At 39.5% G+C, this 137,899-nt stretch overlaps 3 protein-coding genes across 3 annotated transcripts; all 3 read right to left on the bottom strand.

Moving 5' to 3' along the window:
- Positions 1–9,894: 9,894 nt before the first annotated feature.
- vsig10l2 (V-set and immunoglobulin domain containing 10 like 2) lies at positions 9,895–31,369 on the bottom strand. The gene is made up of 9 exons (XM_018095673.2): positions 31,125–31,369; positions 28,102–28,407; positions 25,938–26,213; positions 24,477–24,752; positions 16,278–16,538; positions 15,073–15,324; positions 13,412–13,702; positions 12,045–12,362; positions 9,895–10,049 (listed from the first exon to the last, which is right to left on the bottom strand). The coding sequence occupies exons 1-9, from the start codon at positions 31,201–31,203 to the stop codon at positions 9,895–9,897; spliced, it is 2,214 nt and encodes a 737-aa protein (XP_017951162.2). The 5' UTR covers positions 31,204–31,369.
- A 40,278-nt stretch (positions 31,370–71,647) lies between these two features.
- Positions 71,648–121,293, bottom strand: ddx25 (DEAD-box helicase 25). Its single transcript, NM_001016345.2, is given in 12 exon segments — positions 71,648–72,560; positions 73,175–73,363; positions 73,751–73,913; positions 75,740–75,977; positions 83,559–83,736; positions 85,232–85,346; positions 85,429–85,531; positions 88,279–88,371; positions 94,336–94,471; positions 104,501–104,533; positions 107,263–107,296; positions 121,169–121,293. Coding segments are annotated over 12 exon segments (1,440 nt in total). The 5' UTR covers positions 121,265–121,293; the 3' UTR covers positions 71,648–72,498.
- Positions 121,294–121,535: 242 nt separating this feature from the next.
- On the bottom strand, positions 121,536–137,534 carry LOC101734971 (pulmonary surfactant-associated protein C-like). Its single transcript, XM_031906503.1, has 6 exons — positions 137,493–137,534; positions 137,202–137,339; positions 136,223–136,360; positions 132,871–132,984; positions 131,001–131,123; positions 121,536–121,691 (listed from the first exon to the last, which is right to left on the bottom strand). The coding sequence occupies exons 1-6, from the start codon at positions 137,532–137,534 to the stop codon at positions 121,536–121,538; spliced, it is 711 nt and encodes a 236-aa protein (XP_031762363.1).
- Positions 137,535–137,899: the final 365 nt, after the last annotated feature.

The raw sequence follows: 137,899 nt of genomic DNA, 5'->3' as shown, positions 1-137,899 counted from the left end.
GAATGTACAATTTTATTGGAGGGGAGGGTGGGACCGTACCATTTTTTTGGATGGAGTGTCAGACTGTACCATTTTGTTGGAGGGAAGGTTGGACCGAAACATTTTTTTATATACTAAAAACCACTGTGCAAAATTTGGGGACCCTGTTTTTAATAGTGTCTGAATGGCATCCAACAATCATCATATTTTCATTCAGGCTGACCCCATGACTATGTGATTCAAGTTTGGGGAGTGTAGCCTCAAAGTTGTAAGATTGGCAGCAGTTTCAATTTCCCCACTGAAAGTCAATGAGTGACATCTGATTGGCTGTTGTTGGCCCCTCCCGCTTTAGGGTCATCCAACAAATGTTGCTGTTTCATTCGGGGTGACCCCATTATTATGTTATTCAATTTTGGGGGTGCAGCTTCAAAGCTGTAAGTGTGGCAGCAGTTTGAAAATCTTCCCTGTCAAAGTCAATGGGAAAATTGGGGTGTTCGGAGCGACACCACAAAAAGACAGGGGGCGGGATCGCTTAGAAAAGCACAAGCAACCTGCTCTGCTATAGGGTGAAGAAGTGTGGAGAGTTGGGGTGTTGTTCCCCTAAAACTGTAGGAGGAGTAGCGTTTAGAAAATAGGGGGCGCTAAGACAACGAATAAGAACAGAAAAAGGGAAGTTTGAGAACAAACTTCATGTTGGGTTGAAAAACTTGAAGTCACTGAATGAAATCTGATCTGTTGTTGGCTCTGCCCACTTTTTCTAACCTTGGACCCACAGTTATATAGTAAAAACCACTGTGCAAAGTTTGGGAACCCTTGTTTTAATAGTGTCTGAATGGCAGCAATTTAAATTTCCCCACTGAAAGTCAACGAGTGACATCTGATTGGTGGTTGGTTGCTCCGCCCACTTTTTCTAACCTGGAACTGCAGTTACCCAGTGACTAACTCTGCAAAGTTTAGAGACCCTAGGAGTAATAGTTAAAGAACGGCAGCAGTTTAAATTTAAACCAATAAAAGTCAATAGGTAAATTGTGATTGGTGGTTGGTGAGTGTGCCCACTCTTTCTAACCTTGAGTCGAAGTCACCCAGTGACAAACAGCGGGAACCCTGGCATGAATAGTGTGAGAAAGGCAGCATTTTAAATTTAACAAAAAAAAATTCAATAGGTGAAGTTTTGGCTGTTGGTGACTCCACCCACTTTTTTAAAACCTAAAAATCTAGTCCCCTAGTTGCCCTGGTATTAATACCATGAGAATGGCAGCAGGTTGAATTTCCCCATTGAAAATCAATAGTTAAAATATGATTGGCTGTTGGTGGCTCCACCCACTTTTTCTAACTCTGAACCACAGTTACCTGATGACTAGCTCTGCAAAGTTTGGGGACCTTAGTATTAATATTTAAAGAATGGCAGCAGTTTAAATGTAAACAAATGAAGTCTATAGGTAAAATCTAATTGGCTGTTGTTGGCCCCACCCACTTTTCTAAACTTGGAAACTTGTGCAAAGTTTGGGGACCCTGACATTAAACATGTGAGAATGGCAGCAGTTAAAATTTCCCCACTAAAAACAATTAAAGAAATGTGATTGGCTTTTGGCAGTCCCGCCCACATTTTCTAACCTTGACTACGAAGTCACCCAGTGACTGACTGTGCAAGGTTTGGGAACCCTGGAATCAAGAATCAAACCAATAAAATTCAATAGGTGAAATCTGATTGGCTGTTGGTGGCTCCAACCACTTTTTCAAAACTAAACCTGCAGTCCCCTAGTGACCAACTATGAAAAGTTTGGGGACCCTGGGGTTAATACTGTGACAATGGCAGCAGGTTGAATTTCCCTATTAAAAGTCAATAGGTAAAATCTGATTGGCTGTTTGCGGCTACGCCCACTTAAAAAAAACCAACTTGAATACATAATCACCCAGTGACTGACTGTGCATAGTTTGGGAACTCCGGCATAAAACCAATAAAAGTCAATAGGTACAATCTGATTGGCTGTTGGTGGCTCTGCCCACTTTTTCTAGCCTTGAATCACAGTTACCTGGTGCCTAACCCTGCAAAGTTTTGGGACCCCGGTGTTATTACTGTGAGAATGGCAGCAGGTTGGATTTCCTCCAAGTCAAAAGGTAAAATCTGATTGGCTGTTCACAGCTCTGCCCACTTTTGGGCATCCAACAATCATCATATTTTCATTCAGGCTGACTCCATGACTGTGTGATTCAAGTTTGGGGAGAGTAGCCTCAAAGCTGTAAGATTGGCAGCAGTTTCAATTTCCCCATAAAAGTCAATAAGTGAAATCTGATTGGCTGTTGGTGGCTCCACCCACTTTCAAAACTAAAACGGCAGTCCCCTAGTGACCAACTGTGAAAAGTTTGGGGAACCTGGTGTTAATACTGTGAGACTGACAGCAGGTTGAATTTCCCCGTTGAAAGTCAATAGGTAAAATCTGATTGGCTGTGGGTGGCTCCACCCACTTTTTCTAACCTTAAACCGCAGTTACCTGGTGTTATTACTGTGAGAATGGCAGCAGGTTGGATTACCCCCAAGTCAATAGGTAAAATCTGATTGGCTGTTCACAGCTCCGCCCACTTTTGGGCATCCAATAATCATCATATTTTCATTCAGGCTGACCCCATGACTATGTGATTCAAGTTTGGGGAGCGTAACCTCAAAGCTGTAAGATTGGCAGCAGTTTCAATTTCCCCATTAAAGTCAATGATTAAAATTTGATTGGCTGTTGTTGGCCCCTCCCACTTTGGGGTCATCCAACAAATGTTGCTGCTTCATTTGGGGTGACCCCATGATTATGTTATTCAAGTTTGGGGGCTGTAGCTTCAAAGCTGTAAGAGTGGCAGCAGTTTGAAAATCTTCCCTGTCAAAGTCAATGTGAAAATTGGGGGGTTCGGAGCGGCGCCACAAAAAGACGGGGGGCGCAATCGCTTAGAAAAGCACAAGCAACCTGCTCCGCTATAGGGTGAAGATGTGTGGGGAGTTTGGGTATTGTACCCCTAAAACTGTAGGAGGAGTAGCGTTTAGAAAATGGGGGCGCTAAGAAGAAGAAGAAGCGGAAGAATAAGCCAAAGTCGAAGAACAGTAGGTTGGGTTTTTTAACCCAACATAATTACAATGCATAATATACATACCACCAGTTGGACAAAATGCAGAATCCCCTCGACAAAGGACTGTGTTCCGAAACGTTGGGGTTTTCTCAATCCACAAGTGTCTGCTTTTTTTGTATATTGCATTTTGTCCAACTGGCGGTATGTATATTATGCATTGTAAGTGTATTTACTGTTCTGTGATTTTTTTCCATATAAAGAGCATTATATGTTAAACATACCATTTGCTGCCTTTTTGTGGTTAGTAGGTGTGCATTGAGTAATTGATCGATTTGTATTAATATTCTGTTTGCCCCTATGTGGACTTGGGGAACAGATTCTCATTTGCACCCTTTTTCTTCTTTTTGCTGTCTTTGTTTTAAAGCTAGCTTTTTTTTTTTGCTTTAGCCATTGTGGTGTGCCCTCCAAAACTATTTGTTTGATAACACAGCAACACCCAGCACATAATTACAAACCTTAGGGACCATCTAATGACTATTTCCAACTGCTAACACACTCCCAGAACAAATCCCTGCTAGGTTCACCTCCCACAGGCAGCATAGTGAAGGCAGAGTATGGCACACACAGGCAGCATAGGACAGGCAGAGTATGGCACACACAGGCAGTATAGTGAAGGCAGAGTATGGCACACACAGGCAGCATAGGGCAGGCAGAGTATGGCACACACAGGCAGTACTCTGTCTGTCCTATGCTGCCTGTGTGTGCTATACTCTACCTGCCCTATGCTGCCTGTGTGTGCCATACTCTGTCTGCCCTTAACTGTCTATGTGTGCCATGCTCAGGCAGCATAGGGCAGGTAGTACATTGTGACACAAGTGCTGTGACACAATGCTGGCACTGCCCCTACAACAGGGGGACAATGTGGGTGCTTACAATCTGAGCCTGAGGTGTGAACACTGCAGGGGGTGAAGAATGCAGAAAGGAAAAGGTGTGAACAGTACAGGGGCAGTGTCAGACTGCCAAGGGCCCACCAGAAAATTTTAGACCTTAGGCCCACCCTCCCCTTCTCTGTTCACTCACTTTCTTAAGTCTCTTAATTACTACTTTTTATATACTCTTATCTATCCTTTCCTCTATTTCTTCTGTTTCTTCTCATATAGAATTAAGTAATGGCCATGGTATAGGCATACAAGGCAAATGGTTGGGTGAGCAAGAGTGCCCACTGACACCTGGGCCCGCCGGGAGTTTTCCTGGTATCCTGGTGGGCCAGTCCGACACTGTACAGGGGAGTACATGTTTAAACAATACAGGGGAATTACAGCATGAATCTGCGGTGTGAACCATGTGTGTGGGGGGGGGGGCAGTTAATCTGAGTATTGATACCATTTAAAGTTTACACAAAGGTAAGTCATCAAAGCAGCCAGACAGGTGGGGGGCCACACAGAGGGGGGTTGGACACCAGTTGGACAGCACTGCCCTAAGGGATCTGAGGGGATTGGTGGCTGTTAATCCCAAAACTACCCAAGATTATCACTATTTTTTAGTAGAATTAAGGTATGGAGATCCAAATTATGGTAAGACCCCTTATCTGGAAACCCCCATGTCCCAAGCATTCTGGATTACAGGTCCCATACACGTAGTATTAAATACTGCTTTAAAGGGCCTTTGTGTATGAAACAAAGCATTGGAAGTAAAGGGACAACTTCTGAGCCACTAGTCATTTATGTAATAGAACCAATACACCTCAGGGTTTGCACAGTGAGCTCTGTACACAAAGCATATCATTCATAGTCATTAAGGTTCTTGTTCTTGCAATCCTTTCTGGCCTATGTATCTTGATCTTTTGTTACCCTTTCATATAATCAGTATAATTTGAAAATTTGATCTATTTGAAAATGCAGCAAATGTAATGCATTTCAGATATAATTCTTGATCACCCTTTATATTTTATTTTATATATATTTTTTTCTGAAAGACAAATCTAAATAGGGCATGTTGCATCTTTACAATGAGTGTGCATATATCTAGTTTAGTTTCTGTCCCCTCTAATGCAAAAATAAGAATCTATGAACTGTTGCCCAAGCAGCTGCCTCAGCAAGGGCACTGCCACACTCCTTCTCTAAACGACAAAGACTTCATTCATCTACAAACATGAACTTGCTCAGTGTCTTTGGTTCTCACTTCTGCATAATAAAAATACTTGAAGCTTACTTGGCATGTTCCTTTCTTTGTGTTTTGCTCTTTTATAGATTTGGAACCCACTGAGATCTGAATGTCTGCATACAGGATTAGCCACATGCCATACACGAAGAAAGCTTACATTAGCATATTGTGTCATCTTGACAACACTGTAGTGTTAATTGGCATCATGTATAGGCACAGTTAATTGGTATATGCAGCACACTGTTTGATCCAGCCCTCACAAGAGATGTGATATAAAACATAATAAAAGAGATACCGTATACTGGAATTACAAAAGTGCCAGCGGAGAAGAATTGCTTAGCTTTGTATTATAGTAATAGCAACAACTATTGTATAATCAAATAAGCAATATACTATATATATATATATATATATATATATATATAAATTATAACCAAATGTCCAACTTTGTCCTCCACTAAAAAGAAAGTAAATATTTATTACCACAATATGGCTATTAAAAGCATAGTATTATGCATTAAAGAAAAAAAAGTAACCTATAACAATCAATAATCTGAAAAAGGTGGCTGCTGCAGGGTTCCCACAATAACCAAAGCATACGTATGCCTAAAGAAGTCATTTTGACCCACAGCACCTTAAATGATGCAGTCCACAAGTGCAATTTTGTCCGATTTGTGTCAGTGTGAACTTTATGGCATTAGGAGCATCTCCCCTTTGTGGTCACAATTACAGTGGAATTAAGGGAAAATAAACACTGCATTCTTGTAAAAACATGGTGTATTGCATATAAAATGCACTGACACTGCACTTGGGGTCATAAATGACCCTAATATACTTTATATCCATGTGTATTATACCCAGAGATTGCACTGAATCATAAAAGTTTAGGTACTTTAACACATAAAATTAAAGTGATACTGACACGTCAGTATTAGTAATGTGATTTGTAAAATGTTTGGGGTCAAAAGTACCCCAAAGCATTCTCCAGCCCAACGATACTTACCAAGTCCAACACTCTGACACGGCTAAAGGCTTTTCCATAGTTGCTTCAGTCAAGCTGGGCTGGGGGCGGCGCAATCCTTCCATAGGTTGGAGTACTGTTTCCATTTGTAATTAGCCTATGGAAGGATCATTCTGCCCCCAGCCCAACGTAACTGAAACAACTATGGAAGAGCCTTTAGCCATGTTGGATCGCTGGGCAGGGGGCAGCATTCACAACTGATTACTAATACTGACACTGACACGTTACTATAGATTCCATAGGAACATGTCATCATCACTTTAAGTTTATCTGTTAAAACACCTAAACTTTTATGGATCACTTTTATGGATTCAGTGCAATCTCTGGGTATAAAAGACATGCATATATCTATCTATATGTCTGATCCTCATGACAATATAACACTCAACTATTTCTGTATTACTACAGTTACCTGAGAACCTACAGGTAGCTTAACCAGGAGTCCTGCGCTCGCCTGGATCAGGGGTATCAGGGGTGCCAGGGGACCCAGCAAACACCTTTTTTATCTTTTAACTATTAACTTTTTTTCGCAGTTAATATTGGGGGTTATACATAGTTTCGGAGGGACAGGGGCAATAGAAAAGGAGGAGGAGTGTGTCTGTTCGTTAAGCAGGAATTAAAAGCAAATATTAAGGAGGAAGTGATGGGGGTAACAGAGGGAGCTGAATCCTTATGGGTTGAGCTTCTCACAGATAGTAAAGAATCTACCAAATTAATGGTAGGGGTATGCTATAAACCCCCTAATGTAAGTGAGGAGGAGGAGGCTCAGCTCCTGTTGCAAATAGAAAAGGCTGCTAGTTTGGGGCAAGTAATAATAATGGGGGATTTTTATTATCCTGATATTGTCTGGAGCCATAGTACTGCCAGGGCAGTAAATGGGAACAAGTTTATAAATTTGCTGCATGACAACTTTATGTCACAGGTTGATGAGGAGCCAACCAGGAACCATGCTATACTAGATCTAGTGATCTCTAATGACCCAAAACGTATAGCAAATGTGCAAGTGGTTGAACCCCTGGGTAATAGTGACCATAATGTTATTTTATTTGATCAACAAAGACACTGGATTTTAGAAAAGCAAATTTTAGCTTCTTAAGGGCAGTGCTTCAGAGCATAGATTGGGGCATTAGGTTTTCTGATAAAAACAAACAGCAGAAATGGTTGTCATTTAAAATGATATTAAATCATTACTGTTCTCAATTTATTCCATTAATAAGAAAAAGTAGAAGTGTTAAGAATCACCCTATGTGGCTTAACTCTGAGGTAAAGAAGTTAATAGGGAAAAAAGGAAAGCTTTTAAGAAATATAAGTCAGAGGGGACAGTAGCTGCGTTTAATGAATATAAACACTATAACAAGTGTTGTAAAACAGCAATTCGGAAGGCAAAGATAGAAAATGAGGAGTGCATTGCGGCAGAGGCCAAGACTAACCCCAAAAAGTATATTAATAGTAAAAAGATGCAGGTTGAGGGTGTGGCCCCATTGAGTTATAGTAACAATATGGTTACAGTAGATACAGAAAAGGCAGATGTGCTGAACCATTTCTTTTCTTCTGTGTATACAGTTAAGGAGCCAGTGGGCCAAGTCACAAGATAAATTAAACACATGGATAGAAAATTGGCTACAGGATCGGGTACAGAGGGTGGCAGGGTCGGACTGGGCCGCTGGGACACCCGGTGGGCCCCGGTCCTAGTGGGCCCCAGCGGCCCAGTCCGACCTTTGCCGGCGCTCCCCCTACTGACAGTTCCTCCCCGACGCATTCAATTTATACGCGCTCGGGGAGGATGTCAGGCGGGGGCCCTGCGGGGGGGTTAGGGGACGCGGCTGGGGCACCTGCAGGGCCCCTGGGGCGGCAGACCCGGTGGGCCCTGCACCCCCCAGTCCGACCCTGGAGGGTGGTTGTTAATGGTACATTCTCTACTTGGAGTAAGGTTCACAGTGGGGTCCCTCAGGGTTCTGTACTGGGTCCACTTTTGTTTAACTTGTTCATAAATTACTTGGGGGACGGTATTATAAGCAATGTATCAGTGTTTGCAGATGACACAAAACTCTTTAGACCAGTCAATTCTATCCAGGATGTGTGTTATAAGGCAAAAGTTACAGGTCTCAAGCAAGGGGATCCAGTAATAGTGTAAACAAAGTAGCAAGTCTGACTCCTTGTCAGCAGGATAGCTGCTAGGCTGATTTGGAAACAATTGTAACAACACACACAGCTCCTGGGTGCAGCTGCTGGCTTACAAGCAGAGTAACAACTCTGTAACTCGTTCGCAGCACAAAAGCTGCTGGGCAAACGTTTTTAAACTATTGTGACTACTCACAGCTCAGCTCCCAGGTAATGCTGAAAGTTTGCAAAGGTACTACCGTAGCTGTGTGAGAGATTTGATTGAACTGGCAAAGGGGAGTGCACGCAGGGGGTTTAAGAAACCTATGCCTGACGCTGCGTGGCCAGTGCATGTTAACTCATTCCTCACCAACCAGCCAACAACTCACCCTGCAATCCTAACAATGTGGCATCCTTGCAGCAGGATCTTGACCAAATGGCAATCTGGGCAGCTAAGTGGCAGATGAGATTTAATGTGGATAAATGTAAGGTCATGCACCTGGGATGTAAAAATATGCAAGCCACTTATGCCCTTAATGGGACTGCACTAGGCAAATCCATAATGGCGAAGGACCTTGGAGTCCTTGTAGATAATAAACTTGGCTGTAGCAAGCAATGCCAGGCAGCAGCTGCAAGGACAAACAAGGTTTTGAGCTGTATTAAAAGGGGTATAAATTCACGGGAGAAGGGTGTTATTCTTCCCCTTTACAGAGTGCTGGTAAGGCCCCATCTAGAATATGCTGTTTAGTTTTGGTCTCCAGGGCTTAAACGGGACATTACTGAATTAGAGAGGGTCCAGAGAAGAGCAACTAAGCTGGTAAAGGGTATGGAAAGTCTCAGTTATGAAGAAAGACTGGCCAAGTTGGGTCTGTTTACACTGGAGAAGAGGTGCTTAAGAGGTGACATGATAACTATGTATAAATATATAAGGGGATCATATAATAACCTCTCTAATGCTTTATTTACTAGTAGGTCCTTCCAACGGACACGAGGGAACCCACTCCGTTTAGAAGAAGGGAGGTTCCATTTAAATATTTGGAAAGGATTTTTTTACAGTGAGAGCTGTGAAGTTTTGGAATTCCCTCCCTGAATCAGTTGTGCTGGCTGATACATTATATAGCTTTAAAAAAGGGTTGGATGGCTTCTTAGCAAGTGAGGGAATACAGGGTTATGGGAGATAGTTCTTAGTACAAGTTGATCCAAGGACTGGTCCGATTGCCATCTTGGAGTCAGGAGAGGCTTCAGATGGGGTTTTTTGCCTTCCTCTGGATCAACTAGAAGTTAGGCAGGTTTTATATAGGCATTATGGTTGAACGTGATGGACGTATGTCTTTTTTCAACCTAACTTACTATGTTACCATGTTCATGTTAGCAGGGTGCTCACAGTAGTCTTCTCTTGACTCAACATTTCCGTGCCTGATGACCCACCACTTGGCACAATTTAAGCTTTTAACTCCTCAAAATCCTTGCAAAGTTTCTTTGCAATTGCTTAGCTTTAGCAGATGACTTCTTTGCATGTCCTGGGATAGAACGCCTTCTCATGCTTAAATAGCCTCTATTTTGATGAACAGGGTCAATATTCAAAGTCCCTTGTTGAATGGCAAATTCTTAAAGAATCCATTCCAGCATATTGCATAACACCATGGCTCACTAGCAACCTTAGACCTCTTCTCCCCAGGAACCAACATCATGTCAAGAAATTCTGTTAGCTCAGAAATAGCATCTGGGTGACCACCTAGATAAGATTTACAGTAGGTCTGTGAAGACTCTCTAGTATCATCCTTCTCATACTTGCTTTGGGGGCAGTTCAGTCTCACAGACACAAGAGTAGCTTCCCTCTAGGGGTACATGCATGAATCCTCCTGAAAATTTCTGTTCCAAGCCAGATGAATCAGTTGGTCAGCCAGCTGACCCAATGTTCGGGGCTACCAGGCTGGCCTCCAACTCCCCTGGGAGAGCACGCTTTCACAGGACAGACATCCCTTGACTTCTCTCTGTGCAGCTGGTGAATCAAACAATTTATTTTTCAGCGTCACACTCCAGTGCCTTTAAATCATACTGGGTAGCAAGAATATTGCCATGAATAAGTAACTCCACTGCATCATCAGATGTATTAGGCAGCACAATCTTCTATGGCCCTCTACCTTCAGCATCAATATCAGGGGGAAACTTTTCACAGTCTCTCTCTAGGGCTCTCTATAACAATATACAACAAGACCCCAAAAGAATTTTCACATGATACAGCAGTAAAAACATCTAATATTTAGTAAATTAATTTTTATTTTACTCTGGGAACCACTGGCCTCACAGCAGCAGCCTTTCTGGAGTTGAATCCCAGTGCAGTACGACAGTGGGCAACACTTATGGATTCTCAAATGTAGACATACTTTTATCCAGTGGCAAGGCCCTGAGCACACACAACAGCCCCGACCTAGTCCTCCTTCTACCCATTTGTGCTGAGGTAGGTAAGAGAACAGCAGGGGAGGAAGGTTTCTAATGACTAGTTATACCACTGGTTTCATGAAACATCTCTAGCTTCTCAATTAACATCTCAGCAGTGCCTCCAAAATGTAATCCTTTCTTGGCACACACCCTTAGGAATAGGATCCCACTCCCTTAGACCTTTTACCTGCTGGCAGTTTGGCAAACAACAGAAATTTGGGAGAGACTGGAAAACTGGGACTATACAGCAAAGTGCCTCCACCTAATAGGTACTGAAGAATATGCAACAGGGGTCACACCAGGAAATAAAATAGAAATATAGATTTGCAGCAATAATGAACTTTATACTGCATGATACAAATGCAAATCAGTGACCTAACAGTAGAGGAAGCAGACTGCTTCCTTTATTGTTGCATGGCTCCCTTCCTTCCACCTACTCTCTGCTGTGCCCTGCTCTGCTTGCATATAAATCCTTGCTCACTGCCCACTCTTAGGCAGAAGATCAGGAAGGGAACTATACGCAGCAGGCCAGGGGACGAGAGAGAGCGAGTGGAGGGAAGGGAACCAGTGGCCAGTAGGGTTTGCTACTCTGCGCTGGGCCTCTCCAAAGATTTTTTGCAGGGGGGCCTCGCCCAGAGTATTTACTCTGCTCATGCAAACAGCATCTACTGCAATCAAACACTTCTTTAATGTGTACATATCTGACTTACTAGCAGAAATACTGACTGTGGAAAGAAAAAACTCTTCTTCTAATTCAGTTCAAGTTTGTTCTTATAGGCTTATAGGAGATAAACTTTTCTCATCAAATCAAATCTGACCCTAAATATGCCCTATATCCTTGCGACAGAACACTGTTAAAAAAAGGCAAAGATTAATTCTTCAGCTTTTTCAGTAAGATTCTGTGGGGGGGGGGGTGGTATACAATGCAGAGTGATGAGAATTATGTTACATCCAAAACAAAGGTAGTCACATTTGCACCAATGCTTGTTTTCTCTCAAGCCCCTCAACCATTCCACAATTTGTGTATGTAAAGTGACTTGGTTGCCTGCAGCTAATTGCAGCAACATGTTTGCACGTAGCAGTTACCACAAACCATGGTGCTCCACAGGCGTACAATCTTTCAAGCTAAAAGATTGGCAATGTGGAATTTGGTCCAATATAGCCATCAAATTAGGAGCCTAACTGGACAATGTCAAGCAGTTGTAGAGTTGAATTAGTTGATCACCATTATTGTGGACTCCTTAAGGGTAATCCATGATTCAGGAATGTTTTTGTTACCAATATTTACCTGGTGTTTTCACCTCAGAAGGAAACCCTGTAGTCTTATGGTTTAATGCCAATATCCTGAAGGCATAGACATTAGCTGGGTCTAATCCTGCTAGTTTGTGCCCACGAACATCAGGTTCTATATCTTTAGCCACAGTGTCCCAGGATGCAGTCTGCGCTAACCTCTTTGGGCCAGGGAATGATCGAATGCTGGTCTGCCTCTGAACCATGAAGCTTGTTAGGTCACCAATTCCTTTGGTCATCCATTCCAAGTCCACTTCTGTCCTCTGTCGGCTGTATAGTATTCTGTTGATTGTCACATTTGGTGGAGCAGGATATTCTGTCAATAAAATAGCAAATTAAAGTTATGTCATTTATTAACAGGTTTTTTTTTTTGGTTATAGCGTAGTTCTTTTACACGTCCCAAATGCATTTGAACACAATGTCCAATGTCTAAATGGGTTTGTGCATTATTTTACTGCTTTTACAGTCAATCCAAAATGTAAATAGTGTAAATAGCTTTTTTTGAAAAAAAGCTGTGCTTTGGCCTGAAACGTTGCAGTTTGTCATAAATCAAAAGCCATTTTCCTTAATAAAGGGTTTTTATTTGTATATCATGGATGGTGTGGTTTCATCTACTACATCTACTGCCTCTTCATAGGTCCCTGGTAAGGCCTCACCTTGAATATGCGGTGCAGTTTTGGGCTCCAGTCCCTAAGAAGGGTATTAATGAGCTGGAGAGAGTGCAGAGACTGCAACTAAACTGAAGGGATGGAAGATTTAAGCTATGAGGTTAGACTGTCGAGGTTGGGGTTGTTTTCTCTGGAAAAGAGGCGCTTGCGAGGGGACATGATTACTCTGTACAAGTACATTAGAGGGGATTATAGGCAGATAAGGGGTGGTCTCTTTTCCCATAAAAACAATCAGCGCACCAGAGGTCACCCCTTTAGATTAGAGGAACGGAGCTTCCATTTGAAGCAGCGTAGGTGGTTTTTCATGGTGAGGGCAGTGAGGTTGGATTTTTGGAGGTTTTTTTGGGGATATTTGAACTCTAAGGATAAGCAACATTCGTACTTTTGGGAATCTCATGCTAAAGCTTTCAGCTTTGTAAGATTTTGACCCTGGGACTTTCTTGGGAGAACTGATCCCATTAACCCATTGTGTCCCTTTTCCCTTTTTTTTTCTCTGAAGAAATTATGGCAGCAGAGGTTGAACCCATATGCCACAACTTGTGTTTCCACAGTAATAGCAGTTCTCTGTGTTCTACATCTCCCACCATTCTGAAGCAGGTAACTCCCTGCAATTAATGTAACCTGGCATTGAAGAATAATTTTAGAGCCACACATTCCCCAACCCCAGAAAATAATATTGCTTATTAGTTCCACTTACGTTTTACTTGAAGTGTTACGACCATCGAGGAGTTTCCAACTGCATTAAAAGCTGAACAGCGATACTGCCCACTGTCTACTTTATAAACTGTTTCATGGATGGTTAAATTGTACCACCCATTATCCTTTAGCATGCCATACTTCTGTAAATCAGATGTTATTTCTATGTTCTTGTTATTGTACCAAATAACTTCTGATGTTAGGTTAGATGGTTTTATACAGCACGTTAGGTGAATGTCATTTCCCTCCAGCACAGATGTATTGTTCTCAGAAGTATTCAGCACTGGAGCCTCTGTATAAATCAGATCAGCATATTTTAAAAATATAGACATTTTCCCAGAAAATACAAGTATGTTGAAAATTTGCGAAATTTGCGAAAGCTGTGAAATTTGCAATTTTGGGTGAAGTTTCAGTACCAGATTGGCCATATTGACTGAGATTGCAATTGCTTCTAAAAATGTTCAGTTGCACAGTCAGTCCCAGTTGCTGCAGGAGGGTGGTAATATTGTTTGCTGTCTACCAATGAGTTGGGAACTGCCTGCTATTCTGTTTTCTCAGGTAGCTGTTTTTATAACCTCTGTGTTCATTTTTAGTATTAGCAACTGGAAACTTCCTTTCAGAATTGATTGATCTTGGAATATGACTTCCTGTTAATGGCCATATTGCTAGTGACAGCTTTCTCTCTATATATATATATATATATTGGGGAAGTGGGAAGCAGTTGTGTGTATAGACAACTGGAAGTGTGAAAAGGCCAAGTAACAGCAATTTTTTCAAGATTCCTTATTAGAGAATGACTCATATATATTTTCTGATGATAATTATGTGAAAATTGCTTGTACTTTTTCCATTGGATTCACAGAGGAAAGAATCCATAGTCAATGGAAGCTATATTGGGTGCTTTAAAGGTACTGGGCTGTCAATAAAATTAGGGATCAGTTTTATTGAATACAAACATTTTATTCTGCATGTCTAGTAATACTGCCATGGAATGCTAGTTATAAGAACATGTCAGTATGACTTTAATTGTGCTGTACAAATCAGTAAGTTGGTCTCTACACGAATAGTAATTGTATTTATGCTATGTTTAAAAAGATTTCTACTTGGCAAATACCTACCAATATTGGAATGTCTGGAACTATTGAAAAATAAGCCATTTAAATGATACTCACACTGAAAAAAATACTCTTCAAAATATTAATGTACATTAAAAGTTACCTATAGGTGATGTTGATCAGCTTTTGCTGATAGGGCCAGTGCCAGATTTCTGTTTGGGGCACCCAAAGGCCACTCCATGTGAATACAATAGTGATGCTCTAAAATGGGCACAAAATTGGGCACACACTGATCCCTTTCATAAAAATTACTTGTACCCCATACTTGCTCCTTGCAAGTACTTACGGGAACGCCAATGCGTCTGCTCAGATGAATAGTGTACAGTTTGACACCAGGGAACAATGGAATTAATCCATTAGTAATCCCAGCATTCCCATAGGATTATGATTATTAACATTAAAGGATGTTGCATCATTTACCAATGACCTTTATGCTTGCTGTTGTATAGTTGATAGAACCCCAAGCAAGTTCACAGAACAAAAGGCACCTCCAATTACTGCTATCCCTTTCCTATAATGTTTATAGCTAAATGTTGCAATTTCTTACCAAGCCTGATATTGCATTCCTTTGTTTCCCTGCTCATTGGGTGCCAAGCTCTACAGGTAAATAATTTTCCATTATATGATGTATTGGATTTGAAAACATATATGTTGGAGGATTCCTTGGAGTCTCCAATTTGTTTATTGTTCCAATCGAGCATGATGAGGGGGAGACCTCCCAGCCATTCGCATGTCAGCATGATAAACTCATTTAGTTTTGTTGATACTGCTGAGCAACTTGGGCCTCCGTCAGGTATAGCTAATGTATGGAAACACAAACAACAATTAGCACTTTAAAGAATTATAGCAGTTTTAAATATGTTTCCATATATCATCTATGTGATTACAAATACATACAAAGGTCAAATTCAGTGGTAGTGGTAGTTCACCTTTAATATGTCATAGAATGGCAAATTCTAAACTTTTCAATTGGTCTTCATTATTTTTATCTTTTATAGTTTTTTAATTATTTGCCTTCTTCTGTCTCTTTTCAGCTTTCAAATGGGTATCACTGACCACAGCAGCCAAAAGACAATTTTATTGTTATTGTTACTTTTTATTACTTATATTTCTGTTCAGCCCTTCTACTCTCTTTAACTACTCCCTACTAAGGTAAATTGGGCCATAGCAACCAGATAACTGCTGAAATTCCAAACTGGAGAGATAAATGTAAAATAATTAAAAAACTACCAGTAATAAAAATGAAGACCAATTGCAAATTGTCTCAGAAAAGTATTCTTTACATCATACTTAAAGTTAACTCAAACTTGAATCGATTTTAATATGGATTATATTTATACTTAGTAGAGCAGAGACGTGCGTCTTTATCACGCAGTTCTTGGTGTGTAGGGAACCGTGCGTCTTTACATCATACTTAAAGTTAACTTAAAGGTGAACAACCCCTTTAAAGGAATATTATAATCAAAATTATTGCCTAAAAGGGGAATATGATTTACTGAATGGAATTACTATAGAAAATGTAATTGTGCAAAATTATAGATACACTGTTTGCTAAAACATTTACTGGTACATACTGTATCTATATGTCTATATCATTTTAGCTCACTCTCACCAAATATGTCCACAGTCTGAAATTGTCAAATTGATTTTAATATGGATTAAATTTATACTTAGTAGAGCAGAGACCAACTGGACAAGGAGTATATTGCAATTGGTTATTAGCTACAAGAAAGGAGGAAAAAAGGTACCTACACACAGTTGTACTGCAAAGTGTATCTTTTTTGAGGGCTGGATGAGTGATCTTGCATGTGTAGATGCTCCCATTTATAATGTCTTCTCCTTTAATTATTTTGGTTGCATTTGAGTATGACACAATGACTTTATCATCTTCAGTTGTTTTTAGCCACTGAAGTGCCATGAGAGGAAGTCCACCAGTCCATGAACACCAGAGAGCCACCTCTTTGTAGTTGTTATGTGATTTTGCAGTACATGAAGGAGATCCTTCAGGTAAATCTGTGCACAAGAGATAGAGAACTTCCACAAACGATTTAACAAGCAAGCGTAACATCATTTCCCTTTTATGGTTAATACATTAGTATGAACTGTAGATTTTTTCAATCATGATTTTACATACATGGATTGCTATCTATCTATCTATCTATCTATCTATCTATCTATCTATCTATCTATCTATCTATCATCTATCTATCATCTATCTATCATCTATCCATCTATCTATCTATCTATCTATCTATCTATCTATCATCTATCTATCTATCTATCTATCTATCTATCTATCTATCTATCTATCATCTATCTATCATCTATCCATCTATCTATCTATCTATCTATCTATCTATCTATCTATCTATCATCTATCTATCTATCTATCTATCTATCTATCTATCTATCTATCATCTATCTATCTATCTATCTATCATCTATCTATCTATCATCTATATCTTATCAGAAAAGTACATTTTAAGCTAATAATTCTAATTGCTTTCATTATTATATATTTCTCTGTAATAATACAAGTAATGAAGATCCTTATGAAGCTGAATAACATACTTTCTTTTTTCATTGCTTCATCATTTTATTGAGTATATGTACTATATATATTTTTTTTAAAAAGGTTTATTTTACTTTTATTTACAACAATAAAGTAAAAAGCAAAACAAAATAAAATAAGAGCAGGTTACATGAATTCTTGGTACGGGTCAATATCCTCCCAGCCCCCTACTTGACTGCTTTTTTTGCATAAAATGTGAGGCATCTGAATCTTGCCCTGGCTGCGTTGGTGGGGAGTAGGTTCTCCACCGTGCCTTTGGGTCACTCTGGGTAATGCTAGCCCTGTTGATATAGTATCCATCACTGCTGTCCAGAACTGCGCGATGGGGGCACAGCTCCAGATTAAGCAGAGAAAGTCAGCTTGGGGGGATTTGCACCTTGGACAGCAATCGTTTTGTGCTTTGCCAAACCTGTAGAGCTTGTGGGGTGTGATATATAATTGATGCAAAACCTTATACTGGATCAGCCTTTCTCCTAAGGAGATAAGGAAACCATAGCAGCTTTCTGTGGCTTTCTCCCACTGTTCCAGCGGTAGGCTAGGAATTGGTGTAGTCCACAAGTTACGGGCACGATCAAAGGGTTTGGCATTGGTTTCCAGGAGGTGTTCATAGATCCTGGATAAAAGCTTTTTTGATAAGGGTTGGTGGAGTGTTGCCTCTAGGTTCAAGGAGACCAGGGTTGGGGTAAGGGTTTGAAACTGGACCTGAAAAGCATGTCTGAGCTGTAAATATCTGAATAGGTGCAAGTGCATTTGAGGTTCTTTATCACGCAGCTATTGGTGTGTATGGAACTGTGCGCCTTGAACCAGGTCCCCTAGTTTCTTGAACCCCAGCCTGGGCCAGACTACAAAGTCGGGGAGGTTCTTGAGGGCATTTCCCCATAGGTGCATATGGGGGGATAGATGGGGGAGTGGGCGGTCTGTGAGTTTAAGTGCCACTGCCCAGGCTTTGTGGGGGGGTCTTGAGAGTGTCAGTTAGAGCGCCCCTTGATGTGTCTATAGGGGAAGTTGCACAAGCCTTCCATAGAGTTAATAAGAGAGGCATGTGGGCAGTATTAAGGTTGTATGGGTCAGGGCAAAATTGCCAGTGTAAATATGATATTTGGGAGGCCAGGTAATAGAGGAAAAAGTGTGGGAGGGCTAATCCTCCTTGTTGTAGTGGTGCTGTTAACCGTTGCCATGAGATACGTGGTGTTTTGTATGTCCATATGTATGGTATAACCAGTGTGTTGAGCTGCAGAAAAATGAGCGTGGGAAAGGGTATGGTGTAGCATGGAATATGTACAAAAACTTGGGGAGAAAGATAATTTTCAGTAGGTAGATATGCCCCCAGAGTGTGAGTGGTAGTTTTACCCAGGTTTTCAGCGTCTGGGCCAGTTGGTCTACCAGTGGGTCAAGGTTAAGCGTGATGAATTGTACGGGATCTGAGTGGACCTGGATGCCCAGGTATTTAAAGGATTGGACCCACTGTAGTTTCATGCCAGGTGGGAGTGGGACTGTTGGTCCCCCCCATACCAGTATACAGTTGTAGTTATACGAATTAGTTTAAGTCAAGTACATGGTGCTTTGGCCCCGCAAAGAACCATGAACCAAAGAACAAAGGAATAAACAACTAGAAATATATCAAGGGCCCAAGCATCCCTGCAAAAAAAACTTCTCCCCCCAAAAATCACAATGTCACCCACCATTGTATCAACATGGCCAGCAGTATAACATAACTAAAAGTTACAAAGCCCCTCCTCAAACTTATTTTAAGGCCTCCATTGTCAAACCTTAAAATATGATCTATTTTGCACACATACTAACATAGTATCATATAGTCCACTAAGTCTGTTGCCCACCAACCAGTCATTGGGTGTGCTGTTTCTTTTGTATTCATGAAAGAACATTTACTGCATAAAACATGACAGAGCTCATATAGAAATGTGGAACATGCTTTACGATGCACATGGCTTTTGCCTACTTTGCACTGAACCCTCCTTATTTGTACCCAGTGCAAAACTTACCTTTGCTGCACTCTAAAGAAGCTAATTTGAAGTGCCAGTGAGTGCAAGGAGCACACAGAGCCCTATACTTAACTGCCTTAGAGCTTCCTTGCATGTACAGCACTCATTCATATTTACATTTATATTTACTACATTCATATTTAGTAGGTATACCTAATCACTCCTGACCATGCAAAACTCAATTGTTGAAACTGTGTAAACAAATTAATCCAATTAAGTAAATTGCACATTGAACTAGATAAACATTGTGTGTGTGTTTAGCTTGAATCAAAACTAGTTAATAGCTGAAAAAATTGACCCACATAAACCAGTTAGTCCCATAAAGCATTAAGTCATATCACAAGAAGAATAGTGGCTTTACAAATCAAGGAAGGTAATTTCACATTAGCATCTTTCACATTATCCAATGCATTCACAATACATACATTCTCTGTTTTACTTGGTGCACACTATCCCATTTTATATCATAAAGCAGAGTCTAAAATGGGCATATAAGCTCTTTATCTATGGTTTATTTCTAAATTGACATTCCTATTGAAGCAATTTTAAGTAAAAATAAATATTGTTGCCACCTTTCCCATAAAAAATGACTTTTTCTATGTCTCTACCTTTTTTTTATTAATAACATTGGCATCAAAAATGATTTTTACTGGACAGGCTGGTAACATAACAGTCTGTTGACAAGCTAGATGTCAAGGAAAAAAGCCTGACCTTGGCAAGAATTTCAACTACTTTTCCCTTCAGCTGTGATTAGAAAATAATTCTGCCCCAGTACTCTCTTTTCCTGGGTGGGTATGATGTTACTCCCAAAAGTGGAAAATCCCCATCCCAGCACTTCTTCCTGCCATCCTGTTACCTTCCCTTGCATCCAGCTTCCTAAGCCAGTAAAGGCTCCCTCATCTATGCTTTCTACTATAGGTACAAAGTTTTCCTTCCCCATGCTGTTTATGTTCTTGTAAAAAAAAAAAAAAAAGTGTTTACAAAGGTATTTAACAATTATATGGTAGGCACAATTGCTCTAAATCATATATTCTTCCATGATAACTCTAGTGAATCCAGGTGCAAGTAATAGCCAAACACAATCCATACTTAATATGTAGTGCTTAGTAAAATAAACAGCTACTAGCTTTCCAAAGATGCAAATAGATCATTTTAAAATATAACCCTATACATTGGGGGCAGTTATGTTAAACAAAAGGGTATGCTAACTCAAAACTAACATATTAGCTTCAGTTTCCAACCAGAACATTGGAAAGAAATGAGGAGTCAAAGTTAACAAGGTGTATCTAGTAGTAATAAGTCAAAAGCAGCTGAAATTACTGTGGAACCTGGATGAGTGCGAAACGTTTGCAAGATTCCTGAGAAAGTCCACTTTCTTTACACTTGTCACTACTATATACTGAATATCATAACCTGAATTAAGGGAAACTTTCATAGATAACAGCAAATAACAAATAAAACTATTTAATGCAACATGTCAGAAACCAGTTTAACATGATAATAGCATTAGCTCTGCCTACCTCACCAGTGTCCATCTTGTTAGCATGTGAGCACAGATCAATTGTAATCAATATAGATACAATTCTAAGCAATTTTCCAATATACATTAATGTTCAAAGGTTTTAAAGTTATTTGTACAGGCAAATGGAATTGGAATTGAAAAAAAGTACTTGTTTGTCCCTTTCTTTACTGCTCACGCTTAAAACAATGGAGCAGATGCTAGCTCACCTCCAGCCAGTTCTGTAATTCCCACAATGCCTTGCATGCTGTAAATAGTAATACCATTTACAAACAACTCTAAGAAAATTAAATAAGGTATATTGGAAAACCATTTAGAATAACATTTTCTTTTATTCTGCCAAAATTAAATTGGGTGGAGCTCCAGTTAAATGTGGTTTCTGAACTGAATTGCAAAATAAATGAATCTAACATAGATTATTAAACACAGACACATCTTCTTTCAAGTATTAATGGAAATCATGTTATACCATCAAATTCAGTAATTGCCTACCTGAAAATAATAAAAATGTTTAAATTTTGGGTATGTCTACAGTATAAAAGAGATTATATATGCTAGTTTTGTACAGCAATAACAGTCACGCGCAAGTCTACCATTAGTCCTAGAAGTGACAGCTACAAAGTTTCCAGGAAGACTAAATGCAAATGTAGAGGTGTTCAGTAACTTATGGCCCAGCGGATGCCAGTTTACAACTAGCATTTTTTTAGTTTTCCGTAACTTGAAGACTGTAAAGTAAGATGGAGTTTTATAATTCATCCTACACCAATGCAGTCCTATAGAATGCACCATATCCACTTCAGTTTAAAATCATTTAACATATTTTGCATAAGCCAAAAAGAAATAAGAATCCAAACCTGGGGGAATATAATATGATTATGTGATTTATTTATAAAGCAACAAATTAATTCCACAGCACAACTTCATAGCAAATACAGAGACATTCAAAGGTCATTAATCACGTGAGTCACAACACATAAAGTAATTGGATAGAGGTCCAATCGGCACCTTTTATTAAAAAATAATTTCTAAAAAGATACTGTAAATTATAATAAGAATCTCTGGGAAACAAAAGTTTATTGTGGCTCAGAAGTGTACTGATATTCATTGCAGTATGGCACAGAAAGCTCTCCCCACAAGCCATAGAACAATTTTTTTAGTAAAATTTTGAGAAAAAATTGCAAGGTTAGTTTCTTGGGGAGAGTATTATCTCTGGCATCCTACAGTGGATTTTGGGGTCACACAATGTCTTTGACTCCCTACATGTTCTTCACACTGTCTTTTTCCAAAAGATGTATTTTTTTAAGATATGCAGACAATTTCCCAGTGAAACCACCCCTCACCTCTTATACAGTAATGATCATGTTACAAGAATAAATAAATAATGGAAAGAAAAAATAAAGATATTATGATTGTAATGAATATTTAAATATTTGTAGTAGAATTGCATAGTTTTCTATTGTATGCCATCTGCAGTGTATACAGGTTTCTAATGCAATTAGCAGCCTGAGGCCATTTTGCCTCCACTACCACCAACATATAAGAGCTACTGTACTAAAAATAAAATTTGCTTCTGCCTTATTGTTACAATCATTTTTTGTTGCAGCAGCCCTGTCTTGTTTTATAGCTGTAAGTCTACATTAAGCAGCAGTATCAAAGTGTGAATCTCACCAAATTCACAATCTCACAAGACAATAGCACTTATCAATTACATGAAAGGCTCATTTACAGCACTGCAGGATGGAAAGGACAGATTTAGTTAAGAGTTGAAAATAAGATAAGCAAAACCCCACTAAACTTTAACATTTTCAAAAGTATGAACCCTGGTCTGTGGAAAAAAAAACTAGTCAATGGTAATAAGCAAAGCTGCAAAAGAACTTTTTAAATAATAGATGAAATTCTCAACATACTGGGAGCTGAACAAAAAACCTTGGTTTGAGAATTCTCTCTAGAAATCTATATCTCATGATTGCATGGTGTCTTAGGGCTCTGGCACACGGGGAGATTAGTCACCAAATCTCCTTTGTCACGGGGCGACTAACCACCCGAACTACCATCCCACCGGCGAAAATGTAAGTCGCCGGTGGTATGGCACACGCTGCGCCCGCGACAAATCTCCCTGTTCGCGCAGCGTGTGCCATCCCACCGACGACTTACATTTTCGCCGGTGGGATGGCAATCCGGGGAGATTAGTCGCCCACGAACAGGGAGATTTGTTGCGGGCGACTAATCTCCCCGTGTGCCAGAGCCCTTAATAATATAAAGCCACTGACTTTAGACTGACCTGCTTTCCCCTGACCTCCAACATGCTTAGTCTACATGTGCATAAATCCATACATTTTGGATTACTGAAATGATTTCCTTTTGAAAAAGGTTAAAAAAAAAATCGGATGATAGTGGTTTACTTGACACCACTCAAACACGATACATTAAACATTTTTGATGTTGGAATGTTTTAGAAATTAATGGAAGAATGAGGCTGCAATGAGATTGATGGATGATAGTAAATAATGGGGGCTGATATAGTTGGTCAGTTTGGAAAGGGAGAGGATGAGGCTCCTGTACAGACCTGAAACATAGGTGGGGAAGGAAGGCACCAAGAGTGTGATACAAGACATTTAAATTTGATTTCTGCCTTAATTATATATTTTCAACAGGTTTATCTTCAATTGTTGATTTTTTATTCTTTTTGTTCTATTTTGTTTTATGCTAATCTTGAAAACTGAATTCAAATACAGTTGAAATAAAGCTACATGCTGGGTTTCAGATGTAATAAAGACCAGTTGTTGAAGCTACAGTCTCTTCACAAAAGCAGAATCCAGTTCTCTGTACAGGTATGGTATTCCTTATCTGGAAACCTGTTATCCAGAAATCTACAAATTACAGGAAGGCTATTTCCCTAGTCCCCCTTTTAATCTAATTATTGTTTTTTAAAAATGATTTCCTTTTTCTCTGTTATAGTAACACAGAACCTTGTACTTGATCCCAACTAAGATATACGGTATCCTTATGGGAAGTAAAAAAAACCCTTACTAGGTTTATTTAATGTTTAAATAATTTTTTTGTAGAGTTAAGGTTGGAGATCCAAATTACAGATCCCTTATCTGGAAAACCCCAGGTCCAGAGGATTCTGGATAACAGGTCCCATACCTGTACCTATAATTACAGGAAGGAAAATGTGCGGAGACAAAAGGGGTGTGGTGAATGTGCTCATGCCATGCAAGCTATTTGCATTATTTTTGTCTAAATCCTTCCATTGGACAAAGGAAAAATAAAGCACAACGGCGGGGAGGGCTTGGAGCAGTGGAGGGGAGGCTGTGCCTGAATGCCAGTTATAGTAAGGTCTGAGGATAATGATTATTTGCTCTTCTAGATACATCTGAAAGCCTAACTGCCCTAGATATTTTTGGAACTGTTACTAAATGACTGAAACAACAATTTCCCAATATCTGTAACCTACTTATAAGTTTCAGTCCTATAGTACTCATTTTTATAATGCTATTTAAAATTCTTTCTGGTTGGTCTAACAGTTTTCCTACCAGTGATATAGCAGTTAAATGATTCCCCTATTCTTCTCCTCAACAGGCCCACTACTGGCACTTCCATTGGTCTTTGATGACAAAATGGGGGTGTATAAAACCTCAGATTGCAAAATCTGGATACAATTCATGTACACAATGAGATTCAGTTACAAAATACAGAGTTTACAGATGCTGTAGCCAGTATATGTAAAGTACAACAAAACATGAAATAAGAGCAGAGCATTTTTTAGCTATGTGGGTTATTTTCATAGGTACTTATACCTGGTAGAGAGAAAAATAAACACTAAAGAGTTCAGAAAAAGCATGTGACTCACTTACAGTACACGGTGAGGCTGACAGTAAGTGCAGTGTGTGTCTCCAGGTGATAGTTCTTTGCCAGGCAGGTGTACATGCCAGTCTGACTCCGGGAGATCCTTCGAATGATATACATCTGGCCATCGTGGACCTGAGTGTTGTTATAAAGCCAGACATATTGGCAGGGAGGATTGGAAGAGGCTGTGCAATTCAATGTGACCTCTTCCTGCTCATTGGCTGCAAATCCATTTTCACTTATGGCATACGGCTGGATACTGATGATTGGTTCATCTGGGCCATCTGAAAGAAAAATAAATCATTACTGTATTTGCAGTTATGTGTTTCAATCTATTTTTCTATTCGGCTTTCTGTTTTATTAAGCAAATACTGCTATTGTATTCTATAAAAATACTGCTGACCCCATGGCTACACAGCAGCATATTTATATAAACTATAGAAGCCATTCTGAAGTAAACACACAACTTTTACCAGTGCAAGGCAACACTTCTGTATGAGGGTAAAGCCTTTGCAAACCTTTATTCCCTGGCAATGATGTAGCCAGCTAGGCTGGGTCCTGATAAACTGGGATTGGAAGTAGACCCCTTAGCGAGAAAGGTGTTAGGTTTCTCCAAGGTGATAAAAGGAGAAACCCACATGTTCTGCCTCTTTTGGTTTCTCACTTGCTGGAGGAGGTGAGATGTGCTCCAAAATGCCTGGGCAGAGGTAGGCCGAGTATAGGGAGAAATTATTGCCAGGATAGATTCTGTAATTGTTCACTCTAGGAGTGAAACACATTTTCAGGAGAAGTTAGTGAGCAGCCAGATGCTCCAATGAGCAGACTAGAGAAGGTTAGTACCACCCGGTGTCAATGCTGCCCTTATAGGGACCCAAGTGGCTCCGGAAAAGGTACATTCCTGGAGTAATTCACCTTTATGGGCTTTATGCGGAATATGTTGGCGCTTTATAAATAAATGTTAATAATAATAACCACTGGCACCTGAGGTTATTTGAGAGATTGAGTGTGGTGTGCAGGATTAGTGTAGTTAACCCTTCCTCCACTATTAGTGAGGGCCCAACTGAGAGGAAAGAGTCCAGCGTAACACGTGCCTCCAGGAATTGCTGGAAGTTAGGCCTCCTTGTCCAGGCATGGAGCACAACTGTAAAGAGTAGTAGTTACACACACTGGCATGCATAACAATGAAAAAATATTTTCACTTTTTATTTGAACCAAATATCAAACTCTTTATAATAAACTGGACAATAAATTACATCTTCCATATACAGTAACTGTAGGCCTTATCCTGGCTTACACAAAGTTTCTGCCTTGCTAAGAATTTAATTCCCATGAATGTTTCATTGTCAACTTTTGGTAAACAAATTGCTTAGCAAAACAGGTTTCCACTTTCAAATAAATGAGTTGGGCAAAATATTTGTAGTGAGGAGCGATGACAAACCTAGAATAATTAGAAAATCTATGTTACTTACAGATAACGTTCAGGTAATGTCTGCCGCTAACCTCTTCATTCACTGCATTTTTGACAGTGCAGGTGTACCAGCCTGTGTGGGATCTGTTAACTGCTGTCAGGACAACTACACGTCCTGAACCCTCCGAAACCGGAAATGTTCCCTCCTGGATGACGGTTCTCTGCCAGATATATTCTATTGGACCTGTACCATTTTTAACATCACAGCTTAGCATAACTGGAGATCCTTCACGGGGTGATGATACATTAATTTGTAAGATAGGGGTCAAAACAGGCACTGAAAGACAATAACAATGTTTTGAGATAATGGCTCCTTGTGGGCTCTGCACATATAACCTCAATGTAGTGGAAATGGTTTTCTTTCTGTGTTAATAAACATTCATTCTTGTGCTCTATAGCTAACACACCCAACACAGTGTAAAGACCCTGCTGCAAATGTCTATACAATCATGTGATGAATCTATGCATTTAAATATTTAAACAAAGCACAAACAACTTCTTCAAACTCTTTAACTTTAGCTGTTATCTATCTGTCAGCTATGTAACTGCCATAGCACAAAAGAAAAATCTACTTAGGATGAACGTCCATCCAGTAGGCAAAGCCTTGAGGACAAAAAGTGGTACCCATCAGTGTTGGTAGTATTGACAAATAAGAGGGGTGCCACATGTGTCTGGACATGCGTTTCCCATTCCATTCTTAAACATCATTCTTAATGTGTAAGGAAGGAGTGTATAGAGACACAAGACACTCACGAAGATCTGTAAGCCATAGGGCAGGAGTTAAACTACAGTGATTCTTAGGGGCTGATTTACTAAGACACGAATTCGAATCCGAATTGGAAAAATTCCGATTGGAAAACGAACATTTTGCGACTTTTTGGTATTTTTTGCGTTTTTTTCGGCGCCTTTACAACTTTTCGGAAATTATCGCGACTTTTTCATTACCAATACGATTTGCGCGAAAAAACGCGAGTTTTTCGTAGCCATTACGACTTGCGCGAAAAAACGCGAGTTTTTCGTAGCCATTCCGAAAGTTGCGCAAAATCTGGCGATTTTTTTCGTAGCGTTAAGACTTGCGCGAAAAGTCGCACCTTTTTCGTAGCGTTAAAACTTAAAAGGCACGACGTTTCGCGCAAGTTTTAACTCTACGAAAAAATTGCGACTTTTCGCGCAAGTTTTAACGCTACGAAAAAATCACCAGATTTTGTGCAACTTTCGGAATGGCTACGAAAAACTCGAGTTTTTTCGCGCAAATCGTATTGGTAACGAAAAAGTCGCGATAATTTCCGAAAAAAACGCAAAATACCGATCATTACGAAAAAAAACGCAATCGGACACATTCGGCCCATTCGTGGGTTAGTAAATGTGCCCCTTGGTAGTGTGTTCTGCCCCTTGCACAGCATCTCTGCACTAGCACCAAAATCAAGCATTCAGCAAACTAAGTAGTGATGTGTGTGCAAGCCTTGCACCTTCCCTAGCAAATCAACCCTTTTGTTCCTTTGCTTTTCTTTCATGTTATTCTTTCCTAAATGGCATTTCTTAACTTTCCTTCTACCACATTTAATCATATATGCTGAGTAGTAGTAGGGATTGTGCTGAACTGTGCATGCTAAATTTGCGGGCATTCTTAACTGTTCATGGTAGATTGCTAGGGGCATTCATGTATGTATAAACTTGTATATCTGGTATGCATCTTACCTAGGGGCAGATTTATCAAAATGTGAGTTTAGAGCAAAAACTCACCCACGTTCTATTCATTCCTATGAGATTTTTAGAAGTGTATTTATCGATGGGTGAAAGTTAGAACTCACTATTTGATAAATACGCTTCTAAAAATCCCATAGGAATGAATAGAACGTAGGTGAGTTTTTATGTATTAAGCTCTAAACTCACATTTTGATAAATCTGCCCCCTAGTGTGCTAAACAATTCAGAACATAACTTACAAAACCCAGTGCTTCTGTATTGTTACTAATCCTGGTACTATGTTTTTGTAAACTTTTTAAGGAGTGACCCTCTCTGGTGCTATACAAATGAAATCAAACAAATGTATATATACAAGCCTTAATATTTATTTTGCAGACTTCTTTTTTTATAGAAAATATAGTCGTTAATCTGCCCATTTGCTAACAAATGACACAAGAATAGCACATTAGTTATTATTACCTAAAACTGTGAGGTCGATGTATGTTGTAATATAACCTGTATGTATAATGCCTTGGCACATGAATCGTCCTTCGGCTGCCATCTGCAGATTGTCTATAACCAAGTCACTTCCCTTCAGACGGACATCTCCCAGTAGGACAGCATTACTGTGAACTCCGTTATAATTAGTGGCAATTGGTATAGGTTTGTCTGTTCCATACTTTATGAAATTCCAGAAGAAAATGGAGGGGGAATCAGCTTCATTACACTTGAGTTCCACAGATCGCACAACCACTCCATTTGCTGTCACTTCTTTTGCTAGCTGACCTGGAATAAAGTGGCAGAGGTGAAAAAATATTAATAAGCCCAACTGGCAGTGGCATTCATACACAAGGTAACAATATCTTTCAGTTTAGTGCTCCTTCATAAAAACCAATATCAAATAGCATCCACAATTACTCCTAAATCTCATAACTCTTTAATTACTGGGGTTCAGTGCTGCCTATCTGTGTTTTTTACAGTCAAATGAATAGAACTCATGAATACAGTTTGTATTGCTGACAATTCCAATAAGCAGAACTGAGTTCTTATCAGTACACACATATGGATAAGAATACAATACAATACAATTTCTGTTACAGGTATCAGTTCATTCAGGAACTGAGCTGTTTCACTATTAAGGAATGAATAGTGCCAACTGCTGCACCTCAGCCTCGGACTTGGACCATCTGAGGGCACTGTCTAACATGATATTCCTTTCATTTCATATTTTTTAACCTTACACAAATATATATGTTTATATAAGCAGTAGATAATTTATGTAAAAATAGGGCAATAATCATTAATAACAGAACAATTTAAACAATTTAATATTGTACTATTGATCTGTTAGACCAAGACTATGCTCTGTTCTTCTGACTTTCCATTCCATAACAATCTATTTAAATATAAGGGAACTCGGATATTTTTACATAAGATATCCTGTTTATATATACATTTAGTGCTACTGCATTCCCGGCACCAGATATATTCCCTTTAAGGATTGGCCTTTATGAATTATAGTGGGGTTAATATAAAAAGTAAAAAACCTGCAATCGCCTCAATTTTTATTATGACACAGGCTGCTGAATTCTAAAACAATTGTGCAAGTGGCCTTTAAGTTTTATTTTATGTGGTTCTTATTATGTACATTCTTGTTCCATAATTCTTAGGCTTGGTGCCCCAACTGCTATCTGGTTGCTTGGGTTTACTTAGCCTAGCAACCAGAGAGCAATTTGAAAGTCAGATTGGGTAATGATGAAGAAAGGGCCTGAAACTTAATATAAGCAATAAAACACAAAAGATTAAATATTAAACTGAACTCTCACAGGGCATACCTGTATGAACGTCCATAAGTTCAGTGAGCAGAATGCAATTTCAAATGCAATCGCCATGTTTTTTTCCTACAATACAGCTTTTTTTCACGGATTTCTGCCATCATTGCTGTTGCAAAGGGGTGATACTTTTGATTTCTACCACAATTGCATCTAATTTACCAATATTAATTCAACTGTGCTTGTGCTTCATTGCCAATTGGACGCAATATGTGAAAGTCTGTCTGGAGTCATTTCCAGTGTTCAGTGTGTGAAGAATGTCTGCACCCAATTCTTTAAGTTCAAGTGTGTTACACCTACTGAGCTGGGCACAAAGAGAAACCTGGAGCTACTACCTGGTCAGGAGGTGGCAGGTAGCTCAAGGGTTCCCCTCCATTAACAGATGCGGCAACGCACAATTTGAGTGAAACTATACAAAACTGCAAGGAGCGCATTTGACGCAAGTACACTTAATAAAAGTGTTTCTGTATGCAATATGTACAAAGGAGTTGTATGGTGCCCTGCAGCACTGCAGCTCAACTAGTAAAGAAAAATTGTTTTTTAGTGTCAAAAAGCACCTATTTCTTCACCAGTTTGGAACGCTGCAGCAAATTTTCCTTTAATGAAAGTAATTTTACGTGCAACTGACTGCAGGGAAATTGAAGGGCTGCGACTGCAATTTGCTGACAAAAATTAGTCCTTATGTGTTTTTGGTTTGCCAGGGTCAGTGACTCCAGCAACCAGAGATGTTTTGTTTTCTTTTTAAATGCAGCCTGTAAATTGGCTAATAAATATAAACCTTATCAACTGAAACTAAAAGTTGCAGTATAACATACTAAGACCTTGAACTTTCCATGAGATGATGGATGCTTCTTTTTAGACACTGAAATGAATCTTTCCTTAAGGGGATGTAAAGGCAATGGTGATTGCAGAGGAATGATGAGAAACCATTATGCTTTTTTATAGACTTAAATGCACTTCAAGCATTTCATTATTTGATGTTTATTGCCCTTTATATTCATATATATTGTTTTTGCATTACAGTTAAGGTTAGGGTGTCTAGGCTGTTTTCCCTACAGCTATACAGAAGAAATCTACTGTATGTAATGCACCATTTATTTTAAATACACGTTAAAAATGAATATGGCATTTAACATGGTACATGTTTTCCCAGTGTTATTGCCTGTAAGCTTCTGAAATTCCCTTTAAACTGTCAAGGCAGTAGAATATTATTACACACTATTATTACACAAATATAAAATGTAATACCTAATGGAATTGGAGGAAACAGGACCAAAAATAAGTGAAATATTCAAAGATGCGCATATAAAATGTTCAAAATAAGAACTCCCTTCTAAATACTGTCTGGAGGATGTACAAATATTTTATATTCACACTTTTAAAGAAGAACGCATATAAAATCTATTGCTGTTTAAAGACTTCAGCTTTTCTAATGCTTATAAACACAATTTTTCATAGGTCACCCTTATAAAACCTAGCCTAGCAACTTTTTGTTTACTACCAATCATTATTTACTGTAGATAGGTTAAAGAAAGCTTAAGCCCAAGAACTATTAATGTGTAATGTGGAGGGTACATAACATAGGCACAGAGATGCAGATGGAATATATGCTATGCCCATCTAACTGATACACACTCCTTAAAGTCTACAGATTTCCCACATGTTGCTTACCATATGAAACTGTTGGGAGAAAATAAAGAAGTGCCAGAAATGTTCTAAAATGATAGCTCCTTATTAATCCATGATCCATTTCTCCATGTCGCAGGAAGATGGAGCCTCCAGAGTTACCAGACTTGAGTACTTTCCTGTTTGTCTGCTTAATTATCTAGGTTCCCTGCCAGATTCCCCCATGGTCTGTGCAATCAGTACTGATGGAATGTAAGACAGCACTGCTCAATGCTTCAGTATTCTATCCACATAAGTGCATCTCATTTGGCTCTCGCATTACAGAACCAGGACCATTCCTGAGAGTAAATTATTCACTCTTCTACTTTAATCTTTCTTCCTGTTACACATTGTTGTCTCATCTTAATCTATAATGCAGGAGCCAGGGCTGTAGAAAAACAATATCCAGCCATGTGTCCACCCATTTAACTTGAAACCACCATTACTCACATGATGTAGTTTATGTATCAATAATGGAAACTCCAACTGCATAAAGTGGTGTGTTTGTTTAGTACTCTATTTTTCTATAAGCATTTATGTTCATGGATGTAAATCAGCTATAAAACTTTCTTCTGATAATAACATTAGCGAACAGATATTTACTGTACATATTATGCAAATTTTGTTTTTAAAAAAATCCTATCATGTACTGTGCAATAGATATGGTAATAGGAATTTTAGTTAAATATATTATAAAAATTTGAAAAAATCCATTTGGGTATACGACCCATACCAACACCAAACCAACCCAATTCAACCTCCAGAGGATAATCAGATTCAAATGTTCAAACTCTGTCCATACTGACATCCTCCCCACTCCTCCCCACTCCCCACTTTGATATTCCAAATCAAGTCCAAAAGTCTGCTTGAAATTTCCTCACAACACACTCCCTCCACCCTTACCCCGACCCCCACCCAAAAGAAAGGATCCTCAAATACAAAGCAAAACAGGTTGCCAATTTCTTTCAAGGTGTGCATAGTAAATACTGTATAAACACCGAAGATATCAAAGCTTCTCCAAACACAAAGCAAAAAGAAAGAAAAACTAAGAATTTTAGAATATGAAACCCCTCCATAAGACTATAAAATTATTTGTAATATTCTTGCTCATATTTGAATTGCCAGCACTGATCTGTTACAATGAAAAGCCTGGCCAAGTGGTGACCTGGTACTACCTAGGCCCACAGCCCAGTGATCTGACCAATCACCTTGGATACTGCAATTTGATCTTTAATGTGTGTGAACTAATTAGACAAAAGTTTGATCTTTCTGCCCATGGCACAGTTGGTTGGATATCGCAAACGTCAACCATGCTTTAAAAATTAATTTTGCCGTTACATCACCATTTAACAGTGTATAATGTTTGCTACTTCATTTTTATAAAGGCTTTATTAAAACTGAGAGCAAAACAGGTACACAGTATAGGATTATATGTTTGTTTGTTGTTTAATGGTCATTATTTAGAAATGCATTAAATGTCAGAAAACAATACTATGCCTCATTAGTTGAGACAGTATAACTTCTGAGATGATTTTTATAGCACACTAGAGCTTAGTTTACACACATGCTAGAAAGAACTAAGAGGTGCACAAATGCACCCTTTAGTGCTCATTTACACAGCACTTGTGCATAGGGCACTGCTGTTCTCTGCATCTTTAGTCGGATCTGCAGGGCTACGCTGTAAGGTAGAGGGTAGCCCTGCCATAGGAGAGCATAATCATTCAGTGAGCAAGGGGACACCTTTATGTTGTTCCCTGCCCACTCCATCTTTATTTATTTATATTTAGCTTTTCATTTTTCATTATTTTTTCATTTATTTTTCATATCTCTTTATAGGAAAAATACAGACAGTGTGATGCACTGCACTTGATAGAAACTGTCAGTTAATAAGACTAGTAAATAAGCTAATAATAAAAGGAGTACCCAGGGTACATCTAGGACTACTTTACAAATGAATAAAATTTATGGGTCACCTGCACTTTGCCTGCAAACACGTTTTACAGATCAGTATTACAGTGTTCCTAGGAAAAACCTGGATTTCGGTCTCCTGCTATATAGTACTAATACATCAATCTGTAAAACTATGCTACATCGAGGTCTCTCATTGCCTACACTGCCTATAGGTGTTCTAAATTGTTTATATACAGGCACCGAGGGCATGTGTCTATGGCAGCAACTTTTGGGGGGCCACCCTTTGGGTGCCTATACACTTTTATATTTTTTATATTTAGAAAAAAAAATGTCCCCTCAGCCAGTGCTAGAGAATTCCTGTATAAATATGATAATGAAGGTGAGGTGTGCCTAGGGTGGCACTGGGCCTAAATACAGCAGTGGCAAAGGGTGCAATAATGTGTAAAGGTGGCCATATATATGGGCTGATAAAAGATGCCAACTTGGTTCTTCCAGATATCTAGTGGTCCTTGATCTAAGAGTGTTGGATCAGCCCCATATCGACTACTTCAAGGTGAGCATATCTGTCAGTCGTTCTTTTGACGACTGACAGGATCTTATAATGTATGGCCACCTTAAGTGATCTGAAAATCCATGTTTACTTATCCTTAAGGGTAATGGCAGATGGTATGTTGCACAAAAAATGCAGAAGGAGGCAGTTTTGGGTACAGTTACAGGTTTTACTGGCAGAGATTTACATTGACTTCAATACAAAGTTTTTGTCGCCTGTGTTGGAGGAGATTTAGACAGGCAACAAAACATATAACAGCTCATTTACGTCTGCAAGTCCAGTGAGCAAAGTTTAATTTCAAGCTTAATTGCCATGTTTTTCACCCACAATGCAGAATTCCAGTTTTATTGCAGGTTCAAAAGGGTGTTGAATTTGACAAAAAATTGCCAAAATTAACACAAATCCAGATTTCAAACTGAGCTGAATATTGACAAAGGCAACTGGAGGGACTGCCATCTCCTGCCCAGACAGTAGCTCCAGGGTTTCCCTGCATCAACAGGCACAGCAGTGTCTGATTTGGAATGGAATGCAGAACAGACTGAGTGCCGCTGAGTGCAATTTGACACAAATACCTTGATGAAAATGGTTTTACATGCATCTTACTTTGGATAAAAGTTACCTACTGCACTTGTGGTCATAAATGAGCCCTATAGTGTGTCATTAGCCTTTCTCAAGAGCTTGACTGAAACAAACTTGGAACTTGACAAAAAGCTAATGGTACACCTATTAAAGAATACTTATTCTACAAGCTGAATGACATCTGGAAGAAGCAACATTTATGAAATACTTTATATTTGTTAACTTGTGGGACCTTTTTCCACAACCGTGTGTAATTTTGGCCTGAGTGGTTTCTTACAAGTGCCCACCTTTTTGGAATTTTCATGCTGCCCCTATGTAGCTGAGAAAGTGAGATTTGGCCTCTGGGTTTCTACCTTCCTGTAGGTATATTGACTTTGTTTTTTACATTTTTCTGTGCTTTCCTTTTTTCTGCTATAAACTTGTTTACACAGAATTATAGTTTGCATCTAAAAAAAAACACATCTTTCTCAATTTTTATTATATAACCAATGCTCTTTTAGTAAAGAAAAAAAAGAGACATGGTTGTTTCTGAGGCCGAAACTATATACCAGATCAAGTCATGCTGGCAGCAGTATTTTAGATGCTTCTAAAAAAAAGTATCTTTCTCATGAATCCCATCCACTGGAAATACATATGTTTGCAATTTGCAAAGGCTGGACTATCGCCACCAAGTATCTACAATTTTCCTGTGTTTGCTTATTCTGAAATTATAGAATTAATTATTGAAATAATGTTTGGGGCATTAGGCTTACGTTGTTTTTCCATTTGATGTTGGAAATGGCCATTCATTTTTATAGAGGGAAAAAAGCTGTGAATAGTGTAAATTAACTTTAAAGATCTGAGATTCCTTTGCCCTCTTGTTTTCTTTGCCCTCGTGTTCCCCCCAGGTTTTAATAAAATCATAGAATAAGATATGATAACTAGATAATTTAAAGGATAAATAAAGGCAAGGTTCTGCATGAAGGACAACATGTAAGAAGTATTTAAAACTCACTGAGGGTCATTTATCAACACTGGGCAAATTTGCCCATGGGCAGTAACCTATGGCAACCAATGATATTGTTTGCATTCATTGTTCTACATGCAGCTGGCTGAAAAAAGGCAATCGCTGATTGCTTGCTATGGGTTACTGCCCATGGGCAAATTTGCCCAGTGTTAATAAATGAGCCCCATTTTAGCCAACTCTACAATCTTTGCTACTCAATCTCTTTTTTACCTTCTTCACCTTGGCTGATGTCAGTGCATGTCCCCTTCTTGCAGAACCCTTAACTATTTTTGGAACTGTAACACAAGTCTGGTGTTATTTTTGCTTCTGATGAAGTGGCGGGAGCCACGAAACGCGTTAAGCGTAGGTCCTTGAAATGTACATGCGCTTTTAAAATGTGAGTAAATAAAAGACTGTTTTTATTTTTTCACGTGGTGCTCCGCTTGTTTGGATTTTTTTCTAAAGTTGGGGCCATTGGGAGTTGGTCTGCGTGTAGCACACGTATTTTTAGCGGTAAGTGCTCCCGTGTTTGTATACTGTTCTTGTTATTTTTGCTTTAACAGCTACTAGCATCTTAGAAAGAATAACCAAATATTGAAATATCAACCTACCATCCTTTATTTGAGCATGTCAGTTATGAAATAACAGAATGCACAAATGTCTAAATTTTAAAATTTTACTTGTTATCAACTCTAAAATAGATCCATATGGACACAAGTCTCCACTCAATTAAAGTCTCATCTAAACTTTTTAACTTTCATGCTGTGGGATAGCTTGTGTTTAAAAGTTATGTAAATAGCATTAACTGATACATAAGTCAAAAGCAAATGGTTTAAACTTGACTATCTCAGATGTTTTAGCTTTACAGCTCTTTAAATATGTGGTAAGCATGTTCTTAGAAATTGGATTAGAAAAATTGTTTAAAAGATGCATTAATTTGAAGAATATACAGTTCAGACAAGAGAGGAAGTTTGCAAAGTAAAGTAAATATTTCCTTTATATCACACTGTACAATTATTTCCATGTAGTAGGACAGCTGGTTGCTATACTGCATGTTCATGAGCTGGACTATATCAAAAGGATGATATCAAATACAGTAGCTCTGGAGCTAGAAGACAAGGGTTTGTTAATGGAGGGGTACATCTAGCCCATTGGCCTACAGCCTGACAGCCCTGCACTAGATGCAGGTCACTAATACATAGTACCAAAGATAGCAATCAATAGGATGTAACCTCCAAAAGCATGCATGTGAGCTATTCAATGATCAGACATGCTAAGTCATGCTAATTTAATCAATTCATATGTATTTTTATACTAAACAACTAAAATAGACAACACCATCAAGTGAAATTAGATATTAGCATTAATGTCCATCACCTGCCACCTCCCAGTTTAACCTCATATCTGCTCAAACTGGGATTTCTGATTTTCCTAAATACAGTATTACATATCACCCATATCTCAAGTTCTACTTTGGTTTATTGGTTATCAGGCTGAAATGAACAGCTGCCTGCACTAGCATGGACTCTGCACAAAACTACTGAGTGCCAGCCTGAGATTACTTCATCTTTTCTGTGAGTGTTGCTGCTGATCTATACAAGTAGGAAGCTAGGGGTTCCACCTGTAGAACAATTACCCATATAGAGAACCTAATAGTCAGAGCGCAGGGAGTTAGTTAACTTCCCATTCAGTCATACAGTGAAGGGGACTAGTTCAGAAGGCCTGAGCTACTGCTAGGGTAGTGATCCCTGTAGGATAGCTAGGACTTCAGTCCTGTAGTGAGTTGCCAGCATGTACAGTGGATCTGGATTAGGATTTACAGTACCATCAGCCTCCGTGACACCTGCAGTGAATCTCCATCAGGATTCCAAAAGCCTTTCTGTACCCCAGCATCTCAAGCTCAGTGTGGATTAAAGGTGCAACACTGCTTCTCTGCCTCTGCTCTGCCTCACAGGATCTATTCCCCTGTCACTGGGAGTTGGTGAGACCTTGCTTTGCCCCGGGGTGCTACAAATCTGGTATTACAACACATAACTCTGCTCACACTACCTTCATACAAGTAGTTACCCTGCGCAGACATAAGGTGCACTCTCAACTTTATTAAAGTAACAGTGCCCATTTTTATGTAAAGGGGGATCCACCATTATAGTGTCAAATATTCTATGAGTTATTTCACTGTTCTCATTTCATTGCATCTTTATTATCTTGCTGATATATTACAATTTGTTTCATAACTACATGTTGTGTGGTTTATTGTTCACTACATCATGCTATTGCAGTTCCCAGGGAGTTGTTACCCCCTAGTACATGGCTTAGCCCTGAATGGGGGCACATAAGTTATCCAAACTCTGCAATCTCCCACTTAGCAGAGGCTTGGGATTTTTCCTGTTTGTGCCCCAGTGTGGCCCTGGAAATTAGTGCCAAGAAAAGGTTACGAACAGAAAATACTTTTTTTTACTAAGGTATAAAACAACCAAAAATAGACAGTCTTTAAAAAGATGACCTGAATTGTTCAATTTACTAATCTATTTATGTACTTTATTAATCCCATTTGGGATTTGCTTGTTTCTCAATGATTGTTGTATTTGTCTACTCTAATAAATAATACAAAATTAAAAAAAAAAAAAAAAAATTAAAAAAAATGACCTTCAATCAATCAATGTAAGCATTTCAAATCTTCTTACGAGTAAATGTATTCCCAGAGGACTGAAAGTAAAACTACATAATAATGGCAGTGTGGTTATCTTGCTCATAAGAACAGAATAATAAAGCTCTCATGAAAACTTGAGCAACTAGACATTTTATTAAAATTTGAAGATAAAAACATACAAAAAACATACTAGATCAAGAAGAGGACTGTCTAAAATAGAAAGGGGACAATGAAACTCAAAGACATATCACTGGCAGAGAAATCCAAAAAGTCTGGCATGCACAATAGATATGTTAACTGATCAGTAATGCAGCATGTGTTTCGTATGAGTGATACTATAAACCAAGCACTTATCAGGACTTCAGTGCAGATTAGTCATTATTTAGATCTCCATACCTTAAATTGATTAAAATACATTAAAAAAAATAAAAATACAGCCAACCAATGTGGATTCATGCAGCTTAGTTAGGGCTTTTGTATAGGACCACTATACTTGTACCACAACCCTGCATAAAATACTTCCAATTACTTATAATGTTGGGAGAAGTTAAATTTAGGGAGCCGTATATAGGAAACAAATGCATTCTTCATTATTCATTATAATTTATTCTATTGCAAATTAAAGCATGTGAAATGCTTCATTTCTTAGACTGTACAAAGTCATTACACATATAAAATACATTCATTTCATTTAGTCCTCAATCATTTAAGAATTCTTAGCTTTAAAAAAAAAACCAAGAACATATTTTGAGCTGGCTCTGTGAAAATGCTTATTGCTAATGGCTTGAAATAATCCAAGCTGGGTTGGAAATAAGAGAAAGGGAAGATGAGACGTTTCGTTGGTTCATTTATTAATGACTGTCACGCACAATAGTTTTACCTTTCATCTGCACTGCACAAAAATGGAAATTCATCCTCTGCAAAATCACTTCTAAACAAAAGAGGCAAATTAGGAAAATGAAACATTAGAATCTTAACTGAAGCCTGAAATATTCTGCCTTTCTGAGTTTTTAAGAAGCTTGGGAGCAATAATTAAGCAAAAAACTATTTCTTAATTCTTTCTCTATGTCTCATGCTCAGATGCTAAAAGCTGAAGCACAACCAAGTAGCCTGCCTGTAGCACTACAGACATCAATTCAAATACAATTTCTGTTTTCTCTGTTCTGGAATAACTATGCTGTTTATAATATAGAATGCAAAGATTAGGATTATTTTGAGTTGTTAAAGAAAAAACAGGGAGTTGGTGAGGCCACCACACCAGCCCCTACAAACCAAGCATGTATACTGAACCAAATAATTATGAAGATCCAGTTCTGGGTTTCTATTAGCATAGAGCTCTCACTTTCTGTGATAATATATAACAATGTAATTATGGCCATGTATTTGTTTTACAAATAATAAAACTATCTGGCAGTGGAATGGCACAGTTGAGTTTAATTTGACAAGGAAAGGACCACCTGTACAGGTATACTAACTTAATTAGTAAAGCTAGATGCCTATTTAATGCATGGGTCATGTTAATGACAGAGAACATTGCACCCTCAGCAGCTGTTCTTTATACATTTTACAGTACAAGCTCAAAGTAACCCTTTACTTTCATTTTCTACACACCCTTTCACTCTTCATTGAGTGAATATTTTTCTGTTGTTTGGTGCTAGAGGTTCAGCGTAAAGGAAAAAGAAGGTTCTTTCCAAGAATACATGCCAAACGATCTGCACTCTAGGCCTAATACTCTAATGCCTAGTCTTATGTACTGCTAACATTGAACAATATTCTTAGATTTCTAGAGGAATGTTTTTCTGCTCACTGCAACAATATATTTAGCAGTAGGCATATGATATTCCCTGCAGTTACCTGGCTATGGTTTCCTTCCTTTTGCAGAGAAAGAGCTTTTGTATTTAATATTACTGCTGCCTAGAAATGACAAAGAAATTTAAAAAACAATTTTCCCCAAATATATTGATAGAAAGATTTTAACCTTCTCTCAAGTTTCTCAAGGCATCCCCTACAAGATTTTTATGATTGTCAACCCTTTCTTCCAACAAAAATGGACCCACTGTGAGGAGCTCAGGAACCTTTTAGTAAAAAGTTTGCAGAAAATAAAGAATTAGATTATCATACACTACTTGAAGTATGTACCACAATTAAATGACTAGCATACCTGGCCACTTAAATAAATGGGCAAAAGAGGACATTTCCCAGGACTTTTCAGGACAGAGTCCTTTGGACATTTTTTTCTCTCTTAAGATGACGTGTACCAAATCAGCAAATATACAGTATACTACTGAAATTATTTATATTTATCATTGGTTACACACTGCTTAACAGTCCAAATATATGACACCCTAAGAAAACAGTAGGGCATTAATTCTACTAACAGGAGGCGGAGTTTCTTTGTACTTTTCCTTTCAGAGGGCTATACTGTCATTTTTCTTTAATCAGAAAAATCTCCAATTATTCAGTTTAGGTAATTTTTACTACCATTATATTATCATAAGCATATTCAGGTGTATTATTATTTTGTATGTTTTTTTCATAGCAGCCTATCCAAAGTGTGATTTAGCCTCACCCTCTAGAGAAAGTTTTTGCTTTACATTTCTTTTTACAGATCTTCAGGAGGGGGTTGTGTAGTTGGACTGGCATCCATATACTGGCAAACATCAGTATACTGGCCCCAAAACCACTTTGTAAGCTATTAGCCATGTACACTAGGTTGCAGGAATGTCCAGTCAATCTAAGATATTAAAGTCCAGGTCCTATCACTGGTGCATGAGACAGAGTAAAGGGGAGAGCAACATACACTATAGAATATAGGGATCTGAGCCCATTTAATTGACCACATAAAGTGACTTAGGGGGTTATTTTTAAATGAATAATAAAGCAGGTCGAATTTACTGGTCACCTGTTTAAAAGCAAACATCTTATTGGTTGCTATGGGTTACTGCTCCTGGGCAAACTTAGTGCCTTTTATTACATACAGGGGAAATAATTTTTCTGGGGACCCAGAGTTACAACACCATCTGTTGTTCCAAGTAAAGAACCCTGATTTATTGGCATGAAGTCCATATACACAGCAATGTATGGTGTTATAATCATGGGTCCCCAGCAAAATCAGTGAAACCTTCCCATTATATATATATATATATAGACCTATAGTTTGTTGGGCTGCTATTTGCCCTGCATACAGACAGTGTTAGAATATAGTGATGAGCAAATTGTTTCACCAGGCATGGGTTTACAGCGAAATTCCGCATTTCGGCATCAGCAAATTTTTGTTGCGAAAAAACGTTCCATGTTTCGCCATGGAAAATTTGCAGTCGTGTCAAAAATTTTGCGTGCATCAGAAAATGTTGCGGTCGCATAAAAAAATTGTGCAGCTCACATTTAGCAATTTTTCTCATTGCAGTACCAGGGAACACTAAGAACATTGCCAAAAGGCTGGAGTTGTATTTATGTTAAAGGAGAACTAAAGTTTAACTAAAGAAATAGGCTAGAAATGTTGTACATTATGTTTAGGGCTTCTGTACCAGCCTAAGGGACCACAGCCCTTTAGCAGGAAAGATCTGTGCCCCAAAGATGCCCCCAGTAACTCCCCAGCTTCTTTTCTGCTGAGTCACTGCACATGCTCTGTGCTGCTGTCAGTAGCTGAGCTTAGTAACTGACGCACAATATGCTGTATATATAGAATATAAATGTAACAGTATAAGGCTGATTAGTAATTCATTCAGATTCACATTACATGACAGCTCTGAAACCAGTGAAATCAGTATCATAATGTAATAATTAGACCTGTAGCATCAGTTATATGACAGGCCAGCCTCATTTTCTGCTTGATAATTTGCAACGACCCCTAAGCTTAGCTTCTCAACAGCTGCTCAGAGCCCACTAAGCATGTGCACTGTCCCAGACAGTTCTAACAGAATCCAAGATGGGGGAGCTTTTGTGACAACTGTAAAGACCAATAACATTACTACTATAGAGAAGCTGAGACTTTTGGATAGTGCAGTCAGTTTACTATATAAAATATGGCATTTTTAGCCATATTCATTTTTAGGGTTTAAGGATATTTGAGTAAAGGTAAAATTTCACATTGAGCTGATCATTTTTAAAGCCAGCACAAACCTAACGCAATTATAATAATGTATTTTATGCCAACAAATATTTCTTCTTGCATGCCATGCATATTATGATATATGTTTAAAACCAATGACCAAAACCAATGAGTTTTAAAACCAATGAAGCACAGATACATGGCACTACTGATATGTGCCTTGTGCATGGTAGCATCATGGAAAGTGTTGTATACCCTCTTCCTCTACATCATGTGTATCATTTAACCATTGGTGTGCTGATGGAACAAACATTTCAAATGGATTTGAATTTATGGATTTGAATTTATCTTTTGCTGAAGTGCTCTAAAATGGATTTGTATCAATGATTTGAAGTGGGTTTTTTATGGTTAATTAAATGAAGGCCCCAGGTGCTTACAAGTTTACAAGTATTCCTCTTGTGCAGTGGGCATTCACTTAACTTATAAATAGTTATATCAAAGATAAAATATAGGAATTATGAAAACACTATAAGAATTGTGCAAACATACAGTAAACATATTAGTGTCACCTTGGGTTTTATGATCCGTATACATGTTTTTATGTGGCCATGAAACAATGTAAATTATATATGCTTTTATTCTATTATAGGGGTTTATAGTGCTTTATATATTACAGTTATGGGATTTTTTATTCAGATACCTGTTAGCTGGAAACCTGTTATCCAGAGTACATATCTCTGTGCTTTACCGGCCATTTATTTTCAAAAACTAAGTAAGCTTTATCAGAAAGGTCTATGTAAATACAGCCATAAATAATAAATACAGCACTCACAGAAACGCTGCACTGACTTCTCTGTCAAAAGATTTCATGTGTCTGTTTTCCTCTGTTAGAGACACGCAGCTCTCCCCCCCCCCCCCCCCACAAGAATGCTAAGAACTCCCTCCCCCCCTTAGGAATGTGGATCTAAACCATTCAGCAGGAAGCTTCCTCATAGTCTTACAAACTGAGCATGTACACGGGTCTTGCTCTTGGTGCAGGAGTGAGGCATTATGGGAACTTTCTCAGCGTTTTTTCTGCCTGTTTGGCTTCTGATCATCTGAACAGGTGAAATATGGGGAGACTTAAGGGCACTATTGAGAGAACTGAAGGTATGCCTGCAGCTTGAGATTAACTCTTTACTAGCCTTTCCTTCTCCTTTAAAGCTGAGATGCCTGCATCATGTAATTTAAAATGTCTAGTAAAAACATTCTAATAGTTCTTTGTAAACTTTTGCTCAACTTAACAAAATGGTACAAAACCTAAAAGAATTCAGTTCAGCCAGTTGCTGTCATATAATATTCTCGGTTATGTTAAAAATGTAAATGGTTAATTAAATTAAATATGTTAAATTAGAATATGAAAACAATTCTATACATATAAGTTAGCTATACTAATACATGTTGCCCTATAGTCAAGTTAGTAAAGGGGAATAATTAAAAGCAGAAAAGCATAAAGACTGTGTGTGGGCTCTGAAACGGCATCTCAGTCCCTAGGACAGACTCAGATAATGAAAAGCAGTTGACAGGTCTGATTCCAATAAATAAACTGACATCATTCCCTTTGGGGTCTGTAACTGTGCAGAATGAGCACTCGATAAGGATATTTTAGAATGTGATAATATCAGTGGAGCGGGAAGACTTGTGAAGGTACAGAGAAACCAAATAAATAGATAATGATATAAGAAGTTTTAGTAGCCTAATGTGAATGATGTGTTGACTGGTAGTGCACTAGGGCTATGGCACACCAAGTGCACAATTACTGCTAATTTTTTCCAGGTATAGTAGTGCAGATAAAAGGTCAGAAATAGCTTTACACTTATCACCTAAAAAAAGCAAACCGATTTATTTTAGAGAATAATCATGTCATGGGCTATTGCCATATATTATATTCAAAGGGAATGAAATCTTCAGAATTTAGAGCCAATTATTTTTCCTTGGAAAGTATCTAGAAAAGTCACAGCAATAAAGCACTCCATCTGCCATAACAAACAGTGGAAAACTATTCTCATACCCAAAATAAGTAGAGAATATTGTCATAAAATCAGAACTCTCACTCATATACTCTTAATTGTACTCAGTACTCATTTTAGGGGAATAATATTAAAGAACCCATTCAAGGTAAACAGTGATCATGTCTGTCTGGTTCTTGGCAATTAAGTCACTTAGCTGGTGTGGAGAGGATCAGCGCTTGCCCACTAGACACTAGGGATTTGCCATGGAATCCCAGAGGTTATGTTAGCATGCCAGTGGCTGTCTCTGGCAGTTTCCTTTTCTGATTACTTCTGATTACTTTCCTGATTACTCATACCATAGGAACATTGTATCAGACCTCCTCCAGCCAAGACTCCAGATCCCACAATGCCTTGCAAGGTCTTGAAGAAGGAGAATGACAGTAAGTTTCAAGGTGTTGTGGGAACAAGATTCTTGGAGGAGAGCTGTTCTCTTTGACATTGTTCCTGTAATCTGGCAGACTGAGAAGACAATAGCAAAGGACAGATAAGCTGCTTCCGTTTGCAATTACAGGTATAGGATCCCTTATCCGGAAACCTGTTATCCAGAAGGTTCCAAATTATGGAAAGGTTATCTCCCATAGACTCCATTATAAGCAATTAATTCTAATTTTTAAAAAAGATTCCCTTAGATGATAGTAATAAATAGATGAGGAGTCTTAGGAATGGACACTTATGCTGGACATAGGGATTCACACAGTGTTGAACTGGCCCACCAGGATACCAAGAAACCTCCCGGTGAGCCCTCTTGTTCTAACTATTCAGCCTATTTCATTTCAGTCTATGGTTATTCACTATCTCTGTATGGAAATAAAGACACTTGATAGATGGAAGAATAGAGTATAGCAGTGATCCCCAACTGGTGGCTCCTGAGCACCATGTTGCTTGCCAACCGTTGTTGCTCACAGTGGCCTCAAAGCCGATGCTTATTTTTGAATTTCTGGTTAGGAAGCAAGCTTTGATTCCATAAAAACCAAGTATAATGCCAAACAGAGCCTTCTGTAGGCTTCCAGCCAACATAGGGGCCATCAAATAGCCAATTATTGCTCTTATTAGTACCTCCAGAAATTGTTTTCATGCTTGTGTTGCTCTCCAAAACTTTTTCTATATGAATGTGGCTCACGGTATAAAAGGTTGGGGATCCCTGAAGTATAGCATGTAGAGAAAAGAGACTAGGATAATCAAGAGTTTGAGGGAAGAGAGTAGGAATTAAAGTTTTGAGATTGGGCCCATGGTTTAAGGTTTTATAGTAGTTCTCTGCCATCTAAGTCCAACACTGGATTCACCTGTTGATCTTTTGCCAGATTTGACCTAAATTGGTGTCATGTTTATATTTAATTACTAAATTTACTTTTAAAAGGATACTGAAACTATTTTGAAACTTCTGCTATGCCAACCCCAGGTCCTTATATTCTAGGTATAGTGCTCCCTTTTTGAAACCCACTCCTTTTTTACAAGCAGATGTCCCCTTTGGAATGCATCAACCTAACATCCTAAAGTGCTCATTAATCAGATGGTTTAGGATTTAGACTACTGTATTAATGCCATCTCCAGGATATAGTGTCAGCATCCCTATAAAGGGGCTTGTCTAAAACTGGTGCACATTTTTATACAAGTTAGTAAATCATGTACAATTGCACCTATGACAAAATGGGTCTAGCATAGGCCATAAACACCTCTCTTAACATCTCTTAACTGCACAAGATTTACACACATTTTAACTATGGCCCGACTGCAAAGAGAACCCTGTATTTTTCACCTAATAGCCTCTATATACTGCGACTTGTGTCTAGAGCAGGGATCCCCTATAGCGATGAATGAATCTGTCTCGTTTTGCAATTTCACCAAACTTTGGAATAATTCACACACTCTATTCACAAACACAAGCACAAAATAATGTACAATAGGTCAAACTCTAGCTGCAAAGGTTCTGGCATCTAATAAATGCTACTTTCAACTTCCATCTAGCATTGGCCTGTTCAGATTGCTTTGATGAATTGCATATAAAGTGTAAAGTGCAGCACGCAGAGACATAAGGGAGCCCTGTATTTAACACCTCCCAGGGCTCCCTTTGTGTGTTTACCTACACATGTAAGTGATTTGCACTTGCTACTTGCTATTATGGTGCAATTAGGGAGGAATATATTGCATTGTGGGTAAAAATGCCTTAGTAAATCAACTGTTTTAAGTTTTGCAAAAGTAAACTACCTATTTGAACTTTTTATTTTTTGTGTGTGGGACTTTACCTTTACTGTGCGTATTTGTTGATAAATTGTTTCCATACGTTTGACTCAACTTTTGACAATTTGTACATTGCAGTTGATTTCTGTGGCTTGATGCCATGTTGTGATGTCATTACTGTACAACAAAGTTTCTTTTGAGGGCTCTTGCAGCTGTTATTTCTCAGAACTTTTCCCTATAAATATAATTTTATAAGAGTACTGCCTAGTGTTCTTCGTAGCTAGAGCAGCCAAGCATGTAGAATAAATGTTTGTTTGTTTTTTTTTTATTTCTTTCACTTTGAATTTATAGTTATCCGTGTATATGCAATCTTTACTGTTCAACACAAATCATGGTAGCTGGCCAGAGAAAATCCAGTTCGGTAAGCTAATAGTGAGTTCACAATTGCTGGCAATTATATTAATATTTTAACATTTCCCCACGTTCTATAATGCTCAAATTAGCTCTTATTTTTTAAAATGTATTAATGTATTACTAGAGCTGTAACTCTTCTATGTCTATATGAATTTATGAGCCCCCTCGAACCATTTCAGTCATGAGAACAGGCTAGAAATTTATCTCACATACCACTCCTATAGTGCTGGCAAGTTTTTAAACTATCTCTTAGTGAAAATGTGAGAGGTTCCCTTAGTGGGCCTAAGAGTGTCTGTTTTTCTTGTCTGGTTCCAGTGCATAGTAATTATAATAGACTGAATCTATGAGGCATATTTATAAAAGTGTATAAAGAAATGTAATTGAAATACAACAGGCATTGGCACATTAACACCATGGCACACAAAGTTGTAGACAAGTGTCTTAAAGGAGAAGGAAAGTAATTTTGGCATTTTACTGCCAATAGATTCACCACATTAGTGTCACCTAGAACACTGTATTTATTCTACAGAAAGCTTTATCATACCTGAGTAAACAGCTCCTGAAACTTTCTCTGTTTGTTCAAGATTGCTGCTGCCATTTTAGCTTGGGTTCATAGCTTCCTGTTGTAGATCTAGCTACTGTAGCTCAGATCACACATTCCTAAGGGTGGGGGGAGTGAGTTTTATGAATTCTTATGGGAGGGGGAGCAGGGAGAGAGGAGAGAACTGTACAGACTCTGGCACCAAGAATGAAGGATTTTTCTGAGAGAGGACGTCAGATACACTAGTAACATGTTTGCAAAAAAGGAGACAAGAAATCCTTTGTTTCTTTTGATAGAGATCAGTCAGCTTGTCTGTTAGTGCTTATGGCTGTATTTACATAGACCTTTCTGATAAAGATTTCTTAGTTTTTACCTTTCCTTCTCCTTTAAACAAAATGCTTCATTAAATTGGTGTGTCCCCTTTGCCTGATTTTCTCCACTGAATTCAATGGTTACCCCAGGTATAGAGTGGTGCAACATAATGGCATAATTTCAAGCATTAGGGCCATGGTATATAGTGGGAAAAAAGGACTTTGCCACATGTCTGAACTACAGTTTGGCAGGTGGGCTGCAAAATGCTCACAGTTGCTCCTCCATACATTTCCATTGTAATCACTCTTATCCTGCTGGAGCCATCGTAGGTCTGGCGATTGAATACATGCAATAATCATCTTACCCATTTATGCATTGGCATTTGGTCTGGAATTAAAAAATACACATCTTCCAGAAAACACCAATTTTCCTTTCCTTCTCTTATCCACCTCCCCAGCTCTCACTGCCTCTTCTCTTTCTTTTACCCACAATACAACATTTGCTATTTTTAGCAACTTTTTTTGTATAATCTTTATTTATGATACGTTCACACTTTTTCATTTTTATAAAGCGTAATAGAAGAATTGAAAAAAAGAAAACACATATGACATTTTACATCTATTCAAGCTAACGGTTGTTCCTTTTGGGGGACCTTTTGTGTTATTGGTGGTTCGAGTGGTGTCCAAATGTCCCTGTTAGATGATGTCTCCTCCTCTTTAGCTATGAGATATAGTTCAGTAGACTGCGTTGGGATACAGGTCTCGTCATATAGACCCTGCTTATGGAGTTTTCCTGACTGTCACACTACAATCCTATATCAGCCACCAATTGTATTCTATTATGTCATTGTGTTAGCATCAAGAAGCTAGATCAATAAACCATATTTATGGATGTAAAAAAGAAAGGGTAAAAAGAGTTATACATAGAAGGTCGCACAGCCATTCTTATTTTACTGGTCTGATCTGTATATCTTATCTTAACTATTGCTTGTATATTTCGCCCCTTCTTCACAGTGTTGCCTTTGCCTCATTGACATTCTAAAAACATAACCCACACTGCCCACGTTTGTACAAATAAATCATGTTTCCCTTGAGCACTTGTCAGGAGCTCCTCCATGCGCATGATGCATCCCATTTCTACCACCCATTCATTCATATTAGGAGGAACAGTCGTTTTCCAGTGTCTAGGGATGACTGTTCTGGCTGCCCCAAGGCAAAAACCTGCTAGTGATCTCTTTTATTTTGGGGCAGATCCAGGTAGCATTGATAATCTTCGGATCAAGTGGGAGATTTATTCCTGTGAGTGAGGTAATAGTCCTAAATATTTCTTTCCAGAAGGGGCTAAGGAGTCTACATGACCACCAAATGTGTAGGGGTGAGCCCACTTTTGAATCACATCTCCAGCACACATTCGGGACATTCAGGTAGATTTTATGGAAAATTTCAGGGCATCTATACCACCTGGAAATTATTTTATAGTTCGTCTCCTGGGCTTTGCACGCTGTGGAAAATTTGTGTGTCAAATAGAAACAGGTTTGCCACTGTTCCTCAGAATATTTAGTTTGGAGGGATTCCTCTCATTTATATGCATACTTAGGTGGGGTAATTTTCCCTTTAGGGTCTGATAGTTTGTACAATCAGATGTCTACTGGGTGTTGTTTGTATACATAGTTTCTCAAATATTGTGGGTGGGGTCTCAAGTATTGATTTGTTATTAGGTTCCGAGATCCAGTGCTTTAATTGTACATATTTTAGTTGATTCAAAAATTAGTCTGGGTCTTCAGGGCATACCAGTGATAAGGGTAGGAATGTTTTCTTTTTTTTATTACCTCCATACAGGTGAAGTTCTCATAATATCGTTTCCCTATAAAGGTCCCTTTTGTCATGCCTGGGATGAAGTTTGGGTTAACAATGATAGGGGTGAGGGGACCAATACAGGAAATCAAAAATGCTGCATTTTTGAGATAGCGATCGGCTTGGTATAGAGTTTCTCTACAGACTTTTGGTAGGTTTTGTCCTTCTGGTCTTAAAGACGGATGTAACCACAAGAGTGCTTGTATGGTTCTATCTAGTAGAGTTTGCTCTAACTCTATCCATTTCTTGTCATTTTTATATAGGAACCATTCTGTAATCCGGCCCAATGTAACTCGTAAGTATCTATCAAGGCATGGGAGACCTAGGCCTCCCTCCAGTTTATGTCTTGATACAATGTTTTTACTTATCCTGGGGCTAGACCCAGCCCATATAAAGGAGGTCGTAGCTTTCCTTCTTTCGCTAAAGAAATGTTTTGGTGGTTCTACAGGCAGAGTTTTAGCAACTTTTTAATTGCCCTTTTATTTATTTAAGTTCTGTATTTATTTTATGTTTTATAGTTCACAAAACATAAGGGTACATGTTATTATGGCAGTCGCTTTGTGGTCTCATAGTCAATTACATCTATGTAGTTCATTGTTTCTGTGAGGCTAATCCAATAAAACCATTTATGTTGTATATTTTCTTATTTTTGCATGTGTTTCAAAATGAATTGGACAAAGTCCTCTTACAATCCTGGATTGATCACTACCACCCTGGCCTTGGTGTTTTTTGTAGCTGAATTCCCTGACACTAGCCAATACCAATATAAGTGTAGGTAATTATAGCTTGGGTACAAGTCTAAAACATTATGAAAACCACTTGTATTATCACATACTGGTACCCCACTGAGATGTGAGCATGGCATTGGCTTGGCAGTGCACACAGAGTGAAATTTGGCGCAGAAATGCAAAAGTATACATATTTGCACCAAAATCTGCTGCGTGTATGTTATGACAAGCTAAGGCCAGGCTTGTCAGAGCACACAAACATAGAGTAGAAGTCAGCAGATTGGATTTTAATCTGCCTGTGTTTCTCTGCATCATCATTTATCAAGGTGAATGTAACACTTCAGCATCTAAAAGCTTGCAAGCAGTCCTAGGCAAAGTTCAAGCCATTTTTTCAATTTGAGATTTTCAAGTTTTTATTTTTGAGCTTGCAATTTTAGAAATTCGAGGTATTCAAGTTTTTTTTTACACAATTTTATTTGTTCAAGATTTTCATTATTTTTTTGATTCTATAATAAATAAGCAAACATTCAAGTTTTTTGAACTTGTGTTTATTCAATGTAGAAAAAAACAATACATTTCACAAACTTAACAATCGACATGTGCTACATAACAGATATGCTAAAGCATACTGGCTCTTACCAGTCTTTCAATAAAACCTTGTAAATGTGTTAAAGTGTTTGTGAAATTGTGGTAATTTTGTGGTCATCGTGTCTATGCCCAAACATGTTGTAAGTAAGAGAACTTGCTAATTTTAGATTTTGCTTTGATAATGTTGGATGCAAGCTTCAAGAGCATGGTGTGAAATATGAGCTTCATGGACTTGAGGGCTAGGAGCAAAAAAAAAAAAAAAAAAAGCAACTTTGTTTTGCTCTAATCCCTATGATATAAAAGACACCTACAGCCATGTCACTTATGCTGCATCCACACCATTGTTAAGAGGTTGAGGCATGGGCATCCAAACTCAGGGCACTGGCTTGCAAAACCTCAATTTTTATACAATTTAGTTGGTACAAATAAACATGAAGGTGCAACACACAAACGGAATCCTGGACTTTAAGCAAAGTTAATTGCAGCTGTAAAGCACAGTGGGAGTAATTTATAGTTTGCATATTTTTTTTGAATATGGGTGTTTTGCGTATGTTTTCCCCCAAACGGTTACATTTTGTATTGCAGTGCCGTCTTTCCTCTTTTTGAAAATCGCTGTGAGATGTACATTTTGCATAAAAATTCGGAAATTACTTAAAAAAGAAGTTAAGGTTTGTGTAAGCATGGCCACTGTGTGTTTGTTGTGCACAAATATAGCACCAGTATAGGACAATTGCACTGCAAATGAAAAATTATGTTTGCACATTAAATGCACCAATTTTGTCCAGCTTTATGAATATTAACACGGGCAGGACAAATATGTTCACTGTGCGAATAATTCTGTGCTGCGCAAACTTTATAAATGAGCCCCAGGGTTTGCTTCACCTTTTGCTATGCAGTGTGCCTTGCATGTACTGGGCATGTACTGGGCACAACAATAGCATTAAAGATAGAGAGAATGTAAGCTCTGCAAGCCTATGATTTATAATTTCCATAGCAAAAAAATATTGTATTAAATATCATTTATTTATTAGCTATTTACCACATACCTCCCAACCGTCCCGTTTTTTGCAGACAGTCCCGATTTTGACAGCTCAGCTTGCAGTCCCGGATTCTTTCTGAAAAGTCCCTCATTTCCCTTTGATCTCCTGCACTGAATGCTAAACAGGTCTCTTGGGGCTATTTCACCTTTTTTAGCAAAACACATAAAACAAGACCCGAAAACCCCCAGAGATGTGTTCAAACTCTTATTAACCTGACAAATTTTGGAAAATGAGAGGGGTGTGGTCACATAAATGGACGTGGTCAAACATTTTTTGCTGCTCTACGCGAGCCATTTCTTTTTGTCCCTCTTTGCATTTTTCAAATGTTGGGAGGTATGATTTAGCAGTAAGTCCTGAATACACATATTTTACTGTGGCTCTGCAGAATGTGCTCAGTGTGATTCATAAAAGACACTTAAAAGTAAAAAAAAACAAGGAAATGGCAAATTTAATCAGTGTAATCTTTATCCTGTAAATATCGCTATAGCCACCCTGTTCCTCTTAATATAATTTCATAGTTTCATAGGGGCATTCATAGTTCAAGCATCTCCAGGAACAGTAATGCATAATTAGCAATAGAAAAACTGATATTTCTATGTAGAGACAATAGGGGGGAGATTTACTAATCACTTTTTCGTACTTTGTGACAAAACTTGTGCGACAAAATCGTATTGTTGCGCCGAGTACAAAAGTTTCGGATTCATTCAAGCTTCGGTATCGTAACTTTCCTTGGGCCAGGTTGGAGCTGCAGAGTGCTATTGAGTCCTATGGGAGGCTTCCAAAGTCATGCACAGAAGAATCAAAATCGGAAAAGGTTTTCCTGCATTTTACGATTGTTCGGTACGAAAATTTCATGACTTGGATCACCAATACGATATTATCGTGACAAATACGATTTTTTCGTAAGCATATTCATGATATTTGCGATATTAAGAAATTATCGTATCCAATCCGAATTTATCCCATTCGGGATTCAAACTCGTGTTTTCATGAATGTGCCCCTAGGTAGGAAATTAATTAATCATGGATATGATTTAGAGAAGGGAGAAAGCACAGAAAGGGCCAGAAGCCTACTTGTATAACAGAAGAAGACACAGGTGAATTATGAAAAGTATGTTGCATGGAATGGAGCAGTGAGTTTGATATTTAGATGTGACACTGTAGGCAGAGGTGTATAGTGATTAACTGAAAGGTATGGCATGGAGACCATGCCAAATTTAGTGTGACGTTAAAGAACTTGACCACTCAAGGCAAAACATTTTTCAGATGATAGTATGGTGCATCCCTATTTGCAGTGTATATCGGAAGAGATTTCTAAAGTCAGAAAACTAGTAAAAGCTTTTTGAAGTCACGGGAGGTAGCCATTCAATTACGAGTACGTAGGCAGCAGTATAAACAGCTAGGCCAAGGCCAGAATTAGAGAGAACCATTCAAATGCCAGAAAGGTACAGCGTAATTTTTGGTAGCACTCACAAAGTAAAATGGGAATAGTGTAAAAAGACAGGGGCTTGATGCAAATATCCTGCACTTCACATAATAACTGGGCATCTAAGACTCATTGGTCATCTGAGACTCACTAAGTCAGCTCTGGAAAACCTACAAGAATACTGAGATTTTACCCTTGTGTCTACACCTTAAAACGTCCCTGTATCACATGCCTTCAGTTCCTAACAACAAACAATAAGTCCTTAAGCGCTATATCTGCTAAAGGCTGTAAATTCAGATAGGTGAACCATGATCCTGATATGTGATGAATAGTTATCTGATTTAGATTAATCAATAATCTCAGGCAAATTATTCACCTTTTTATTGTAGAGCATTTGACTATTAATAAATATGTCTGAAACTGATTTGCTATGGCAGTGCCTTACTCCAATTTTCCCCTCTAGGGTTGCCACATGGCCGGTAAAACACCTGCCAAGGCCAGGACCGGTATTACAAATTTACCAGAAATGTAGCTGTCTGTAAATCTGGCCTGCCCGCTTAACCCTCAATCTGCCGAGAACCTGCCACGTACTCTTCCTCTTCCTGATCCTCCTTGCAATGTCCGTGATGTCATATCCCCGCCCTTTTGTCACCACCCCGCCCCTCCTACATCACAGCCTGCCCCTTTTGTTTATGCACCCCCTGCTGGCCAGTAAATTCATATTAAAAAGGTGGAAACCCTAGTCCCCTCCCCTGCTGACGTCCCTATCATGGCTTCCCATTAAATAAAAATTCTGGCCAGTGGTTGCTGGACTTTTTCAGTTCAAGCACCCCTTGAAGGTCCAACCTTTGGTTAAGCTGCCCCTTATCTCATAGCATTCTTACAGATTTAGGAAATTATCAGTGTATGAATCATTTATAGGTCCAAAAACATCTAGGACTTAGGTATATTTTCACCACATATCTCATGTTTTTTGACCTTTAAATTGTGCTTCCAGCTGTACCTAAAAGAGTTCTCCCCAAATTTTCTCTTACTTGCCCTTAATGCTTAGGCCCTTAATACTGCTTAAAGCCACCTAGGGGGTTAACAACACAATTTGGAAACCACTGCCTTAGACTGTCGCATGTAAGGAAACTCCTGGGTGCTAAGTGGAAAAGAGGTAAGAGATCAAGGTAAAGGGCTAAAGGCAAATGAGTATAAAAGAGCAAGACAGAATGCAGCAAAAAGGGAGTGCACAAAGTGCTAAAAAAGGGTAGGAAAAATTGAAGATATGAAACAACTGAATAAATGTAAAGAAAAAATACAAAATAAGATTTTAAAAACAGCTATAGAAAAGGGTTGAAAAGGCAGGAGATCAGGAATGGTATGGAATGTAAAAATGAAAGAGAAAGCCAATTTTGCTACAAAGGATGGAAAAGAAATGGAAAGTAATTGAATGAAATGTGCTAATGCCTAAGGAACAATATAGGTTAGGCAAACTTCTGTAGAATAATGTTGTTTATTTGCGATACATAGCAGAAATGCTGCAGAGTTATACTTAGTTAGGCCCTAATTTTCTATACTTCACTGTGAAACCTTGAACATGCATGCCTATGGGAGAGATCCTATTACCCAGCAAAGTACAGACCACACACACTGAAAATACAGAGAAAACACAGGCTAAATCGGCAGCCATGCTCTAGTTACACACCCAGATTGCGGTTAACTTTTCTCTTTTTTCCTATATGAGTATGCTCTTGTAGCTCTCAGTATTTGTTAACCTCTCCTTTTCTGGAGTTTAATTTAAATAGCAAAATATTATGACTTTAAAAAGCAGCAAAAGGATATACTCCTTCATGAACAATTTAAAGAAATCTTAGATTATTTAAATTGTATTCTGAAAACAACACAATATTTCACCTAAAGAATAAGCAGAATGTCTATAAGCTGATCACTTTTGGGTCCTCCTTACCCCTTGGAACCAGTTGTACGAACAGCATGACAACTTGTCTTTAACTTTAGAATAATAAATATATAATAATAAATAATTCTAAAATCTTAGAAGCCTGACATGAGGGGAAAACATGGTTCTGAATTATTATACAATACAAATGCTTATTTATACTAAGCCATATGTTTCAAACTGGCGGCCCGCGGGCCAAATCTGGCCCAGCATGTAATTGTATCCGGCCCGCGGGGTTGGCGCACGCATTCGCCGTCGCCGTCACAGACAGAGAGAGCTGGCGAGAGAAGCCGGCGCGGTGCGGAGTTCTGGCGCTTGCTTGATATTTTGACTGACACAGGTACATGGGGGAAATATAGTGGCTGCTGGCACAGGTACATGGAGGAAATATGGTGGCTGCTGGCACAGGTACATGGGGGAAATATGGTGGCTGCTGGCACAGGTACATGGGGGAAATATGGTGGCTGCTGGCACAGGTACATGGGGGCAATATGATGGCTGCTGGCACAGGTACATGGGGGCAATATGATGGCTGCTGGCACAGGTACATGGGGGCAATATGATGGCTGCTGGCACAGGTACATGGGGGCAATATGATGGCTGCTGGCACAGGTACATGGGGGCAATATGATGGCTGCTGGCACAGGTACATGTTCGGCCCAAGACCTAAAGTGTGTTTTGAATCATGGCCCCCTGTGCAATTGAGTTTGACACCCCTGTACTAAGCCAAATGGCAATTTTGTAAACCAAAGGGGTGTTACTGTAAAAACAGACTCAAATTACATATCATATCCTTAAAGGCATAACATCATCTGAAGATTCTTTTTTTAAATATTTTTACACAACTCTGTTTAGTGCTGCACATTTTTGTTACTAAAGGTATTGAGTATCCATAACAGCCCATGTTTTAAGACAAATGTATTGGGACAATTAATTCTAATAGCAATGTTCAAGGGCCAGATTATGTTTATAATTATGATACTAAAAAGGATTATGTCATGGATTTAAATATACGCAGCCCTCAAGCAGCCTAGGGGACACATCCATCCCATGGGCCTGCAGCTGGACAGCCCTCTTTTAGGACCTTTGGGGAACTGTTTCCTTTGCTTAGATTGGCTTTCTTATATCTAACTTAAAACAGTGTACTGCAGGTAGAGTAAAAAAAAATGCATATGTTTTATTATAGGTTACTGTATTAAATGTTCCTATTGTTAATAAATGAGCCCAAGGGGAGGGAAACTTTATAAAAGGCACAAAGAATGGATCATATGGGCCTATTGAAACCCATAGGACAAAATTTTAAACCAGACTGGTTGATATCTGGCTCACAAAGATATCATTTAGACAGGCCCTATACATGGAACAATAAGCTGCCAACTCGGTCTGGAGGGCCCAGGTTGGCAGCTATTATCAGCCCATGTGTAGCTGCTTTAAGTCTCCTTAAATTATTGCAAGACTTTAGGGTTGCTTTCTTTTCATAAAAGACTTTCCTGGTGTCCTAAGTGCCTGAGATTGACATGAGACAAACTGATTCAATGTGGATTGTGTGCGATCAGTCGCAAGCCATCCAGAAGTGCCGCAACATCCTTTATTCTATACATTCTGTTACCCCTGGCAACGGTCCTAGTTGCTTGAAAATAGGATAAGCTAAGGTGGTTATTGCTCTCTTGACTATTAAAAGACAGCCGCTGAAATTCCTATCCTGAAAACTGCAGAATAAAAAGTATATAAATATTTTAAAAACCACAAAAAATAAAGAATAAAAAATTATTTGAAATTATCTTAGAATAATAATGCCTATACTAAAAAGTTACCTTGAAGCTTAACTCCCTTTTACATAGCTAACTCATCCTTAAAAACAAGTATATGTGTACATGAATGTATAAATATATATATATTTCCAGCAAACAACAGATTTTCTTTAGCTGCATTATTGTTAACTACTAAAGGCAATGGAGAGCAAAAACTGTAGTTGCTAATTAGAGAACCAGTATGTTTGGACTGGCAGGTAAAGAACCATTTGTTCCAGAGTAAGTACATAGCCAGATATTTAGTTCTGTTATAGAAATAGCTGGCCCGCCAACAAAGTTCACAACAATAGCCAATGTTTTTAGAAAACATGGGATGGAATTATGGGATAGGGGAACTACACCCTTTTCTCTAGTAGCATTTATTTTACTAGTGGTAGAGTGGTAGCTAAGTTTAGAATTAACATTTTATATGCTGCACACAGTAGAATGAAAAGAATCACAATAAATATTTTTGTCTTTTTTAAAATTATTTACACGTTTTTCTGCAGGTTTTTAGCTTGTAATTTGTAGTAAAGCAAATAGGCTTATTTACTTTATTACACTATCAGATACCAGTAGTTTGTGACATCATGAGCTACACTCTAGCTCTAATCCTGAGCTTATACTGTATCTAGAATCCTGGTTGTAAAGCAAGACTGGGTTAATGTTTCTTCCAAATATGAAATAGAAACTTTCATTCATAATATCACTAACTTTGTGAAGTTTTGAGATTCGCAACAAAATTCTGCAAATTTTTTTGGAAACCTGTGGCAAAAATTTGCTTCAACTAAAAATTCAGAGAAAAACATCCATTGACTTGGTTTTGGTGTTATTTAGAATGAGAAAAAAAGTAGCATGCACATAAAAAAAATTGCATGCTATAAACAAACCATGTAGTAGCCACAACAAACACATTTCGTGCATATTTTGCCCCTTTTGCTCATCACTACCTCTGAGGCAAATTGAAGAGGCTTCAGGTGTTTTTTTTGTTTGCCTTCCTCTGGATAAAATAGCAGTAAGGCAGGTTTTATATGGACATCAAAGGTTGACCTCAACCCACAAAAAGATTAGCTGGTGACATTGCAGAAGGACTTGTTCTTCCTTAACTTACTTGTCAGCTAGCCTTATATTTGACAGGTGGAAAATGGCAACAGGATCTTTCACATCCACATGAACTTGTGGTGGCATCTCTGAACCCTAAAAGAAGTGCGGCTCTTTCTAACCATCTCCATAGGCCAGTGAGGAATGGAACATGGCTATAAATGTAATGGATTATTCAGAGGTGGCTGTCACAATTTCTGGGGGGGAGCAAAACAAAATTTTATTCTTTCACTCTCTCTCTTTAACCTCCACCGTAAAGGACAAGGAAAGGCAAAGTCACTTGGGGGTGCCAAAATGTTAGGCACTCCCAAGTGACTTTAATCGCTTACCTATTACCCCGGGCTGGTGCCCCTGTTAGGAGAAAACAGCACCAGCCTGGGGTACCTGTAGCGAGCGATTCCTCCTTCCTGCTTCGTGCTGCTGATTGTCCGGGACAGGCGCATGTGCAGTAGAGTGAAAAGCCGACTTCTCTGTTAAAGTTCCACTATTCACTCTACTGCGCATGCGCGCAGCGACCCAGGAAGGAGGAAGCAATCGCTGCTACCCCGAGCTGGTGCTGTTATTTCTGAACAGGGGCACCAGCCCGGGGTAAAAGTTAGGCTATTGAAGTCACTTGGGAGTGCCTAACATTTAAAGGAGAAGGAAAGTTACAATCACTGGAGGTGATTGGATTCACTTAATTGATACCCTGGGCCATTGCTTCTGTTCGCAAAAACTGCACCAGCCTGGGGTTCTTCCAGCAAGCACCACGGAGCAATCCTTTTTCTGCTTCTTCTGTCTTCAGAGAGGTGTGCATGCTGAACTTTAACACTTTAACTCCACATGCACATGCACCAGGGGATTGCAAAGAAGGATTGCAGGAAGAAGAGGATTGCTTTACTATCAAAAACACTGGCCTATCAGGTAAGTGAATACAGTCATAGAGGGTGCCACCCAGCGATTGTAACTTTCCTTCTCCTTTAAGGTTGATTAAAGAGAGAGACAGAACAAAAGAGAAAGAATAAAATCTTGTTGCCCTGGAAATACTGCGTCTTTTTAGTGCTTAATCTCGCTTGCAATTGGTTTGCTTTTCTCCTTTTTACTTATAAAGTCTGAAGGAAAAGGAATGGCACAAGTCCTGGCATATTTCCTAGGGATCCTAGATCCAAGTTTGCTCTAAAGCTCCTTTGCAGGAGGGTCTGCTTTTCCTCCCCTGATATGATGTCATGGATCAAACAGGCTGTGGCCTAGGAGGTCCAGTATACACTCTAGTTTTTAGGAGAAAACGTAGTCATTACTAGACCTGACAAATGTCCTGATCACATGATGAATAGATGGCTGCCATGAATTTTGGTCTAATTATCATGACGTTATAAATGTCTGATCTAGTCAGCTGTGCCCATTGGCACATGAGAGTTCCTTAACTCGTGGCTCTTCCAGTTGAAAGAAACCTCTACAATTAAATTAATATTGATTCAATAAAAACAGGATTTACTACCAAATAAAGCCTCCTGTAAGCTGATAGGGTGCATAGCCAATCTTAGCCCTTATTTCGCACATACATGAACTCTTATGATGCTTGTGTTGCTCTCCAAGTCTTTTTACATTTGCCTGTGGCTCACAAACAATAAAGATTGGGGACCCCTGCCTTAAGGTGCCCATAGATCTTCTCCCAATATCCCCCACCTATGGGTGGGCGATATCAGGAGAATCCAGGCTAATGGCCAAACGATCGAATTATAACGACGGGTATAGGCAAAGTCGGTCTGGGGACCGTATCAACGAGCGGATGAGGTCCCCGATCCGACTAGATTTTTTAACGTGCCCGATCGAGATCTGGACGATTTCAGGCCAGATATCGGTCGGGCAGGCCCGTCGGTAGTGCCCATACACGGGCCAATTAGCTGCCGAATCGGTCTAAGGGACCGATATCGGCAGCTAGAATCGGCCCATGTATTTATATACTGCAAAGTAATGCTAATCAACAATTATGCAGGACTAAAAATGCAAAAAACTCAAAAAAATATTACATTAGTATGCAATGGATAGATAAAAAAACATGGTGCAAAAATTAGAAAGACAAGTGTAAGAGGAGAAGAAGAACAAATATAGAAGAAAAGATGGTGGTTGGAATGATCAAGCAAGAGTAGAGGTCGACAGAAAAACATGCAGAAAGAAAATGTCAGTCTTTGGTGCTGGCTATCTCAAAGGATTTCTTGAATTATTTGTGAATATAAACAATTAATTTGATTAAGATAATGGACTATTTTGAGCCACGTTATTAAGCCTCAGCTGAAAAATCTATTTTGGATATTTCAAGAAATCCTTTGGGACAGACAGTACTCTATCTGTAGCTAACACCACACAGGCTTAACTTGGAAACCTAGAAGGTTACCAACAACATGATATTTCAGTTACAAAATCATAATCATATATTATAGTTTGAATATTGGAATAATTTAAAAGAGCATTACAGCATAAAAATATCTTCTCTTCCTGCCAATTAGGCATATTAGTCTTTAAAACCACGTTACTATAAATGTAACCTTTTGACTACATGATCCCTGCTCACACTAAAAAAATAATTTCATTTTAAATGGGATACTTAGACAGGAGGCCAGTCTCTCAATGGAGCAAGGCTGGCAATAGCAGTCGTGAGTCACTATAACAGCAGCTATCACCAAATCATTAATTATAGATTGTTCCAAGAAGGTATTTATGTTGGAGGCTACCATGTTTTTTCCTGCATAAAACAACATTCTAATATATTGTAATTCACACCTCTTACAGGCGCCAGTCTGCAGGATTCACAGCTCATTTCAAAAACGACATGTCCTTACCAAGAAGGTCAGAGGATAACATCTGACACTTTAACCATTTCAAATTGGGCAGGGTGAATGTAATGTGCTTTCTCTGTAGCAGTTGCAGTAGGTAACTACAATATAATTTTAGTACAATTATTTTTTACTACAGAAGGTACAATTACGCCATTCAGTGGCAAAACCATAGGGGGCATACCATTATCTCAGAATTACACCAATTTATATGTTTGTATAAGGCTGATGGTACACCATATACTTTGTCACCTGCACAAAATCCCCTCCTGCAAAGACAACAGAAAAATACAGATTTATGGGCTCATTTATCATTTTTCGAGTTTGCGAATTCGAGTTAGTTTTTCTAAATCATTTACGAGTCCTAAAAAGTTTTAGAATATGGCATGACTTTGCCTATGGCAACTTCCATTGACTTCTATAGAAACTCACAAGCTTTTACATTTGAGTTTTCAGGGGTTTTTTTTGCACTTAATTAATACCAGACATTTAAGTTTTCACACCCTAATCTCAAATTTTTTTTAAGTGCAAAAAAATCTTGAATCGAGACCCTGCATTTAAATCCCTCCCCTGCTCTCACATAGAACAAATAATTTGCGTACCAAACAGTCCTGTTGACCCAGGTGCTCCTGCCCCGAGTCCGTAGCCAGGGGCAGACACAATCGTCATAAATCCACGATTCGGCAGCTCACTCCAGGCAGTATAAAAGCCGCAACAGTTAAAGTTTAAAAATATTTTGTCTTTATTAACACATGTCTATAGTACAGCTCTAAGTCTAACGTGTTTTGTGTCAGCGCACTTTCTCAGGGACCTTACATTTTAAGTTGACCCCGCTAATTTCAGCTAACCTCAATACTAACCCATAAGCCATAATGAATTTATCACATCTTTTCTTGCTTACTAGGACAATATATACCAACAGATAATATTTGTTAAGTGATATTTTAATGACACTCTATGCTGACTATGAAGATTTTCATTCATCCAGGTCATGGATGGTATATCTAGTATAAGTAAACATTCTTTGTCCAAAATTTGGACATTGCTTGAAATAAGTGTCCCTTGTCTTGCTACACCTAAAAACAAGGGCCACTCCTTTGAAGACCTCCGCTGGTTTGAACGAGGTGTAAAAGAGGCTATTCATGGAGAAACCATCTCTAATCCGAGGCTGGGGGCCTTCAACACCACCTGTCTGCTACATACAATAATGTTCTCAAACTGCCAGGGTACAGATGTTAGAACTCTTCACACATCCATTCATGCAACTCTTGAAGAGTTACAATGTGCCATTAAGATTGGATTAGTGGAGGAGTTTATATGCCTAGGACTTTCTATACCAGTCAATTGAACTGAAGAAGCTGTTCAGATGAGTAGTGAAATGTCTTCAATGGTTATTTTACAAGTCCAGTTGCTTTAGATTTACTTATACTAAATACATTCTATGTTCCTTCTGTGTTTATGTTGCAAACTTGTCCTTTTGCAGTATTTAACAGGCAAATTGAGTCTTAGAGACTCCCTTAACAAAAACATACATATTTATTAAAGCAGTGGGCAAAAAGTATGTTCAACACAAGCCCTATTTTTTAAACTAATTTTGAAAAGGGTGTATACTACCCATTTAAAGGAGAAGGAAAGTCATTTTGGCATTTTACTGCCAATATATTAGCCACATTAGTGCAAGCTAGAACACTACATTTATTCTGCAGAAAGCTTTAGCATACCTGAGTAAATAGCCCTAGAAGTTACCTCTGTTCATTTAAGATAGAAACTGCCATTTTATTGTGGTCTCAGTAGCTTACTGCTGCAGCTGTAACCGTTAGTAGCTCAGATCACACATTATGATGGGAGGGGGAGAGTTCTTATGAATTCTTGTGGGAGGGGGAGCAGGAGAAGGGAGAGAGGAGAGAGCTGCGCAGACTCGGGCCCTGGGAATGAAAGATTTTTCTGAGAGAGCAAGCCTGACACCAAAGTACATGTGTGCACAATAGAAGATAAGGCATCCTGAGTTTCTTTTTAACTCAGTGCAGCTTTTCTGTGAGTGTTTATAGCTGTATTTACATAAACCTTTATCATAAAGCTTACTTAGTTTTTACCTTTCCTTCTCCTTTAAAGCAGGTAAAGTAAAACTACTGTACTTTACACATTAATAACTGTAAACACTTTGCATTATGACAACAGTATACCTTTAAACACAAAGAGTAGCAGAGCACAAAAGCACCACAGAGCACAAAAGCACCACAGAGCCCAATTCTCAAACATTACAGAAAAAAATACTACAAAATTCATAACACTTGGCAATAGTTTCATGTCTATTATATCTTTGTGCTGAGCCTTTCTTTGTTGTACTGTGTAATATGTAAATCAGCTGTGCAATTCAGATAAACTTAAAATAAGCTTTTTGATGACATTTTAAACAGTTGATCTATTGCTAGTACAAGACTGGATGCAAACACATATGAACAAGTGAAACCTAGGCTTGTTTGTCTATCTGATCTCTATCTGTTCAATGTGTGCCCCCAGATTCAATCAGTAATAATGTGATTGTGTTTAAATGCCCTGGATGCTCTTAATAATTAATAGTCTCCAATGTGAGATTGTATTTCCATGCATCTGCCAGGAGCACTAGAACCCCATTGTTTGCATGTTAATCATTCGTGAGGCTATACCTTAAATTACTCCTGTTGTGTGTTATGTAAAATGAGAAACACCTACTCATCCCCGTGTTTAAAAAATATACCAGGAAATTATTTGATTCCTGTGTTTTTAGAAAAGTAGAGTTTATTGCAAAGAGAAGAAATATCCTGTGCTTTATAGGCCTGGACAGCAGCTCTACAAGCAAACCCTTTCCCCATATGCATTTTATTACCCATGCAAGCAATACTAGTTCATTCCAATATTTATCTTAATGTACTGGGCAATTTTGTCCTAAAAATCCTCAACAAGCAATTTTGGGCATAAAACTCCCTGTAATCTAATTAAATGGAAGCCTGCATTTTTACGTCAGTGAAAATACACTACCATCAAAAATGTCTTCTGCTGGCCTCATTCTAGCCAGTGCACACAATGGCATAATTAAGTGCTATTTTATAGTATGACTAGTCATTTCAGAGGTACTGTCACAAAATAATCCTAACTACAATGAGTGAACAAAGAGATGTATAACTAAACTTGAGCTGAAATAAAAAAAAAACACCAAAAACAGCAACCTGTACTTCCTACCCTTTTTCATATACTGTAATATGCTATTCAAATGCACGCACATTTTGTGAACCATCATTACATTTGTGAACCATAGTATATTAATATTGCTGGGACCTAGAAAGAATGTGCCATTAGTTTTCTATATGAATGCTCTGATGAACTTATGATATGAAAATATTGTATGGTTACTAAATAGAAGTATGGGACCTGTTATCCAGAATGCTCAGAAGAGTTTTTTTTTTTTTTTTTAATTTTAACTTTTTTATTAGAGATAGTAAAATACATGACATGTACAATGACAATTCCAGTTGTAGACAATTATGACAATAAAAAGCATTATTGTTGATCAAGTTTGTTTTTTGCGTATTGTTCCTTGAGGGGGAGAGGAAAGGGTGGGGAGAGGGATTGGGTAGGGGGTGGGGGGTGTGCAACAGAAGAGTTTTTATGATAAAATGTCTTTCTGTATTTTGGATCTCCATACTTTAAAAAAAATAATTTAAACATGAAATAAACCCAATAGGATTGTTTTGCCTCAAAAAAGTTATATGTAAGTCAGGATCAAGTACAAGGTACTGTTTTGTTTTTGAAGACAAAAGGAAAATCATTCCCCTAATTCGGAGCTTTTTGAATAATGGGTTTTCAGGTAACAGATCCTACACCTGTAGCAACTTTTAGTTTTTTAAACATACAGTTTTGTTACGCACAGCACACAAAAAAACAATAAACAACTGTCAATTTGACTGACAAACTAAGTTACAGAATTTGCACGTTGCAGCGTTGGTGCTGAGCTCCTTGTTGACTTTAACAGTTCGCTTTGCAGTACAGTATCACATTTGCTTTAAAACTTTAATGACAAGTAACACTTTAGAACTCTATCCCTTGATCTTGTTCTTCCCCTTAATATAGTGTTATTGAACCACCTGCCAATTATGGAAGAATTTGAGAGCTCACTGTTCACTGAGTATAATGATTTCTTCTAAACAACAACATGCACTCTGTTACAACACATACAGAATACTCTGATATCACTCTGAACTCCAGTATTTACAAGTCTTTTTTTTTTTTTTTTTAATCAATTTTTGTTTTTATATATTTATACCATATTAATAAAAATTCTCAAGGCACTAGTAAGAACTATGTTGCTGTGCTCTACTAATAAGTTGCTATTAATATATCAATTTGCCATTTTTGAAAGAAGTGGAGAAAATCTAAATATGGGAATAGGATCTAATATTCAGACTGCTCGGGACCTGGAGGTTTCCAGATATGGGATCTTTCTCTAATTTGGATCTCCATACATCTGCTAAAAATCAATCATTGATTAAATAAATCCTATAGGATAGCTTTGCCACCACTATGGATTCATGCACCTTAGCTACCATTTGTTTTACTATAATAGAGCTACATTCCATAAAAACTTGAATTTTTTGAGAAACAATATTGGAAAAATTGAGTACTGGTAAAAACCCATTGGTAATCTCGAAAATAGAGGTATATTATTATATTTTGACTTGTTCTCAAAATTGCTTAGTAAACGCAGAAATCTGTAAATTTTTTTGCTGAAAAATAAGCAAAACTTTGAAAAGATTTGCGAAACGGCAAAAAATTAGTGAAACACAGAAAATGAAATGCGGCAAAAAAATTGTTGCACTCGTTTTGCAAATCCATGCTTGACAAAAATTTTCAACTAACACTTCTGACACTGTACCTCTATATTCTTAATACATATGCCTAAACACACACTAATGTTATAATATAAAGTTCTTGTTTTTGAGTGACATTTTTTTAGTGCTATTCCTCAAAGCAAAATGTTTAGTAATTCTTTTTGAATTCTCTAAAATCTAGAAAGTCATTAACAAATATGGAATAACCCTGAACTATTGGAAAGAAAGGTTACATACTAAACAGTTTAATTTATATTGGTAACCATGAAGATATATATATGTTCACTCTCCAACGCCATCTTGTGGCACAAAACTAGGACAAATAATGGTGTAAATGTGTATGCGTCATGACGATGGTGGATTTTTAATACCTAAATATCGACTTGAGTAACAGTATTGCAAGCACAATTAATAGAAACAAGTTATGATTTTAGCGCACCAAACAAAATGCTTTAAACGCTGCTTAAGACAATTACCTGCAAGCATATTCAAGCAAAGCAAGACCATTATAGTTTCATAGAAAGGTTGTAAAACAAAATATTAAAGCAGCCACACACACTGCAGACAGGAGCATACACCATATATTGTGACCACTTCTTCATTAACATTTTGGATGGGGGGGGGGGGAGACCCTCCTTTCACCAGGATGACCCCCCTCCCCCCTTAACATTTTGGTTTTATGTGTAATAGTTGTTGCTAGACATTTAACTGGCCTCTACAAGGAGGTACAAACAATCCGGAACCTCTTGTATTTTCAATTAAAATGCCTTTATTGCAAATTTCAGAGGCATACAGCAACATTTCAGGCCATGTGTGGCCTTTTATCAAGCTAATTGACAATTACACAATTTACTTTTATACCCTTCTGCACCTCCTAGTGGATAGAACTTTATATATAATAGTGTAACAAACAACAATGTATCAAAATAAGCATTTATGTGTTACAATAAAGCGATTATTACATATTTACATCCTTAAGTGTTTCTTAAAATGCAACATGACAGTAATCCATATCCTAAAATCTCAGTCATTTAAAAATATAAAAACCATACAGAGCTATATCAAAGAAGGAGAGGGGGAAAATTTATCTCAATATAGGTCTCAAATTGTATTCTTTATTTAGTCCAAGAGGACTTAGTGTTTCTAATTTCAATCTATTTCCTCCTCTCCTTTTCAACAATTTGAAATTTAATTTGGTTCACTCTATGTCCACATTCAATAAAATGGCCTGCAAAAGCCTGATCTGCTTTACCTGTATTTATTGCTGACTTGTGCTCCCTTATCTGTTCGCGGACCATTCTCATTGTCTGCCCAACGTATGCCAGCCCACATGGGCATTTGAGGACATACACTGCATACCTTGAGCAGCATAAGTATCTTCTGCATATCTGAATCGCATTGCCTTTTTTCTTTTTTATATTATCTTTAGGTACATTGTTTATTCCCATATCAGATTTTACTAAATAACTGCCCACACTCTTTCCCTTTTTATAAGCGATAACCGGGGGCCTGTCAAATTCCTTTATATGTAGCAGATTATCTCTAACCAGAGACCAATGCCTCCTTAGAATTTGGGCAATATGCTTACTTAAGGTGTTATATTGGGTCACAAAGGTCACATGGTTTTCCACCTTTTTTTGGCCGTTTCTGAAGCATCTCTCTACTATCCTGTACCTGAATATCTTCCAACTGTCTCTGTAATAAATCATTTGGGTACCCCCTAGTCCGTAACTTGTTACACGTTTCTTTTAATCTCTCATCCACCTTTTTCTCAGAGGTTACTATCTTCTTAACTTAATTGTGATTTCAATAAACCTTTTTTTCAGCTGTGTGGATGAAAGGAATTGAAATGTAATAACAAGTTCCGGTCTGTTGGTTTACCGTGTTTTCCCGAAAATAAGGCATCCTCCAAAAGTAAGGCACCCCCCCTTTTCAGTCCCACCCGGAAAGTAAGGCACCCCCCGAAAATAAGACACCCACCTGGAAGCCGTCTAGCGATACGACTTCCTGTTTCCCCTGTGCGCTGCCTGCGTGGTCTCTCTCGCACCTTCGCCTGTGTAACATTTTTGTTCTTGCTAGTACCTGCGCCTTGGCCTCTCTCGCGCCGTCACCATGGAAGCTGTCTAAGCGATGCGACTTCCTGTTTCCCCTGTGCGCTGCCTGCGTGTCTCTCTGGCGCCGTGGCGAGGTTCAGTGTTGATAAAAGCAAAGTTAAGCACTTTGGTAGAAATAATATAAAAAGAGATACTGACACCAGAAATTAAACCTTTTTTTACATCTATCATAACATTGTCTTTGCATTATATTTATAATTTTGGCTTAGAAGTATTTGCCTGATGCTTTACATTACCGATCTGATCCCCCATGTCCCTCTATGTGCAGCAGGAGTCCATTAGCATTAGAAGCTGTAACTGACAGGCTGAGAAAGGACAGTCAGGTTACACAAAACAGTCAGGTTTAGGAACTTCAAGTAAAATAACTTTTAAGGTACATTAATTATTTATAATTTTGAAGAGTAGTTTTTTAGTGTCTGTGTCACTTTAAGTGTAAAAAACACAAAACACACTAATTTAAAACTTTGCCATCTAAAAGCTAGCAAGAGCTTTCCTAAGCAAATTATAAAAATATTTATAAGATTAATATAATGATTTTTATTTAAATTTGTGGTTTGAGGTTTTTGTGTTTTTTTTCCCACTTGTAAGATCGCAAAAATTCTCATGAAAACGAGGATTTTAAGGTTTTCATATGGATGCTTTTTATACTAGGCTTTTTAAATAAAATTAATTGGCTTTTGTGTTTTAGTGAAAAGGAGTTTTTTCTAGAAAAAAAGTTGAACTGAAAAAGCTGCTCTGATGAGTAGTGAAATTTCTTCAATGATTACTCAACTGGTCTAGTTGCTCTAAATTCAATTATACTAGACATAACCAGGACCTGGATGAATGAAAACTTCCATAGAGTTTCTACCACAGCTTCAACGGGCCTCAAAGTGTGTGTTGAGGGCATCCTCAATTTGGGGATTTTTGTGATAAAGCCTGTAGAATCAAGCTGTGGTCCTGGCAATCTCTATCTATGTATTTTAGCAGAGTTATTCTGCAGGAAGAATGGCCAAACTTCCATGTGGGTTAGCACACCCGTCCCTTTAATGGTGGTCTTATGCCTTTAATAAAATGGGTGTTGGTTAATGGGCAGTCTTCTCCTTTACAAGCCGCAAGCTGGGGAGGATTAAGCCTGTAGAACCAAGCTGTGGTCCTGGCAATCTCTCTCTATAAAAGCCGAAGGCATGGGAGTGACTAAGCCCTCTGACTCAAACCAGCTCCCAGGTCAAGATGTCAACAGTGCACTGGAGTGCCAGCCTTTGAAAAATAGATAGGACCACCATATGGGGGTTACCTTGACGTGGTATGGTGGCTTACCAATCTTATAATCATAATTTTGTAACTAAAAACCCGTTTTTGTAATCACATGCACTAGTATAGATCATTTACTTATAAAACTGGACCAGGGAATGTGCATTGATCAATCCCCCTCTTTTTGAATGCTTGTAGTTAATTTGGCCACATCAGTTGCACTTCCATTGTATCTGTATCCTCTATTTAGCCTTGGAGTGCTCCCACAACCACTTTCTGTGTATCTATGGATTTTTTGTGATAAAACTGTAAATAAAATGCTGTCTTAAAATGGACAATTTTGCCCCTTCCTAGATCCCTGGCCCCAGTCCTTAAAGGGGACCCAAACCCCAAAAATATTTTAACAGTTTCTGAGGTATTAGCATAGACTGTCAGCAAACCTAGGCTTAATTACAAAACAGAAAGTGTAAAGACAATGGCTCCCACACTTTAGGCTTTCTAAGAGCTGCTGAGCTGAAGCCTGTTGAGCAGCATAACACTGTAAAATAAATTTCAGAAACCACAGAAAACAAAAATGGTAAAACTTCTTAAAAAACTACTCTACTAAACCACTTCATATTTTGGGGTTTAGATTCCCTTTACAAAGTATATTAATGAGCTGGAAATAGTGCAGATATGTGCAGCTACACTGGTGCACTAGTGTTTATTTAGAAGGGTTGAACTTGAAACCCAAACCAACTATGTAACTCAGTGGTGTACCATTTCAGAGCTGGGCCCCCACCAGCTGTACAGTAACATGCCCCCTTACTTATGGTGACCGGCAGGAATCTAGTAAAATACAGCAAACCCCACAAGTGAGAACTGCTGTATGTTACTAGCTGCTCGCCGCTGATGTAACTATAATATGCATAACCTGTATCTGTAATGTGTGGCAATATCCCTTCTGCACAGATTTCATTACACTGCCATACTGAACTGGAAATTCTTCTTATGTTCTGAGCCTGAAGGGGTGGAAGAAAGACTTTCTCGTAGATCCTTCAGAATAAGCCTATTTACTTTCCTAGATACACCAGAAAGCCCAAGTTTGGATGTCGAATACGGTGAGATTTGGAGTATAAACCAGCAATGTACTAAATCAGTAAACCTGTTGTAAAACTTAAGGGAGACCCTAATCATAGTTTGGCCCTCCAAGTGAGCTTTAACTAAAAAAATGTTTGACAGCCAATGTTTTAAACTTTTCTTTTCACAACACAAGACCTGATTGCCCTTCGGATCTGTTATTTGGTCCATTTTTTACTCCCTGTATGCTTATTGACGGATTACTGCCTTTCCTGACCATTACCTTTTTCACTAATCTTTGCTGGACTATTCCATGCTGCAATTTCTGCTCTGTTTTTTACCAAGCCTGTATAACATTTTCTAGTGTAACAAAAATACACTTAATATTGGCCTCTATAGGCTAGCAGTTAGAAATCTTGCACTTTCTCCTCTTCTCCATTAAACAGCCTATCATAGCAAGAATAACTTACAAATCATTGTCAAATTGGCCTAATCATACCTCATCCATTGTCCATCTATGCAGCAGCAATTAAGACACTTTAAAAGGAGAAGGAAAGGCTAAGTCACTTGGGGGTACCAAAATGTTAGGCTCCCCTAAGTGACTTTAATCGCTTACCTTGTACCCCGGGCTGGTGCCCCTGTTAAGAGAGAACCGCACCAGCCCGGTGTAGCAGCGAGCGCTTCCTCCTTCCTTGTTGGCGCGCATGCGCAGCAGAGTGAAAAGCTGAACTTTAACAACAAAGTCGGCTTTTCACTCTAATGCGCATATGCGGGCCAAGGATTTTGCCGGCAGAATAAATACGCAAGGAGTATGGTGCGGTTTTCTCCCAACAGGGGCACCAGCACGGGGTACAAGGTAAGTGATTGAAGTCGCTTGGGGGTGCCTAACATTTTGGCACCCCCAAGTGACTTTGCATTTCCATTAAAGGAGAAGGAAAGTTAAGTCTGAAAGGATAAACCATTCAAAAATGACACAAATTAGTAACACTGTTTGACCTTGCTTTCATTGTGTGATTGCACCAGATTATAAGGTCATTAAAGAAAATTTCGCCTTTGAGGTAATCCTATTTTTCCCCCTTACGGTTTACTTTCTATTACAGCACCACACAGTCACTGTACTTTTTTCTTCCAGAAATTCCCTGCACTACCCAGGCTGGAGAATGAACAGTATAGTAATTTTTTTTTTTTTTTTTTTTTTTTGTTTATTATACTTCTCTGAAAGAGGACCTGGGGCTGTTTTTGCCAGCCTGGGGGGGAAAAAAAGCTAGGGGATGTCTAAATGTAATTATCTTTCAGCTGCTGTATTATACCCAAGCCTGAAGCAGGGACCTAAGAAGCCCTAAAATAACCCATTTTATATTCTAATTTAGCCAATAAAAAGTATCACCTAACCTAAAATTTCAGGTTTTAATCTATGGTTAACACTGTACAATATTCTATTACTAAAAGTGCTTCTGACCGGCTACTGGAGTGAAAGAGATGGGGGTGATATCATCCCTATTTAACTATATAACTCCAACTTGCAGCTCAGCAAGAGTGACTAAAGTTTATCACAGCACAAGTCACAAGTCTGTTGCACCCTGGGAAATGAAAAATATGGCCAGCCCCTTGTGAAATTTCAAAATTAAATTAAAAAAAAAAAAAGAAAAGAAAATGTTTGTTTGTGCTTTTAAGTAACATATTTCAATGCAGGATTCTGCTGGAGAAGCTCTGCTACCGGATGTGTTTTGAAAAAAAAGTTTTACCATGACAGAATTGCTTTAAATACTACTTTTATTCTTGTTTTAGAATTTCCCTAAATTGTCTTTACAAAGACTTAAGGAAAGGCAAAACCCATTCAAAATTAAAAACAAGCAAATTTATTATAAGAAAACCCAGGTCAAAAACGCAAATATTTAACTTATGACTTCTACAGCAGTACTGTAAGAAAATCTTTTTTTCAGGAATTACACTTCCAAATACAAAACATAAGAACATTAGTGGGAAAACAATGATAAAATCCATAAACATAACACAGTGCAAAGTGGTGACAAACAAACAATCCATCAAGTGCTTGGTAATTTTCTTTTTTATTTTTGTTAATGCTAAGCCAAATTTGTAGTGAATGTGTGCTCTTATACAATCTGATTATGTGCAGACTGGCAAAAGTATTAATATGGGCTTTCGTACAAAAATGTGCAATTACAAATTTTGCAAACAACCAAAAATGTAAAAAGGCGGTGTCAAGGAAAACATTGCTCTATAATGATGTATCCAAAAGTGCTCATGTGAAAAGCTGATACCCAAAACTCCAAATTTGTGCTGCCACACCTAATTATACACAATCATTGGTAAGCAGGTTAGCCCAAATGATAATGCTACACAGAAAAGTAAATCACAGTAAATCCCAACAATCTTACCATAAGTTTAGATCGCTCACTAGTACTGCATTTTGCACAATAATGTAACTTAAAAGTGAAATATTAAACAGTTAATTTTAATACTTAAAAATTAACTTTACATCTATTCTGCAACAGAAGTTAGTTTGGCACTGTTAGCGTAGAAAACGAAACCATAACTTCAGACCAAGAATGATAATGTTGACTTCTCATTATCACCATTAAACTTTACTTCCATATTTTCTCCATCTCATCAAAGTCCCAACTGTTTAGCTTTTTAATCTTTGTGGCTACAAAAAAAAATGGAAATATGTAATAAGTAATGCTTTTCCAAACTAAAAATTTCAATATAATTTCAATACTCAGACATTTAGCAACTTTAATTAAGTTTTAAATTCACCAGAATATGCCTGACTGCTTTGAGCAGCTAAACAAAATCCTTATATATTGCGTATTAATGCCAAGTACAGCTCTGCAATGCTATACAGTACATATCAAATTTGCCTTCTATTACTCATTAACTAGGCAGTAACAATTTAGCTCTTCCTCACCCAATAAGTATTTGTTTTGTGTAAGAAAACAAGTATAAATTTCTAGGTGGTAAAATTGCAATACATAATAAGTTGATGATTGGAAGGGAATTGTTGGCAATCCAATGCATGGTTGTGTAAGCTAGCAACTCCAGAAGAGAGACAAGGCTTTTGGTGCCCCTGTTAACCTGCCTCATGAGGCAACAGTCTTGACCTAGCAAATGGTTTTCAGTAATACACAGTATCTCTGTATGTCCAATGTATGAAACCCACTTATTGTACAGCGCTGTGGAATATGTTGGCGCTTTATAAATAAATGTTATTAAACTGAACTGACTCATCTCAACCAAATTCAGTGTTCTTGGAGAACTTACTGAAGTGTTCTTCAATCTCCTTTAGCATGTACACAAAGGAATTCTCTATAAGGTTCACTGCAATGCCCTTCTTTCCAAACCGCCCAGTGCGGCCGATACGATGTAAGTATGTTTCAAAGTCTACTGAGCCATCAACATTGACTGGCAGGTCAAAATTCACTACAATTGAGACCTGTTCAACATCAATACCTACAATGAAAGCAGAAGATTTAAGAGTTTTTTTGTTTTTTTTTACTTAATATAAACCATTACACAGAAACTTTCTTAGTGTTAACATTTTTTGTTTCAACATATAAGTTTCCACTCCACACCCCAATTTTTTTACCATTATACATGTTCCAAATTATATATGTTAAAAAAATGTATCTGTTTGGATTATAAGCTTTTACGAGCAGGATGCTCTACTATCTGTATGCAATCTGCACTTTTTTTGTTGTATACACCATTCTTTTGTACTGCACTGCTGAATATGTCAGCACTTTATACAAACTTTATACTTGTTGAATTAATAATTTTTGAATGTAAAGACTTACAAAATTGCTTGAATATTTTCATTGAGACGAAAACAAACTCTACCTCGTGCACAAACATTAGTAGTAACAAGTACTTTGTCTTTCCCCTCACGGAATCGCTGTATCATTTCTGCACGGTCACAAACTGAAAGTTCGCCACTTAACAATGCTACTTGGTGACCATCTTCTAACATATGTCGAGAAAGCCAATTGGCAATTTTTCGAGTCTGGTAACAGAAATAAGATCACAGAGTTAGGCAAAACAAGAAAACCATATATTGTTGAGCTTAAAGGGGAAGGAAAGGCAAAGTCACTTGGGGGTGCCAAAATGTTAGGCACCCCCAAGTGACTTTAACCGCTTACCTTGTACCCCGGGCTGGTGCCCCTGTTCGGAGAAAATAGCACCAGCCCGGGGTACCTGGAGCGCAGCACTTCCTCCTTCCACTTCCTAAACTGCCGGTGGCCGGGCATGCACAGTAGAGCGAAAAAGCCGACTTAAATGTTTAAGTTCGGCTTTTCACTCTACTGCGCATGCGCGCGCAGCGAAGCCGGAAGGAGGAAGCGCCGGCAGCTACCCCGGGCTGGTGCTGTTTTCTCCTGACAGCGGCACCAGCCCGGGGTAAAAGGTAGGCGGTTAAAGTCACTTGGGGGTTCCTAACATTTTGGCACCCCCAAGTGACTTTACCTTTCTTTTTCCTTTAAGTAAAAGTGGTGCCCATAAGTCTAATGGCAAGCTGGCTATGTTAAGTGCAAAAAATTATAGATAGCTTGGGAAAATAGAAGAAAAAAAAATGGAATGAATTACATTAAATACATTTTTATATATTTAAGTGGTGGGTTTTATATTGGTACAGCTATTCAGGTTATGACTGTTACTCAGGCTATTTCCCCGCTCACAAAACTCATTTTTTGGATAAGGAATTAGGGATCTTAGCAATTATAATAAATTCAAAACCTATATAAAAGGTTATTTGTGGAATATAAATCTTTCAATTATGTTTTGCCAAAAAAGTTACATTGAAATAGGTATACCATTGTTACCTCAAGTTTTTTAAGCCGTAAAAAATAATGTAAATGGCCTATTGATAAAGCTGCTAATATACATATTTTACACTATGAATCGCCCTCTTGGAAATTATCTATTAAAAGAGATCTAGCCATTATTTTACACCACCTCATAGATGGCAAGCAAAAACAGCTTGCTTTTTATCAAGGATAAAGCTTACAAGTGAATATCATGAAAGATACAGTAACATTTTTCAATGCTTTATTTCTAATATTTATTTTAATGCTCTTCAGTTGAGCATTTAATATGCTTATAGTAGGCAATCACTGATTGTAGCACCTTATAACATGTCTTCTGGCAAAGCAGTTGATGAATAAACCTAGTCTTAAAGGAGAAGGAAAGGCTTCTTGGGGGTGCCAAAATGTTAGGCACCCCCAAGTGACTTTAATCGCTTGCCTTTTACCCCGAGCTGGTGCCCCTGTTAGGAGAAAACCGCACCAGCCATGGTACCAGGGAGTGAGCGTTTCCTCATCTATCTTCCTGCGCTTGCGCAGTAGACTGAAAAGCCGAACTTTAACAATAAAGTAGGCTTATCACACTACTGCGCATGCGCTGGCCCAGGGATTTTGACAACAGAAGGAAGAGCTCTCTGCAAGTACCCCCGGCTGGTGCGGTTTTCTCCTAACAGGGGCACCAGCCCGAGGTAAAAGGTAAGCTATGAAAGTCACTTGGGGGTGCCTAACATTCTGGCACCCCCAAGAAGCCTTTCCTTCTCCTTTAAGACTAGGTTTTTAATCTTATTTATAAGGTTTTAAGTCAGTTACTCTAAGCAAGCAGCAGCTTATTTGATTGCATGTTGTTTTAAAGATTGACTTTGTTTTAATTAAAGGCTTTTTTGTTCATACATACACATTTTAACCTTTTATAGTTTAGGAGTTTTTGATTCCATGTCTCAGGAAAACATCGCAGGAAGTAATATTACATAAACAAAGCCCACAGAGAAAAAAGTAGCAAAACTCCCCTTAGAAAATAAACATACGGAATTACCTGACAAAATACAATTGCTTGGGCAATTGTTATAATCCCATACATGTTACACAATGCAGAGTATTTTTGCTCCTTGTTTTCACATTTATCATAAAATTGTTGTATATTATCAAGAGTTAGCTCTTCTTTCTTCAGCTTTATGATATTAGGATCTGGAACAATTCGTTCAGCGAAAGCCCACACAGAATCCCCAAAGGTGGCAGAGAAAAGAAGCATCTGGCAAGTTTTCGGCATTGATCTGTTAAAGTAAAATTATTAAAGAATATCTCTAGACACAAGTATCAAGCTACAAGTTTATGCCTGAATGTTGAGACTCTCCACAGTGAGAGATTGTTGTAATAGCAAAGGCCTTACATCTCTTTTACCAGAGCCCACTTTATCAAGTCATTTTATTGGGCTTGCAAGGCCATCATAGATACATCAATACATTTGAGTGATGAGTCATCTAGTTCATCAAGTTCCAGAGAGACCAGTCAGTGCCCAAACTATGGGTGGATCTGTCACAAAAACTGGAAAATAATTTTATCTGTCAAGCAGGATAAATTTTATGATCTGCTGAGGATTTTTTTTTTTTTTGCTACTTCCAGACACAAAAGTTGAGCTTAGCAGCTATAACCCAGAACTACCTATATGCTTACATCATCACTCCCAAGCGTTTCCCTTACTTTTTTTCTCTATTGGACTAATTGTTAGTTTTGCGATATGCTGGGTCTGGTTGCCTATGTCATTGCAAGAGTACACAAGCAACCAATGTTATGTTAGATTTGCAGCACTTTTTCCCAGGCACAGGAAGCAATGCCAGACTGACACGAGACACAGCCAATAAGAGTTACCACATTTCCTCGAGAAATGCAGCAGCTATGGCTAAGTTTTAATAATCAAAATGAATACCAATAAAATTACATTAATTGAGGCATCAGTGGGGTATATGTTTTTAAATATGTATTTCAAAGAAATAGTAAACTAGCTCTGTAAGTGGAGAAGAGGGTCAACAAAAACAATATGGTATCAACAATGATACCTTAACCCTTTCCCTGCCAAGCACGAAGCTCCTACGTGCAGGCATAAAAAGATGTTAAGCGCCAAGCACATAGGAGCTACGTTTTCTTTATCTTGTGCTCGTTCTCTGCGCTTAATCTGAGTGCAGAGAACGAGCGCAAGGTAAAAAAAACCCCTATAGAACAAGCAGAGGGGGGTAAATAGTGGCCCTTGGGGCGCGATCACCCAGGGGCCCCATGGGAAAAGGCAGACACAAGATTCTACGTGTCAGGCTTTTGCTGCTCTCCCCCTCCCTTCCTGAGCTCCCCCCTCACTTCCTGCTCCACACACCAGACCCGACTGCAGCGGTGATCTCCAGCTTCTTGACCCCAGGTTAGTGCCAGATACACACAATCACACACTTATTACACTAATACACACATACTCACACTTACATGTTGGGGGGGGGGGGTTTCACACATTCACGGCACTTACACTTACTTGCACACATGCACAAAAAAAAAAAACACATTTTGCCATGTGTACACACACACACTTATGTAATTTTGTAATTTTTTTTTTATCACATCGTTTTTATTCTTGCCTGAAAAAAATGTTTTATTGCCATTGCGGATAGTGTATTCGCTAACCGCACTGCGCAATACATTTTGTGTATTATGTTGTGTTTATTATTATGGTGTTTTTATTACATTTTCTGTGATTTTGGTGCATTTTTAGTCATTTTATTGCTTTTCTAGCCATTTTATTGCATTTTCAGTTGTTGTTCGTTTGACTGAGTATTTTGGCTTGGGCAAATTAGTTTTACAGACAAACTGTGATTCTGACTGCAGATATCACTAGGAGAAAAAATTGATTTCAGTTTTTTTTTGGATTTTAGCAATTTTATTGCATGTTCTTTGTTACTTGTCTTTGCACATGGACATTTTGTCTGCTGTATTTCAATTTGGCTTCCTCTGTACCCCACATAGTTTGGTAAATCTATGCATATAGGGCATCAAACTGTTTAGTAGACCCCTGGCATTCATATTTAGAGTGTTTTATGTTGGTACATTATGAAATGTGGGGGTACATAATGTGGCAAAATGCAAGCTTTTGTGATGATTTTCAGAAATGTCATAAAAACCGTTCTGTTAAGCATAGCTTTGTAGTTTGGTAGATAAATGTGAGATAAATGCGGCAAATTGCAACATTTTTAGGCGATTTTCTAAAATGTCATAAAAACCACTAACTTTAGTAAAGCTTTGCATATTGGTACCTGGTGTAGAAAGGACTCTTTACCCATGTTGGATTTGTCAGAATGTGTACTTTCCAAAAATATATGGTTTTCAGGGGTCACCCTACATTTCTGCAGTTTCTATCCTACATAAAACTGCCATGTGTTTATAAATTAGGTAAAGATAAGCCATGAAATTAGTGTGCACAAGGTATATTTTGGGGTCTCTAAGTGCCATGTGCTTTGATAAACCTATGTACAGTGGGCATTAAACTGTTCCGTAGACCTCTGGGGTTCATATTTAGGGTGTTTTATCTTGGTACCTAATGACCTATAGAAAATAAGATGCCGCATATTGGATGTTTTGAGGTGATTTTTTGGAAATGTCATAAAAATCGGCAAACTTAGGAAACCTTGGCGGCTTGGTACTTTGGAGTAGAAAGACATTTCGGGAAATGTGTACTTTCCAAAAATATATGACTTTCTGGGGTGAGTATTTTACTAGCTTTATCCTACATAAAATGATGTAAATGTGTTGATTTTGTAGAAGCTGAAATGACAGATCATATGGGGGTATGTTCATATTGGGGCCCCTACATGCCACATACTTAGGTAAACCTATACATATTGGGTATCAAACTGTTCAGTGGACCCCTGGAGTTCAAATTCAGGGTGTTTTATCTTGGTACCTAATGATACATGGGAGATAAGAGGCTGCAAACTGGAAGATTTGAGAGGATTTTTGGAAATATCAAAATTGCCAACTTTAGGAAAGCTTTGCAGGTTGCTACTTTGGAGTAGAAGAACATAGGTACCCATTTTAGATTTGGGGAATGTGTACTTTCCAAAAATATATGGCTTTCTGGGGTGAGCATACTTTTTACTATCGTTATCCCACACAAAATGATGTAAGTGTGTTGATTTTGCAGAAGCTGAAATGACAGAAATGATAGCTCATGGGGGGTATGTTCACATTGGGGCCCCTACATGCCATATACTTAGGTAAACCTATACATATTGGGCATCAAGCTGTTCAGTGGACCCCTGGCATTCATATTGACGGTGTTTTCTCTTGGTACCTAATGATATGTGGGAGATAAGATACTGTAGACAGGAAGCTTTGAAGTGATTTTTAAGAAATTTCACAAATTTTGATAAAAACCAGTAACTTGAGGAAAGCATTGCAACTTGGTAGTTTGGAGTAGACAGGTAGTTCTACCTATTCTGGATTGCCCAGAATCTGTTCTTTCGATAAATGTGTAATTTTCTGGGATAAACCTTCTGTTAGTGGAATTTTTGGCCTTGAAATCTAAAGTATGCAGCTTTCTGGAGCAGTCCTTTGGAAATTTGGTAGTGTACTGCTGGGAGTTTTTGACCTATACAAGCTAGAATCTAAGATTCTTAGAAGAGCTCCCTGAAGTTTTTATATCAGGGTATCTAGAACTGAAAAAATTAAGGCATTAATTGCTTCAGATGAGGATGTTTGTAATTCCTTCTCTTCTGATGAAACATGCCCAGACAATTCTCCTTTGCTAAGCAGGCTCTGTGCTAGACTGATAACATTAGGAGGAGACTGCTTGGTGCTTGCGGGTTTTGTGCTTGGGGTCCCAAGCTTTTCTAAAAGATTGTGAAGGGAGTCTGCTAATTTTGCTATGCCATCTGAGAGTTGGACAGGTATGGGAGCCCAGGGAAACACTGGTTAGTTGAGAATGTTCCTCTCAATGTGAGGACTCCCCAGAGCATGAGGAACTCAGCAAGGCCGCAGCATGATTTTTGGGAGACAGGCATGAAATGCAAAGTGGCTCTCTGTGCCCTGGTGGCATTCTTTTGCAGCATTTGCACATGCTAAATTTTATATAGAAGTGGCTGCTGGCTCCTCCTCCCAGGAGAATAAGGCCTCTTGTGTTAGCTTCAGTCATGCTTTTTCTTGGCTGGGAGGAGAGGCAGTAGCTAGAGGGGAAGTGATTGTTCCTACCTCCTGCTAGCAGAATTGAATCTGACCAGCAGAATAGTATAGCAGTCAGAAGCCGCCAGAAAGTATAGTTGCGGCACCTGTTGTCTGTCTCGCTGATTAAAGCAGAACAACCCCCAGGTTTAAAAGCCCCCTTAACTGGCCTGCCTCGACCCCCTTTCCCCCCTTAACGCATAGTCTGTAACTTAAAAAACACCAACAAGTATCACAGCAGAGAACAATGGCTCTATCTTCCGTTCATTCAAACATACTTCGGGTCTCTCCGCTGATATGGACCCTGCTTGAGCATGAGCAGTTGGGGCTAGCAGGAAATCAGCATCAACTGTGCACGCTCAAGCAGGGTCCGTGTCAGTGGACTATACGAGAAGGGGGGGATGTCGAGGCAGGCCAGTTAAGGGGCTTTTTGACCTGGGGGGGGGGGTGTAGTTCTCCTTTAAGATCCAGCAGCAGACCTACCCAATGCCAGGTGTGCATCTCATGATATTAGAAAAAAAAAAACTGAGCAGACCAGGCAGAGCAGAGGATATAGCTGAAGAGGTGCTGCTGGATGAAGTGCTACAGCACTAGGCGATTTATGGCTTTCCATAGCTGTTATGGAAGGTGACCTGTTGGAGGGCAATGCATCCCCTAGGCAGAAGCTAGGGGGAGGGGGGTTCATCCAAATCCTCTTCTGGCCTCCTGGGCCTTAGCTACCTGGACAAAGGGCCCCAGAGGGAACACAAAAATGGCATCCACCAGCCAGGCTCTCCTCACTTAGCAACCGTATTGATAAGTAAAACAAAACAAATTCCTAACAACATTATGCTTAAAAATGCTGGGAAATCCTTAGAGCCCTACCTCCTGTGGTAGGACAAAATAAACTGCCATATAAGAGGTGAAGCCCTGTGGATAAACTGAGGAGGAGGCCCTACAAAGTTTTTTGGTTTATTTTGCCTTGCTTCCAGAGATTTTCAGGTTTAAACCCATACATCTGCACTAACAGGATGGGCAGAATAGAGAAACACAATTAATGCCTTCAATAAAGTACAGCGCCAATATTACTATTCCAAGGTTTTAGCATTCATTCAGGCAGTACATCCAGTATATTGGTCAAGTTGTAAAAGACAAACAAATTAGATTAGTCCAAATTACAGTGGTGCTTGAAAGTTAAAAAATTACAATTTTCTATATTTTTATTATGAATGTGACCTAAATCTGATTTTCAAACAATTTCTATAAGTATATAAAAACTAGTTAAATGATTATATTTGGTTATGTATTTACTAAAAATAAATGATCCAACATTTGCAAGTGGTAAAAGAATCCTGCTCTCAGTATTTGGCGTGACTACCTTGTGCAGCAATAACTGCAACTAAACCTTTGCAGTAACTGTTTTCCTGAAAATTTATATGGAGGAATAGGCTAAAATTCCTGTCAAACAGCTTCTGCTCTTGGATACTGGTGGGTATTCTCACATGAACCATTTGCTTTAGGTCTTTCCACAACATTTCAATTGGATTAAGGTCAGGACTTTGGCTAAGCCATTCTAGAACATTCACTTTACCCTTCTTTAACCATTATTTGGTAGACTGGGAGTACTATGGTCTTGATGCATTACCCACTGTCTCTGGAGATTTAATTCATGGACAGATGTCTTGACATTTTCCTTCAGAAATAATTGTCCCATCAATTATGGCAAGTCTCCCAGATCAGCAAAACAAGCCCAACCCAGAACACACACACCACGTTTCACAGATGGCATAAGGCTCTTTATGCTGGAATGCAGTGTTTTTCTTTCTACAGATGTTACCTCTCCGCATTTAAGCCAAAAAGTTATAATTTGGCTTTATCCACAAAATATTCTTCCAGTATCCTTTATATGATCTTTAGCAATCTGTAGATGGTCAGCAATATTTTCCTTGCTACCCTACACACCATTTCTGTTCAGTGTCTCCTGATGATGGACTCATGAACATCAACATTTGCCAATGTGTGACAGGCCTTTAGTTGCTTAAGTTCTTTGTAACCTATTGGACCCCTTGCAATTGGAGTTATCTTTGATGGTCGACTACTCCTGGGTAAGGTAACAACGGTACTGAATTTCCTCTATATGTACACAATCTGTCTGACTGTTGATTGGTGGAGTCCAAGCTCTTTAGAGATAGCCTTGTAAACCTTTGCAGCTTTATGGGCATCAACAACTATTTTTCTGTGGTCCACAGACACCTCCTTTATTCGAGCCATGACAAACATCCAAAAATGTGTTGTATGTGTGATCAGGCTTTGCTGGATCCCATTATTTAAATAAAACTGAGTCTCTCACTCCAGCTTCAAATGGTAGAATAATCCTAAGGATTCACTTACTTTTCCCATACGCAGATATGTTATTGGATGTTTTCTTTCTTAATAAATACATAAACAAATGAAGCAAAAATTATTATATTTGGCCAACTTTTCTACATCTACTTTTCGACTTGTTTGAAAATCATTATGTTTTAGGTCACATTCACATAAACACATAGAACATTTTAAAGGGTTCACAAATTTTCGAGAACCACTGTAGAATAAATTTTAGCCATTTTATGTTAAAGTGAAACTGACATGAAAAAACTACCCTTTAAAATATTAATCTACGTAAAAAGTTACCTATAGGTCATGTTGATCACTTTTTGCTAATATGGCTGCTTTTGTGAGTAATTGTTATTGGAAGTTCCTAAACCTGACTGTTTTGCCAACCTGACTGTTCCTTCTCAGCCTGTCAGTTATAGCTGCTAATGCTAAGGGCCTACTGCTGCACAAATATGGCAGACCTTCATAGAGGAACATAGGGGATCGGATAGGTAATGTAAAAGCATTGGGCAAATACTTTTGTGGCAAAATTATAAATAGCATGGAAAGTCATTATTATTGTAGATGTAAAAAAAGTTTCATTTCTGGTGTCAGTATCTCTTTATGGCTATAATGCCCCACAGAGATTAGTTGCCCATGAAAAAGTCTGCAACCACGGATGACTAATCTCCCTGAATTGCCTTTCCACCAGCAACAAAGTGAATCGCCAGTAGAAAGAACATATGCATCACTTCGTTTTTCTGAAGCCACGAAAAGTTTCCCTTCTACAGGCAACTTTGGAAAACACATAGGTATACCTTTCCACCAGCAATTCACTTTGTTGCTGATGGAAAGGCAATGCAAAGAGATTAAAGGACAAGGAAAGGCTAAGTCACTTGGGGGGTGCCAAAATGCTGGTGCCCGTTAGGAGAAAACAGCACCAGCCTGGGGTACCTGTAGTGAGCGCTTCCTCCTTCGTTTGCCGGCAAATTCCCGGGACCGGCGCATGCGAGTGAAAAGCCGACTTCTCTGTTAAAGCTCAGCTTTCTCACTCTACTGCGCATGCGCGCACACGAAGCAGGAAGCGCTGCAGCTACCACGGGGGTGGTGCTGTTCTCTCCGAACAGGGGCACCAGCCCGGGGTAAAAGGTAGGTGATTTAAGTCACTTGGGGGTGCCTAACATTTTGCCACCCCCAAGTGACTTTGCCTTTCCTTCTCCTTTAATTGCCCGTGGTAGCAGAGACTCATCGTGGACGACTAATTTCTCCATGGGACAGTCCTTCAACATTCAAACCAAAGCATCATTTCTAATTAAAAAGCCACTTACCTTTTAACACGAACACTGTGGTCAGAATGACCTTGAACATTTATCATGACATCAGCCTCATCTAACACAAACACAGAGATGTTTTTGACATTTATAAGCCTTAGTTTGAAGCACCAGTCCAATACAGTACCAGGTGTTCCTATTACGATCTGTGCTTCTATTTGGGTACCTTTTCCAGCTAAAAAAAGTCAGAAAAAAAAATTTACATTTCGTTCCTAGGTATATTTAGAGGCAAGCAGGGGAGATGAACCCCTACAAAATAATTTCTAAAATGAATGGAAGGCCCAATGACCTACCAGGTGTGCAAAACTATAAGCTTCAATCAGGATGCTGCCACTTTACAGATTGTTTAGACAAAATTGGAAAACTGGGCAGCAAAATGGAAAATGAGGCGTGATGTTTTTAATGGATTAACTTTTTTTTTTTAAAGTAGATAACCTCACTGTCCGGTGCATTTGAAGTCTTCATTTCGATATATGATCTATCTCCCTTAGCTATGGGTTCGGGCCTTCAAGCACCTGGACCACCTTTTGAACATGGTGAGTTTTCTTTGACTCTGAATACTGACTTTGCTGGGAATTTTGATTCTCTACAAACTAGCGATATACCAGGGCGTTCACACCTGGGTCTTCCTCTTCACTCGGTACAAACCAATACAATTAACCTAGCATTAGTAGTGGGTTTTTGTTTGTCATAGTAAGTTTTATATAACTTTGACTTATTTTTCGGTCGCTTTCTTTGTTTGCAAATTTTAGCAAAATGGAAAATGAGGTTCAATGCTGAAAAGTACAAAGATATGCACTTTCGTAGAATTAACATAAATGCAAGTTACACAGTAAATGGTAGTGTGTTGGGGGGTGTCCTTTATTTGAGAAGGATCTACGGATTTTTGTAATTAAGTCTAATTCCAGGCTGCGTCATTCTGTGGATACTAAAGCAAATCAAAGTACTGTTTTGTCATACAAAAAGGCATTAACTCAAGGGATAAAAATGTTGACTCTTCTTTATGGGCCACTGGTAAGGCCTCATCTTGAGTATGCAGTGCAGTTTAAGGCTCCAGTCCTTAAGGATATTATTGAGCTGGAGAGAGTGCGGTGAGAGAGTGCAGAGACATGAAACTCTCTGTACAAGTAGATTAGAGAGGATTATACACAGATAGGGTATGTTACAATAAGTACACCAGAGGAACGGAGCTTTCATTTAAAGCAGCGTCTATTTTTTTACGGTGAGGGCAGTGAGGTTGTAGAATGCCCTTCCAAGTGATATTGTAATAGCAAAGTTTGTTAAAGCCATTAAGAGTGGTTTGGATCATTTCTTGAACAAGCATAATATCCGACGCTATTGCAATACTAAAATCTACAAGTGTTGATGTTGATATATATGTATGTGTGTATAGATAGGGTTTACATGTTTCAAACTGAAAATGATGCAGTTCATGATGAATCCAGGAAGGGGCAATATATTTGCACTTTTTAAATATTTTCTTAAATGTTGTTTGGAAAAAAAAAAGTCAGGTCAGTAGGGGGCAATGGGATGGCTCTGGTAAATTAGCTTTCACAGTCCACGGGTGTGGACCACCAGCAACAGCTGAAACAATCGTATCTGCTGTTTAGCCTCCCCCGGGTAAATGTAATTGTAGACACATTTTACTATAACAGAATAAAAACACGTACGTCTATTTCCACGAACAGCATATATGACTTTAATTCCATTACAGAACTTTCCCATCTCTTCAACTACTTTTCCAGTCTGCAAAGCCAATTCAAATGTAGGACTAAGACACATGCACTATGGAATATATAAAGGTGAAACTTTGTTACTATATGAACCATTTAGCATTATTTTACAGATTTTCAGTTTGATAAGTCACCTGTGGATAAGTCTTCTTTGCATCCACACGACTCAGCATAGCCAGGACAAATGCAGCAGTTTTTCCTGTTCCAGACTGGCTCTGTGCTATCAGATTCTGGGGACTAATGGTGAAAAATCATGGGAAACACACAGAAAGCCATATATTAAGAAGATCAACCACATCCATGATCGTATCTTAAAAAGCAATGCTATTTTGCAGAAAATGTGATTACATAGTCAAAACTGCAGGATAGCAATGCACAGGTACGGTTTTAAATGCAGAACATTTTATATATAGAGTCTGTAAGTTTAAAAAAATAGTACTACAGAGTGATAACAGATACAATGGTGTCGGTATATCTAGAAAAAATATATTTTCCTAATAACTGCTTACATTTGTATTTTTAGATTGTAAGTACATTAGAGGGGCTTATAGACAAAAATGGGTTGATATTTTTTTCCCCCATAGAAGAGTGGCTTCTTGAAAAAGCATAAAAGCAAAGGTTATTGTTATCTTAAATGAATAGTTTAGTGTAAAAATACAACTGGATAAATAAGCTCTGTGAAATAAAAAATTTCTAATATAGTTAGGCAAAAATATCATCTAACCTCTTCGTTAGTCAGCGACTTGTGGGGGGGCCAAATGGGACATAACTGTTCAGTTAGTCAACAGCTAACTATATTTAAAACATTTTATTTTGCACAGCCTATTTAACCAGTTTCATTTGTACACTGAACTGTCCCTTTAAGTTCTAGAGTTCGTAAGCATGGGTATTGTTATTAGAGTTTATATATGCCGAAAAATGAGACTGTGTGTACTCACCATTATATTTCTTTCTCTCCAGTCACTTGGGGGACACAGGAACAGTGGGGTATACCTGGTACCACAAGGAGCCAGGACACAAGTCCTCCGCAAGCTATAGCCCCCAGCAGGCAGAGCCCACTTAAGTTTAGTACCAAAGAAAAAACAGGGGTGCAATACAACATTCACCAACTATAATTAAACAGACAGATAAGACTGGAAGATCTCCTTCAGTGACCACTTGCTTGGACCCAGTGACTGCCAGCTTAGAGAACCTGCCTCCCAGTTAAGGATGCCTGGGAAGTAGATGGCAGACAGTGTTTAGCGTCGCTCTCCTTGTGCTACCCTGGTGATTTATGTAAGCCACCGCATCAAAGTTGTCAGATTGAATCCTCACCACTTGTCCTGTCAGCTCCTGCTGCCAGTGGAACAGACTGAGGTGAATCTTGAGTATGTTGATCAGTAGGATCCTTCTCCTCCGGAGTCCACTGGCCTTGGGCTGAGTGTCCCTCCAGGACCACTTCCCAGTCAAAGGGGCTTCCATCTGTAGTCAGAAGTCGCCACAGGGGGTTCCCAAATGGTCAGGCCATGGAGAGGCAAGTTGGTTTGGAGCTACCAAAACAGAGTTCGCGGCTAGGGGCTCCAGAAAGAACTGCACTGAGCATGAAGTCCATGACCATTATTGTATAGTACTGCTAACCCAGGCCGTGGCCAGAATTGGGCATGGAGAAATGCCCGAGGCCATAAACAAGGAACGCAGTAAGCCTTCAAGCTTCTTGTCCATAGAGTCCTTAAAGGATGAAGCCCCTGGGACTAGTGTTCTTAGAAAGCCGGGGACACAGGAGCATCCACTGAAAATGGGTAAGACCATTTCTCTGAGTTCTGGTGAGAACAGATACAATCTTGAGAAGCAGCAATTAACTTGAAAACGCCTCCCAGATTTGTCCCACTCCTGCTGAATGATCTGGTTCAGCTGGGAGTGGGAAGGGAACACTGGTAATGGCTTGTTGTGACTTTAATCAGTCTTGGAAGAATTTGAAGTGACCTCAGGTTCCTGCAGATGAATCCAAAACCAACAATATGAGGACTCTACAGCCTTAGAACTGTCTGAACTGTGTGATAGTTACAGAGGAAGGTGAGAAGGATTTGTGGAGTCTCTGCCACTTTCTTCCTCAGATGGTGAAGGAGCTCTGCATTTGTCCAACTTTTGAGTTTGGATGCCCACTCGGATAGGCGAGGGATGGGATAGAGATGGGAAGTAGAGAGGCAAGTGCCTGCTGAACTGGCTGTGTTAGCTAACCCCTCTGCTTGTGCTCTAGAGTGTAGGCACTAATCTGCCTGCTCAATGGTGTGGTGGCATTAAGGAGGGTAGGCATGTTAAATAACGTGCGATAAGAACTTCCACAGCAGAAGCGTGTGCACTTCCGGTTGAGCCTCCTTACCCTTGGTAAGGAGGCAATGGTGCAGTAGTCCCCCTAACCAGTGTCAGGTTAAAGCCCTTCACTCTTTGCTAATCGCTGGGTAGTAAGGCTTCTAGCGTTGATCTTAGCTGGGGGAAGTTTCTCCCTGATTGCCCTAATCAAGCACCTGAGGGAAGCATGGGTGGTAAGAAGGGAGGTGGAGCTGGTATGTGGATTACTAGATGGAAAAAGCTCAAACTTAACTGTTGTACGTTTTAGCAGTCTTCCAAGCCAGCCACACTCCTTATGTGCAGGAAAGGAGAGGTTAGAGTTGGGTGGTCAATGCTAAACTGCAGAAGAGACCAGAGAGACAGATCCCATGATGGGAGATGCCAGAGAGAGACACCCTACTCTATTTCCTGGAGTCAGAATAAACAGGACACATCCTAACCTCTTGAGGACACAATAGAAAACTGAACTGAGCTCTGCCTGCTGGGGGTAAAGCCAGGGAAGGAAGAGCTAGTTTTTATTTTATTGCAGTGTCCTGCCTCCAAGTGGTACCAGCTTTACCCCACTGTTCCTGTGCCCCCCCAAGCTGACAATGGAGGGAAAAAAGGGTATATTCCTTTTTAGCACTGCACAACTAAAGCTTGAACAGAGGACTTACGGGTCTGCGAGCATCATTGGAAGGGCATTCTCTTGGATTTTTGAAGGCCTGTTGAAGCCCATAGCATATATACCACGTAACAGTTCATCTTTTCTGAAAGGAAGAAAAATGTGACAAATAGTTAAATCAAATCAAGGTGGGAGTGGTTGCTTACCCAGCAACAATTCAGCTAAACTGCAAGATACACACATTGGGTTGACAGCAAAAACGCTTTGAATGAACACTACTGCCAGAGAGTTAATGATGATCTTTCTCCCTGATTTTTTTTTTTACAGAAGGTAAATGAGATTCTCAGAAGGTAAAGACATTCTCAGCACAAAACATTGCCTATATGCAAAGATTATTACGGTTTATAAGAATACACATTAGCTGCACTCTAATAAAGATACACTTTTCAGGTAATCTTCTATACCTTAATTTCTCTATTTTCGAAATAACTCAAACATACAGATTAACTTTTAAACTCACATCAACTTTATGCTTATGTCAAACCACTCCTTAACCCTTAAAGTGCCAGCAGAATTTCACATTTCCGTTTCCCCCATTGCCAGACGTTTTGGAGGGGGCGGGGGCGGGGGGGGTTAGTTTAGGCGGGAAAACGACAAGGCTTTTTTTTTTTTTTTCTAGGAGAACCTAAGCTTTCCAAATCTGGCTGAGTTTTTGTGCATTTCCACTTCTGGAATAAGATTTAGAGCGTTAAATACAAAAAAAAAAAAAAAAAGAAATGTATATTTATGATATAGGGATTTATACCAGAAACATCTTATGGAAAAAAACTCAACTGATTTGGAAAGCCTCACGTCTCCTGAACATGCCAATACCTGAAACATGTATAGTTTTTTTGGAGATTTATGACTTCTATAGATCAAAAACTCCCAGAAGTAAATTAACAAATTTTCAAAGCATTACAGCAGGATACAGTGTACTTTAGATTCCATAGTCAAAAATCCTCAAATATTGGGTTTACACCAGGAAACCATATATTTTTGAAAAGTACACATTCTGCCAAATCCGAAATGGGTAACCCTGTCTTTCAACTCCTAAGTACCAAAGAGCAATTCTTTCCTGAATTTAGGACTTTCTATAAAAATTATGAAAATTCCAAAAAAATCGCCTCAAAGATTCCACTTTCAAGCATCATTTCTCCCACATTACATTAGGTACAAAGAATAAACATCCTAAGCATGAAGTAGTTTGATGCTCATTGTGCATAGGATTACCAAATTATCTGGCATTTAGAAACCCCAAAAGGAAGTGCATACAAATTGCCCAAATTAGCTACTGAAAACTCACCACATTTACTGCATTTTTTGTGGGGTAAAACCACAAAAAATACATTGACCCCCCAAAACCATGTATTTTTGTAAAGTATACATTCGGGCCACCAATGTCTTTCTACTCCAAACTACAGAGCCGCAATGCTTTCCTAAAATTGGCGGTTGTGATGAAATACCTGAAAATTGCATCAAACCTTCCACTTTCAAGGACCTTATCTCCCACAAAGCTATGCTAAACATAACGGTTTTTATGTATAGATTTACCAAACTATGTGGTGTACAGAGAGGTACCCAAATTGATATATAACAGACAAAGTTTCCATGTGCAAAGACAAGTAACAAAGAACAATGCGAAATGCAATAAAATCCCTAAAATCAATGGGGGGTTTTTTCGCCTAGTGAAATCAGTTCTTCTAGTCAGAATCAGTTTGAGTATTTTGGCTTGGGCAAATTTGTTTTACAGACAAAGTCAAGCGAACAACACCTATGCATAATTAAAAATGAAATAAAATGGCTAAAAATGCAATAAATTTCATCAAAATGTAATAAAAGCACCAAAATAGCATACAAAAGGTATTGCGCAGTGCAGTTAGGGAATACGGTCACCTGTATTGTGCCTGTGCAAGTAAGTGTAAGTGCTGTGAATGTGTGAAACCCCTCCAAAATGTATGTGTGTAGGTATAAGTGTGTATTAGTGTAATAAGCGTTTGTGTGTTAGCATGTGTATGTGACACTAACCTGGGGACAAGCAGGCTGGAGATCAGCAGGAGGGCCCCAGGAACCATCTCTTCATTAGATCCTGTGAGTGGGCGGCACAGGGGGGAGGAGGCAGGAGAGCAGGAAACGACAGGCACATAGTAACCACGTGTGTTTTCTATGGGGCCCCTGGGAGATCGCACCTCAGGGGCCACTCTTTCCTCACCTCTGGTCGTTGCCTAGGGGCTGGGGAACATATTATCTACGTTCTGTGGCAGTTGGGCACTTTTATCCACAGAATGCAGATTCTATGTTCTGTGGCACTTAAAGGGTTAAAAGATCAACAACAAATGTGTCGCAAGCTTTGGTGTTTTACAACCCCAACTGTTCAGCATTCCTATGGTGATCCCACGAACAATTATCATGCAGCCCCTTGAATATGTAATTATCTAGCATACTAAAATGTTTAAATTAATGTGTAACTTCCTCATCATGTATCAATGTTCCTTTCTGCTCCAGTATGTCATTTTGCCAAGATTACTATATACACAAATTATATGCCCACACACTCTCTACACTCTCCACCTTGTAAGTAAATTCTTAGTGAAAAGCACAATACAGTGCGCCACCACTACACTAACACTCAGGTCAAATAAGCACAGCACAATCATATGACCCTGTGTACATGAAAATGCCAAGTCAATCAGCAATTATGGTCTTCATGATACCTTGCCCCCAATTTACACTGGTGTCAGTGTAAATCTCCAGAATTAAATACATATGAATCGCTGGAAGTTTGATTATTTTGCATTTTGGGATTCAGATGCAATTCATATCTTTTACAGCATAACTACATTCACATGGTAAGATTTCACAGTTATTTTCAGGAGTTTTGTCTTCTACTGGTTTTGCAAATTTCTCACAGGCAACAAGTCTCCCTGGCTGATAACACTTAAGGGCAACAGCAGACATGGCACTTTGTTGCCTGCTGGCAGCGGGATATTATGAGGGCAGCAGAGTACCTATGTTTAAATTGGTCCCTATGCGAATCACTTCCAACTTCCAACCACTTCCAACCAACTTCCAACATACAAGCATAGTAATTTTCACTAACAGTTAAGTAGCGAAAGTACTAGTTCTTGCAGATAAAACACCAGATAAAAATTGTATATGTTTCTACGCAGAGACAGTAACCGTAAAACTTGCAGTTGATCTGCTCAGTGAGATGGAATATACAGTTAAAAGGTGGCCATACACAGGCAGATTTCAGCTGCCGACTTTGCATCTTATCAGCCCGTGTATGGGCACGCAACCAATATCTGTCCTAACATTGCCCAGATCTTGTTATCAGTACTGAGTTTAACTGGCCCCCTGCATGGTTCTCACCTGAGATTCAGGCTGTAATCCTCCTGTATTGTTTAAAAATGTAATCCCCTGTACTGTTCACACCTTTTAATCTCTGTATTGTTCACCCCCTGCATTGTTCACACCTCAGGCTGTAATCACCCACATTGTTCTCCTGTTCACACCTCAGACATTGTATGTACTGCCTGGCCTATGGTGCCTGTGTGTAGGCAGCATAGGGTAGACAGAGTATGGCACATAGGCAGCATAGGGCAGGGAGGGTATGGCACACACCAGCAGCATAGGCCAGGGAGGATATGGCACACACAGGCAGAGTAGGGCAGGCAGAGTATGGCACACACAGGCAGCATAGGACAGACAGAGTATGGCACACAGACATTGTATGTACTGCCTGAACTATGCTGCCTGTGTGTAGGCAGCATAGGGTAGGCAGAGTATGGCACATAGGGCAGGAAGGGTATGGCACACACAGGCAGGGTAGGGAAGGCAGAGTATGGCACACACAGGCAGGGTAGGGCAAAGAATGGCACACACAGGCAGCATAGGGCTGGCAGAGCATGGCACACACAGGCAGGGTAGGGCTGAGTATGGCACACACAGGCAGCATGGGGCAGAGTATGGCACACACACAGGCATCATAGGGCAGGCAGAGTATTGCACACACAGGCAGCATAGGGCTGGCAGAGCATGGCACACACAGGCAGGGTAGGGCCGAGTATGGCACACACAGGCAGGGTAGGGCAGAGTATGGCATACACAGGCATCCTAGGGCAGACAGTATGGCACACACAGACAGCATAGGGCAGCCAGAGTGCTGCCTGTGTGTGCCATACTCTGCCTACCCTATGCTGCCTGTTGGAGGTGAACCTGGCAGGGGTTTGTTTTGGGAGTTTGTTAGCAGTTGGAAATAGCGATTAAATGGTCCCTAAGGTGTGTAATTATATGCTGGGGGTTGCTGTGCTATCCACAGGGGAGGAGGAGGCATATGGATTTAAGGGTACGTCTTAATATGACATAATATAATTCTTTCACATATGAATGATGGTTGATATCCCTGCAGTGAGGACAAAGCATTTGGGTTTTTGCTGCACTACCACCATTGTGATAAAATGGGTGTGCTTTAAAGGGGGTGGTAGCTTCCATTAGCGGCCCTCCACCATGTATGCGAGAGAAATTCCGTCCCTTGGCACCGCAGAAGTTGGACAGCACTGATCTACAGTACAACACATAGCACTGTGCTTTGCAAAAAATAACTCGTCCAGTGATATAGCGGAGATTACTATACACAGTGGGGATGTAAAATGTGGCCACAGTGTGCAATATTTTCCAAGTGGCTGGGCAGATCAGATGTTCATTTTCTACATTTTTTCCAACATCCACCATTTTATGTTTAATACTTTATAGTAAATATACTGCATTTATTATCCCCAGCTTTAAAGCAGTTTAATTTGTCTCTTAGTTTGAGAGCTCAGATGTATAACTCACAGTAAAGATATTAATTCTTCACAAGCAAATAACTTGGACGTCAGCCCTTAGACAGCCAAAAGCATAACTGGGATCATATTTTTCAAAATGTGAGATTAGAGCTCACCACAGAAAAATTCACCCACTTTTTATTCCTATGAGATTTATAAAAGCACATTTGTCAATGGGTGAAAGTTACCATTTGATAAATACTCCTAAATATTCCATAGGAATGAATAGAAAGTATGTGAATTTTTGTGAGGTGAGTTCGAATCTCACATTATGATAAATCTGCCCCTTAGTGTAAGATGGTAAAAGGTGCCTATTTTAGGGTATCTGCACTTAGATCAGGTCAAAGCCTTAAGGTGAACAGCTTCTTTAAATTTGTGTTAATTTGGCTGACTGGATATAATGCAAACCTGCACTAGAGGTCTGGGGGCATATTTACACTCATGCCTTTAAAGAACCAGGGCCAGTGGGGGGCAGTTACCTTTTTATATAAGATTACCATATAACCTGTTTTGACATATGGCAGGATGGGAAAACAGACTGAGGGGTTAGGCATCCCAGGTTAAAGGAGAAGGAAAGTCATTTTGGCATTTTACTGCCAATAGATTTGCCACATTAGTGCCATCTAGAACAATATATTTATTCTGCAGAAACCATTAACATTCCTGACTTAACAGCTTTAGAAGCTTTCTCCTTTTACTTAAGATAGCAGCTACCACTTAGGTAGCCTCCTTCCTGCAGTCTCTAGCCATTAAAGCTGGGATCATACATTCTTAAGGGAGGGGGGAGCAGGAGAGGGGAGGGGAGAGAGAACTGCGCAGACTTTGGCCCCAAAAATTAAGGCGGTTTCCGAGAGAGGAAGTCAGACACTGGAACATCATGTTTACATAAAAAAAGAGACTAGAAATTCTGTGTTTCTCTTGACAGAGGGCTCAGTGCAGCATTAATGTAAGTGCTTATGGCTGTATTTACATTGACTTTCTGAGAAAGATTACTTAGTTTTTACCTTTCCTTCTCCTTTAATCCAATTACTAAGTTTCTTACCAGGGCTGGTGCCTTACCCAGACTTGTGTTCCCCCTTCTGTACATGAGCAAACCAAAGATTAAAAAAGGGTTGACTGGGATAGTTTAGTAAGATGGTGGCGCTGCCTGGGCTGGTGCAGGGAAAATATTTTGCTATCTTATTGGCACCACCCAGTAAATCTGAATTTCCTTGTCCATTAAAAGTTATTGTACAACTACTTACAGATGAAGCTTCTCAAATGATTTAACAGAGAAGAGCGGTGATGTAGGATCCCTCTGCGAAACTTCCACACTGTGAGAAGAGTCGATTAGTGTCCTCCGGAGGAGCTTATTTAGGAGGGATTGATTGGCTGGATCATCTTAAACACATAAATCATTGAAAATTCAAATGTATGTATGGTACACACTGAGCATTCATAAACGTTATTAAACATGTAAAAAATATCAATTGGAACTTAATGGCAATATCTTTTCAACCTCGTTACAAAATGTGAAAATTTACTGTAATGTAGATTAGATTAAAAAACTGGAAGCTACAGCTCATCATTCATTTTGTTGAGCTGTAGCTGTAGCTGTCTTTATTGGTCTATTTAAAAAACTCAGCAGCTAATAAAACCACTCCCAACTCGTTCCCCAGCTCCTAGGCAACTAGTCGAGGAGGGAAAGAGCGGCCGCTGGGGCGTGACTGCCCGGGGGCCCCACAGGAGACTGCAGGCACATGGATACTACGTGCCTGTCATTTGGTCTTCTACTTCCTCCCCCTAGCACAGCCCACTCACTGGATCAAGTGAGGAAGAGGGTACTCTGGTTCCCGCTGCAGCTCCAGGCCAATCTCCCTGCCCTGGTAAGTGTCAAAACACACCCTTGTTTCATTATTACACAGAAACACATACATTTGTGGTGCATTGGGGGGCTTTTATACATTCACAGCACTCACACATTTTGCCAAGTGTACACACACTTACACAACTGTGGCTTTTTTTTATTGCATTGTTTTTTTGTTGCCTGAAAAAAATGTTTTATTGCCATTTAAGATAGCGCATTCGCTATTGTTGCATTTTCAGTTTTGCATAGGTGTTCTCTTAATTTTGTCCATAAAACTAATTTGCCAAACCAAAATATTTAAACTTATTCTGACTGCAGTTAACACTAAGGAAAAAAAGCACTGATCTTAGTGGTTTTATTGTGAAAATATAGGGTATATAATTGGGTAAAATGCAAGCTTTGTGACGATTTTCAGAAACTTCATAAAAATGGTTATGTTAAGCATAGCTTTGCAGTTTGGTAGTGTATTCACCCATTTTTGTTTCACCAGAATGTGTACTTTTGGAAATTATATAGTTTTCTCGGGTCTCTGTACTTTTAGGGGGTCTTATAGCACATAATACACATTATGGATGCTTATTCTGCAGCAGTCCGCGTCAGGTGTAAAATAATAAATATGCACTATTTTCATTTGGGTGCCTCTATAAGCCACAATTTGGTAAATGTATGCATACTGGGTATCAATCTGTTTAGAAGGCTTGTAGTGCTCATATTTAGAATGTTTTATGTTGGTACCTTGCCAAATGTGGGGTATAAAATGGGAAATCAGAAATTACATTAAAAAAAAAACGCTAAATTTAGCTTTGCTGCTTGGTACTTTCCCATACAAATGAGGTTTTTCTGGGGTCAACTTATTTTTACTTTTACCACACATAAATCAGATAGATTATTTTTTGGTATTGGAAAAAAAAATATGTATGCATAAAAAAATGAAATATGTATGCACTAACTTCATTTTGGGGTCTGTAATTGCCAGATGCTTTGGTAATCCTATGCACAATGGGCATCAAACTGTTCAGTGGACCCTTGGCTTTCATCGTTAGGATGTGTTTTCTTGGTACCTAATGCTATGTGGGAGAGAAGGAGCTTAAAAGTGGAATCTTTGAGGCGATTTTGAAATGTGGAATCTGAGTTTCAGTGCTTTCCCAATTTTGGGAAAGCACTGAAACTCTATAGTTTGGAGTAGAAAGACATGGGTACACATTTTGAATTCACCTTAATGTGTAATTTTCAATAAAATGTGGTTTTGCGGGGTCAACGTACTTTTACTGAATTTTTGTGGGGTAGAAAACAAAAATGTGTTGAATTTTCAGTAGCTGAAGTGATCTCTGGGTCAATTTGTATGCACTAACTTCCTTTTGGGGTAACTAAATGCCAGATACTTTGTGCATAGGATCACCAATGGGCATCAAACTGTTTAGTGGACCTTTGGCTTTAATATGTAGGTTGTTTTTTCTTGGTACCTAATGCTATGTGGGAGATAAGATGTTTGAAAGTGGAAGCTTTGAGGTGATTTTTTTTTAGAATTTTCACAGAAACTGCCAAGAAAAGCATTGCTGTTTGGTACTTAGGATATGGTTATAATTCTCTCTCGTTTGAAGGGGATCTACCCCGTTTCAGAGCTGCTGTCCCCGTGGGGCAAAAAGAAACCAAAAACAGTGAATTCCCTGGATCGGCAGGCATTCAAGAAGCCAGCTTAGGAGGTCCTTCGGTGCAGAAGTCACTGCTCAAATTGGCCAATCAGGGAGCCACGAGCAGCACCACATTCCACCATTCACTGTAAGCCTCAGGTGCCTCCCTCAATGACCAATTTGTAAGCTGAAGTCCTCCACCCGAACGACTGCGATACTTTTTTCACTAAAAGATCCGTTATCTGATTCCCCCCACCTCCAGCTACGAACCGAGGGAAGGAAAGCGCAGGACAGAAGCGCTCAGGAGCAGGCAAGCACAAACCACAGTTCTCATATGTTTAAGTGCGCTGGCAAGAGGGTGAGTTCTGGGGGGTATTATACATGGTATTGCCACTCTCTCATCCTGCTATGAGCTCTAGGGGGTATTATACATGGTATTGCCTTTGCGTTGATTTATATATTTACTGAGGATGTTATCTGTAAAACTGAAGTGGTTTATTGGGGGGCATGTCTGTCAAAATGGGCGTGGCCTAAAAATTTGTCATGGAGCGGGCCTGGATTTTGCTCCAAAAATCTGGTCACCTTAATTTAGGAGTAGAAAGACATGCTTACCTATTTTGAATTCGACAGAATGTGTACTTTTTGAAAATATATGGTTTTCTGGGGTAAACCTAATGTTCCAAAATGTTTGCTGTATTCTGCTTTAATGCTTTGAAAATTAAATTTAAATATGGTATTGGCACATTCGAGACACAAGGCTTTATGAATCAGTTGAATTTTTCTGGTATAAATTCTTATATCATGAAAAATAGCATTTTTTTTATATTTAGAGCTCTAAAGGTTGTTTCACAAAAACTCAGATTTAGAAAGATCACGTTCTCCTGAAGAAAACGACAATACCTGATGTCATATGTAAAAATTAACCCTTTAAGTGCCAGCAGAATTTGACATTTCGGTTCCCCTCAGTGCCAGATGTTTTGTAAACATTCTGTGCTCTCTCAATTTAGGGGCTTTTAGGTAGGCAAACTATATATTTTTTTTTTCAGGAGAACCTGAGCTTTCCAAATCTGCCTGAGTGTATTTCCACTTCCACTTGAAATACAAAAAAAAAAAAAGAAAAAATGCTATTTTTCATGATATAAGGATTTATACCAGAAACATTTTTTATTTTATGGACAAAAATTCAACTGATTTGGAAAGCCTCATGTCTCCCGAACGTGCCAATACCTGATATGTATAGTTTTGAGATTTCTGACTTCTATAGATCAAAAACTCCCAGCAATAAATTACTAAATTTTCAAAGCATCACAGCAGAATACGGCATACTTTACATTCCAAAGCCAAAAATCCTGGAACATTAGGTTTACCCCAGGAAACCATACATTTTTGAAAAGTACACATTCTGCCGAATCCGAAATGGGTAACTATGTCTTCCAACTCCAAAGTACCAAACGGCAATGCTTTACTGAATTTAGCATTTTCTATAAAAAACTATGAAAATTCTAAAAAATCGCCTCAAATCTTCCCCTTTCAAGCATCATATCTCCCACATAATATTAGGTACCAAGAAAACACATCCTAAATATGAAAGCCAAGGGTCCACTGAACGGTTTGATGCCCATTGTGCATAGGATCACCGATGTATCTGGAATTTAGAAACCCCAAAAGGAAGTTAGTACATACAAATTGCCCCGGAGATCTCTTTAGCTACTGAAAATTCAACACATTTACTGCATTTTCTGTGGGGTAAAAACACAAAAAAATACATTGACCCCCCAAAACCATATATTTTTGGAAAGTACACATTCGGACAAATTCAAAATTGGTACCCATAAAAGAAAGGACCCCCTGACCTCCCTTGCTAACCTAAAATATTTCATACCCGATATATCATATAACGATAATGTGGATGTTATGTTATTTTTACTTAACCCCCTACTGTTCCTCCCTCCCCCCATTCTCCCCCTTCCCTTCCTACTTTTCTGTACCCCATGGGCCTTTCCCCCCCATCAGGTCCAACTACTCCCCCCCTTCACTCTCTCCCTCTCCCCCCCCTTCCCCTGTTTCACATCAAAGCAATATACAGAAATGTAATTATATGTATAACCTGTTCTTAAAAAATAAAACACAAATAAAGAGTTAAAAAAAAATAAATTGTTACCCATGTCTTTCTACTCCAAACTACAGAGTCGCAATGCTTTCCCAAAATTGCCAGTTTTGATGAAATACCTGAAAATCACATCAAATCTTCCACTTTCAAGCACCTTATCTCCCACATAACATTAGGTACCAAGAAAACACATCCTAAATATGAAAGCCAAGGGTCCACTGAACAGTTTAATGCCCATTGTGCATAGGATCTCTAATGTATCTGGCATTTAGAGACCCCAAAATGAAGTTAGTGCATACAAAGTGTATACGCTGCAATATAAGCTACCGGCATGTGCATTATGTGTCATAAGACCCCCTAACAGCAAGGAGACCCTAGATTACCCTGATATTGACTGGGGCAATAGTACTGCCAGGACAGGAAATGGGAACAAGTTTATAAACTTGCTGCACGACAACTTTATGTCACAGGTTGTTGAGGAGCCAACCAGGAACCATGCTATACTAGATCTAGTGATCTCTAATGACCCAGAACGTATAGCAAATGTGCAAGTGGTTGAACCCCTGGGTAATAGTGACCATAATGTTATTTCATTTGATGTTTGGTGCAGGAAACAAATTTACACGGGGGCAACAAAGACACTGAATTTTAGGAAGGCAAATTTTAGCTCCTTAAGGGCAGCGCTTCAGGGCATAGATTGGGGCATTATGTTTTCTGATAAAAACACAGAGCAGAAATGGTTGTCATTTAAAATGATATTAAATCATTACTGTTCTCAATTCATTCCATTAATAAGAAAAAGTAGAAGTGTTAAGAATCACCCTATGTGGCTTAACTCTGACATAAAGAAGTTAATAGGGAAAAAAAGGAAAGCTTTTAAGAAATATAAGTCAGAGGGGACAGTAGATGCATTTAATGAATATAAACACTATAACAAGTGTTGTAAAACAGCAATCCGGAAGGCAAAGATAGAAAATGAGGAGCGCATCGCGGCCGAGGCCAAGACTAACCCCAAAAAGTTTTTTAAGTATATTAATAGTAAAAAGATGCAGGTTGAGGGTGTGGCCCCATTGAGTTATAATAACAATATGGTTACAGCGGATACAGAAAAGGCAGATGTGCTTAACCAGTTCTTTTCTTCTGTGTATACAGTAGAGGAGCCAGTGGGCCAAGTCTCACCCAATAGCTTCACTGTTGCCTCAGCTCCAACTACACAGTGGTTGGCACAGGATATGGTGCTTAAAGGGTTACACACGATAAATGTAAACAAGGCACCTGGGCCAGATGGAATACACCCTCGGGTACTGAGAGAGCTAGGGGCAGAATTGCAGTGGCCCTTGTTTCTGATATTCTCAGACTCGCTCTCATCAGGTATGGTACCTAGGGATTGGAAGAAGGTGAATGTCACTCCCTTATTTAAAAAGGGAGTAAGATCTCAGCCTGGCAATTATAGGCCTGTAAGTTTGACATCCGTGGTGGGCAAGTTATTTGAAGGCTTGTTAAGGGATCACATACAAAATTATGTAGTGGAGAATGCCATTATGAGCAGTAATCAGCATGGCTTTATGAAGGACAGGTCATGTCAGACCAATTTAATTGCTTTTTATGATGAGGTAAGTAAGAAGCTGGACAGTGGGGATGCAGTAGATATAATCTATTTGGATTTTGCCAAAGCATTTGATACCGTTCCCCACAAACGACTGCTTTCTAAGCTAAGGTCTATTGGTCTTAGTGAAGTCGTTTGCACATGGATAGAAAACTGGCTACAGGATCGGGTACAGAGGGTGGTTGTTAATGGACATTCTCTACTTGGAATAAGGTTCTCAGTGGGGTCCCTCAGGGTTCTGTACTGGGTCCACTTTTGTTTAATTTGTTCATAAATGACTTAGGGGAGGGTATTATGAGTAATGTATCAGTGTTTGCAGATGACACAAAACTCTGCAGACCAGTCAATTCTATCCAGGATGTGACATCCCTGCAGCAGGATCTTGACCAACTGGCAATCTGGGCAGCTAAGTGGCAGATGAGATTTAATGTGGATAAATGTAAGGTCATGCACCTGGGATGTAAAAATATGCAAGCCCCGTATAACCTTAATGGGACTGCACTAGGCAAATCCATAATGGAGAAGGATCTTGGAGTCCTTGTAGATAATAAACTTGGCTGTAGCAAGCAATGCCAGGCAGCAGCTGCAAGGGCAAACAAGGTTTTGAGCTGTATTAAAAGGGGTATAGATTCACGGGAGGAGGGGGTTATTCTTCCCCTTTACAGAGCACTGGTAAGGCCCCATCTAGAATATGCTGTTCAGTTTTGGTCTCCAGTGCTCAAACGGGACATTATTGAGTTAGAGAGGGTCCAGAGAAGGGCAACTAAGCTGGTAAAGGGTATGGGAAGTCTCAGTTATGGGGAAAGACTGGCCAAGTTGGGTCTGTTTACACTGGAGAAGAGGCGCTTAAGAGGTGACATGATAACTATGTATAAATATATAAGGGGATCATATAATAACCTCTCTAATGTTTTATTTACCAGTAGGTCCTTCCAACGGACATGAGGGCACCCACTCCGTTTAGAAGAAGGGAGGTTCCATTTAAATATTCGGAAAGGATTTTTTACAGTGAGAGCTGTGAAGTTGTGGAATTCCCTCCCCGAATCAGTCGTACTGGCTGATACATTATATAGCTTTAAGAAGGGGCTGGATGGATTCTTAGCAAGTGAGGGAATACAGGGTTATGGGAGATAGCTCTTAGTACAAGTTGATCCAGGGACTGGTCCGATTGCCATCTTGGAGTCAGGAAGGAATTTTTTCCCCTCTGAGGCAAATTAGAGAGGTTTCAGATGGGGTTTTTTGCCTTCCTCTGGATCAACTTGTAGTTAGGCAGGTTAGGTATAGGCATTATGGTTGAACTTGATGGACGTATGTCTTTTTTCAACCCAACCTACTATGTTACTATGTTACTATGTAAAACTATACATTTTCCGAAAGTACACATTCTGACAAAACAAAAATGGGTAAATACATCTTTCTACTGCAAACTACCAAACTACAAAGCTATGCTGAACAGAACGTTTTTTTGACATTTCTGAAAATTGTCACAAAGCTTGCTTTTTACCACATTATGTACCCCCCACATTTTGTAACATATCAACATAAAACATTCTAAATGTGAACACCAGGGGTTTACTGAACAGTTTGATGCCCTATATGCATAGATTTACCAAACTACAGGGGCACCCAAATAAAAATATTGCATATGAATTTTCACATAAGACACTCCGGCTCATGCAATTTTTGCACCCGGTATGTGTACTATGTGGTATAAGACCCCCTAACAGTACCGAGACCCTAGAAAACCATACATTTTCCGAAAGTAAACATTCTGACAAAACAAAAATGGGTAAATACAACTTTCTACTGCAAACTACCAAACTACAAAGCTATGCTAAACAGAACGGGTTTTATGACATTTCTGAAAATCGTCACAAAGCTTGCATTTTACCTCATTATGTACCCCCACATTTTGTAACGTATCAACATAAAACTTTCTAAATATGAAATAAGTTTTACAGACAAAGTCAAGCGAACAACAACTATACATAACTGAAAATGCAGTAAAATGGCTAAAAAAGCAATAAAATACCCAAAAATGCACCAAAAGCACAGAAAATGTAGTAGAAACACCAAAATACACAAAAGGTATTGCGCAGTGCGGTTAGCGAATACACTATCCGCAATGGCAATAAAACTTTTTTCAGGCAAGAATAAAAACGATGCGATAAAAAAAAAAAAAATTACAAAATTACATAAGTGTGTATGTACATTAGGTAAAATGTGTTTTGTGTGCATGTGTGAGTGCTATAATATATATATATATATATATATATATATATATATATATAGATATATATATATAGATATATATATATATATATATATATATATATATATATATGATAGATATATATAGATATATATAGATATAGAGAGAGAGAGAGAGAGAGAGAAGCTGTAGAGAGAGTCCGCACTCACAGGTCTTAAGAAAATATAGAAGTTTTATTCAAATCAACATCTAACGTTTGGGACTGCACCCAGGCTCCCTTGGACCTACTTATACGTGAGTGCCTGTCTTCTTGCAACATATATATATATATATATATCTCCAAAAAAGACCAGCAACACCGAGTTATGTTCCAAAAACAATCAATTGTGTATTAAAAACGCATGAACAGCCAACGTTACGTTTCGGTCCCCATCGGGACCTTTCTCAAGGCATATATATATATATATATATATATATATATATATATATATATATATATATATATATATATATATATATACACATATATATATATATATACATATACATATATATATATATATATATATATACATATATATACATATAACCCCTCCTAAAAAAGCATGTGTGTGTGTAAGTGTGAGTATAAGTGTATAAGTGTGTATTAGTGAAATAAGTGTGAGATTGTTGTGTGTGTGTATTTGCCACTTACTTCGGGTCTAGAAGATCAGGATCTGCAGAACATACACGATCTGGCACAGCAGCAGCAGCTCATGTGAGGAGGCCGGGCAGGAAGCAGGGGGGCCAGAGGGGGAAGCTGCAGAAGGGAGAGGAACTGCCCGTGAAAGCCACATGGATTCCAGGTATGTCCTATGGGGCCCCTGGGCGATCGCGACCCACCTCTAGAATGCTGTCTGGAGGCTGGGGAACGAGCGGGGAGCGAAGGAATGGCTTGAAAAGCCGTTCCTCCGCTCCCAAACCCGAAAGTGCAGCAGGACGTAGAATCTACGTTCTGTGGCACTTAGGTACTTTGATACCCAGGACGTAGATTCTACATCCTGTGGCACTAAAAGGGTTAACAGTTGGCCCTTTAGGATTTCTTAAGACATTTGGTTAAACTGCCAACTGTTAGGGCAAATCTTTCAAAAATTTCTCCTGTAGTAGCACAGATAATAACAACCCTACTTAAACCGATGCTGCTTACAAGCATATTTAAACTTTACCAAAATGGACTACTATGTTGCAGTGTTGATGTTTGAACTTCCATCGGTCGCACGAAAGATCGTTCAATCGGCCACTAACGTTCAGGGCTGAAACGGCAGATAAGGAGGTAGAAACAATAGGATTTCTACCTCCTTCTGCCGATTCAGCCTTGAAGGCAGATTTTGCTCAGGCACCTTCTATGGCGCACAAACAAAATCTTTTAACCCGCCCGATCGGCGAATCGACCGATATCAGCAGCCTCCTGCGATATCGGTCGACTCGCCAACTTGCCATACACGCACCGAATATCGTACGAAACGATATTATCGGTGCGTGTATGGCCAGCTTTACAATTTCACTACACAAAGGGGTGTATTTATTAACATTGGGGGGAAAACAACATCACAGGTGATGTTGCCTATAGCAACCAGTGATCTTGTCTCCAGTGTTAATATGCTCCTAAAGCCTCAGTTACATATAGTGGATATGCTTCTTTCCGTCTACCTACATAATGCAGGTGGAGAGAAGTAGATGGTACACCTCATCAATAGCTCCATGGCCCGAAAACGTGAAAGCATGCCTTTTTGGGCAGATTTCCTCTATGTTTAGCTGAACTCAGGTCAGCGTTGTGCCTCTCCGAGCAGCTACACAGAGCTGTGGATAAGGCGGATTCGATTTACTACGCCTGCCTACAAAATGCAGACAAAGAAAAGTGTACAGTACGCCACTAAAAAAGTATTGCACAAAAAATAAATGGTAAGCAATTGACAATGCAGAAAAGCAAGCATCCCAAGAGCAATATGGACAAAGAAATCATACCGATATCACTTTCTTCATCATCACTGTAGCTACCTACAGATAGAAAGGAAATTTAGTTTAAAAGGTTTAGAAATGTATATTCCATAGAAAGTGCACATAAAATTGTTAAATTGCAATATAATAAACTTGATATTGATGGGACTACTAGAAATTACTACTAGCCTGTCAAAAAACTGCCTAAAGTCTGTTTTTTTTTTTAATCTGTTAAAGTAGAAAGAAAGGTAAAATCCCTGGGGGGTGAAATAATGAATGATGTTAGGTACCACCCCCCACAGTGATTGTAATTGCTAACCTTTTACCCCCAGCTGGTGCACCAGCACAGAGTAGCTACGAATGAAGATCCTATACCTTCTTTAGTCTTTCTTCGGAATCCTGGGACCGGCTTATGTGCAGTAGAATGAAAAGGCTGGCTTTTTTTTGTTAAAGTTTGGCCTTTCCAAGTGGTGCACTTCCATAGCAGAGTGCAGTTTGATAAAAATGTTAAGCCTGCAGGAAAAATGAAATGCAGTATACCTAGGGCCAGCTGAAAATCAACCAGGAATATGCCACTTTTGCACATTAGTACTATTTTTAATTGATTAGAAACAGTGCTTATAATAGGAGTGCCCAAAAGACAGCGATATACCAGTAGATCTCAGGCAGGTTGACAGCAGATTACAGCAGTTTAGCAGATCATCCTAATAATTCCCACTTACCACTTTGTATATTTATTTAATTACACCACCTTAGAGGGAATCCACAAAAGTGGAGATAGCCCCTTTAAATGTCATTAATGCTATTTTTCCTGACACATTTCCCAAAATTTTCAAAATGGAGTAAAGCTCAGTGTAACTCTGTCAGATCAATTCTAAGCTCTTCTGTTTTTGTTCAGACAGACAAAAACACAGCCACACCTCTGCTATGGGAACCACTGGTGGGATCATTATATTTATTATGCTAGTTTTAGTTTAATGTCCTCGAAACGTTGGACTTTTTTCAATTGCTAAAACTGAGAATTTGCCTGGCAGGCTTAACTTTTCCATTAAATAAAGATTAATTTCCTTAATTATTTGTGCCCCCATAGCAGAACTCTAGAGCTGCATGACAGCACTGGCAACCTCCTTTAGGTGTGTCACTTCTCTTTCCATCAGCCATCTTGGTGATCAGCAAGCAGCACATGCACACTGGCACCCAAAACTGGGATATTGGGGTACTGTGAATTCAAGGTTGGACTGGCCCAACAGGGCACTGGGAGAAAGCCTGGTGGGCCGTGGTCTTGCTGGGCCCCTACTCATCAGGCATGGCGTTGGGTGAGCCGAATTACTGTTGACAAGTAAATAGTTGGGGGGGTAGAGAACAGTGCGGTGGCACAGTAGTGCAGGGGGTGGGCCCTTAAAGGGGACCTGTCACTCTAAGAAATACTTCCAATTTCTTTTCTATTGTGTTTGTTAAGCAAAATTGACTTCACATAATATATAAATCTTGTTTCCTTCAGTCTTGGGAATATACAATCACAGCAAGCAGGCAGCTGCCATTTTGTGGGCACTGTTAGTAAGGCAAGCTTTGTATCACCCCAAAATCTTGTGTATGTGCCAGAATGGGGGACCTGATGCCCAGGCCCATGCACTGGCTACTCAATTAGATGGTGAGAAGGTAGGGAAAATGTGAGTACTGAATGGAAAGTTTAAGTAATTGTCTGCCCCGCCTCTATGCCTAAGGCATAGAGGCGGGGCAGGCAGTATATAATTGACAGCTGGGATTTTTAAATGCATTTATAATGGGTTTAAATGTGTTAATATAAAAATGACTTTGGGTTACATGTTTAATTTGAAAAGGACTTTTATTATACAGCTGACAGGTCCACTTTAATTCACTTCTTCCCATGAAGAAGGTATTTAGAACCTTCAAACTTGTAACAGAAGTGGAACTATACAAAAATTTAGAAACAAATACAAAGCCCAGCTTGTCCTAGTTTTCTAAGTAAACTAAAATTCTTCTTCAGGAAATGAAGTGAAATGACAGCAAATGACATGCAAAATCCTTAAAGCAAAATCATTATTACAGGCTTCATGTAGATGTTGGTCTGAGTTTGATTGCACAGATAGATTTACTAAGAGCTAAACACAAATTCATAAATTGTCAGCAAAATGACATCTAATAGACAATGTGAAAACTGGGTTTAATAGACAAATTCCCAAAAAGAGATAGAAGTTTGTAAAGAAGGTGGAAAATCTGACAAATCTCTCTCCACTTTATTTTGTCTCAATATCACCACTTTGTGAATTCCCCCCCATGTGTTCTATCTTAGGTAACCATCATACTTCATGGTCTTACAAAAGCAGAACTACCTGTCACCCTGGTATAGTAAATTTTCAGCACAAAAACTCATATGCACATTTTACATTGGAACAGTGCCTGTTCCAATCTCCACTAAACTTAATTTCAGGCACTGAATCTGTCAGTTATGACATCAGACTGCGCTGTAATGCATCACCTCATCTGGTAAGCCTACCATGTTAACATCACTAAAGTAGATATAATAAAGTTTAACTCCTGGCTTCAAATTTACAATGAATCAAATCATTTGTAAACATTAAGCAAATCTGCACCTGGGCTGTACACCTTCAGATTTTTTTCACTGTTCTTCCTGCAGCTGGAGGAAAAAATTATTACTACTGGTTACTACCCGTGTGCAAATTTGCCCAGTGAATAAATTAGACCGTGTCCTATCCTATTTTTAATCAGGAGAATTTTGAAGAATGTATATCAAAAGAAACACTTACTAGTTTTTCCATTAAGGATGCCATTTCCAAAAACCTGAAAGAAAAAAAAAATTACCTAAAAGTTACCAGTGTAACACCTCATCAAGAATGCTAAAAACTATTTCAATAGCATTTCCAGTTGATTTATTACGATGCCAATACCTGCCGGTGTAACACCAACAAAAATAAGAGTATTTAGTCATTAAAATACAATTCACAAGAATGAAGATACTCTAAAAGGGGATTTTAAACTTACCAGAAAATCCCTTTCTAGTAGGCCCGAACTGTCAGTGCAGACGTTACAGTTTTAGTCATCCTTCACCTCTGGAGGCAGGACAGAAGAATAAGCTCTTAACTCCTCCTTACCCAGTATATGGGCTGGCTCCTTCTCAACTGCCCAGTTTGTTGTAAAGCTCAGATAGGTGGAGACAGGATAGAAGGAGAAGTAAGAGACAAAGTTGGAAAGGATAGCGAGAAAGAGTGAAACCCAACCCGATACTAAAAACAGCCTGGGTGGGACTTAATGCACTGACAGTTCGGGGCTACTAGAAAGGGATTTTCCGGTAAGTCTAAAATCCCCTTTTCTCTAGTCAGCCCTCCTGTCAGTGCAGATGTTAGGGGACGTCCAAAAGCTGTCCCTTTGTAGGGTGAGATCAGGAGTCACCCATAGTGGCCGTCTGGCACTATGAGACAGCTACTTGTAAAACCTTCCGACCAAAAACTGCGGGTGCAGAAGCAAAAACATGTAAATTGTAAACCAGGTAGCGGCTCTGCAAATTTGCTCAGGAAAGGCTAGGTTATGGAGGGCCCAGGAAGTGCTCTGGGCTCGTGTGGAGTGTGCTCATACGGAAAAGGGCCTCTGCTGGTGCTTCTGGTCACAGGCTTCATTGATTGTGGAGACAAGCCATCTGGCTATAGTCCTTTTGGATACAGGCAGTCCCTTCCTAGCAGCGGAAAAGGAAACCAGAAGAAAATCAGAACGCCTGAAGCTGGCGGACCTTTTGAGATAGATTCTAATGGCTCGCACAATGTTCAAGGTGTGAAGAGATTTTTCTTTATCATTTGCTGGCTTTGGGCAAAAGGAGGGGAGAGTAACCTCCTGGTTAATGTGGAAGTCTGAAACGACCTTTGGTAGAAATCCAGGTGAGGTTCGTAGGACCACCTTATCCTGGTGCATAGTAAGCCATGGGCACTTAGAGGAAAATGATGCAATTTCAGATACTCTTTTGGCTGAGGAACGTCACCTTGAGGGATAGCCACTTGAGGGTGCATGTATGGAGTGGCTCGAAAGGCGGATTCTGGAGAGCTGAGAGGACCAAGGCGAGGTCCCATGGTGGTGCGGGATTCCTATAAGGGGGCCTGACTCTGAGAACACCCTGGAAGAACTGTCGGAGTCCTCTGGCCTTTTCACCTGGTGAAGAGTGGCAAGCACAGAGGAGTGACTTTTCAGTGTTTTAAGTCTGAGGCCTTGGGAAAATCCCGCAGCTAGGAAGTCTACTATATCTGGGAACGCCACCCTTGTCCAATCGAAATCTCTAGATTTGCACCAATCGATAAATACCTTCCAAATTTTGTAATAGGATCTTGCTGTGGAGAGTTTCCTGGCCTTTACACGTAGTCCTATAGCTTCCTGGGAGAATCCTCTCTCTTCCCACAGCCTGGTTTCAAGACCCAGGCCATTAAATGGAGCATCTCTAAGTTTGGGTGTCTGGCCGGACCCTGGGTGAGAAGGTCTGGTCGTACTGGTAGTCGCCATGGTCTGGCGATTGACATATCTAGGAGGTCCGTGTACCAGACACTGTTTGGCCAATCCGGAGCAATGAGGATAGTGGTCGTCCCTTCGTACTTGATCTTCCGGATCACCCGTGGAAGGATTGACTATGATGGAAAGGCGTAAACTTTGTGAAAATTTCAAGGAATTACCAGGGCATCTGTGAAGGCGGCTCCAGGATCCCTGGACCTGGCACAGTAGACTGGCACCTTGTAATTGTGTCTGGATGCCAGCATGTCGATGTCTGGGGTGCCCCACCTCGTTACGAGCTGATCGAATATGGTCGGGTGGAGGGACCATTCGGGTGGGTCGATGGACTGGCGGCTGAGGTAGTCGGCCTCCCAGTTCTGCACGCCCGGGATATATACTGCCGAGATTGCAGGTACATGCTGTTCCGCCAAAGCAATTATCCGCGACACCTCTGCCATCACTCTGCTGCTTCTGGTTCCCCCTTGATTGTTTTACGTATGCGACCGCCGTCGCATTGTCGGATTGGATCCGTACCGGTTGGGATTGGAGGAGTTGGGTCCAAGGCTGGAGGGCTAGAGTGATGGCTCGGATTTCGAGAATGTTTATTGGTAATCTCAACTCCTCCGGAGACCAACGGCCCTGTACTGTGTGTTCTCTGAGGGTCGCTCCCCAGCCATACAGGCTGGCGTCTGTGGTTACTACCTGCCAGCTGGGGTAGGACCAACTGCAGCCCTCTTTTGTCCCTTGTGATATCGAGATGGGCTTGGATAGTAGCTGATGATCCCCGTTCCAAAGTCAGAGGAAGTTGTTCTGAAGCGGTCGCAAGTGGAACCTTGCGTAGGGTACCGCTTCCAGAGCGGCTACCATGAGACCCAGAAGCCTGAGGCAGTCCTCGGCTGAGGTGGATCTCAGTTGTAAGAAGTGGTGGGTGTTGATCAGTCTTCGCACCTTCTTTTCTGGAAGGAAGACCATTTGGGTTTGTGAGTCGAAGGTCAGGCCCAGGAATTGTATAACCTGGGAGGGGGTGGGGCTGCTCTTAAGCCAGCAGTGTTGGGCAAGGACTCTCAAGCAGGTGTCTGTCTCGGATGGCCTGTCTGGCGGAGGGTGCCAATATGAGGAGGTCATCGAGGTAAGGGATTATCCGGACTTGCAGAGTCCTGAGGTAGGCCACGACCGGGGCAAGGATTTTGGTGAATACTCTCGGGGACATAGGCCAAAGGGGAGGGCTGTGAATTGATAATGCTGTTGCCCTGTGGCGAATCTAAGGAACGTTTGGGAGGCAGAGTGGATAGGGATGTGGAGATATGCGTCCTGGATGTCCACAGATGTTAGGAAGATCTCTGGTTTCATGGCCGCGATCACCGTCCTCAGAGATTCAATTCTGAATTTCTGCTTGTGAACCAGTGGGTCCAGGGATTTTAGGTTCAGAATGGGTCATAAGGTTCCATCCTTCTTTTTGACTAAGAAGAGCTTGGAGTAGTACCCTCTGAATCTCTGCGAGGTGGGTACTGGTGAAATGACCTTTGCCCGCAAGCTTGAGAGACTGGGCTCTGCGGGGGTCCCGAGGTACGGGGGAGGGCACAAATCTTGTCCTGGGAGTGAGTGGAGAATGGAATTCTGTAGCCACGTTGAACGATATTGAGTACCCAGGGGTCTGAGATGTGGGTGCCCCAGACATGGCAAAATTGCAGAAGTCTTCCTCCAACCGCTGGCTGGTCATGCAGAGTTCTGTTTGGCGCCAGTTGATTTCTTGGCACCTCTGGCCTGTTGTCGCCATGGTGGTCTGCTGGACTTCTGGCCCGAATCAGGGGCACTGGTGTGAAAGGAGAACTGGCGAGAACGAAAGGGCCTGTTCTGGGAAGACCATGGTCGTCTGGAGAACTGTCTCCCTGTCTGGTCTAATCTTGGCTTCTTCCCCTGTGGCAGGAAGGTACTCTTGCCGCCCATGACAACCGCGATTATCTGCTTGAGGTCCGGGCCGAAGAGCGATTCGCCTGTGAATTTGGTCTGCAATCCAAACAAATATCTACTTCCAGCTTTCTGAGGCTGTGCTTGCATTTTTTGCACTTGGGCTGCTTGTCAGCCTTTCTGGGCCTTCTAGCACTGGCTGGCACGGTGGACTGCAGATCCTCCACTAACTGCTGTAGGGGCTGGGAGTCCGACATGTCTGAGCAGTGTAATGCACAGTAGTTTATAACAGATGTCACTGTATAGTAGATTGCAATGTATAGTAGCTGGCACTGTAGTTCTATAGTGGATGGCACTATACAGATGTTCTAAAGTAGATGGCACTGTAGTCCTATAGTAGATGGCATTGAGATGGCACTACACAAGTTCTTTAGTAGATGGCACTGTAGTTCTAGTAGATGGGGCAGTAGAATGGCCCATACCTTGTGCTGAATATCCCCTGCAGAGTATTGTTTCTCTATGCCAGGGTGAGAATATGGCGCTCAGCTGTGCAGGTCTCAGTGGGCAGACAAGCAGAGTAAGATATGGGAAGCGATTACTGTTAGGCAGGCAGAGGTGCTACAGTATAAATAGGCGTGCTCTTCCTCCTCGTGGCGCTGTTGTGGAGCACAAGATGGCTGATGGGACCGAGCGCTGCCGATGACATCATGCGGGACGCGACTGAAGGCGCGAGTGCGGAAGTGAGCGATGCGCTCGTAGCAGCGGGTGGAGGACAGCGCTCCCCCTTAGAGAGCAGTGGGTGAGTGCAAGGGTAGAGAATAATGCTCCCAAAAGGTGCGCAGATAGAACTAGGAGTTCACAGTAAGAGGCCTATTGCGCCCCGTACCGGCTACTCGCTCCCCCTGTAGAGGGGGGGGTCTGAGGAGCAGCCAGATGCCTGTATGGCATGGGCACACTTCTGCTGCAAGATATCTGGTAGCAATCCTCAAGGGTGGCACACAGACAGGGGCCTCATCTCCTGCTAGAAAGGGGAGGTAGAGGCTGGCTGATTGCTGGTAACTGTGTTAGCTGGTTAGCTGCACTGGGCTAGAGCCTACAGTGTAGGTAATTGCACTTCTCCACTTGCGGCGATCCAAGCAAGCAAGGAGGGAGAGTGAGCCCAGACCTAGGAAGCAGACAACATACTTCCAAAGTTAATAAAATAAAAAAATAAAGATGCAATGAAAGGAACTGTCCTTCACCTCCGGTAGGACAAAAGGAACTGGGCAGTTGAGGAGGAGCCAGCCCATATACCGGGGAAGGAGGAGTTAAGAGCTTATTCTTCTGTCCTGCCTCCAGAAGTGAAGAATGACTAAAAGGGTTCAATCTATACAGGAATAGGACCTGTTATCCAGAATGCTGGGAGCTGGGGTTTTCCATAACTTGGATCTCCATACCTTAAATCTACTAAAAATAATTTGAACATTAAATAAACCCAATAGGATTGTTTTGCCTCCAATACAGAGGAAATTGTTATAAAAAATTAGAATTATTAGCTGGAATCTATGGGAGATGACCTTCCCATAATTCAGAGCTTTCTGGATAATGGGTTTCCAGATAACAGATCCCATACCTGTAATAATTACACACTGTGCTGCGCTTCTGTAAATTTAGTTTCACATGTAGCCAGGCAAATTGATGCACTTAGCATCCAACAGGACAAAGAAAAGGTTTTATTGCTAGTCAATTTAGCCTAGGTGTTTGGTCACTACCTGTTGCCCCTTCTCAAAGGCAACAAACCGTGAGCGCTGTTGAGTGCAGTTTTTCAGCATTTATATAGCGTACCATTTCAAGCTCGCCAAACAAGCAGATATTTTTCCATTCTTCTCCCAATATGCCCACCTAAGGTGGCAATATTGGGGTAATTTGATTGCTTGGCCCTAGGGCCAAATGATAAAATTAAAAACAGGTATACAGGTTGTCGGACCGCATCAACAAGCCAATGTGGTCCACGATCCATCAGGAAAATCAAGCCTACTCTACACCAATTTTAGGCCAGATATTGCTCGGATAGGTCCATCAGGGGTGCTGTACATAGGCAGATAAGCTGCCAAATCGGTCTGAAGGACCCGAATCAGCAGCTTAAATCTGCTGTGTATGGCCACCTTTAGTTAGGAGGTTTCAGTGCATGCAGCTGTTGGAAGCATACTTTGCCTTCAGCATAGAGGAGGGAGGGACATTGCTACTGGTTTTGTGACATCACAGCAAGTGTTGCCACTCCCATTCATCTATGACTTGAACTGGCTCTCTGAGACAAGATCCTTACTGTATGCAATGTTAATCATCTTATTGGGAAAATAAAGCATTTTTGTTAAACAAATACACTTTAGAATATTATTTTCATCATATCCATCTATTTAGAGAATCTGATTTTCATGATAGTTCCCCTTTAAGGGCTGTGGCACACGGGGCACGCGCCGTGCAAGTGAAAACATAAAACGAATGCGCCACACAGAGACGCGATTGAACGCGCCGTACACACATCCGCACTACAGCCCCCCCCCCCCCCCCCCCCATTAGGTCCGGTCCGTGGAAAAATTTTCCTGTTAGTAACCGGTCCATGGCACAAAAAAGGTTGGGGACCTCTGTCTTACGGCACATAATATACAGTCGGGGGCTTTGTTTGCAGAAGCCGAGTTGGCAGGTGAAAAAATTCATATGCACTACTTTTATTTGGGGCCTGTACATAAGCACATATTTTGGTATATCTATGCATATTAGGCATTAAACTGTTCTGTAGATCTCCGGCATTCATATTTGGGGAGATTTTCCATTGTATATCAAAAATTGTGAGATAAAAACAGCAAATTTTAGGTGACTTTCAGAAATGACAAAAAAAACGCTAACTTTAGGAAAGCTTTGCAGTTCGGTACTTTGGTGTAGAAAGGTGTCTTTGCCCATGTTTGATTTGTCTGAATGTGTACTTTCCAAAAAAATATGGTATTCACCCTATATTTTTGCCTCTTTCACCACACACAAAACTGCCGTGTGTTTATGAATTAGGTAAATGTAAGCCATGAAAATAGTGTTCAAAAGGTATATTTTGGGGTCTGTAAGTGCCATTTACTTTGATAAAGCTATGTATATTGGACATCAAACTGTTCAGTAGACCTCTGGTGATTATATTTAGGGTGTTTTATATGGTTACCTAATGACCTGTGAGAAAAGATGGTGCAAGTTTTGAGGTGATTTCGTCAAAATTGCCAATTTTAGGAAAGCTTTGCAACTTGGTATTTTGAAGTAGAAAGATGTGATTACCAATTTTAGATTTGGGGGAATGTTTTCTTTCTAAAAATATATGGTTTTCTGGGGTGAATGTACTTTTTTATAGCTTTACCCACATAAAATGCAGTAAGTGTGTTGATTTTACAATAGCTGAAATGACAGATATGATAGATTGTATGAGATATCTTCACCTTGGGGTCCCTACATGCCACATATTAGGTAAACCTATGCACATCGGGCATCAAACTGTTAAGTGGACCCCAGGCATTCATATTTAGGATGGCTTATCTGGCTACCTAATGATATGTGGGAGATAAGAGTGGAAATGATTTTCACAAATTTTTATAAAAACTGGTACATTTAGGAAAGCACTGCAACTTGGTAATTTCATAATAGAAAGACAGTTAAACCTACTCTAAATTGAATATTTGGCCTTGAAATCTAAAGAATGGAGTTTTCTGGAGCAGTGCTTTGGAAAGTTAGTAGTGTACTGCTGGCACTTTTTGACAAGTGAGAAATCTCCATAAAACTATACATATTTGGTACTGGCGCATTCAAGAGACATTGAACTTTCCAAATCAGTTGTATTTTCGTGCATAAAATAATTTTTTTCCGATATATGTGTTTATGTTATGGAAATTTTCTCTTCATTTTTTAGACATTTAGAAGCCTATATCTTGTTACAGAAGTAGAAGTAAACAAAAATTCTAGCATATTTTGAAAGCTTAGGTTGTCCCCAAAAAAAAAAAAAAAAAAAAAATTCATTATTTTCCCAGTTAAACTAAAAGTACCCTCTAGGAAAGGCTCCTAAAGTGAAAGAGTGCAAAATGTTCAAAAACGGTATGGAAATAAAAGTTCTGCTTTGACCTAATCATCTGGCAGTTAAAAGGGATAAAGGCAACATTTTAAATAGCATGCAAAGACAATGTTATGATAAATAAAAAAAAAAGTTTCATTTCTGGTGTCAGTATCTCTTTAAGCCATTATTACTGACCTACATGACACTAAAGCCCATGTCAAAAATGAGGGTATATTTTCCCCATTAAATGTATTTCACACTTACATTACTAGGCTGTGGACTGTGGGTTTCTAGGGGGCTCTTACAGACATGCATTTGCTAGTGAGTTCCACTGCACTGGACTTTTTATGCTTTACACCACACAGTAATCACTGTGCTCAGGAAAGTGCCAAATGCAGGTGGAACACAAACTGAAAGATCCAACAAAGAGGAACGCACAAGCAAATCCTTGTGTAATAGTAAATGAGCATTAAGTAACAATCACAGCGTTAAAGGTATTTCTGATACAAACACTTGTTTGCAAACAAAGCAAAGAAATTCTCCCATAATCTCCATTATGTTAAAAAAAGAAAGCCTTTCCCTTTAAAGGAGACATTTCATATCACCTTCATATTCAGTTATATGATTCATCTTTCTTCAATCTATGTAATCTTGCAGAAAAAAAACGATTTGAATGCATTTTACCTGCTAAAATCGTTTTTATATCAGAGCTGCAGAGAGATCTTCACTCCTCTGAAGCTAAACTGAAATGAGAGATGGGAGTGTCTCTTCATTCTCCCACAGGAAATGGTCACAGCACTGACTGACAGGCTGAACTCTGCTGTAGCAGGGAAACCCCTCCCACCTCCCTGCCTGTGTATCTGTTACCAGTCTGCACATAGCTGTCCTGTGCTGCTGCCTGATCTTTACAAGTTGCAGGGAGTTGTTGCAGGAGAAAATACCAAAAAACTGCCAGTTTAGGTATCAAAGTACAAGTTGCAGGGAGTTGTTGCAGGAGAAAATACCAAAAAACGGCCAGTTTAGGTGTCAAAGTACAAGTTGCAGGGAGTTGTTGCAGGAGAAAATACCAAAAAACGGCCAGTTTAGGTGTCAAAGTACAAGTTGCAGGGAGTTGTTGCAGGAGAAAATACAAAAAAAACCCAGTTTAGGTATCAAAGTACAAGTTGCAGGGAGTTGTTGCAGGAGAAAATACCAAAAAACAGCCAGTTTAGGTATCAAAGTACAAGTTGCAGGGAGTTGTTGCAGGAGAAAATACCAAAAAACAGCCAGTTTAGGTGTCAAAGTACAAGTTGCAGGGAGTTGTTGCAGGAGAAAATACAAAAAAAAAAACCCAGTTTAGGTGTCAAAGTACAAGTTGCAGGGAGTTGTTGCAGGAGAAAATACCAAAAAAAACCAGTTTAGGTATCAAAGTACAAGTTGCAGGGAGTTGTTGCAGGAGAAAATACCAAAAAACAGCCAGTTTAGGTATCAAAGTACAAGTTGCAGGGAGTTGTTGCAGGAGAAAATACCAAAAAACAGCCAGTTTAGGTGTCAAAGTACAAGTTGCAGGGAGTTGTTGCAGGAGAAAATACCAAAAAACAGCCAGTTTAGGTATCAAAGTACAAGTTGCAGGGAGTTGTTGCAGGAGAAAATACCAAAAAACAGCCAGTTTAGGTGTCAAAGTACAAGTTGCAGGGAGTTGTTGCAGGGGAAAATACCAAAAAACAGCCAGTTTAGGTGTCAAAGTACAAGTTGCAGGGAGTTGTTGCAGGAGAAAATACCAAAAAACAGCCAGTTTAGGTGTCAAAGTACAAGTTGCAGGGAGTTGTTGCAGGGGAAAATACCAAAAAACGGCCAGTTTAGGTGTCAAAGTACAAGTTGCAGGGAGTTGTTGCAGGGGAAAATACCAAAAAACGGCCAGTTTAGGTGTCAAAGTACAAGTTGCAGGGAGTTGTTGCAGGAGAAAATACAAAAAAAAACCCAGTTTAGGTATCAAAGTACAAGTTGCAGGGAGTTGTTGCAGGAGAAAATACCAAAAAACAGCCAGTTTAGGTGTCAAAGTACAAGTTGCAGGGAGTTGTTGCAGGGGAAAATACCAAAAAACGGCCAGTTTAGGTGTCAAAGTACAAGTTGCAGGGAGTTGTTGCAGGGGAAAATACCAAAAAACGGCCAGTTTAGGTATCAAAGTACAAGTTGCAGGGAGTTGTTGCAGGAGAAAATACCAAAAAACGGCCAGTTTAGGTGTCAAAGTACAAGTTGCAGGGAGTTGTTGCAGGAGAAAATACAAAAAAAACCCAGTTTAGGTGTCAAAGTACAAGTTGCAGGGAGTTGTTGCAGGAGAAAATACAAAAAAACCCAGTTTAGGTATCAAAGTACAAGTTGCAGGGAGTTGTTGCAGGGGAAAATACCAAAAAAACCCAGTTTAGGTATCAAAGTACAAGTTGCAGGGAGTTGTTGCAGGAGAAAATACAAAAAAAAACCCAGTTTAGGTATCAAAGTACAAGTTGCAGGGAGTTGTTGCAGGAGAAAATACAAAAAAAACCCAGTTTAGGTATCAAAGTACAAGTTGCAGGGAGTTGTTGCAGGAGAAAATACAAAAAAAACCCAGTTTAGGTATCAAAATACAAGTTGCAGGGAGTTGTTGCAGGAGAAAATACAAAAAAAACCCCAGTTTAGGTATCAAAGTACAAGTTGCAGGGAGTTGTTGCAGGGGAAAATACCAAAAAAAACCCAGTTTAGGTATCAAAGTACAAGTTGCAGGGAGTTGTTGCAGGAGAAAATACAAAAAAAAACCCAGTTTAGGTATCAAAGTACAAGTTGCAGGGAGTTGTTGCAGGAGAAAATACCAAAAAAACCCAGTTTAGGTATCAAAGTACAAGTTGCAGGGAGTTGTTGCAGGAGAAAATACAAAAAAAAAACCAGTTTAGGTATCAAAGTACAAGTTGCAGGGAGTTGTTGCAGGAGAAAATACAAAAAAAACCCAGTTTAGGTATCAAAGTACAAGTTGCAGGGAGTTGTTGCAGAGGAAAATACCAAAAAAAAAACAGTTTAGGTGTCAAAGTACAAGTTGCAGGGAATTGCATGTAAAAACAAACACATTTCTTTTCATTAGGTACAGTCTATAGAATAGACTCCTTTAGTATGAAAAACGTTTTTTTTGGCAAAATATTATTTTTCAATAAAGAGAGTGAAGAGGCTTACTTACAAGGATCGAGTCACAGACGCTGCCAGCCAAGTGAACAGCTTTTCAGGAGGGCTGGGAGCAGAACAAGAGAGAAGGACCCCAGCGTGACTGACGTGGGCGGGGAAATGACATCACCAAAGTCCCCGCCCACATCTCACGCCCACTCCTCTCTCATTGGCTGCAGCGTGTCTATGGGAAAGAAGCTAGGGCCGGCGGCCCGAGCTGAAGATAGAGACATGCTTCTGGCAGGAAGCCCTGTGGATGGGAGGGGCTGCAGTGTTTCAGCAGGGATTTAACAGCCTTCTTGAAGAGTAAGTAGAAAATAAACTTTATTGTATTCAATTTTTCTGTGTTAGCTGCTTTTTAAGATAAAGTGAAAATTTATTGTATATGTCTCCTTTAAGTTAACTTTTAGTATGATGTAAAGAGTAATATTCTAAGACAACTTGCAATTGGCCTACATTTTCTATGGTTATTTTATTTCACTTTTTATTCAGCAACTCTACAGTTTGGAATTGCAGCAGTTATCTGGTTGCTAGGGTTCAATTTCTTAGCAACCAGGTAGTGACTTGAATGAGACACTGGAATATGAAGAGGAAAGGGTCGGAATATAAAGATAAGTATTAAAAAGTAACTATAACAATTCAATTTTAACCTCACAGAGCAACAGTTTTTGGCTGCCAAGTAGTTAGTGACCACCATTTGAAAACTGGAAAAAGGCGGAAGGCAAATAATTTAAAAACTACAAAAAATGAAGACCAATTGAAAAGTTGCTTATAATTGGCCATTCTGTAACATACTAAAAGTAAACGTAAAGGTGAACACCCCTTTAAAGGAGAAGGAAAGGTAAAAACTAAGTAAGCTTTATCAGAAAGGTATATGTAAATCAAAAGACACAGGATTTCTTGTCTCTTTTTTTGTAAACATGTTGTTCGGGTGTCTGACTTCCTCTCAGAAAAATCCTTAATTCCCGTGGCCCGAGTCTGCACAGTTCTCTCCTGCTCCCCCCTGCCTAAGGAATGTGTGATCTGAGCTATAAGGGCTAAACTGCAAACAGGAAGCTATTTAAAATGGCAGCTGCTGTCTTAAGCAAACAGAGAAAGTTTCTAGAGCTCTTTACTCAGGTATGGCAATGCTTTCTGCAGAATATATTGTTCTAGGTGGCACTAATGTGGTGAATCTATTGCCTGTAAAAAGCCAAAATGACTTTCCTTCTCCTTTAACGGAGATATGTGGACCAGGGCATTGCCTGCTGTCCACATATCTGTAACACCAAAAAATTAAAGTGTATAAAAGTAATTACTATATAATAATGTAATGCTGCCCTGTACTGGTACAACTGGTGTGTTTGTCTCAGAAAGACTACTATAGTTCATATAATAAAGCTTCTGTGTAGCCACGGGGGCAGCCATTTACAGGAGAAAAGGCACAGGTTACTTAGCAGATAACAGATAAAACCCCATTATATTCTACAAAGCTTATCTGTTATCTGCTATGTGCCTGTGCCTTTTCTCCTTTTTCCCAGCTTCAATGGCTGCCCCCGTGTTAAAGGAACAGTAACACCAAAAAATGAAAGAGCTTTAAAATAATAAAAATGTAATGCACTGTTGCCCTGCACTGGTAAAACTGGTGTGTTTGCTACAGTAACACTACTATAATTTATATAATATGCTGCTGTGTAGCCATGGGGGCAGCCATTCAAGCTGGAAAAAAGGAGAAAAGGCACAGGTTACATAGCAGATAAAAGATAAGTTCTGTAGAATACAATAGTGTTTTATCTGTTATCTGCTATGTGCCTGTGCCTTTTCTCCTTTGAATGGCTGCCTCCATGGCTACATAGCAGCTTATTTATATAAATTATAGTAGACTTTCTAAAGTAAACACACAACTTTTACCAGTGCAGGGCAGCAGCACATTATATTTTAGTTACTTTTATACACTTTCATTTTTTGGTGTTACTGTTCCTTTAACATAGCAGCTCATTTATATAAACTATAGTAGCATTTCTGTTGCAAACTTACCAGTTTTACCAGCGCAGGGCAACTGTACATTATATTTTAATTACTTTAAAACACTTTCATTTTTTGGTGTTACTGTTCCTTTAATCAAACCAAATTCAAACCCCTATGGTTGCACAATTTAGAAACTCAACAATTAAACTTTTTTTGTCCACAGATGTGATTTTCTTCTGTTCTCAAATGTGAATATCCATACTAAGGTCCAGATTTAGCCAATTCTGTGCATTCCTCCATCATATTAGGTGCTTTTTAAGAGCCAGATTTAATTAAGATAATGTTACACAATGAAGGCCATGAAGCCTTTAAGCAGAATTCAATCAATGTCTGTGCATGTTTCCTCTAATTAGCCCATTAAAAGTCAGGTGGATTTTCTGTACACACAAATTTCAGAATGGCATTAGGAATAAGGGGTATAAAATAATATAAATATAAAAATATATAAACTTAAAATGGACATTGAAATTAGAGGTAGCCGAGTTATATCAGTGCTGTCCACCTGGTGTTGTCCTTCAGGTAGGTGATTATATGATAGGTAGGAATGCCACAGTATGTACTGTATACTGGAGCTGATCCCACAAGTGCCTACGCACCTACTACCGGGTGCCAAATCTAGCAGTGGATCCAGGTATAAATAACTTATAAACAAGCAAATAGCTCTTTTAAACGTTAACATTCATTTACACATGAGCACTAGGCCCAAAATGATCTGCTACAATTAGCAAAAGACATTAGAGCAAGGGCGATTTTTTTGACGCCAGAGGAGAAAGGGCACCGAGGTTACCGCGCTGCGTAGTGAGATTACCCAACCTATAACCTACAATGTAAACGACACCCCTACAATCCGAATTTGGATTTTGAACCTTGTCCTTGCCTGGCGTCTATAGCCACCGACAATCCTTTCACGCTGAATTATTTCATAGACCCTCAACACCCATTGCAATAAGACGCTAAACTAAAGTAACTACAAAATGGTGGCCACGAAACTAAAGCGACCCAACCTTTTAACTCAAAAACTTTGTGTCCCTTTGGCCTACCCGCATTTTCTCCGGAACCACATTATTATTTTGAAAGTCCAACAATTCCGCTTGGGATGCGTTTCGCCAAAAGCGAGGTAGATTTGTAGAAGCCATCACTCCCTCGCCTTCAGCCTCACACTTCAACGCCAACAGAGCAGAGCAAGACCACGCCCACCGAACTTGATAAGTAACTTGAAGGCCAATCAACCATCAGCTGCGGCCGCAGCCCGGTCCTTCCAACGCAAGGGCGGGTTTAAAGGTTACCTACGTGACGTCTCGCCGTTGCTTTTTTTGTTGTCGCCTTACAATGGACCCATTTGGCTCTTTTGACTTTTGTTCTGTTATAAACCAAAGCTAAAATACATGTTTTGAACACTGGAAAATATTAGTGTAACCCTTTCTTGGCACGCCCTTGTAGATGTGGATACCACTCACTCTTTTTGTGGTGACCTGTAGTCAGTAGACTGAATTCCCTTTGCCTGGAAGATACAGGGAAATTGGGGTTTACAGTGCAGTGCCTCCACACCTCAGGAGAATTCCACTAGGAAAATAAATCAAACAGTTTTGCAGAAAAAGATACATTTTATATAAAAGATGAAATAAGCAAATAACCATTAAATGCAAGAGTTTTAAACCATGCGGGTACAGTCTCTCAAAGTGCCACAGTCCCACACTGTTTCAGATGGACAAAGGCAGATTTGCTCAGTTCAGCCCCCTCCCAAAGAGCTCTGTATTTCCCCCAGGTAGCGCTACCTGCCCCAAAGTCCCTCTCCCTTTGGATAAGCAGTTGCTCCCATGTAGCAGGCTCATGAGAAACACCTGTTCTCGCACAGGGGACACACAAGGATGATAACAGGCACCCACAGGCAGTTGAACAATATGCAGAACACTCTCTTTCCCTTTATGCTGGAGCTCAAAGCTGTGACTGTCCCAAACTGAGCACTCTGCAGCCTCTCTGGTTACCAGCAGATCATTCACTTCTCTGCTGCTTTTTGTTTTGCTGGATCTGGCTTTCTGGCTGGCACTGCAGCAGTGGACCTTTATAACCTGGTGGCCCAAGCCATGGGTTTTTTTTTTGTCTCCAAAGCCAGGCACTTTGTGGGACCTCCTCTTCTCAGAGTGAATGGTTATCAACCAAGTGACACAAACTAAGATGGAATTTCTGCAGTGTTGAACTGTATCTGCATGGGTACAACACAGCAGCTCCTATACTATGGCATGTGCACAGTTCTGTTTTGTAAGGGCGTGGACCTGTAACAGCCTGCACCCTTAAGTGCATCTGAATGTGTGCCAAGTTATGGGGCAGGAGCAGGCCTGGACTGGAACTGAAGATAAAGCCCTGTATTTTCAAGTACACGGAGGCCCATATACCCCCACCAGCCCACTAAATAGTGACTGTCTATGGCATCTCACAGCAGCCCCTTTGGCATTTGCCAGAATGCACAGATTGCCAGTCCAGGCCTGGGCAGGAAGTATAACGTCCACGTGCAACTCAACCCCAGCCCCTCCTCATACAGTGCTGGCTAATGCTGTCATAGCAGAGCTGTCAACCTATAAGCATTAGTGGCCAGGGGAATGCGGCGTGCATGTAGAGAAAAAATTTCACTGGCGTGGGCAAAATTTTTTCTCGATACCCAGAAGTGACATCAGATGTATGCACAAAATCCCCACTGAAGCCGAAAAATGTATTAAATGACATCACTGACCGCTTATTGCGCATGCGCACCAGGATTGCAGGATTTCAGAAGAATTCGGAAAAATCATGAGAATGCTGCTAGGGGACGGGGGACCAGGGGAGAGCCACCAAAATCAGGTAAATCCTGAAGAAATAGGGGGGTTGAGAGCTCTGTAATTGCTGCATTGTTGGGATAAATGGAAGGTCTCTCCACTCAAAAATAACTAGCAGAGACCAGTGTCTGTGTGGGAACAATAAAATGACATTGTGCCTAAAGATTCTTTGTTTTACTGATATATTACTCTCCTATGGAAATATATCTCAGGGATTTAAATGTAAGGGCATTTGTGGCCCATGGAAAATCTGCACTACTGCTGGTGACAAATCTCCCAAATTTTTGTTCTGCACCTGTCTTGTCTGTTTTGCAGCTTACTTTCCAGGAGTACAAAGCAGCCACCTCTGGTTGCTCTTTTTGCGGGTAGGCGGTGATGTCACAGGGGGCGTGTGGTGACGCCACAGGGTGGAGAAGAGGCGGGGCAGTGACATCACAGGGGCAGGGCTATAACACGGTGAGCGACCAGTGAGTCTGGTCTGGTTTTCCAGTGCTGTCCGGGTCAAAACTGGACAGGTGGCAAGCCTAGTTACTCTAAGGAACAGCATTTCCAAGGCCACTCTGACAGTCAGATGCACAGCCTAAAGCAATACATGATTTGTGCATGGTTATATGAGGTACAAACTAATTGGAAATGACTATTTACAGCCAGAACCATAGCAAAGTATGCTATGTAACCTCTTAATCTTAACAGATGTGTGTCTTTGTGGCCTCAGCTTCTACTTCATTATATAGCATGTTTTCTTATAAGGTGTGGAAACAAACAGAGTACCCAAAGGAAACCCAGATAGACACAGGGAAAACATAAACTCGGACTGTTTTTAATAATGTGCTGATCTGATCTGAAAAACTAATCTAAACTGAATATGGCCATGTATAGAGCAATGCAGTCAGGATGTTTGTAATTTTAGACAATTTTTTGAATGCCGTTTCCAAGATCAAGTAGTTGGGTTACAGTTGATAAGTTTAGAGAGAAAAGGTGGACTTCAGATTCAAATTCCAGTTCTGAGAGGTTAGCCTGGAAATGGCAGCAATAAACAACCATATAGTAATCCTCATTTAAAAACATGGCACATGGAGCAGAGCAGGGCCGGAACTAGGGGTAGGCAGAAGAGGCAGCTGCCTTGGGCACAATGATTGGAGGGCGCCAGGCAGGAGCCTCTCTTGCCTACCCCTAGTCTGTGCTCCATTTTCATTACCCCCTGTCACTTGTTATTACACAGTGGGGGCAATGAACTATCGCTTCGCATTGCAGCTCATTTTCCCAGCACTCCAGTGTAGTTGCAACCATCACAACTGCAATGCACCCAGTGTCGGACTGAGATGGCAGGGGCCCACCAGTAAACCCTGTTCAATGGGCCCACTCTCAAAACTTTAATTCCTCCTCTCCTCCCTCACACTCTTTATTATCCTAGTCTCCTTTCTCTACATACTATACTCTATTCTTCCATCCATCAAGCTTCCTTGTTCTCATACAGAAATAGGGAATGGCCATAAAATAGGCTAAATCAGTGCTGTCCAACTTCTGTGGTACCGAGGGCTGGAATTTTTCCAGCCTACATGGTGGAGGGCCGATAATGGAAGCCACATTTGACCACTCCCCCTTTTTAAACCGCACTCACTTAAAACCACACCCATGTTATCACATGACCAAACCCATATTAATGGTGGTAGTACAGCAAAAACCTGCCATACACACAGGCAGCATAGGGCAAAAAAGAGTATGGCACACACAGGCAGGATAGTGCAGGCAGAGTACGGCACGCACAGGCAGGATAGGGCAGGTAGAGTATGGCACACACAGGCAGGATAGGGCAGGGAGAATATGGCACACACAGGCAGAGTAGGGCAGGCAGAGTATGGCACACACAGGCAGGGTAGGGCAGGCAGAGTATGGCACACACAGGCAGGGTATGGCAGGCAGAGTATGGCAAACACAGGCAGAATAGGGCAGGTAGAGTATGGCACACACAGGCAGGATAGGTCAGGTAGAGTATGGCACACACAGGCAGGGTAGGGCAGGCAGAGTATGGCACAAACAGGCAGGGTAGGGCAAGCAGAGTATGGCACACACAGGCAGGGTAGGGCAGGCAGAGTATGGCACACACAGGCAGCGTAGGACAGGCAGAGTATGGCACACACAGGCAGCATAGGGCAGGCAGAGTATGGCACACACAGGCAGCATAGGGCAGGCAGAGTATGGCACACACAGGCAGCATAGGGCAGGCAGAGTATGGCACACACAGGCAGGGTAGGGCAGGCAGAGTATGGCGAACACAGGCAGCATAGGGCAGGTAGAGTATGGCACACACAGGCAGGATAGGGCAGGTAGAGTATGGCACACACAGGCAGGGCAGGGCAGGCAGAGTATGGCACACACAGGCAGCATAGGGCAGGCAGAGTATGGTACACACAGGCAGCATAGGGCAGGCAGAGTATGGCACACACAGGCAGCATAGGGCAGGCAGTGTATGGCACACACAGGCAGCATAGGGCAGGCAGAGTATGGCACACACAGGCAGCATGGGGCAGGGAGGGAATGGCACACACAGGCAGCATAGGGCAGGCAGAGTATGGCACACACAGGCAGCATAGGGCAGGCAGTGTATGGCACACAAAGGCAGCCAGTCTGACACTGAATGCACCAATATGGACACAAATCAGCATCTTTTTTGCAAATCACTCACAGGCTGCAATGGTTGCAGTCCCCCCTGTATTTGTGTTAGAATATCATCACTCTCAGATAGACAACATCTGTTATTGTGCTTTTTTATTTTAGGGCTATACATAAACACTGAGTTACAATTTTGACTTTATATCCCCTTTAACAGATGTTGTTCTAAAAAAATCAGATGGCAAAGCAGTTAAAACACAGCTAACTGGAATTCTGTATACAAGCTGTTAGAAGTGCAGGAGGTGTGCAAGTACCTTGCATCAATGCACACTCAATTATTTTGATAGTAAATGACCCTTATAATTCCTTAGTAGTGAGTACAATTTAATGTTTTATTGGAGGTGGTTAAATCATCCATCTGTTTGGCCACCATTAACGCAAGTAATTATTATTAGGCTATGCACTTATCGTATATACTCGAGTATAAGCTGAGTTTTTCAGCACAAAAAATGTGCTCAAAAAGTAACCCTCGGCTTATACTCGAGTATACCTCCCTCCTACCTAACTCCCTCCGCTTGTGTCCATCCTGACGACTCTTGCCGAATTGAGCGCGCTTGCACCTAGCCTAGAAGGGCGTGCGTGCGTCCAGACGTCAATGCGCGTATGCGTGCACGGACGCACGCCGCGCCTTGCAGGAGGGACCCATCACCGCGCCTTGCTGGAAGGACCCATTGTCAAATCCTGTATCGGCGTGCACGGAAACACCTGGTCGCACAACGCGCCTTGCATCCTCTGATCCTGCTCCCAAGGCAAGCCTCAATATCACACATGCCCCCCAGTCCTCTTCAGCTTGCTAGTTCTCCTTGGGCCCGAATCGATTCTTTCTAACACCTGATGCACTGACAGTATAGGACTTACTAGTGCAACTGCTTTTTGCTGCTGATTTGTGTGCCACACAAGACCGCGCTGTTCAGAAAACACAAATCATCAGCAAGAAGGAGTCACGCTAGTGCGACCTATATTCCTACTGCATCTGGTATTAGAAGTGATCAACAAAAATAAATAAAAATCAGTGGTTGGAGGGTAGACAAGAAGAGACAATGCTGTTGCGCCCCTATGTACAGTGCCCTAGGCAGTTCTGCCTATCCCTAGTTCCTCTGCAAGCCATATAATGCTGATAAATCTGACAGGTGACAAGAGAAGGTCCAGACATAACATTATTAGCAATGAATTTTAGCTGATAAGGGAAAATTAATCATAGTTCACAAACTGCCCATCTTCAGGAAAAAAGAAAGATAACTTATTTACAAAAATTAAATTTGTATTAAGTCCAGCATCAAGAATTATTTTGCCCTTGTAACTACTATTGTAGTACTGTGGTGGGACTTGTACACTGGGGTCCAAGTACTTGATAATTAGTATGGCAGCTTCCTTAGCGTTCCTAAACTTGCTTTTGTCTGTAGCATTTTTCTTTCCCTAAAGTTATCTATTTATTTATCTGTTATTTATTTGAATATTGAAACTTGGCAGTAGTGCTTGCATTTCCCACCCTAGGCTTATACTCGAGTCAATAAGTTTTCCCAGTTTTCCTAGGTAAAATTAGGTACCTCGGCTTATATTCGGATCGGCTTATACTCGAGTATATACGGTATTACATTTTTCCTTTACTTGCATTTCATTTAATGCTCCAACCACACATTGGCCAGCACCTAAACAGTCAGAATGCACTTTGGCCAGATCACAACACAAAAACTAAACCTGCAGCTGCCACATTCAGTCATTCAGGTGCAGGTTGAGCATTCACACAGTGGTTATGAGCCTTTACAAAAAGGCAACTGTGTTGCCACACAGGATATGTAATAATAATGTCTTGCCAAAAAACGATTTCAAATTACTCTGGACCCCACAAGAAATGTAATTTTGTGTGAAATCAATGTATTGCTCCACATAAAACACATAATTCTAGGTCTATTCTAGGTATATTTTCATTTATTGACAAAGGTGAAATACAGACATGAACAGGGTGAAGGCAAAGATGTAGAAAGACCGAGAGCAGAATAGACAAGGTAGAAATCTAGGCAAGACTGCATACATGAATATTTAATTTTAGAGCTATATAAAAGCTGGCCTGGATGTTTTTGTACCAATTATGAACAATGTTTTTTCTCTGGAAAATGTACAGTTATACATCTTATTACAAACAACGGTAAATGCAAACAAGAAAAACATGTTAAAATAAAATTCAAAATAGAGTATTACTTTATATAATGTAATGCCTCAAATATAGGTTGCATATCTATTTATGTGAAATCCTTGATTAAAAATCTGGCAAAAATGTAGAGAATTTCATTATCCAAAAAAGATGATATTTATAGATATAGATATTTTCCAGCGATGTTGAGTATTTGTCTGAAAATATAAAAATAAAATGATTTTCAGAATTGGTGCCTATTAAGTAAAATTTGCTTGCTATTTAACCTCGGCTCAAAGCAGTTATCTGGTACTGGAGCCTCAAAAATCAATATCAAACAAACCAGAAATTACATGTAGAGTGATAGGAGAAGGGTTGCCACCTCTGCTGGCTTTCTTAGCCAGGCAGGGGTGATGTCACGGGGGCGTAATATTTTATTTGGATAGGACTGTCCAAATAGCAGCCTGCTTGCTGGTCCATACAGTGATTTTTGTATCCACTCCCCTTTTCCTCACTTAGTACTGTATGCCTAAATAAAATTGTAAAAATGACTTTGTTGTTGATCTTAAAAAAAAATTGGATATGCTTAGGGCATGGCATGAACAAAAATCAATAGGTAAAAGGGACCATTTAAAAAGTCTCTTGGTCTGGGACTAAGTGCTAGAGGACCAAGGGGTGCAAAATTGTGCCCCTTAATGCTCATTCAATAAGCACTTGTGTCTGGAGACGTGCTGCACTATGCACATAGCATCATATGTCCATTTATAAACAAATATATATATTTATAAACAAAGTCTGAATGACGCGTATGGGGAGGGTGTAGGAGAAGGGACACCTTTGTACCACCCCAACCCGCTTCTCATCAATACATCCTTGCCAAACTCCCGAAGAGCTTTGTTCATGGGGGATTGCAGGCCCAGGTGCTCCATTTTGGATTGCAAGGATGATGCAGGCAGATGTAAGGTGCAAAAAAACATGATGGCTTTGCACCCTGTCCGCCATCACTTAATAAAATCTAAGAGGGCAAACAGCAAAAAACCAAGCACGTTGCTGTATATTTTGGGGTAGCATGTGGATGTCCCACTGGACAACGATGCACCTTTGAAAGCAAGCCACATATGGAGCCCAGGGTTGAGTGGGAAAGAGTGGAGTCATACCCTATAAACATTGTGGTTGTGGAAATTACACCTAATTAAAATATGTAAGTAACCTAACCCCCTACCACAAAAGTATTCAATAGTTTTGAATAGTTTTGGTTATTTTTACAAGTTGTTTTATTTGTCTATTGAAAATTGTATAAAAACTGTGCACACACATAACACTTACATAACCCAAGTGGAGATACACCATCCCCCTGCCCTTTATTGGTGCATATCACATGTTTTAAAATAATGGTAATAAATGATTATATAGTGAATAATGTGGCCCCTATTGTAAAATATAAGGATATTATAAATCACTGAGAAGTTCCATGAGTATATAAAGGCCAGAGGCCAAGTGCTTTTATATAGGTCATGGAACTACTAAGGGACTTATAATTTACTCATAGGGATGCACCTGCCTGGGTTAGCTGGGAGCACAGCTCTGTCTGGTGCAAACCTGCTGAAGAAGGGGTCACCCCCGAAAGCTTAGTGTGTGGTCTCTTTATTATTACAATAAAGGGATAGGGGAGGAGAGTTTTTTTTTATATTTTCTGGGTGGGTAGGGATGTCTGGATGTAGGAATATCTGTCTGTGTGCAGGGACCTGAAGGAAACCAGATTTACAAAAAAATGAAACTTTTTAGAAAAGTTTTACATTATTTATTATAATACTTACATTTCAGCCAGGTGTGCTTAGTAACATATCACTAAGCAATGATTATAGTGGAATCACTAAACCCTTATATAATCATTATATATGGGGATTACTGGATATAGCAGGTTGACCCTAATGAATCACTGGATGAATATTTTCATATAGTGGCTATCCCGCAACATGCATATTCCCTTACTGAATGGAATGAAATGTTTTAATAAGAGTTAGAATTAGAGAGGTGAACGCTTATCTTATATTATGCTTTGTAACAGGACACTGACTCTCCCACCCTCCACAACTAACTCACCACCAGGCCCGGATTTGTGGAGAGGCCACAAAGGCCCGGGCCTAGGGCGGCAGAAATGTAGGGGCGGCATGCCGCCCCGCCGCAATGCAATTTTTAATGTTTTTTCCAATACGGAGCAGTGGGAACTTCTCCCCACTGCTCCGTATGGGGCTTTAAATGTATGCGCATGCGCACTAGCGGGCGCGCAGGGGGGGCGGGGTAGGGAGGCGAGCGGTTTTTCGCTCATTCGCGCATGCGCATTGGGGGGGGGTGCGGGCCATTCAACGGGGTGGCCTAGGGGCGCGCCGAAAACAAATCCGGCCCTGCTCACCACAACCTTTCAATACATATAGAAAGGGACAGGCTGTAGAACTCTCTGAAAATTGCATCCTCTCCTATCTACATGACAACCCGCTGTCTTCTGCCCATGAAACATTTGTTCCTCTGCTAAACCCTACCAGTGTCCATTTACCTCAGTTTACTGCCTGTAGCCCCTTGTACAACCTAACAACAGTAAGGGAAGTCACAATCCAACCATGGCTTCCTATCGTTCCATGACTTTAGTAACTGCCCTGCTAGTTCATGTATTCCTACTACAAGAGAGCAATTTCCATGAACCTCTTTGATCTCAGATGTTACCACACTTAAAGGAATGCACACCTTTAAAGTAACTTTTAGTAAGATGTAGACATTCATTTATTTTAAGACTATTTAAAACTATTTAAGACTATTTATTGTACCAATGCAGAGGTTCAGAGTAATAATCTAGGCCTTCAGCATTGTTTACAGGAGATCTTCATCTTGGAACTTGTTAGAAGCTACTTGGCAGATAATTACATTTTTAATGCAGAATGCACAGGTTTGTGAGCTTCTACATGATGTGTACGCTCCTCTGGGGATAATCTCTGGATAATCTCTGTAAACTACTGTGTTTTTTTCAGGTTGTCTCTATATAAAGAATAATAATAATATATTGATCTGACATGTAATTATGAGTATATTTGTGCACAGCAAGACTATAGATCACTATGCCTTCCATGCTCTCTTTACATTGCATTTTCCTATGGTAGTACTTTGTAAAACTGCATAACATAACCTTTACCTTATTTACCCAACTAGGAGGTGCATCAGAAAACTGGAATATAATAAATATTAGCTGTTGAAATCATAACTCACCATCCTTGCCCAGAATATTGAGGCATCATGGCAGAGAAGGTTAATTGCTAAACCCAGGTCAATAGGATTTGCTTTTTCACTTTCTATGATGCCATAGGTTATTTCATTGTAAAGAGTTGAATTCTATGAAGAGATATAAAAACAAAATATTCAGAGTATTCAAAATGTATAAACCATAAAAGAGAGGCATTGCAGCTTTTATTGCAGCTAAGGGGCTGAGGGGGTAACTGTTTTAAAACATGTCTGCATTTTATCAATCTTTCCTAGTATTCTTTCCAGTACCAATTATCAAGTTCAGTTCTATCATTTCAGTATAATCAATATGGACTATTAAAAATGGACATTTTTACCCCTTCACAGACACAGCTGTGGGACAATTGTAAAGTGTTTCAACCTATTGGTTCTTCATCTCTGTACAGTATGGGACCCATTATCCAGAATGCTCAGGACCTGGGGTTTGCCACATAAGGGATCTTTCCGTAACTTGGATCTCCATACCTTAAGTCTACTAAAAGATTATTCAAACATTAAAGGAAAAAGAAAGGTAAAGTCACTTGGGGGTGCCAAAATGTTAGGCACCCCCAAGTGACTTTAACCGCCTACCTTTTACCCCGGGCTGGTGCCGCTGTCAGGAGAAAACAGCACCAGCCCGGGGTACCTGGAGCGCAGCACTTCCTCCTTCCGCCTTCCACTTCCTAAACTGCCGGTGGCCGGGCATGCACAGTAGAGCGAAAAAGCCGACTTAAATGTTTAAGTTCGGCTTTTCACTCTACTGCGCATGCGCGCGCAGCGAAGCCGGAAGGAGGAAGCGCCGGCAGCTACCCCGGGCTGGTGCTGTTTTCTCCTAACAGGGGCACCAGCCCGGGGTACAAGGTAAGCGGTTAAAGTCACTTGGGGGTGCCTAACATTTTGGCACCCCCAAGTGACTTTGCCTTTCCTTCCCCTTTAAATAAACCCAACAGGGTTGTTTTGCCTCCACTAAGGATTAATTATATCCTAGTTGGGATCAAGTACAAGGTACTGTTTTATTATTACAGAGAAAAAGGAAATCATTTTGAAAAATTCTAATTATTTGAGTCTATGGAAGATGGCCTTCCTGTAATTCAGAACTTTCTGAATAACGGGTTTCCAGATAACAGATCCCATACCTGTACTTGAAGCATCTCTGTACTTGAAGCTCTTTTGGGGATTGACACAGGTGAGTAGTAGGAAGCTGAGTGAAGGTACCTTCCAAATGAAGGATTAGTGCTTGGCACCTTTATAAGCATAGAAACAAACTGGAAAATGTAACTGTAACTTTAATAAAATCCCATTATTTTAGTAATGTTTTGTTGACTCTGATCAACATTATAAAGGTTACTAAACAGTTTGCCCAAGAAGTTGCTCAGTCCACAGGAAATAATCGGACCTACTCCTACCTGGTCATTTATTTTTAATGATATTTTGATCAAATTAGATATTGGAGTTCTGTAAAAATAGTAATTGTCCCCAGATCTATCTATTATATTTTTTATTTTGGAGCATCCATGTTATGTTCAGCTGCCAGTAAAATTTAACACCAAGTTCTCTATTTAGCAATATTATTTGTTTGTTCTTTGTTCTGCTGTTCCAATAGATAGCTGTACAATTTTGTGCTCATATATATATATATATATATAGGGATGTCTGTGTTTATGCCTGTCCATTGATTTTAAGGGTACAGGCAGAGACAGAGATATCTTTAGAAGGTAATATAAAAAGATACAATTTTATACAACAAATCAGTTTTATAAATCAATTTAGTATTTATTCATTTTTTTCATTCAAATATTTTGTTAGTTTCTATGGGTTATATAGTATAATAATTTTACCTTTGAAACAATCAACTTACGTTTGATTGAAATTGTTTGATTGCTGTGATTACTGCACTCATTGATGGTGTATTTTCATCCATTTTCACAACAAAACACTTTTTGCTGCTGGGAGGTTTCAGCCCAGTGATACCCTATCAATAGATTGAGAATAAATACATATTTAGTTGAATGACTTGTGTGCTTTTACACAAATTAAGCAAGAAATGTTATAAAAGGGGTACGTTAGCTTTATGTCTAGCAATCCACGTCAGCAGGTTGCATTTGCTGGTTTGCTGTTTGAAAGCAAATATTATCTTATTAACACCCTGTTTGTATTAATGTACTCTACTGTACAGCGCTGCGTACATAAGTAGCGCTTTATAAATAAAGATATACATACATAAAGCAAGCATCTCAGTGGCTGCAGTGGGTTACTAGCCCTGCTGTAAATTTGATACTCTTATGGTCACCTACTTTGCAAACCAGCAAATCAAGCACTCTATACTTCCCCTACAGCAATGTTTAAATGTAAAGGTCATGTATCAGGGATGCTTATAATAAATACTGGCACAGGGGTGTCTCCTGTAACCATTATTGTTTTTAATTGCTATCAAGTCCTTGGCTCAGTCCTTGAGACAAGACCCAAGAATTATGGGCTATTGGAAATCGGGGACCCAAAAATTCATCTACATGCTATTTAGAGCTATTTTGTCTACTGGCAATTGCTAATTTAGTTTTGGGTAGAGACGCTGTCCTCCAGGCTTTAAAAAAAACTTCTAACAGCTGCTATGAAACTAAATGTATCCTTTGCTAATTTGCTTTATACTTGCTTTTTAGATCACAGAAGTAGCACTTAAGAAATATCAAAAGCAGCCTTTATACAAGCTGTCTTCAGAAAAAGAGCCAAGCTGAACAAAATATCATTTTTATTGTTGCATGTTACCTAAATGCTACTTGTTATAGATCATTTCTATTAGGTTAGAAATGCTTAATTATCTGTGCTTCAATAATTGCTCATTTGAAAAGTTGTAAATAAAAAGAGAATGGGGTGATTTGCAAATCATTTAAACCCTATATGTAATTGCAAATAGTACAAAGACAATATGTCAACAAAATGTCAACAATATGTCAATATGTCAACAATATGTTGAAACAGAAATATTATTGTTTTCTAAAAAATTAGATGCTTATTTTAAATTTGATGGCAGCATCACATTTCAGTTGGAATAGGGGCATGTTTCATATGTTGTTGCATCGCCCCTTCTTTTAACAACACATGTTTGGGAACTTTGGTGACCAATGTTGTCCCATTCTTGTCCGATATAAAATTTTAGCTGCATACAGTTCAGGCTATTCTTTGTTGTTTCATAATGTGCCAATGTTTTAGATTTATTAAATTGCAAATGTTTAAGATGTGCTTGAAGACGGTGTAACTGTTAGCGCAAAAATATAAACTTTTTCATTAAGTTTTTTTAAAATGAGCACTGGCACAAGCTAAAATATTCACAGTCTAGTGATGCCATATGAGAGGCAAAGGGTTTGCAAAAAGTATTTTACATTCGCACAAAGGAAAAATTGTTTCCTATGTGAATTGTTTTTATCCCATTTTGAACATTAAATATAGGGTTTAAATGAATTTTAAATCATCCCATTCTCTTTTTTACACAGTGATCCAACTTTTTTGAAAATAATGTTGTAAGTGAAATCTCTCTGACTATAGAAACCTCTGCCTGTTTAAAGGAGAACTAAACTTTTACAAAGAAGTAATGCAGAAATGTTGTACATTATGTTTTGGGCTTCTGTACTAGCCCAAGGCAACCACAGCCTTTTAGCAGGAAAGATCTGTGCCTCCAAAGATGCCCCCAGTAACTCCCCATATTCTTTTGTGCTGATTCCCTGCACATGCTCTGTGCTGCTGTCAGTAACTGAGCTTAGGGACCAACTCACTATATGCTGTATATATAGAATATAAATGTGTCACTGTTAAATTAATAATTAAGTAAAAAGTACTTAAGTCATTAATTCACATTTTTTAGTATAAGACTGTTAGCATCAGCATTTAATAATCAGCCCTGTAGGATGAGCTTATGACAGGCCAGCCTCATTTTCTGCTTAATACTTTGCAACAACCCCTTCTCAATGACTGCTCAACACTGCACTGTTCACTGAGCATGTGAGTGTCATGGACAATTTTAACAGGTTCCAGTATTGTGACCCCTTGAAGGGCTTTTAAGGGCTGGATCATTACTGTTATAAAGATATTGCACCATAAGGCTGGTGTGGTAGGTTCAGTATATAAGCATATATGGCATTTCTAGCCATATTCATTTTTAGGGGATAGGTTCTCCCTTAAAAAGCAGCTTACAAAAAAACTGTAAATCTGATCATCGAGTATCTAATATTGAATAGGGATACTGTATAGCTTACCAATTACATACCCTGACTCATATCTCCTTAGTTTATCTCCCAGAGGCTGCAGGTAATCGTTGTTGATCAAGTGTTTAGCTGGATTTGTGCATGACTTTACTGTTGGTGGTGTTGCAAACAATATAATGTGACTGGTGTACCTAGGTTATGGTATTGTATCTCTATGCATTAATACTAACTAAATTCATAAATATTTTTTTTATTATAAAGGGTAGACCACTGTTAAGTTAACACGTTTTATGTTATGGATTATCATATTCTTAGCTGATTTTTATCTGGTTTCATTTGTTATAGTTTTTGCATTATTTGCCTTCCTGTTTTGCGCCTTTTCAGCTTATACTTGACTGCTAAAATGCTTGAACATTTTAAATGCTATGTAGTTGTTGAGGGTCACTGACAGTGGAACTTCTGCAAAATTATTTATGGCCCCCTTACCCCTCACCATGAAGTCCCCAAAATCCACATGCCAGAGAAGACCAATTGCAAATTGACTGAGAACATCAATGTCTACATCACACTAACCCCCCATGTGTAATAAAAGGCACTACGTTTGTCCAGGAGCAGTAACCCATAGCAATCAATAAGATGTTCCCTTTTAAACATGTGACCAGTAAATGTTACCCGCTCTTTGGTTGCTATTGGTTACTGCTCCTGCACAAATATAGTGCCTTATATTACATAACCCCAAGTTCATTTTTAAATGTGGCCTACCTCTTTACATGCTTATCAATTAGTCACAGTCTACATATAGTGTTATCTTTACCTTTCCATCCTAAAGGATATAGTTTCTAAGTGGAGAATAATGTGTCTGTTTTCTGCTGTTGGAGAGGCATAAGAAAATGTATGAAAAGGTAGACAGAGCTTTCTTTGGTTTCCCTTCGTTGGTAGCCGAGAGAAAAATTTATTCAACTGTTACACATTTTAACCATTTGGTGAAAGTGTTTATCTGGTGACATTACTTACTCGATTGTAATCATACAGAACAGTAGCAGAATCGTTCTTGGTACTGCTGAAAATAACAGCAATATTTTTCTGATCATTGAATGAAGCTGTCTGGTGGATTGTGTCCCCATTGTTTGTAGTGAAGGTCATTGTCACCATCTAAAATCGATAGCAAAATGTCATCTTAGGCATATATAATAAAACAGTAACTTAGTAGAGGAGGTTGAAAAAAACTTATGTACATCAGGTTCAGCCGATTTTCCGGAAACATTCCTGAATACTAGTAATATATAGAAAATTTATAGTATATTTGAATAATGATCTTATTTATTTTACTGGTTAAGAGGTTAATTTGCCTATAAATAAAGTTATACATACATACAAATTTACTAACCTATATTATTTTATAAAATAACCTAATCTTAGCAACTTTTTAGTTGGTCTTCATTTTCTATTTTTGTGCAAAACCACATCAGACTAAAAGTTAATTTTAAGGTTATGATACATGGGATGATTTTGGTTTTGGTTCTTTTGCACATTGCATTAGTTTCTTGTTAACACAATTTAAACTGCCCCAAATCACCCTACATTACTCAAAGAAAATCATGTGAAAATACCAGCACAGGTAATAGTTAAACAAATCTTTCCAAAAACACAACTGTGCACATGTTCAGCTAAAAATCTGCATAGCCATGAGAGCTTTAGCCAACACATATTTAAGCAATATATACAGTATAACATAGGATGTTTCAAGTGCTTGTCTTGTTCCTTTAGTGACTCCTTCTGTGCAAATCTCTTTGCTTCTTTTTGATAAATAGTATACAAATTATATTTGCAAGCCCTGAACTGGTATTTTACCTTTAAATAAGAGTCTACATGTACAAATACAACATATAAAGAATCTATTTATGAACATGGAATTCATTTGTGCAGATCACTTCAATGGCACCTGTTTCTCTAAGTGAGCACACAAGCACAACTAACCACTTGAACCACTCACTTCTTCATTGTGCTTTTTGTTCATATCAACTGCAGTTAAACAAGATCCAATAATGATTACTATCAGAAGCACAAAAATGGCAGCCTTTAGTATCCAGTTCTTTCTGGTCTCTGATGTTTTTGGAAACAAACTATGTGGCTGAAAAATTGAAAAGACAATATGTTAGGAACAAGAGATAGCAAAAACAATGTCATCTAAATCTTTTAACACATGTCAGCAGAAGTGGCAATTGCTGTAAGCCAGCAACAACTATAGTATCCAAAACATTCCAAATTTATACTGATAACTCACTGGAAGATCCACACTCTGCTTTTCAGAGTTCTTTACATCCATTGTTCTTTGTGAGGTAGAGATCCTGGAGACTGGTCCAGAGACAAATAACCAGGAGTATTTATTGACGATTTTCAAGGGTGTTCCCATAAAGATTATTACAGGAACAAGGTATAACACCTGCAATGTATGGATTCTGGCAATTGCTAAGTGTAATAAAGCTTATTATTGGGTAACTGTGTAAATGCATAAGGAAGGGATCAGATGACACAGACTTAAAGATATACTTTACCAGTAAGAGGTTTATCCTTGGATTAGAATTCAAATAATAATAATAATAATAATAAATATACCGTGAAATTAGTTCTTCAGGAAAGATTCCTAACAGGCATAAATAAAATAAGCTCTGTGGGAAGGCATGCAAGATA

Source organism: Xenopus tropicalis, chromosome 7, assembly GCF_000004195.4.
Source record: "Xenopus tropicalis strain Nigerian chromosome 7, UCB_Xtro_10.0, whole genome shotgun sequence".
Lineage (NCBI taxonomy): Eukaryota > Metazoa > Chordata > Amphibia > Anura > Pipidae > Xenopus > Xenopus tropicalis.
The sequence above is the reverse complement of the archived record's forward strand: the minus strand, read 5'-3'. Positions and strand labels throughout refer to the sequence as shown.

What these genes read in the sequence shown, in the direction of transcription:
- vsig10l2 (XM_018095673.2), bottom strand. Translation starts at nt 31,203, where the DNA reads ATGGATCATGGATTAATAAGGAGCTATCATTTTAGAACATTTCTGGCA. An exon ending in TGTCAGCCTCACCGTGTACT is followed by an intron (nt 16,539 to 24,476) that starts GTAAGTGAGTCA and finishes TCTTGTGCACAG; the next exon opens with ATTTACCTGAAGGATCTCCT. An exon ending in TTCTGAGGTGAAAACACCAG is followed by an intron (nt 10,050 to 12,044) that starts GTAAATATTGGT and finishes AATCTTATCTAG; the next exon opens with GTGGTCACCCAGATGCTATT.
- LOC101734971 (XM_031906503.1), bottom strand. Translation starts at nt 137,534, where the DNA reads ATGGATGTAAAGAACTCTGAAAAGCAGAGTGTGGATCTTCCA. An exon ending in TTCTGTATGATTACAATCGA is followed by an intron (nt 132,985 to 136,222) that starts GTAAGTAATGTC and finishes ATCTATTGATAG; the next exon opens with GGTATCACTGGGCTGAAACC. An exon ending in CAATATTCTGGGCAAGGATG is followed by an intron (nt 121,692 to 131,000) that starts GTGAGTTATGAT and finishes TTATTTTCCTAG; the next exon opens with TGGAATTCTCCTGAGGTGTG.